Raw genomic sequence first — 144,179 nt, forward strand, 5'->3', positions numbered from 1 at the left:
GTTCGGTGACAAAACTTATTATTACAAGAAGCTCAAGTTAAGAACAATTAAGATCCAACAAAAACTGGCAAGCTCTGAATCTTACATGTTCTCTGAAACATGAACAAACAATTAAAGAACGCATAGAGATTTGAAGTAGCGAACCTTAGATTGCCATAAAAATTGATCATTGAACACATTAGCATTCTGTGAATCAATCACAGTAAGTACTCCACCTATTAGAGTAATTCACACAGTTAGGAAAAGATTCGGTTTTCCAAAACGCTGAACTAATGCCGTAGCTCCCATATATCTCTTCTATATATCTCTTAGACCACCAATGAAAGAGGCTGGTAAAATAATTCTACATCCAATTTTGGAACCTCGAGTTTCAACAAAAAGAATACTATCAATAATGCATTGATAGACCTCAGACCGAGTTTCGTCTTGTTCAGTACGAAAGTAGTCCAACCTAGCTGTTTCAATCTTACTATACATGTCAACGACATATTGTTGGAAGAGGCATCTTGAACGCAACAAGTTGATTTAATTGATGGTCTTGTTTGCAACTTATAACAGTAATATTCACGACAGAAAATTGCTGCTCGACTTTTTTTTTTTTTTTTTTAACGAAAGATGATCAAAAATCATGAGCATAAAGCTCTTATATTACAAAGTCTTTAGCTTTGTACAATCATAGTCACATGTTATGAAGTTATATAGTCATAGATACAAACAAAATTCTTATAATAAAGTGATATCTATGACTTTCATCTTCCGCTAACCCATGTATAAAAATAGTTAAAGAGCAAATCTGCTTTGAGCAGACTGGATCTAAGACAATGGTAGCCAAATATCCTAAAATTTATTTAAACCGGCTGTGAGAGATAACCCATCACACCTGACGAACCTTCATCCCATAAATCGCCTATGAAGGCAGATCTAAAGAGAAGAAAGCTCTTATTCAAAACAAAAACACAACCAGCAAACATTAGAAGCAATTAGGGAGGAGATAAACGGCACAACCCGAAGGTAGATGGATGGATGCATAGCGGAGAAGCCAAAATTGCTGATTTGGTCGGGGAACACCTACAAAAAAAAGAAAAAACCAGAATTAGAGGGGGAGAATAGGAGTGAGGAGTAGAAAGGAAGGAGAGGAGGAGGGAGTATATCTGCTCCCTCCTCCTTTCAGATTTGTTTTTTGAGTGGGCGTTTTTTTTTTTAATTTTTTAATTGCTGCTCGACTTCTTCTCTTCTCTAGTGCTGAAAATATAGGAATTAATAAATTTCCAATTAATATAATATAATTATCCACTATATATAGACAATGCATACCTTTTGTTTCCTTCTTAAGTAATTCAGTTACTGAATTTAATGCTCGAGGATTAATTAATTATTCAGTCTAGGAAGATGAATATTGTTTTCCTTTTTCAAGTCTTTGTATTTCTCGGTGCCAACCAATATCTCCATAAGGAAATAGCAGAGGATATTCCAAAGGATCGTAACACCCAAAATAGTATTGCACTCTATGACTACAACCCGAATGACTATAAACAATAATGTTTTGACTCATTTGCTGTTCAGAAGTATTTTCATCTACCCATATTTTTGCTACTTGCGAAGACGATGGAGCCTTATAAACTTGTTGGTCCAATGAAGCATTTGATCTTTTATATGAATCTGTTGATGTTCTAAATCAGGCACATCCTTAAGAGTCCGAAAGAAAGCACAATATGGATTGATCTTCAATATATCTATTATTTTTCTCAAAATGGATGGATTTAGTCTATCTGAATCATATATCTGATTCTCTATCGCATGTTCAGTATCATAAAAATACAATTTCAAATAGGAAGGATGACCATCTAATGGCAATAAGTCATTGATATAATGATAAACTTGACCCTGAACTCTGAATGTATATATCCCTTTGTTTTGTCTGTATAAGTTTTTGTCATATTTAACATCAAATGATGTTAATGCAAATTTGTTATTGAAATTCCATTGACTCCTCTGAGGTTGAAGTAAGCATCTCATAAAGATTGTCAAGGACATCATTAGAAGAAATAGAAAAAATTTATCGATTAACACAACAAAAACCTTTAGTCTCATGGTGAAACCTCTTTGCATGACAATATTTAGAAGCTGGTGTGGGGAGCAAAACTATCTGCCTCAGAGGATATATTTCGTAATGCATACCTAAGATTTGTGGAGCTCTGCTATTTGCTACCTACAATTTACAGAAGCACACACAACAAGAGCAAGAGAAAAAGCCTGGCTAGCTATTTCTTAGGATTTTACTATAGCTAAATAATATAACTATGGCATACTCAGTAATCGTAGGATTGATTTATTCCATGATGGCACCATACCTGTTAATTCGATCGGCAATGTGATTGGAATTAAGTTGCTTGTTGCATAAGATTCAGACCCTGTATAACATGGATTTCATTATTTAATGCACTATAAGATTCTCTTTTTCGCGTTTCACTTTTTCTATCACCCTTTTCTAATATTACCTATATCTCATTTAATTCTGCAAGGTACTATTCTTATATATATAAACTTACTTGGGTCAGTTGACGTAGAAACTAACATATTGCATGGGTGTGTAACTACAATTTTTTGGTTTATGGAGAAGGTTTGATACTGTGTAAATAAACTGAAAAGATAGAATATGCATTTTCTAAGTCAATATAATCCCCATACAAATAATATGCAGCAGGAGAAAATTTATGTATTAGTGATCAAAAGATGCCTAACATAATTAAAAGTACACTGAAAATAAAGAAAGAAATATCATGGCATGTGTTGTATGGATATTTTTGAAATTAATTAGATAGCACCACAATAAGGTAAGTGAAAAATAAATTAAGTAAATTTACCTTGATAGGTAACAAAGGCAATGGAGATGATATAGCCGATATTGGAGACTAAAAAATTTATGTGAACCTGGAAATAAAAGTAGAACAAAACATATATATAATACATTTATTTATGATAAGAAGAATAGCAAAGCCCCTCACAAAAGATGCGAAATGGTTTTTGGTTTCTCTTGCTTCTGTCAAAGGAGAAGAGAAGAACAACACTGAAAACCCCGTCACAAAAGCCTACACTGTGAAGCTCAATAAGGGCAAAATTGTAAACCACATGTTACAGAAGAAAGAATATTGTAGATAAAATGGAGAAAAGAGACACAAAGCCCCAAAAAAACCTCGACTCCTTACAAAATTAAAGGGCAAAACGATAATTTTGATGTAAAAGGCAAAAATATCCAATAACTTCCTAAGCCAGCTGAAGGGAAAAATAGGGGCAAAATAGTAATTTTACATCAAATAAAAATCACTCTTGAATAGGCTTTGCCATTTTTTATATATCTTTAGGTAAATAGAATGAGTAATGCTATATGCAAGACTCATATCCTCCTTTTATTCTCTCAATTAATGTGACGTGGCTTTCAAAATCATCATTGGATTTATGATGGATTTTGATCCAATGATGATTTTAAAAGCCATGTCACATTTAGAGATAAGAGGATGACAAAAGTCTTCCATATACCATTACTCAAAGATAATTATGGACAACGTGACATTTCAAGCCTTTCTCTTTTGGTGTCAATTGTACAAAAATTGGCTTTGAGTATCTTTTCAATCATATTGATTCTCATCTCCTTGTTAGATGGTCTAGATCCAAAAAAAAAAAAAAATGTCATTCTTACTGTAAACCATTTGTATGATGTATTCAATCAAATAGAAAGTAATCCTAATTAGTTTAAAGCAAGTTCATTCATGGCAATTGACAAACTGTCATCTCAGATCAAGCATATATTGTAGCTAATTAGCTTGGGAAGCCAGATAGTTTCAGCCTAGTCAAATATAAATCACCAGTATCAACAATCCATACATCCATATCTATCTATCTATCTATCTATCTATATTGTAGCTAATTAGCCTGTGAATCTAGATAGTTTCAGCCTAGTCAAATATATATATATAAACTGGTTAGCGGTTATTAACCACTTTTATCTACTTCTAAAACCGCTAACTGCTATCGGCCTAGGCGGCTATGCAGTTGCGATTATTAACGGTTGTGCGATTAGCGATTGTGTGGTAATTAGCGGTTAATAACAGCATTGCTTATACACACATACCTTCATCTTCCAAAAGCTGATGTGGCATGGTTCTCTAACCAAAAAACTCATTTTCATACACCAAATGCTTTGGGAGACTACACCACACCAGCTTTTGGAATTTTTTATAGTGTGTGCTTCACACATTTTTTTTAATATCATTAATAAGTTTGGTACATCTTTTTATGTACTAAAAAAACTTTTTAAGATCGTTAACGCAATTCCAAACATACTCTAAGATAGCATATGCTTTTCACGTGTTTAAAAGACATATGTCACTTTTTAAAAGATTGCGTTATAGGAACTTACATCCCAATTTGTAAGAAATTTGTGTCCTAACTAAACATTGCGTTCTTATAACTTACAACTTTAGCATTAATGGGCAAGCCTCAAACTAAATGTTGTGTTCTTATAACTTACAACATTTTTTCTTGATGTGTTGTAGGGATCTCAACCTGAACTCGAATTTGGGTCATCCTAGCTTGTGCATACACATGTGCTAAGGGACATAACCATATATAGGCCTACTCAATGAAAGGTTGTATGTTGTTGGAGGATGACTTTTGACTGGAGATGAATGTTGACTATTGACATTTTGGAAGACACTTTTGACATTATTTTTTGTCGAGTTGAGATGTACTATATTGTGGTATGTTGGCTAATTAATGATTGTAATGTGGTGACTTATTTTTTTTTTTGGTAGAGGAATGTTATTTTGTGACTGGTGAACAAGTGTAGTAAATTTGATTGGATGCAATATGACAGTTTATTCACTCTTAATGAATGGAATTTAATGTAATGTTTAGTCTGCTATTTGGTTTTGAGTTGTTTAAACAATTGTGTGTATGATAGGTTAGTTGGATGTAATGCAAAATCTTTATTTTTATTTTTTTTTACAGGTTTTGTTGACCAAATCATGTTACAGTTATGTGTAGGATGATGTCATATTGCCACTATCTTAATCAAGCGGTCATTGTGTGTCAATTTGCATCCTTTCTTTTGAACTTAATGCAACATCTTCAATGAAATTTACCAGATCCTGAAACTAGTAAACTACAACATGCCAAAAGTTTACAATGACATAAGTTCAAAAGTTATAATAATCCCATAACTTAGGTTAGATGCTACGAAAGTTACAATTTTACACAATTTTCATAATGACAACAATCATCTTGAAGCCCCACCATCTCCCAAAATCATAACAACACAATATGCCCCTACCATTTGCTAGTGCATCAAGGTCCCATCCACCATCATAAACTCACAGAGATAATAATCACCCATAAAAACACCGATATAGAAGTTTGAATCCTCATTCGTGCTCTAAGATTACTTCAGCCTCGAGAGACTTCACTTATTTATGCAACTTAGGCAGGATTTCTTTTCCACGAGAACATTTTTATTTATCATGCCAGTGAAAAAACGGCATTGTCCAGCTTTCTATCATAAAAGAAAATGGTGAAATAAAACCAACACTCATTTGGACATTTAATCAAACAAAATCACTTACCTTTTTTGGTCATACATAGCACACACAACGAACCGCCTCTCAGGATTGGCTGATGTCTAGGAAGTTCTCAACAGGGCTGGAAGGCCACATTTGCATTGCACCGCATTCAGATCGACTCTCATAAACGATATTGCAGATGACGACATGCAGTGGCGAAACCAGGATTTTTGTTTATGGGGTCAATTTTTTTTTAATGAAAAAAATAAAGAAAACAAAAATTGATTAAAAATATTAAAAAATATAACTAACGAAATAGATAAATAAAATGCATAAATATAACTTCCAATTTATTTTGTCATGCCTAGAGTTAATTTATTCAATTATCTTCATATTTGGTCTATATCACTATGATGGTAATGAGAATATATATATTTTTTTTAATCAATGATCTACTGGCATATTTGTTAAATCTATCTTGGACGAGCTTGATTAGAATTTGATTGAAGCTTAATGAAATCATTGTTACTCTCCATAATCATAGGTAATTTTTATTACAATTACATATTTCATAGAATAAAAAAATGTAAAAAAAAAAACTATATATATTCTTAAACAATTATTTTGATTGAGCAATTTAATTATGAAATATTAATAAATATAAAAGTTTAATTATGTACCTGGAGCTTTTTAAAAAAGGAAAGCTATCAAAAAGCAATCGATTTAAATTGTTGAAAGACTTGAAGAAGAAGAAGAAAAAAATGGCATACAAACAACTCTAAAGTTTTGTAGAAGTTTAAATAGCAATTTACAATTTGGCTTCGATGGCTTTTGAAACCTTATGTAGTTTAGACTTTGTTTTTAAAGTTGTCTTTTAAGTTTTTTTGTTTTTTGTTTGGTTTTGGCAAGTAAAGTTGCCTGAGTTGGTTTGGTGGATCCACAAATTAAAAATGGTGGTTTGTGAAGAGAACATGTAGCCTATGTACGTTTAAGTTAAAAAGGTGGGCCCCACAGATTAAAAAAACAAATCTGTAGTGTGTAGGCTTAAGATAGCGTGTGTGTGTGGTATTTAAAAAGTCAAGCAACAAACTTAATTAAATGTTGCATTTAATAAAGGGTATTATGTGTCATTTGTTATCGTCTTCTTTCTTCTCCTCTAACCTAAACCTAAATCAAACCTAAAAACGGAAACTGAAAGGTTTAAACTATGGCAGAGTCATAAATCATTGGCTTCAATGGCTTAAGTCATAAATTTCAGTACTTCTGAAAAATAATTTACCCTTTAATGAGTGGTTGAGGGTGGGCAACAAAGATATTCAAAAAATAATTATAGGGAGTAAAGAAAATTTTTGGGAGGTGAGGGGGGGCACTTGCCCCTTCTCGACCCCCTTGGCTTTGCCCCTGACGACATGGACGGTGATTGTTCATAATTCATTTAAACCCTAATTGAAGATAGTAAGATGGGAACACATGCACCAGAAAAAATAAATGAAAATTGCACAAACCTTTTTTGGCTTCCCGTTCCAGACTTCATTTTCATTGTCTCCTTCACCCAACAATTTTTTCTTTATGTTGTTCATCTTTGTCTGAAATTGAACAGAACAATATTCTCTTTCCCGTCATTCAAATAGCCTTGCTACCATCACGAAACAATGTGGTTTGATCTTACGTGTTATGAGTGACACGTAGGATTAGATTAAATGATGAGTGTTGACATTTGTTACGTCCCACATTGCTTGGGTATGAGAATGTGGATGTGCTTATATGTATATTTTCACAATTTTTGACATAACGCATTTTAAAGTCATGATGGTTATGAACCCATCAGAACTCCGCAAATAAGCGTGCTTATGCGATAGTAGTATCAGAATGAGTGACCTTTTGGAAAGTCTGTTTCAGAAAAGCCAAAAGCGAACATTATTATGTTGCTAGGGTGGATTGTTACACCATGTATTATGATTTGTCACTTCACAAAACGGTGCATATCGAGCTGGATGGACGGACATTACTAAGTCGGGAGAAAAGGTAACAAAAGGATCTATTACACATTTTCCATAAACTTAAGGAGTTAAAACTGAAAGAAAAAAAAAAAAACATTTGAGGTGTAATTTGTTTCATGCGTAGACTCAAATATGTATCTCAAAAATACCCTAAATCCATATTCGTATATGTATAATTATTTAATATATATTATAAACCGATTAACGGTTATTAACCACTTTTATCTACTCCTAAAATCGTCAATTGTTAATCGGTCTAGGCGGCTATGTGATTGAGGTTATTAACGATTATGTGGTTAGCAGTTATTAGCAGTAAATAATCGCACCGCTTATTCACCCTTTCTTTCATCGTCCGAAATTTGATGTGTCATGGTTTCCCAACAAAAAAAACTCATTTTCATGAACCAAACAAATGCTTTGGGAGACCATTCCACATCAACTCTTAGATGATGAAAAGGGATAAAAAGGTGGAGTATATAATTAATATTTTTTTAATAGCATGTGCTTCTTATATATTTTTTTAATATTATTAATAAGTTTGACACACCTTTTTATGTTAAAAAAAGTGTTTTTTATGATCGTGAACGTAATTTCAAACAGGTTCTAAAAAAGTATTTACTTTTCACGTGCTTAAAAGACATGTTTTTTAAGAGAAATGATATACATATATTCCCTACATATTTTCATACAACCAAGTTTGAATTCTACAATTGAATTTGTGGGACACAATGTGAGTCCTATAAATCTAAAGATGAATTTGAAATTGAGATACGTAAAAAAAATGTATTTATATCATTTCTTTTTCTTTTTTTTTTTTTAAAAAAAGAAAATGAAAAAAAGATTCAGTTGCATGAACTTAAAGCATAATTTGCATGATTTTTTTTTTTCCTAAAAAAAAAAAAAACACAAAAACACAAAAACAAACCGAAAAAAAAGAAGGAAATATGTTTGGGAGGGCTAACGCGTCTGAGGCATGCGTTGGCCCAACGCGAGGTCGTGACTAGGCTTGGAACCCTTTGGAGTTTGGAGTACAAGAGCTGCCTTTACTGGGTTCATGCCCACTGCAGAAACCAGAGCTCAACACCGCACGCACTTTCACTTACTACAAAACCCTAGAAATCTCGGTGTCTCTCTCTCTCTCTCTCTCTCTCTCTCTCTCAGAAACAATGCCTCCGAAAGCTGCGAAATCGAAGGAAGCACCAGCAGAGCGACCCATCCTTGGCAGATTCTCGTCTCATCTCAAGATTGGGATTGTAAGCTTCCTCTTCTTTTCGTTTTCCTTCCATTTCCGAATTCATTGTTTTCTGAGGCTCTGTTTGGTTTCCCAGAAACACAAAGTAAAATGGATGAAAGGAAATGAATCTCAGGATTTTAGACTCATCTGAACCCATTTTTAGGTCTGGACTTCATTTGCATTCCCATTCTGCTAGTCTTCGAGTCCTGATAATTCTTTGTTCTCTTGTTGGTTTTTTTATTGTATTCTTATGCGTGTGTTTCTTATACTTCTGGTTTCGTATTTGGTCATATTGTGCTGAAATGTTCGTGCAAGTTCATGTTTTTGTTGAATTCTATAATTTGATTGAACGTGCAGCATTGCAATATGATTGTGGCATTCTGAGCAATTCGCAGTGTATCATTCGTTATTCTTTTCTTTTAGGTGTCTTCTATATTTGGGAGCATATTTAGGGTCCTTGATTGATATATTTTTTTTTCTTCCTTCTTTTTAGGTTGGATTGCCTAATGTTGGAAAATCAACACTTTTCAACACGCTCACAAAGCTCTCGATACCTGCGGAAAACTTCCCTTTCTGTACTATCGAGCCAAATGAGGCGCGGGTTAATATCCCTGACGAGCGCTTTGACTGGCTCTGCCAATTGTTCAAGCCGAAAAGTGAGGTTTGTGTCTCCAATTCTTGAAGCCTCTTACTCGGACTTTATGTCTCTATACATATTTAACTGTGTGAGGTAAGTTGGTTATTGATTTTTATATCGTGATGAAAGCTGCAGATACTGCTGTGGTTTCCCAGCTCTTTATTGTTGTAGGAGGATCTAGAAATGCTTTACATTAGGAATATTGTGGGATTTTTTTACCAAAACCCATTTATCTACAATTCCACGAGAGAGTTGTACTATAATGCCCCATGATTGATATATCTCCCTTCACTATTATTGAGCTTAGCCCCTATATTCAGTGCCTTTTTTATACCGTAGTAAAGGTTATAAATTCTGCCAGTTCAGATTTACCAAAAACAAGGTGGTTTAGTTCATGCTATATGTTCTTTATGAAAATTTCCTTACCTGATTAGTTCTCTGGTTAGTAGCCACCTCTCTGGCCTAATATGAAGGGCCAGTAAATTCTAATAGCTAGTGGCTGAAAGGCAGAAGAGTTCCCGGCTTTGCCATATTTTTTTCTTTTTGGTATGTGGTATTGATAGAAGTTTTAGTTTTCTTCTCTTTCTTTGTTTCTTCTTCTTGTGAATGCCAGTGGCCTCATACATTGTAACTTATGATTTGCTGAAGGCAAGAATATCTGGTGCATAACTCCTATTTCTCTTTTGCTGATACCATATCATAAAGGTGGTGGCCAGAAGGGTCCACCATAAGGAAGCAGTTCTCTTTGCTTTCTCTGACCCATGATATAATGATTGTAAGAATGTCTTGATGTCCGGAATATCTTAATTAATTAGTGGAAAGGAAATGAAACTATTAGAGAAGGATCTATAAAATTTCAAGGCCCATGCCTTTAACTTTGAAATGAGCTTTGGCATTATGAGTAATCTGAAGAAGTTGACAAATAAAAAGCACCTGCATCGTTCTGAATCAATTTAGTCCCCTTTAAAATATAAGTTCTGAGAGGCCTAAAGGAGATGGAAGTCAGGTGGTGGTAGGTTATATATAAGAGAGTACTCCTAACAGAAGGTTCATCCATAGTTTAATTACGAAACCCAATCCTGGACTACATATACACTTCCATGTCAGTTTTGTTCGAAAAAATGCAGTTTGTATTTAAGGATAAATACTCTTTCTGGACTGCTTTGTTTGTTTGTTGTTCATGATTCTTAACTTAACTTATTTAAGTAATTTTCATATTCAGGTTTCAGCTTTCTTAGAAATCCATGATATAGCTGGATTGGTGAGAGGTGCTCATGAAGGACAAGGGTTGGGCAACAGTTTCTTATCTCACATACGCGCAGTTGATGGAATTTTCCATGTTTTACGTAAGAAGCTTATATTTGCAGTAATATGTGTTTGAATGTTGCTCTATATGGGCAAATATATATGCTGTTCATGATCAAGAAAATGAGTATCACCTCTCAAAAAAAAAAAAAAAAAAAAGCAGAAGAAAGAAGAAAGAAAGAAAGAAGTACAATAATGAATACTAATTTGCTGAACCATATTTATTTTCATGTGTTGTATGCCTAGGAAATGGTTCGGTTGTATTTATGTCCTGTTGTTACCTTCTATGTGCTTCAATGGGTATAATAATGAATACTAATTGGATGCTGTTACAATCACGTTGGTACTCATCTGGAATATATTTCTCATTTTAGTTTTGCTCTTTTGATTTTCATTTATCAAGCGTATCATTACAGTGATTTTCACTTCTACCTTTTTCTGCCCTAGGTGCCTTTGAAGATCCAGATATTATCCACGTTGATGATTCTGTGGATCCTGTGAGGGATTTAGAGGTTATTAGCGCAGAATTGCGGCTAAAGGTATATTTTCTATTAGTCTTGAATTTAGTATCTTGAGCTCCCTTTTTACAATACTTTCTCTAAGTATGTCTACTTCCCTAAACCCTAAAAAGCAACATTTTCTAAATGATTCCAAATGTTTTGCATTCTGGAGGGTTGATTAGGATCGTATAACTTATTATAGTGATACTTTATATCATATTCAGTCAGCTTTATTTTTGGTATTGAGCAGAATATGGCTAATTCCTCCATTGACTGGAATTTATGATTTATGTTACATGGAAATTTGAGAAGCTAGTGACCTGAACATGTATAGGCTGTGTGTTGAGTAAGAGAGAGAGAGATGCCACGACAAGGATGTGGGTGAGGGTTTTTTCTAAGATGCGTAAATAATGGTGTATGAGAGAATGACGAGAGAGAGGAGGGAGAGGAACAAATTCAAAATCCGCGAAATGATTTTCTTTTCCTTTTTTATTATTTTATTATTTTTTATTTGACAATTTGTTATTTAATGATATAGGTGCTTGTTTGCATGGCAGTACAAAAGAACATTTGAAAATTTGACAATTCTGTCTTGTTGTCTGGTAGTTTAGACAAAGTTCAATGAAAGTTGTATATATGTGTGTTTACTTTTATTAGTTGGCATCATACACATGCCCAAGCTTGGGATGGGGTTGACTAATTTCAAGCCCAAATGTAGATATATGCAAATATTGCCACAAGGGTTGGCCATGTTAGCTCCTAACTTTGCTGGATCAACTGGTGGTCTGGGACCTAGAACACAAATAATGTGGTTTGTGATATCTTCCAACTGCCCAGTTAGTTATGCTCTATTTTACCGAATAGTTATAATTTCTCTGATGTTAGGTAATTCGTAGGCTAGGCCTTATGAGGGAATTATAAATTTGCTAGTTGCTCGGATTTGGAGGCTTTTTGAGGTTAAAAAATCCCTAACTGATGGTTTTTGTTTTTGTTTGCAAAGTTATCCATCAAACAAATGATTCTTATGATGTATTTTTTTATCATTTGGAATAATTTATGATTTTAAGAATGATTTGCACTCTTTTATGGTGTGTAAGGTACTCAAAAAGGCGAAATTGTATATATGGTCGTATGAGTAAGAGTTATTAATATTTAGTGCATATTATACTTAATAATTTCAAGCCTATGCTTATGCAAACTCTGTCTCACCCCTATACCACTTCAGCTAGGTATTATTATTTGGTTGGTGCTTTTATTTAGATATTGTACCCCCGTTTATACTTCATAGGAAATTTTCTTATGTTGATGAATGTTGCTCCCAATGATGATTTTTTTTGGTCTACTAATTCTCTTTTCGGTATCCCCGTAGTATTGTCCCTTTATTTCTTTTCAAATTGTCTGCCCATAGGTCCATATTGGGAATACCAATGTATGCATTGAAAGAAATGTTCTAAAAGTTGCTTCTTTTCTGTTACCTAACTGTAGGATATTGAATTTATGGAAAGGAGGATAGAAGATCTTGAAAAGAGCATGAAGAGGAGCAATGACAAGCAGTTAAAAATAGAGCATGAAGTTTGTGAAAAGGTTTGGGCTTGATATCTTCAAACAATAATCTTTATTTGAATGTGTAACCTTTCCTTTCATGTTTTATCAAGTCATATATTTTGTGTGGACCATCTTATTCTCCATTGTGAGGTTCATTGTTCCATATGAAATGTTTTTTTTGGTCGGTTTGGCTGTCTTGGGTCATGCCAAGCAGAGTAGTTGACTTGCTTACTTGTTGGTGGACTGCTGATAGCACTTCGAGTGTTGATGTGTGGAAGATGGTGCACCATTGCCTCTTGTGGTGCCTTTGGAGGGAAAGAAATGACAGGAATTTTGAGGGTTGCGAGAGGATGGTGGAGGAGCTCTAGTCTTTTTTCTTTTGTACTTTTTATCTTTGGATTGTTGTCTTTGTTTCCCCTTTGGAGCTTCGTGATTATGATCTCCTTTTTCTTTTTTCCCCTTATAGCTATCTAGGTGTTTTCTCTTGTATACTTCCTGTGTATTTAGGGATGTCTTACGCTTTTTATGATAATTCGATTGCTTATAAAAAAATAATAAAAATATATCTTGTGAAGTAAAAATGTAGTAGCTGTTTATGGCTTCTTTGGAGATTATTCAGTTAAGGAATTTATATATATATATTTTAGCTATTAGTTTTAAGATTATAGTAGATTCGCTTTTAATCTTTGTGTATGAAGGCATTAATATTTGTCTCTTTGTTAGTATTTATATAAAGATGTAATTGCATCACTTTTAATAAAAGCATATAATTATAATATGTAGACATGAATATAATATATTTACATAAGGCAAGAAAAGTGGGTTCTGATCAAGGGAGACTTCTCTCAAGTTCCTTATTACTATATACCATGGAATAAGAACATTAAATGACTCGCTAGTGCTTGAGAGGGTGCTATAATGTAATATTTTTTTTTTGGGCTTCCCACAGTCTATAAGAAATAGTTGGTCAAGCTTTTTGTTAAAGCATGAAATTCGATCTTCGAGTGGTTCTTTGTTTAGTCTTTTACGCATAATACTCTTTAAGGTTTTCTAGATGCTTCAATTTATGTGTAAATCAAGCATGCATGTATTCTCCTAGTTCATTTACACATGGTTGACATTATATAAGCATATTTTTTCTATATGGAGATTTTCACAAATATGGTGGCTTTTCTACAGCTCAAAGCATGGCTTGAGGATGGAAAAGATGTCCGTCTTGGGGACTGGAAAGCTGCTGATATTGAGATACTAAATACTTTTCAATTGCTTAGTGCAAAGCCTGTTGTTTACTTGGTGAGTTGTCTTTTCATGATGATTAGATAATCTTTCTTAATCGCCTAATTTGTTCTTTGATGGTGGAGTGGGTGTAGTTTTTGGTGTGGTTGCTTGCTATGTGGTTCTTGAGTTGGTTTTTTGTTGAGGCCAAAACCTTTGAGCTCTTGGTATCAAGAAGCGGGGGGGGGGGGGGGTCTTTGCTTCGGTTGGTTGAAAGAAGTCGACGGTTTTCCCGTATAGTGTTGCTTGGTTGTCGTCCACGGTGGAGGAGTTGGTTTGAAATGCAGAGGCGGCCAAGTTCTTCAAATCGTCCAGGGATGGGAGTAAAGCTCTTATAGCCCAAAGATGCTCCAATAGGTCTGGTCGATATTTGGTGGTGGAGGTGTACAAGGGTGGTCATTGTAGAGGTTCCATTGTTATGCTAGAGGGATGAGAAGGGAGGGGGGTGGAGAAATTTTGACGTGGAACTGGGAACTCTCGCGTCATTGGGAGTAAGGGCGTGTTTTCACGTCAACCCAACGGTTCTCAGGCTATCAGCGTGGGTGGCTTTTCATTAGTCTCTAGGTAAGCCGCTAATGATAGGTGGTGGCAAAAGGACATATGTAAAAGTGTTAGGTAGGGCGGGGCAGTTGCTGAGTTGTTCTACGGCACCAATAGATAGACATGGCGCAACCCTTCTTACGATGCAAGGTATGAAGAGGGCTCAAAAGATTGTTGCTTGAGGTGGTGAAGGTGTTGCAGACTCGTCCTGTCCTTGTTTTCACACTAGCAAGTAATGAGGTTGTACGAAGGGGTGAAGTGGCGTGCGTTAGTGGGAATCTACGATTTCTGAGAAGTCAATTGGAGTTTTTAAAAGGGGAAGTGGATTGAGCGCTTGTCTTAGTGGATGAGGGATGGAGTTCTATTGGGCTGGGAGAGTTTACTGCTGTGAAACAGGCCAATGCGAAGGCCCAACCTACGTATTTAAGTCCTTTTGAAAGACTTACTTCTAAAGAAAGCCCACCTTTCAGATAAAAGAGAAAAGGTCCTTCTTGCCGTGAAACATGCGTTTCATGTAAAGCCCACTCTTAAAGTAGGTTATGAGAGCACGTGTTGGGGAGGCCTCTCTTTCGGGTTTAGACCTGGTTGTGGAAGAGGGCTGTATCAACTCAGATGTGGGTCTCGCTGGTTCGTGCTCTACCCAACTTAGTGGCTCGCTGGTGGACTCGTAGCGAGCTCTTGTCGACGGACCCGTGGCGAGCTATTGTTGGCATCAATGTTGTGGCGCGAGTAGAGCAGACCCCTTCGGTGGTTGCAAGCGATGTGTCTTTGCCAGCCGAAAGCTCGCCGCCTACGATGGAGCCTTTAGGTAGGTGCCCTGCCTAGCCTTTTGGCCCACTGGCAGTAGTCGCTGATGTTGAGCGTTTTTTGTAGACCTCCTAGGGGGGTGTTGTTGCTGTGTTTGAGCCTGTCGGTTTCTTTGGGCCACGATGGAACCTTCGGTGTGACGATCGACTAACATCGGCCTCCCTCCTCCCTGCTCCCTTAGACTTTGCCAGTGATGTGGTTGAGCTAGTCCCCCTACTTCCTGGGCTCTCCATTGCAAAGTCAGGTGGCATTGTCTATAGGTTTAGAAGTTTGCTTCCACAAAGGTCCCTGATTCTGTTTGCTTGAAGAAAGTGGGGGCCAACGCCAGTTCTTCTGTTGAGGTGCTTCCCTATAATGCTAAGCACTTTGCCGGCAAGCCCATAGTGGGTTTTTGTTGCTAAGGGGGGTGAGTGGGTCCCGATGCCCAAGTATTTTTTCTTCTCTTCTCCTTTTTCCAAAGAGGTGTTGCAGGGGGCAATGTGAGTGTAGTGAAGGATAAAGGCTTTGAATTTGTTGAGTTGGCGGGGGGTTGGGGAGAAGCGATGCTCGTCTCCCAGGCTTGTCTAGATGTGGATTTGTTCTCTTTGGAGGAGCCCACTCTATTGAGATTCTATCCAACAATTTATAATAAGAAAATAGAAGGGACTCTACCTTCAGCTTGGGTTCTGCTGACAATGAAGGAAATCCTTTATATTGTGGGGCTTTCATGCGACGGTTTTGAAGAGGAGCTGTTGGCCTTGTTTGCGGCCATTGAAGCAAGCCACTTTGAGCAGGCATCTGCCTCTTGCTCCAGTTTGAGAATGAAAGGTAATAGAGAATTAAGAAGGTTATTTTGCTCCATAACCTATGATGCGAACAGTGACAGTGCTAGATGCGGTAGAGTCAAGGGGAGGGCTGCTAGTGGTTTTTTTATGAAACCTAAGTTGTTATCTTGGAATGTGAGAGGGTTGAACGAGGGTGGCAAGCGATTGAGAGTTAGAAATCTTCTTAGATGGTGGAAGGATGATATTATTTGTTTGCACGAGTCTAAATTGGAGCTCATTTCTAGTAGTGTTGTGCGATTCTTGTGGGGGTGTCAACATATGGATTGGTGCTACTCATCTTCTAGAGGGGTTTCCGGTGGAATATTGGTTGTGTGGGATAGATAGGAGGGTGGTGAAGATCGAAGAGTGTGTTGGGGAGTATACTGTTTCCTGCTCCTTTAGAAATGTCGAAGATGGTTTTTCTTGGGCTTTTGCGGAGGTTTATGGGCCTAATACCAATTGTGATGGAAAGTACTTATGGGAGGAGTTGGCTGGTTTGCTTAGTTGGTGGAATCTATCGTGGAACATTAAGGGAGACTTCAATGTCACCCGCTTTCCTAGTGAAAGATCGAGTGAAGCTCGTTTTAGTCTCGCTATGATGGATTTTTATGATTTATATTTGAGATGGGCCTCATGGATCTTCCCCTTGTAGGGGGGACGTTTACATGGTCTAATAATCGATACTCTCCCTCTTGATCAAGAATTGATCGGTTTCTTGTTTCTTTAGATTGGAAAGCTAAGTACTTATCAAAAAAAAAGATTGGAAAGCTAAGTTTCCCGATTTCTTTCAAAAAATGATGCATATATTGTGCTCAAACTACTTCTCCATTCTTTTTAATTGTGGTAGTATTGAGGGAGGCAAAAACTCTTCTAAGTTTAAGAATATGTGGCTAAAGGCGAAAGGATTTGTGGATGGCAGTAGTGGTCTTCTTATCACTTTCAAGGCTCCCCTAGCTTCATTTTGGCTTGTAAACTTAAGGCCTTGAAAGTTGATTTAAAAATCTGGAATGAGCAGGTGTTTGGAAACGTGGAGTCCTATAAAAAAACTCTTATAAACTCTTATGGAGGAGTTGCATGATCTTGATGGGTTGGAGGAAGTGAGAGCTTTAGTTGCTGAAGAGAATTTGAGGAAAACCTTGGTTGTTAGTGAATTGGAAAAAGTTACTTTAATGGAGGAGATTAATAAAGGAAGTCAAGGGCTCTTTTGCTCAATGAGGGTGATAAATCAACGAAGTTTTTCCGCCTGGTGGCCAACTCGAATAGGAGAAACAACTCCATTGAAGCGCTGTCAGTAAATTGCTCAGTTTCTTCTGATCAATTTGCTATCAAGGAACACATTGTGCAATCCTATGATATTTTGTTTTCAAAATAGTTCCGCTGGCGGCCCAAGTTGGATGGCAAACATTATGGGGTTACTCCATGGTTTTCATGCTAGTAGTAAGTTTGAAAAAAGTCTTAATGCCACTTCCATTGCTCTCATTCTAAAGAATTCCGAGGCTATTGATCTTAGGGACTTCTAGCCTATTAATCTTGTGAGTGGAGTTATTAAGATTATTGTCAAAGTCCTTGCCAATAGGTCGAGAAGGGTTTGGAGAAGATTATTTCAAAGCCCCAAAATGCTTTTCTTCAAGGTGGGCAAATCCTTGATGTTGTTCTCATAGAAAATGAATGTTTGGATAGTAGAATTAGATTTTGTGAGTCAATGGTGCTTTGCAAATTGGATATTGAGAAGGTTTATGATCATGTAAATTGGGATTTATTACTTTATTTGTTGAGGAGGGGTGGTTTTTGGGGAGAAATGACGCTCTTGGATAGCGCATTTAATTTCTTTTGTGTGTTTTTCCATTCTGGTGAATGGCAATCCGTCTGGTTTATTCAATAGCTCCTGTGGTTTGAGACTAGGAGATCCTTTGTTGCATTTTCTATTTGTTATTGTTATGAAAGCCTTAAGTAGAATGCTTTCTGCAACTGTTAATGGGGGATTTCTCTCATGCTTTTCTGTGGGGTCTTAGAACTTTGGTGTGGTTGTCATTTCACATATGTTGTTTGCGAATGACTCTTTGGTTTTTTATGGGGCTAAGTCTGACCACACTTGCTATCACGTGCTTTATTTTGATGCTTTGAAGCTGTCTCTAGTTTGAAGATTAATTTGCCTAAGTCAAAATTGGTTCTTGTGGATAATGTTGATAATGTGGATGGGGGTTGGTTGGCATTCTAGTTCTTCTTTGCCTTTGAAGTATCTTGGTCTTGGGGGCCTCCTACAAGGCCAAGTCTATTTGGGACGATGTTATTTAAAAGATAGAGCATCAGTTGACTAGTTAAAAAATGATGTACTTGTCTAAGTGTGGTAGGATTACCCTTATAAAGAGCACATTTTTCAATTTGACCATGTATTTCATGCCCCTTTTCCCTCTCCCTACAAGTGTTACAAACTGCATAGAGAAGTTTCATCGAGACTTATTATGGGGTGGGTTGGGTGAAGAGTTCAAGTTTCACTTGGTAAGCTGATCCAAGAATAGTTTTCCGTTCTCTTAGGGAGGGTTGGGAGTTCGGAACTTGCTGATGTTCAATAAAGCTCTGTTGGTGGAGAGTAGTTGTGGACTCTAAATTTGGTAGTTCATGTGATGGATGGTGTTTTAATGAAGCCTCTTGGGTCGTATGAAGTGGGGTTATGGAAGAATATTAGAAGGGGTTTATAGATGTTTTCAAGTCATACCAGATTTGAGGTGAGAGGTGGCGCCAAAGTTAGATTCTGGCATGATCTGGAATGTGGGGACAAGGCCTTAAAGTAAGTTTTTTCGAATTTATATGGTATTACTTGTACGAAAGATGCTTTTGTAATAACTTACTTGGAGCTTTTTGGTGGCTCCAATAAGTGGAACGTAAGCTTTGTTAGAGCGGCTCATGATTAGGAAGTGGATATCTTTGCTTCATTTTTCAATTTTTTGTATTCAGTTAGAGTGAGACAGGAAGGTGAAGATAAGCTTTGGTGGCCCCCTCCAGAAAGGAGTTGTTCGTTGTTAGCTCCTTCTAAAATGTCTTTTTTTAGTATGTTGGCATTCCTTTCCCTTGGAAGAGTATTTAGTGAACTATAGTTCCTTTGAGCGCAACTTTTTTTTGCTTGGTCGGCGGCCCTAGGGAAGATCCTTACCATACACAACCTTAGAAATCAGCATGCTATTGTGGTCAATAGGTGATGTATGTGCAAGAGGGAAGGGGAGTCCATGGACAATCTCTTTCTCCATTGTGAGGTTGCTCGTACTTTATGGAATGTATTTTTTAGTCATTTTGGGCTGTCTTGGGTTATCTCTAGATGAGTAGTTGACTTGTTTGCTTATTGGTGGAATGGTGGTAGCACTCGCAGTGTTGTTGTGCGGAAGATGGTGGCTCCTTGGAGGGGAAGAAATGATAGAATTTAAGTCTTCGAGAGGATGTTGGTGGAGCTTAAGTCATTTTTCTTTAATATTCTTGATATCTAGACAATTTTGTCTCTAGCTCCTTTGGTGCATAGTTTTCATGCTTTTCTTGTTCTTTTTTCTCGTTTTAACTATGTGTTTCTTTTGTATACTTCATGTGTACTTGAGTATTGCTTTTTGCTTTTAATGATATTTTTCTATTACTTGAAAAAAAAGAAAAAAAAATTAATTGATCTATTTTTTGCTACGTGGACTCGACAGGTGGTAAACAAGTAGTGGGGTTGGGGTAGTCTTAGGTTCAAATCTTGGCTGAAAGGGAAAGCTTTACTCAATATTCCTCTGGCTCTTCTTATGTATTGCCAGTTTTGTTTTGCAAAATATGACTATATGTTCATGGACTGCTCATGCTGATGGTCTTTGTACCAAATAACCTCTGCTTGCCCCATAAACGAGGGTGGAGGGTGAGGCGGTGGGTTTGATTCCATACACGTGTGCAGGTTGTACTTACCCAAAAATTAATTGACTGCTCATTATTTGGATTTTTAAAGTTGTTTTTATGAAAAAAGGAAAGCCTAAATGAACATGTTATTCATTGGCACACTTCCTTCCCCAATGTTTAATGGATGAAACATTGACACTTTTTCCTACCTTAACTTGAGTCAGTAATTTTCTCTCTAAATAAGGTTTTTGAAGTGAAAATCATTAGAAAGTTGTCTCTGTAGCATCTCTCTTATCAGGTGATCATTTACAAAGGAAAAGCATGCTTTATTTGTTTAGTTTTTTAATGTGGTAGATAGATATTTTTATTTATGATATCTTAGGATTGAGATCAGTCATATCTATGTTTCATAGTCATATGAATTGAAATGATCATAAATAACGGGTGGAGAGTGGTTACTGGGTTGAATCGGTATGAGGTGTGATTGTGTTTACCTATCAAATAAAAGAATAAAGAATGTGATATCCTATTTTCTCTACAGGTTAATATGAATGAGAAAGATTACCAAAGAAAAAAGAACAAATTTTTGCCCAAGATTCATGCCTGGTATGTCCTCTATTTTTCTTAAATCATTATCTTAAGTTTCTTAAACTTATGTGCTCTCTCTATGGATTCCTGCCTGTTTGGGTCTATGTTCATGATTTCATCAATAACTAGGACATGTGTTCTCATCAAAAAACAGAAGTACAATGTATGGCTGCTATGGTACTGCTTTTTTTGGTAACATAATTAACAATCTTTGGAAACATGTTTGGATCAACCCATTGCAAAAATGGTTTACTAATGTACTGAATTTCATCTTTTGATTTAACAATATTGTTCTAAATGTTGGGCACGGACTGGGTGGTCAAAAAGTAATTCAAACTTAAGCCTTTTGCATATGAAACATTTTTACGCTACAGCTATCAGTCTATAATATACAGAGTTCTACTCATCTGTTCAATTGCACGCTAGATGTTAGAGAATACTGTGTTATAAAGTTAATTTCAGATCAAGAGAACTCTTCAAGTTGCTGGGCCAGTACTTTAGGCACTTTTGCAGGGTGATCAGCAGCTGATTTGTCATCATCTTTTACTTTCTGTTTTGCTTTTAATATTGGAGCCTCTCCATCAAGAATGTGAAGAGAGAGAGAGAGAGAGAGAGAGAGAGAGAGAGAGAGAGAGGGGCTAATTTTCTGCAAGATTAAGCCTTCAAGCAACAAGAATGCATGGTTGTGGAGTTAGTTGTCAAATTCCTCTGCTGTCCATTTTAACTTCACTGAGCTTAGTGCAACTTAGCAGACATAGGTGACGGAACGGAATAAAATCTAAAGGTCTGACTCTTAGAAATTTCTGGAGAAATTTTCCAGAAAAAGGACTTTTGTTTTCTTATCACAAAAGGGTGAACCTAAGTACACTAACACAAGGAGTATACAAGAGAAAAGGTATGACAAAATAAGGCCTCTCTGCCACCATCTTCAAAGTTTCGGTCATTTCTTTCTTTTCTAGATGCACAACATCAAACATACTCCAACAAGGGGATCTCTCGCCCGACGAGGCATGACCCACGCTAAGTCAAAAAGACCAAAAATAGAGTACCATAAGGCACTAGCTATCTAGCAATGGAGCAAGAGGCGGTCAACATTTTCCCCACTCAATTACACATGCAACAGCAATCTATTACAACGATTTTCCGCTTTTTCAAGTCGACCACTGTGAAGATCTTACCTAAAGTGGTAGACAAAGCAAAGAAAGCCACTCTTAACAGGCCCTGCTCTGCCAAATACATTTCCAAGGAAGGGGATGCTATCATGGGTGATTAAGAAGACATTATCAAACGATTTTACATCAAACAACCCTTTCTTTGAAGGGTTACAACAAAGCTTGTCATCACCATTCTATTCCAGTTTAATTTACAACTAATCCAAGAACACGGAAAAGAACTGAAGATGGCCTGCCACGGAAGCATCCCAAAGGCAGGAAATACTATACAACTCTGGAAACGCTGCCTTGAGGAACTATTCCCATACCACATTGTGCCAAAAACTAATCTTGAAGCTGTCCCCAACCTTGAAACTAGAACATCTAGATAACTCCTCCAACCTCCTAATGAATTTCTAGAGACCGACCCCATAAGACCCCAAAACTTCATTAGTGCACCACCCACGCTACTGACTGCCATATTTAACAGCCACGACCTCTCTCCAAAGAGCCTCTCTCATAGGCATAACGCCATAACCACTTCCTTAGAAGGGCTCGGTCGAACAAGTGCAAGTTCCGAACCCCCGATCCCCTTAGAGATTGGAGAATATACATTGGGCCAACTTAGTAGGTGGAATCTGATCTCATCACCCATCCCTCTCTACTTGAAATCCTGCTGTAGCTTCTCAATTCAGTTGGCAATGCTAGCCGGGAGGTGAAACAATGAGAAGAAGTAGGTCGGCATGTTAGACAAAGTGCTCTTGGTTAAGGTTATCCTATCCCCTATAGACAAGTACAACTGCTTCTAGCCAGCCAAACAACGCTCAACCTTCTTTCCTTTTCATGTCTTTTTGTTACTTTTTTTTTTTTTTTTTTTTCAAATGTCAATTACTGTCAGCCATTTGAGGGCAATATACCATTCTCAAAAGCAACTTATTGTATTCTTTCTATAATGAATACAATGCTGCTTATCTTCCTTTGCTCATAGAGCCGCAAGCGAATTCATCTCTTTCTTTTTCTTCCTGTTTTTCTAATGTATTTTTGTTTTTATTTTTTCGTAACTCCCTTAATTTGTCTTCAAGGTTTTCCTTTTGTTGAAAAGAATCAAAGTGATAATTCTTTTTATTCTCAGGGTGCAGGAACATGGCGGTGAACCGATTATTCCTTTCAGTTGTGCGTTAGAGAGAAATCTGGCTGACATGCCAGAAAATGAAGCAGCAAAGTATTGTGAGGAGAACAAGGTACAAAGGTTAGTCCAAAAAGTTTACATCTTTTTGATGAGGAATAGATGACTACTAAAACTTTATGTAAATGTTTAGCCATTTTAAGGATGGACAGCATTCTGTTGTCTGTGTTTGCAGCATTAACCTGAATTTGGATGAATTAAGACTAGAAATTATGGAGCTGATGCAATATGTTGCATGTAAACTTATGTGTTGATTAACCATTGTTAATATTTTAGCATTTGATTACTTCAGTTGTTATGTTCTCTTAAGTTTTAAAGAGACATGGTAATTTTCCTCTAACTTTCCCATAAATTATCTTATATCTGTGGCACCAAGGTTTTTGTCTTCTTTTTTCTTTTAACAAATTTCAGATAGGTACTAACACAACAACCTTGAGTGAGAGTGTAAGAGCGAAGATACAGCTACCTTTAGTAGTTTTTAATTTTGTTTTTGTTCCTTGCTATGAGAAATATAGGGGACTTGCCTTGGTGCATCGGAGGCGACTTCAATGTCACCCATTTCTCTTGCGAAAGATCGGGGGAAGCTCGTTTTCGTCCCGCGATGACGGATTTTTCAGAGTTTATTTCTAAGCAAGGCCTCATGGATCTTCCCCTTTCTGGGGGGCCATCTACGTGGCCCAACAATTCCTCTTGGTCTAGACTTGATCAGTTTTCTCGTCTCTCTGGATTGGGAAGCTAATTTCCTTAGGCTTCTTTAGAAAAGGGTTCCTAGACTGTGTTCAGATCATTTTCCTATTCTCCTTGACTGTGGTGGTATTCTAGAGGGCAAAAAACCTTTTAAAATTGAGAATATGTGGTTACTTATCAAAAAAAAAAAAATTGAGAATATGTGGTTGAAAGAAGCTGGTTTTGTGGATAGGGTGAGGCAATGGTGGTCGTCTTATAGTTTTCAAGGCTCTCCTAGTTTCATTCTAGCTCAAAAATTGAAGGCTTTAAAGTTTGATCTTTTAAGGTGGAACACTCAAGTGTTTCGTGGACCATCTTCTTCTCCATTGCGATGTGGCTTCTTCTTTGTGGTATTCTCTTGGGTTATGCCACGACGGGTTATCGATCTGCTCGCTTGTTGGTGGTCTTCAAGTTGGTCGAGGAGTGCTACGGTGTGGAAAATGGCGCCAACTTGCCTTTTTGGTGCTTATGAAAGGAAAGAAATAACCAGATCTTTGAGGACGTAGAAAAGACCTCTAATGAGATTATATCCTCCTTTTATCACACTTCGTATCTTTCGACTATGGCTTATGTGTTCTCCTTATCTTTTAGTTTTCTTGATTTTCTTACTCGTTTCTTTAGTTAGGCATTTCCTTTTGTATATTCCCAGTGTAAAAAGGAGCGCCTCATGCTTTTAATGAGATTGACTTATTACTTATCCAAAAAAATATAGGGGGCTCTGTGTGACAATGCAAAGGGGTTACAAGATCGATAGTAGTTGTTTATAATTGGAGAAGGGACTCGTTGTCACATAATTGGAATTGGCTATTTCAATCTTATTATAGCAAATCTTGAATTGCAGTGCTTCTGGTTTTCTGATCTCATCTGATAATCTTCACTGCCCTATATTGGTACTTCTACCCATATGGTTTCTTGGAATGGGTTCGAAAATTTATATGCCAAGTGTTTGGAATTTCAAATTTTTTTCATAAAATATAGTTCTTAAAATCTGATTCAGCAAGTCTTAGCTCTGTTTTAATGATTGTTTTAATGGACTCTGGCCTTAATCACTTTTACAAAGTATCAGTTCATTAAACCTACTGCCAAAACTATCTTATATACATTTTAAGTTTGAAGAATTGCTATTCTAGTAGGCCATGTTGAAGCAAATTTACCTTGATTTAAGTAAATGCTCAAATTTGGTGAACTCTTTTCTTTCTTTGATAATTAATCAAAAATATCATTTAAAAGCAAAAAGCACAACCCAGGAGCATAAGAAATATACAAGAGAAACACCTAACTAGAAGGAGAAAAAAGAACAAAATAATGAAAACTATGTAAATTGGGATAGACAAATGCAGCTGTCCATAGCTAAAGAGTATTGAAGAAAAAAGATTTAAACTCCATCACTGTCCTCTCGCAGTCCTCAAAACTTCTATAATTTATTTCCCTCTAAAGACACTACAAAAGGCATGAAGGCATCATCTTCCACAGCTGTATTCTAAGGGCTACCAAGTAATTCCTTCCAACAAGCAAACAAGTCTACTATTCATCTATGCATAACCCAAGACAGTCAGTCCAACACAATTGAAGGTAGCACTCCATAAGGCACAAGAAACCTCACAATGGAGAAGTGATCCATAGACTCCCCACTCCTCTTACACATACAACAATAATCGATCTCAATGACATTGCTGGTTAAGCTATTCATAGTAATAAGGATCTTCCTTATGGTGGCCAACCAAGTAAAGAAAGTCGCTTTCAAAAGAACCTTAATTCGCTAAATACTTTTCCAAGGGAAGGGAGTTCCATCATGATGGATAAGGACATTGTAGAAAGATTTGACATTGAACAACCCTCTTTTGGAGGGGGCCCAACAAAGCTTGTCTTCACCTCCCAATCATGAGCCGGTCTAAAAAGGCTTACGTTCCACTGATGGAGCCACTAGAAAGCTCTAAATGAATTGTTACGAAAGCATCCTTTACGCAAGCAATACTATATAAATCTGGAAAAGCTTCATTTGCATGATCCCCACACTACTAGCCATGCCGGAATCTAATTTTTTAGCCATCTCCTGCCTTAAAGATGGGTTCGACCCGGTGAGCTCTGGTCTTGTCATTTCAGTATTGCTTGCGCAAGATCCAACTTCTCTGGAGGTGCTGTCTTCGGTGTCTTTTGAAGCTTCCCTCAAGGCTGAAGCGTCTTCTCCGACTCCAGAATGCTCTGTTTTTGGGTCTGTTGATTTTGGTTCCACTCATTCAGGGGGGTTACTTGGGCGACAAGAAGGATCCTCGATGTCAACTTATTTCATCTAAGCAAGTTCAGCTCTTTTTCGATGGATCTTACTCAGGGGCAGCTGAGTTGGGAGAGGCTACGTCTCTATATTCTAGAGGTTTTGGTTTCAAAGCCGTTTCAAAATTATTAGAGACGTTGGTTTCTAAGCTTTTGCAGAGCTCGAAGATAGAGGTTATTGATGTGGCAGCATCTTTGAAGGTTGCTTCTAAGAAAACTTCTCTGGCAAGGGGTTTCTTATGAAGGTGGTTTCTCAATCCGAGTTTGTCAAGACAAGCTTCGCCTAAAGGGTTGGTTGTGTCGCCATCGACTTCGGTTGTAAAGGAAGACGAGGTGGTAGGGGCTCCTTTTTTGGGTAGTTGCGTCACTCCACTCGTTGATAAGGATGAGGACTTCAGGGTGAACGGTCTGATCTAGTCTCAAAAGTGGCCAGTAGGTTTTGGTTCATTTGGCCAGTAGAGAAAATTAATAGCTTTTATTAGGAATGGATGAAGGTGGAATAAAATTGTCTTTGTGTTAGAGTATATGATAATGATTCAACACTTGGAATAGCCATTCTCATTACCTATGAGGGAATGGCTATTCCTTAAATTGAGGAATAGTTATTCCACTCAAACCAATGAGAATTGTTACTCCAAGGCTATTTCATTCTATATTCTTCTATTTTCTTAATGGAATAACCATTTCACGGACTAAACGTAACCTTAGTCAAGTACGTCATTTTTTTAACTAGCCAACTGACATTTTATCTTCTCAAATAGACTTGGCCTTATAAGAGGTTCCCAATGGAAAATCAAGATACTTCAAAATAGTGGTGGCAATTCATATTTGTGTGATAGGTTTCGGTCGTGTCGAGATATAGGTATAAGACTATATACCTATATCTCGAACCCAACCCATATAATTAAATGGGTCAAACCTCTCAACCCTAATCCGCTAATTTCTGTGTTGGGTTCGTAGGTTATGTCAAAAATTGCAAGCCTTTATGTTGCTTGTTGAGTTTGGGTCGTGTCGAGATATCGGTATATGATTATATTAGTCAACCCTAACCTAGCCCATTTAATTAAACGGGTTAACTCTTCAACCCTAATCGGCTAATTTCGTGTTAGGTTCGTGTCGAATTCGCGGGTCGCGTAGAAGAACCCTCGCAACCTAAAATACCAACCAAGCCATCCGCATTATTGACATTGCCCACAAGAACCAATTTCAACTTGGCCATATTAATTTCCAAATTTGAAACAACTTTAAAGCATAAAATAAGGTACACAGTTAGTGTAGGTTGTCAACTTCACTTATCAAAAAGAAGATTGACCCCAGAAAAAGCCAAAGTGCCACCCGCAATCGAAAGGTGGGCTATGCCAACCACACCATAGTGTCTAGACCCCACAAGAAAGATTGAAAGAATGCCCTCATTAACAGTTGTAGAAAGCATTTTATTTGAGGTCTCCATAACGTTAACAAACAGAAAAGGTGACAAATGATCTCCCACTATCAAACAACAAGGACTACTAAAGAATCTGAACGGATTGCCATTCACCAAAACAAAAAAGCAGCCGAAGAAATACAATGCGCTATCCAAGAGCGCCATTTCTCCCTGAAACTGCACCTCCTCAACAAGTATAATAAGAACTCCCAATTGACATGACCTTCACAGTATCCAATTTGCAAAGCACCTTTGGCTTATCAGATCTGATCCTACTATCCAGACATTCATCTGCTATGAGCACGGAGTCTAGGATTTGCCTACCTCTAACAAAAGCATTTTGGGGCTACGAAATAATCTTCTCCACAACCTTTCTCAACCTATTGGTTAGGACTTTAGCAATAATCTTGTAGACTCTACTCAAGACTAATAGGTCGAAAGTCCTTAAGATCAATAGCCTCGAATTTCTTTGGAATGAAGCAATGAAAGTAACATTAAGACTTTTTTCAAACTTACTACTAGCATAAAAATCATAGAACAACCCCATAATAGCAGCTTTGAGAGCATCCCTAGTGAGCTCTCCAAATTTTAGCTAAAAAAATATACTTTTGTTATTTTAACTGCTACTTTTAACAAACTTCTTACATCAAACTCTCCAAATATTTCTCTATTTCAACTAGATATTAATTTTTATTGGTTTTAAGCAATCACTCTTAATAAATGAGGAGAGAGGAAAAGTGAAAGGAGAGAGAAATGATTAAATATTGAATAGCTCATGAAATTTGTGAGCCAAGTTTGGAGTAAAATTCTGACAAGAGCCCAAATAAATAAATTATAGAGAGTTTGTTGAATTAGACTTTTTTGAGTTTTTCACCAAATTTTGGTGAAAATTTTGAAATGGAGAACTCACTAGGGATGCTCTGATCACATATTTGTAAACTTGGAATAATGTCATAGTAAAACCTTTAGGTCCTAGCGTCTTTTCACTGTTCATACATTTCACCACCTTGTGGACCCCACTCCCCTCAAATGGTGTCTCTAACCAAGAGGCCTCCTCCTCATCAATGGAATCAAAATTAGGACCATCAAGTTTGGGCAGCCAACTAAGTTGTTCTGAAAATAGTCTTATCATAGAATTATTGTACAATGTCATCACTGATTGCAGGTTGATCAAAATAAACTGAGCCATTTACTAACAACAACTCAATGAAGTTGTTTCTGTTAAGAGTCCCACATTGCCAAGGTATACCTGGGTTGTGAGCTTTATAAGCTTTTTTTTTTTTTTTTTTTTTTTTTTTTTTTTTTTTTTTTTTTTTTTTAAGGTAATAAACAAATAGCATAAAAAAAGCGTAAACGTGCCCCTAAGCACACAGGAAGTATACAAAAAGGACACCAAAACAAAAGAAAAACAAAAAACAAAGGAAGAACACCTAAAAAACCCATAAGACAGAAGAAATGCTACATCAAACCCCCAATTTCTTGCCTCTAACCTGGCTGGAACCCACACCCCTAACATTGAAGTTAATCGAGCATTCTAGATTCTTGACCTCTCTTTTCCCCTTTTTCCTTTTAATCTTCTTTTCCTTCTTTTGAGCTTTATAAGCCTTAAGCAAACATCTTTCTTAAAGGTGCCTTTTGTGGAAGAATAAGGCTCAATGAACCTTATCATAGTATTAGAGCTTCAAAGCTTTAGACAATGTTGGGCCTTCCCTCCCGTTGTACACGTGTTTAGACAATAGTGTCACACGTGAGGGGGTGTGTTGAGAGTCCCACATTGCCAAGGTATACATGGGTTGTGGGCTTTATAAGCCTTGAGCAAACCTTTTTCCTAAAGGCGCCTTTTGTGGAAGAGTAAGGCTCAATGGACTTTATCAATTTCTCCTTTTTGAATTGGCCACCCGATGGAACCTGTCGTGGTGCATTGAAGTCTCCCCCAATGCACCACAATAGGTTCCACCAACTAAGCAAGCTAGCCAATCCCCCCCATAATTATCTTCTATAACAAATGGAATTAGGCCCAAAAACCCTTGCAAAAGCCCAAGAGAAACCATATTCGACATTTCTAAGGGAGCATGCAACAATAAACTCCCCCACATGCTCTTTGGTCTTCTCCAAAACCCTCATATCCCATATAAGCAAGTTTTCATCAGAGGCCCCTCTAGAAGCTGAAAAAAACCAATCCACATGTTGACTCCCCCACAAACTACACACAACACTGCTGGAAATGAGCTCCAATTTAGATTCCTGCAAACAAATAATATCCACCTTACATTGTTTAAGAAATTTTTTGACTCTCAAGTGTTTGTGTCCCTCATACAATCCTCTCACATTCCATGATAACAACTTGGGATTCATAAATAGCCACCTGTGGCCCTCCCTTTTACTCTGCCACGGCTAGCACGGTTGCTATTCGCATAATAGTTAATGGAACAAGATAACCTTTTTAATTCTCTCCGACCTTTTTTTTTTTCCCAATTTTGAGCTAGAGGCGCCTGATAATGGTGCTCACTTCAATCCCAATAAACAAGGCCAAAAGCGCCTCCTCAAAACCCTTGCATGAAAGCCCCACAAAATGACTGATTTCCTTCGCTGTCTACAAAACCCAGGCTGAAAGCATTGTCCTGAACATTTTTGTTTAGCAACTGCCAGATAGGATCTCAATGGAGTGGGCTCCTCTTCATCCCGCCCTACCTACCACCTCCACGAAGGTCCTTTTGGCACCACCTTTCATCATCTCTTTACCCGTTGAAACTGAGGAAGAGCCACCCACAATGGTTGACTGCAAACCACCAATGGGCTGGCATGAGGACAAAATTCGGCTCCCTTTGTCGATAAGGAGACCAAAGAAAGACTCCACCTTACGATAAGGCCTCTCTGTCTGCCACTGCTAGAAATCGCTGGGCCTATTAGAGTGTTCCTGAGCAATGTATGCCTTGTTTCCATCCCTTGATGATTTGAAAAACTCAGTCACATCTATCCTTCGAACCAACTCCTCCATTGAGTTTGACAGCCAAACAATACCCAACTTACCCAAAAATATTGTTTGGGAAACCCCACTACTACTTTCAACCAAACAAAGAACTGAACACCCCTCTGCTACTTAGAGCTCAAAGGCTTTAGCCTTTACATAAAACCAGCTCAAGAAACTCATCATAGACAACCAAAACCAAAGGCTCCAACTATGCCAAGATCAGAGAGCACACACAGATGATAGAAGATGTTGACATGCGCCAACGATAGAAGATGTCGATATGCGCCGACGAGAGGGAGAAAAGAGAGGAAGAGAGAACTCCTGGAGAAAAATTCATTTCATTGTTGGACTCTTAGATAGTTTCAGTTGGACATAGATCCAAAAGTTCTATATAAAGTATGGTCTATACATGTATGGAGTTGTCTTACGAAAGAAAAGTATTGGTAACCATTTCCCTCTCAGGCATACTCCTAGAATTGTGCCTGAAGTAGTCTGGAATTTCGTTGTCTCCATTTTTGTAAAGGATGTTCCTAATTTTGAACACCTGTGGACCACTTGGCTGACATGCTTAGGACTTGCAAGGACACTTGGTGGATAAGTTCACTTATGTTTCTTAATTTTTTTTTTCCCTCTCGTAGCGCTTGTTCTTCTTCGTTGGATCTTGGAGCTGCTTCTTTGACCACTGATACCATCGCCTCCGCCAACTCCTTTCTTGCCCTTTTGGGGTCCGAGTTTCGGTTTGCAGGCTTTGTGGGGATGTTTCTCGTAGGGAAGTCAGTTGGTGCTACTCTGGTTGGGTGTATCTCTGTCTCGGCGATGTGAACATTCAGGTTTGGATGTCTATTTTCCGGGGGTGTAGCGAGATGGAGAAGAAATTTTCTGTGGAGGCGAAGTCTTTTGCAATCGTGGTTTTGGATGGGGCGTCGGTACTGAGGGTGGTGGAGAAGAGATTTTTTTTTGGGTGAGGTCGTACTGAGTGCTCAGTGCTCTGATTGGATAGCGTCGATGTTGGAGGTGCTGATGGGTATTCTAGAAGATCAAGAATTTGTCAAGTCTTTCCGAGAAGGTTTGAAAATTCTGATTGCTCGGAGGGGTGGGAAGAGAACTGGGCGCTTCTTAGAGGCGACAGTATTTGGTTTGGGCGGTCGAAAAGGTTTCATTATCATCCTTGAGGGCCGTGGAGGGTGGGGATGGCAAAAATTCTTCGGCGAGTTGCGTAAGGCTGTCAATTTCCTCTCTGCTACGGTGGGTAGCGAGCAAGGCTCCTCGCCTTCGTCGACCAAGAAGGATGCGAAGGTGCTAGGGCCGAGCTTGGGCTTGGCCTCAAAGTGGACGGGGCCGTCCTTTGCGGAGGTGTTGTGCTCGGTTCCGACCTCTACTGTGAATAAGTTTCCCTTGGTGGGGGAACTTTGTTCAGGGTTGAGGGCTTCGTCGAAGGAGCCGAGTGCTCTTGATCCCCTCTCGGCGCCAACTCACGCTAAGCAAGTCTTGAGCTCGACGGTGGGTTGCCCACATGATCCGTTGGTTAAAGACCGGTCTCTTGATTCGCTGGGCAAGAAGCCTCCCCCACGTTCAAATTCGAATTTTGAACGTTCTATGATGCGCACGTGGAGCAAGCTGGTCAACGGTTTGAAAGTGGTCTTGGGCCGGGCTATTAGGAATTGTTTGGGCCAGATTGTCTGGTCTGGCCTGGGTCGAAAACATACTGGTTTTCGCTTGGCCCGATTGCCGAAACCTAAAGCACATACGGCAATCAAACCAGGGACGCCTCCTTTTCTGGCTCAGTCTCGGCCGGAACCCTCGTCGTCAGCAATTCCAGGGGCTTTTTCGGTTTCTTCATCTTCTTCTGGGTTCTCTCTGGTTCGTCCTCCTCCTAGGGGTTTGGAGGTTGTCTCGTTGGGGAAGGGTATAGCAGTTCCAAGGGTGTCTTTTGCCTTTCCGGCGCCGTCTCTCCATCCAGAGACCTCGTCGCCAGCAGTTCCAGGGGCTTTTCCAGTTCGGTCTTCCTCTTCAGGGGGAGGGTCTAGCAGCTTGAAGGTGGATCCTAGCCGGGTCACTGCCTCTAAGCCTTTCGATGCTTCTCTGGCAGTCTCCCATCTCATGGCCTCTCCTTCTGCTGGAGCGACTGAGTTGGGGGAGAAGTTGCGCTCTTCTCCCCCTGTGGTTTCTAAGCCTTTTTAGAATTATATCAGGAAGGCGAGGGTGCTCAAGGAAGAGGTTTCGTTGAAGTGGAATGATGTGCTACTTTCAGATTACTTGAAAGCCTCGAAGATGGTTGCCGACTTAGCTGTTAATAAGGCTTCGGTTGCAGAGCCTCCAGCGATAAAGGTTGCTGAGCCTCCAGTGAAGGACTTTCTTAGAAAGGGGTTTCTCAACCCTCGCCCGGTTTTGCCAACCACTTCCTCTTCGCCTCGGAAGGTCTTTGATGAAGGGATAGTCAGGCCTTCCTCCCCTCCTAGATGCTGCTCCAGTTCTTCACCTGTTGAGGGTAATGGTTTCTCCCAATCTCGGAATTGGCTGATCAGTTTTGATCATAACGGGGAGATTGTGGTTTGGGAGGAGGACGTTGATTTTTGGGATGTTTTGCCTTTGGATTGGGCATCAGATGGTACTTTTGGGGAGAAGGCGTTAGCAATTCGGGATGCCATGGAAGAAGAATTTCAGCATGACAAGATATCACGCCAAAAGTCCAAAGGCAAGAGAGAGCTTCTGAATCTGCATAGCTCTATCAACTATGGCGACGTTAAGCCTTTCGCTAGGAGCAGGAAAGGAAAGAACCTTATGTTGTAGAGTTTTATGCTTGGGTTGGTTTGTGGGTCGTTCCTCGGGCTTTTGGTTTTTGCTTGGGATCTTTTGAGGGTTGTTGTTCTTGGGTTTTTCCCTCTGTATTTTGGGTTTGCTTGTATTTCAGGTTTAAGGTTTTGGGGATGTTTTCATGTAATTTAGGTGGGTGCTTTTTTTGTAGTTTGGGCTTTATGGGTTTTCTTATGTGGGCTACCTGGGTTGTTCCTGTGTACTTAGGGGAGCTTTTTGCTTTTTTAATAAAGTTTTCTTACTTATCAAAAAAAAAAATGTTTCTTAAATTTGTTTAGGAACAAAATCTAGTGGCTCTTTTTAACAAGTCTTTTTGCACATATGTAGAAACTAACAATCAAAGTAACGATCTGATAAGAGGAGTTATTAGCTTTGCACACAAGGACACACGGACATAATGTCTTGTGCCTTTGTTCTTTTGTCTGTTAGACTGCTATTTCTAGTTAAAGAATTTGAGCAGTTTATAAACCATACCTTTAGTGTCGAGACCCTGTGCCTTACCTGTGTTCTTCGGTATTGCTAAATCTTCTTTGCTAGAAAAACGGAAATTTGTATCCTCTGGGGCTTTCAGGTCTGTATAGCCTATTACTTGTGCTTTCCTTTAACAGCTGTAACTTTCAGATTTGAATATGACATGCTGCCTATTAAAGGACTTGGCTTTCTGCATATCATGTAAACCTTACAGTTCTAATGGTTGTTTGTATTTGGGCAAGCCTATCCAGCGACCACTGTGCGAGTGTTTTTTCCACTGAGGCTATCTCGTCCTTTCATTTTCCTAGGTCATTCTATCCATGTTAGATTTTGTTCTTCCAGTTATTTGCTTCTCTTGTTTGTCTTCAATTCTTACTGGATAAGCGGTTTACGGTCATGCATCTGAGATAAATAGTAAACGTGTAGTTAATTATTACCAGTGCATTCTGCTTTGCTACAGTGTTATTTCCACTGATGCTATCTAATCCTTTTGAATTTTTTAAGTCATTCTATCCATTTTAGATTCGTGCTTCCAATTATTTGTTTCTCTTCTTTTGTCTTTAACTTCTACTGGATAAGTGGTTTACGGTCATGCAACAGAGATAAATAGTAAATGTAGCTATGACAAATACATTTTACTTTGCTACAGTGCCCTTCCGAAGATTATAAAGACTGGTTTTTCGGCAATTAATCTGATATACTTCTTCACTGCAGGACCTGATGAGGTAATATATCTTCCTTAGTAGTTTTTATGATCATTCTCTTTTGTTTGCTGCTCTCCCTCTTCTTTCTTGAATAGCGTGACTATTTGTCTGAGTGCTTTCTTCTCATCTGTCGCACTTTCAATAGATATAAACCATTGAGTCAGCCAGGACTGCACCATCATCATTCATATTTGATGACATGAACATTGTTTGTGGTACCATGTCCCTCATATCACCTTAATGAATTAATGACTGAATGTCCAAGTGAACTTTTATTTTGTAGGTGAAATGCTGGCAAATTAGACGGCAGTCAAAGGCTCCACAAGCTGCTGGGGCCATCCATACTGATTTTGAGAGAGGATTCATTTGTGCTGAGGTTTCCTAGCTCATTATTTTTGAATTGGTCTTGATTCCAATTATTATTGGTCATTTTCCTTTTCTTCTAACACAACTTTAAAATTTGCACCCTTGGTAATGCGGCCATAGACATTTTCTCCATAACTTCTCTATGCTACCATTTAAGCCACACTAGGTGTATGCATGTATTGTTTCAGGGGGGTGGGTTGGCGGGCTGCTCTATAAACTTAACTGATTCCTTCACTGCCACTGTCAGGCCTTCTCTTTCCTAGCTAGAATCAACATGGTTTTTACCACCATGAGATGTTACCATATTTTCAGTAAAATGTTGATGTTGGAGTTTCATCAAACATGTTATTTAATGTTACTATGCGGATAATTGCAAAAATCAAATACACTGGTTTCCTAGTTGTCAAAATACTTCAAAAGCATAAACAGGAGTAGAAACTTCTTATCATGGTCCAAAAGTTACCCAATAGTTCTGGTAGATATTTGATTCTAATTGTTTTCTATGTTATTGGGTTGGCGGGCTGCTCTATAAACTTAACTGATTCCTTCACTGCCACTGTCAGGCCTTCTCTTTCCTAGCTAGAATCAACATGGTTTTTACCACCATGAGATGTTACCATATTTTCAGTAAAATGTTGATGTTGGAGTTTCATCAAACATGTTATTTAATGTTACTATGCGGATAATTGCAAAAATCAAATACACTGGTTTCCTAGTTGTCAAAATACTTCAAAAGCATAAACAGGAGTAGAAACTTCTTATCATGGTCCAAAAGTTACCCAATAGTTCTGGTAGATATTTGATTCTAATTGTTTTCTATGTTATTGATGTATATGGTAAACCCTTCACATTTACTGACTTGGTTTTATGATGATGTTTAGGTAATGAAATTTGATGATCTAAAGGAACTTGGTACTGAGTCGGCTGTAAAGGTAGATACTTGTTCTCTAGATATCCTCTCACATGGTTATGAACGTTTACATCTACCTTGCATTGCTACCCAAGTGAATATGCAGCTCCCTTTTTTCTTTTCCTTGTTTTTTGTCTTTTCTTTTTCTTTTTCTTTTTTGTTTTTTTGTGGGGATGGGGTGTACATTGTAGTTCCATTCGTTCTATGCGCAACATTAATAGGAGTTTAGCTTTCTCCAATCCCTTAAAGCGCAGATAGATATTAAGAGCACCCCCTCTTTTTTCTTTTTAACAAAATTGGTTATTATAATTGAAAATTTGGACCTCAGACTACAGATATAGGGTTCTAGGGGTTTCAATGGGCTAAGCAGCCTTAGGCTCAGTGTGGTGTGAGGTTGATTGTGGCCTGGAGTCCCTGGAGCTAGAGATTTCACTGGAGTGTGGCAAACAGTAACATGTGGTATTCTTGCGATTATGTAGAATGGACAACAAAGAAGACCATTCATGAGATGGTAGAATTATAAATATCTTATTGGTTTTCTCCTAGTTTTATCTCGGGATGATCCTTGATCACATGGCTTTTACCTCCCAATTGCAACTGAAATGCTGTTTATATCAACCATGAGAAGTTAATTTTCTACAATTTTTGTTATTTGTCTTTTTGTTCAATTGATCCAACTCTTTGAGGATTGAGTCTGAATTCCTTGTTTGTTTCTAGTTTGGAATTAAACACCTAAAGCTTTTTGCTTTTTGCTTTTTGCTTTTTTCTTTTTTGACAGGCAGCTGGAAAGTATAGACAGGAGGGGAAAACTTATGTGGTTCAAGATGGAGACATTATATTTTTCAAGTTTAATGTTTCTGGGGGTGGCAAGAAGTGAAAGATACATTTTCAACTGGTAATTGAATTACTTTTAACGAATTTGACATGTTATTATATTACTTGTGAGCTTTTTATCACCAAGAGGGGAAAAACACTTGTATTCCATTTTGCAGATTGTAGAAACATATGTGTTTGTTAAGCGAAAGTCATATGAGTTTGATCCCTTGTTATAGGGAGGTTGAGTCATTTTACCCTTCTCATATTAGCACTAATTTGGTCATACTTTCAAAAAAAAAAAAAAAAAATCCTTAATAATTCTTTAATCCCTTATTAAGAAAATCAATTTATCAACTTATTAAATTGATCTTCTAATTTTTATTATATTTTTTATTTTGAATAAAAATAATAATAATTTTCTTTGTGAAAAAAAAAAAAACGTTAGAAAATATTTTCAAAGTGTCAGCCAAAACGTTTTACATCAACATAAACGTAGCCTAAGCTCGCAAGAAAAGTACGTGTGGAGACAAAGATGGCTATCACGCTGCCAGAGGCGCTACCATATATACAAGCCCCCACCCCGTACACGCCTGCTACTCTCTTATCATTTTTATCTTATCTAGCTCGACTAGCTTCTCTTTCCCTAGTTAGAGTTTTAATAACGTTTATAATGTTAATATATTACTTACTCTCATAATCCTCATAAGTTACATATTATTATGTAATTATTGTATTATAGCCTCATTCAATTATAAATAAGTCATAGATTGAACAATTATAAATAAGTCAATTATAAACAGTGTACTCATTGAATTTTACCCTGTGAACGTAGGCCATAGATTGAACAATGTAAAATCTTTGTTCTTATTTTTTTTATTCCGCTTTCCATTTCATATTTATATAGCGTTATCTTTTCTTTCATATAATACCTCTTAAAATCTATTAAAACCTGTCAAAGAAACTCCACAAACGTAGATTTAGTCACCAACAAACCACGTTAGTAAATAAAAGAAACACAATTAAGGGCTCTATGATATATAAATTAATAAATTGTATACATGAGCCAATTTATGTGCCTCACAAATAAAACGGTAAGTTAAAAGCAACCAATTGTTGTATAAGATAACTTCCATTTTAAAAAATTGAAAACACTTAAAAATTTCATGAGTTAAATACATTTTTCTCATAAATTGCCACGCGATTCCAAGTTTTTTCACGAACTGACACATGTCACACTGAATCTCATTGAACCACCATTTTGTTACAAAACAACCTCGCTATTATGGAATCTCGTTTAGTTAGATGGAGTCTCCATCAAGTACGCATCACATGCCTTTTTTAAAATAAAAGAAAATTACAAAAAAAAAAAAATAATAATAATCTTCCTATTTTGCCCTCGCTTTGTAGGGTAGATTGACTGTTATACTCTTCAGTAACACGCTTCAACTTTACAAAATATCTATATTTTTCAAAATTACATTTATAACCTTAAATGAGCATTGAAATACCATTATTGACCCTAATTATTCCCATTAAAAGACTATATTATCCCAATAAACTAATTAGAGCCGTGTATTTCACTTGCTTAACTGTGTTATATCTTCCCATGTGTACAACGAGCTTTTGTATATTTTAGGTCCCTACAATCAGCCAAGAAACTATGATTGCATGCCCTAAATTGAATGACACTCTTAAGAAAATCCGATCCTCTTTAGGGTGCGTTTCGAACTGCGATTCCGTAGATAAAAAGTGCATTTTTAAACTAAATCGCAAAAAATGAATCGTTTAGGAATTACATTTTTTTAAAAATGTGGTTTGAAAATGCAGAAAACTGTTTTTTCAAATAGCATGTAAGATGATGTTTTTTTTAAAACACATAATTTTAAAGGCTAACCTGCGATTTTGCCAAACGCTTAACTGCGTTTTTAAAAATCATTTTTTCAAATTGCTTATTTTTAAATCACTATTTTTAAATCGCATTTTTTCGAATCACAAACCTGAACCAATCCATTTATCCTTCTTTTTGTTTTTTCCCTGGCTTTTAGACAAAATCTATGCCTTTATTACTAATGTTTTTTTTTTAGGGTTAAGTACTCCTCTAGTCCCTGAATTTTGAAAACTTTAATTTTTAGTTCATAAATTTCAATTTGCATCACAGATGATACCTCAGTTTTGAGAAATGACTGAATAACTACTTCGGTTAACTTCTCTGTCCAAAAACTAACGGACCGCCACGTGTCAACCTCTGAGGTTGACACGTGGCACTATATAAAAAAAATTAAAAATTAAAAATCTTTAAAAATTAAAAATCTTTAAAAATGAATTAAAAAATAATAATATTAAAAAACAATTAAAAAAAATTGAAAAAAAAAAAAAAAACAAGGGGTGGCTGAGCCACCCCTTTGGCTGGTATGGGGTGGCTGAACCACCCCAAAACCGATCTTGGATTTTTTTTATTATTATTATTTATTTGTCAAGGTGTGGTCGAACCACCCCCCATGAGGTGGTTCGGCCACCCCAGACCGGCCAAGGGGGTGGCCGGCCACCCCTTTTTTTTTTTTTTTTCAAATTTTTTTTAATTCATTTTTAAAGATTTTTAATTTTTAATTTTTTTTATATAGTGCCACGTGTCAACCTCAGAGGTTGACCGTGGCGGTATGTCAGTTTTTGGACAGAGAAGTTAACCGAGGTACTTATTCGGTCATTTTTCAAAACTGAGGTATCATCTGTGATGCAAATTAAAATTTAAGAATTAAAAAATAAAGTTCCTAAAACTCAGAGACTAAAAAAATGTTTAACCCTTTTTTTTAATGGATGATACTTGTTTGCGCAATAAAAAAGGATCACAAAGAAAAAGTTTAAAGACTATGAAGAAGGAGATTGAACAGATTTGTAGCTGTAGATATTTATGGATATTATATTTAAATATTTACATTTACAGTTGCAAATAGATAATTACTTTTGTAGTATACAAAAACTAATTAGTAAAAATAACTAACTAATTAAGAAATTAAAAAGAAATCTATTCTAGCCTTGGGTCCAGGCGGGCCGGGCCCAGCCCATCAATACAGCCCCGCCTCGCTTCGGGCTTTTATATTAAAAAATTCCCCAACGTAAACCTAATTTGGCTACAGTGTATTTGTTTGGCTCTCTCTGTGTCTGAGTTTCTCTCTCTCTCTCTCTCTCTCCCGCTCAGGCGCTCCCGCTCTCGCTCTCGCTTGCGCACAAATCGGAGAAATCGATCAGGGGCACTGAGTTGGTCTGACTCCGCCTCTCTCTCCTAGGGTTTGATCTGCCCTCGGCCTCTCTCTCTCCGTCTCAGGTAATACTTTTCCATCGATTGAACTCCTAGATTTGTTTTTGATTTATATGCTTTGGCTTTTCTTGTTCTTCGAAATTTCTTTTTCGCGAAAATTTTGGGGAAGTTTCGACTTGATTTAGGGTTACGATCAAAACCCTAACCCTATGGATCAGATTACTTTCACTTTGGGCGCTGATGAGATTACTGGATCTCATGTTCTGACCCAACTTCATGGTTTAGACTCTGAATCAGAGTCTGGTCGCTACTGTTTCGGAGCTAACTGGGGCGTCCGGAAAAAGAGAACGGGCGCTCTGGCATGCAATGCAAATGAGGTTTACGTGGCTGGCATACTACTCGAACTCGATGCTTTGTTCTCTGAATCAGATTTTTGCCGCACTTGTTTCAGAGTTAATTGGGGCATTCGGAGAAAAAGATCAAAACCCGTTCCAAAACCTGTCAAAGCAACCCAGGTTTCTTCTTCACCGATTGAATCCCGAGACTTTGATCTGAATAAAGCCTTCGCTGCTCAAGCAAGAGGGCGAAGGTTTAAGATTTGCAGGGCCAAGACATCTATTACTGGCTATGGATCACCGTATGTGGTGCTGATATAAGATGATCAATGATCCATCATTCATTTTTAGCTTGTCTTTTCGTTTCTTTTTTCCTCTTTGATTTATCCTTCTTGTTTTTCTTTTTTGGGTTTTTTCTTTTGTTTTTATTTCTGTTACTTTTTTTTATTTTGGGTTTTTCTTTTTGTTTCTTTTTTCTTTATTGGGTTTTTGTTTTTGTTTTTATATCTGTTTCTTTTTTCTTTTGTGGGTTTTTCTTTTTCTTTTTATTTCTGTTTCTTTTTTTCTTTTTTTCTTTATTCTTTTTCTTTTTGTTTCTTTTGGCTAAACAATGGTTATTCCTTTTTAAAAGATTCATTCATTAATTTTTAAAATATTGTTCTCTTTTTGTATTTTTTTTTTGGCTAAACAATGGTTATTCCTTTTTTAAAAGATTCATTCATTCATTTTTAAAATATAGTTCTCTTTTTTGTTTTTTTTTTGGCTAAACAATGGTTATTCCTTTTTAAAAGATTCATTCATTCGTTTTTAAAAATACAGTTCTCTTTTTTCTTTTTCTTATTTGGCTAAACAGTGGTTATTCCTTTTCAAGATTCATTCATTCATTTTTAACAATATAGTTCTCCTTTTTTTTTGGCTAAAAAAAGAACTCTTTTGCTGCATGTAGAGCACGCTATGAATCATCCATGATACGTTCATTATTTTCTTTATATTCATTCTTTTCTTCTGTTTTTTTTTTCTTCTTCTTCTTTTGCATGTAGACGACACTATAAATGATTTACACCCAAAAAAAATGGAGATTTTCATTTTCTTTTATTTCATTTTGGCACAACAAAAACAAAAATCCAAAAAAAATATTTTATAAAAATTTTGGCAACATGGCTGAGCGGTAAGGCGGGGGATTGCAGATCCTCTTTCCCCAGTTCAAATCTGGGTGTTGCCTAATCAACAAAAAATAGATTAATTCTCTCATTTTTAAGTTGTGTTGTTTTTTTTGGAATTGCTCTCCCTGTTTATGCATATTTCCTTTTATAGAGATGTTGAGCAGTTTTTATACTGGCGAGTTTAGTTTTTTTAAAAAAAAAAAAAATTCTGATGTGTACTAAAATTTAGGAATTGCAATTTGATTTCTGAGAAGTACTTCTTTTCAGTTCGAGTCTAATGAATTTACCCTCAAGTCTGGATGGTGCATTATGGGTTCATTAGTTTGAGTTGTCTTCTGTTTGGTTGTTGAGAGAGACGAGTGAAAGAAAAAATTATGGATCTTTTAGGTTGTGTTGTATTTTTGGGGTTTTGTTGGTTGTTTTCTACTTTTTGGATCTAAAGGACCAGACTGTTATAGTGATTTTTGATTTCATGTTTCTCCAATGGATCATCATCTCCAGCTAATATTGGACTTGGTTTCTATTCCAACTTTGATCACATCCAATTATTCCTTTACGTACAATGGTTCAATATTTTGGAATTGTGAAGTTTTTTGAATTTCTTATTGAGAAACCATCCAGTCCATCGCCTAGTAAACCAGCAAAGGCAATGGATACTTCTGGCATTTTTCTGTAGCTGGAGTTGCTGCTGTTTTAGTTAGAAGCGTAGTCAACATTTAAGGAAGGATTAAGAGTTTGAGTATTGGTATGTCTGCACTTACCAACCTGATGTATTTTTAATGCATGCTTAGCTCAAAGAGTTGCAAGCCAGTTGCAGAAATATTCAGTAGAAAAATTACGGTATGCTCTTTTTAAACTTCTTTAGTCTACAATAGTTGCAGATTTTCTTGACTTCTGTATCTTCGCCTTCTCATAAGTCAATATCTCCAAGTCAAAAATGAAGAGAAGGCAAGAAGGATGTGAGGTCTAGATACTGACATGGTAAGATATTGACTCGTACCTGATGGAAATAGTTGCATAAACTTTTTATTCCTTACTGATTACAAATGTTGTGATATGATGCATCTGATGCATTCCTTAAGATAGTCATATAATTTACAAGGTGCATGTACAGTGGAAGTAGATTTCTAGCTTTTGTCTTTCTTTCCATCTTCTATATGATTTACAAGGTGTATCTATGGTGCATGTATTCTGATCCATCTAATGTATCCTTAAAAAGTTTCTGAATTCATGTCTAGTTCGAATGTACTTAAATGAAATATCTGATTGTGCTATTTTTATTTGGACAAAATCCATATTTTTACTTTTTTTTAGTACTTGTTAAAAAAAGAAAAAGTAAAAATTTGGATTTTGGAACTCCTAACTGTTTTTACCAGATTTCCTAATTTAATAGTAAGTCAGTACATCCTAAAAAAACATATGCTTCATAGGTGGATGTCTTTGCTTCATTTTTCAATTTGTTGTATTCAGTTGGAGTGAGACGAGAAGGTGAAGACAAGCTTTTGTAGGCTCCCTCCAGAAAAAGGGTTCGTATTTAGCTCGTCCTACAATGTCATTTTTTATAATGATGGCATTCCTTTCCCTTGGAAGAGTATTTAGTGAACTATAATTCCTTTGAAAGCAGCATTTTTTGCTTAGTCGGCAGTCCTAGGAAAGATCCTTACCATAGACAATCTTACAAATCGGCATGTCATTGTGATCAATAGGTGCTGTATGTGCAAGAGGGGAAGGGGAGTGTCCATGGATAATCTTCTTTACCATTGTGAGATTGCTCGTACTTTATGGAATGTATCTTTTAGTCATTTGGGGCTGTCTTGGGTTATTCCTAGACGAATAGTTGACTTGTTTGCTTGTTGGTGGACTGGTGATAGCCCTCACAGTGTTGTGCGAAAGATGGTGCCTCCTTGTCTTTTGTGGTGTCTTTGAAAAGAAAGAAATGATAGAAGTTTCCAGGACCTTGACAGGACATTGGTGGAGCTTAAGTAATTTTTCTTTAATAATTTTTATATTTGGACAATTGCGTTTATAGCTCATTTGGTGCATAGTTTTTATGCTTTTTTTGTTCTTTTTTCTCCTTTTTTTTTTTTTTTTTTTTTTTTTTACATGGGTATTGCTTTTTGCTTTTAATGATATTCTGATTACTTATAAAAAAAAAAATTAATAGATCTATTTTTTGCTACATGGACTCGACAGGTGGTGAACAAGTAGTGGGGTTGGGGGTAAGTAAGGTTCAAATCTTGGCCGAAAAGGAAAGCTTTAAACAATATTCCTCTGGCTCTTCTTATGTATACCCAGTTTTGTTTTGCAAAATATGACTAAGTGAACATGTTATTCATTGGCACGCTTCCTTCCCCAAGCTGATGAACTGATATGCTGTTTTTACTTTTTATGGTTGGGGTGGGTAGTGCCGTGCGAGCTTGAAGTTCTCTTGATTCCATTTATGATCTTCTATCTCAAAGACATAAACCTCTTGAAAGTTGATGTGACACACCTCAACCCAGATAAATTAATGTCTGTTCAACCTAATTGGTCCACCATTTGTCTCTGTCTATGTTTAAAGTCTTTACTGGTAGATGAATTCTCTTTGTACGTTAAAATCGATGTGTGCCCCAGAATCTGGCATCTCTCTTATCAGGTGACCATTTACAAAGGAAAAGCATGCTTTATTTGCTTAGTCTTGATGCGGTAGATAGATGTTTTTGTTTATGATATCTTAGGATTGAGGTCAGTCATATCTATGCATGTTTCATAGTCATATGAATTGAAATGAACATAAATAACGGGTGGAGAGTGTGGCAGCTGATTTGTCATCATCTTTTACTATCTGTTTTGCTTTTATTGGAGCCTCTCCATCAAGAATGTGAGGAGAGAGAGAGACTAATTTTCTGCAAGATTCGTTTGCTTCTCTTCATCATAATTCTCCTTCCTTGTTTCACCCAAGTGGCTCTAAAATGCGGTCCTCTTCCTTGACTCCCAATTTAATATTAAGCCTTCAAACTCTCATGTGCCATAGGCTTATAGCCATAGCCGCCCATAGGCAAACTGTCTACCTAACATAGTCTTTCTTTCATTGAGCTTGAAGCCGGGAAGTATGTTATTATGTGCTGTATAAACTATTAGGTTTAGTTAGATTCGCGGAATAAGTTCTTGAAATTGAATGACTTTCATTGGAATAGCTATTTCTTTATTTGGTAGGGACTTATTTATTGGAATAGCTATCACGGAGAAGAATATTTTGAGAGGAATAGCTATTCTTTAGGGAATGGGCAACCTTTTCAAAAAATAAAAAATAAATGAAGAATTTAGACCAAATCCATCATTAACATATCGAAGGTCCATATATATATATATATATATATATATATATATATTTTAAGATTTGATTTTTATTAAAAAAAAAAAAAATAAAAAATAAATTATGTGGATTTTTTTAGTAGTTTTGGGTCAATTTCAATTGTGGTATATGTGTTGTCGCCCAACAAGGCATGTCCCAAGCTAAGTCAAAAAGACCCCAAAGATAGAGTAACATAAGACATTAGCTATCTTGCAATGGAGCAAGACGCCGGCCATTGTGAGGATCTTACTTAAAGTGGTAGACAAAACAAAGAAATCCTCTTTCAACGGGGCTTGCTCTGCAAAATACACCTCCAAGGAAGGGGAGATACTATCATGGGGGATTAAGATATTATAGAACGATTTTACATCAAACAACTCTTTCTTGGAAGGGTTCCAACAAAGCTTGTTAACACCATCCTATTCCAACTTAATGGAATACAACTAATCGAAGAACGCGGAAAAGAATTCCATCTCCTAGTCATGTGCTGCTCTAGTCAAAATTGATGCTTCACAGAGGAAAGCCATTAGAGAACTAAAGATGGCTTGCCATGGAAGCATCCAAAAGGAAGGAAATGCTATACAACTCTAGAAACGCTACCTTAAGGAACCGTTACCCATACTAGACATTGTGTTAAAAACTAATCTTGGAGCTGTCCTCGACCTTGAAACTAGAACATCTAGAAAACTCATCCAACCTCCACCTAATGAATTTCTAGACTGACCCTATAAGACCCCAAAACTTCATTAGTGCACCACCCATCCTACTGACTATCATATTTAACAGTCACTACCTTTCTCCAAAGAGCCTATCTCTCATAGGCATAACGTCATAACCACTTCTTTAGAAGAATTCAGTTGAACAAGAGCAAGTTTTGAACCCCTAATCCCCCTTGGCGATTGGAGAAGATACCTTGGGCCAACTTAGTAGGTGGAATCTAACCTCTTCACTCATCCCTACATAAAATCCGATCCTGCTGTAGCTTCTCAATTAAATTAGCAATGCTAGCCGGGAGGTGAAACAATGAGAAGAAGTAGGTCGGCATATTAGACAAAGTGTTCTTGATTAAGGTAATCCTACCCCCTTTAGACAAGTACAACCGCTTTTAGCCAGCCAAACAACGCTCAACCTTCTTTCCTTTTGGTGTCCTTTTATTAGTTTTTTTTTTTTTTTTTTTTTTTTTCAAATGTGAATTACTATCAGCCATTTGAGGGGAATATACTATTCTCAAAAGGAACTTATTGTATTCCTTCTATAATGAATACAATGCTGCTTATCTTCCTTTGCTCATAGAGCCACAAGCGAATTAATCTCTTTCTTTTTCTTCCTGTTTTTGTAATGTATTTTTGTTTTTATTTTTGTTTTTTCGTAATTCCCTTAATTTGTCTTCAAGGTTTTCCTTTGGGAAAATATAAAATAGTCCCATTAATTAACGGGCAATTTTTTTTTTTAAAAAAAAACCCCTAAATGTTCAAGTATGCTAATGTGACCCATCAAACTACCAAAGAGTGTCAAAAAAACCACTTTTATCAAAATAGGTAAACTATATTTTTTTTTTTATTATTATTTTTTAAAAAAATGCAAAATCAATCTATGTGGTTAGCCTAAGTTACAAATTGCTTACTGCGGAATAAAAAATAATTCAAAGGTCTTCAAGGTAGGCAAAAAATAACAATTTAGTCATTGTAGTCAAATTTTGTCAAAATACTTAATGGATTATGTTAGTGTTAACATCAATACAATAAAATGATGACATGTCACTCTTACTAAAAAAAATATCAATATATTAAAAATATACATTTATAAAACTAAATTACTCCTTGCAGTCAAATTTTATCAAAACACTTTATAGATTCCGCTAGTGTGCTATATATATATATATATAAACTAAAAAATTTAAAGAAATTTAAAAATTTAAAAATTTAAATGGGTGGCTGCCGAGCCACCACTTTTCTTCATGTTTTTTTTTTTTTTTTTTTTTAATTTCTTTAAATTTTTAGTTTTTTATATTAATAGTTTTTTAAATTTTCTTTTTTTTAAAAAAAATAGTTTTTTAATTAATTTTATATTTTAGGTTTTAAGAAAATAAGAGTATTATAGGAATATTTCAATAAAAGTGGCATTTTTGGCACACTTTGATAGTTTGATGAGTCACATTAGTGCACTTGAAAATTCAAAGAGCTATTCTAAAATCGGTTGTTAGTTTAGGGGGCTTTTCTAGTTGCTTTACTCAACTTATTTTCATGTTTCACATACAAGGGGACATGTAAGGAGCTCGATGTTCAAGCTCTAATGTACACATCGAAGGGATCACAGGCAACAATGAAGATGTTAACACGTGGCGTTAATAAATAAACAGTCAGAGAAGGAAGACATCTGGTAGTGCACATGGAAGTAGAGTATGCATTTTATGTAGCTAAAGATTGCGTTTTCTTTGTAGATAAAGTGTAGTAAACAATGTTGTTTTCATTGGATGATGTATAAACAGTTTTCTGTTACTGTGTTGGCGAGAATCTTGGTAGATTGTTAAATAGGGAAAACAGGAGAGAATGAGGTATTCAATTTGTTGTAAACTCATATTGGATCTGGAGGTTTATGCTCCTCGAATTGCCAATTTTCAGTAAACGTTCATTGTTTCTTTCGTCTCTTTTCCTTTAATTTATCTTCATTCATAGATTTCTTAAACAGATCCACATGACTATTACAAGTGGTATCAAAGCCCTAAATCCACGGAATAAGCATGAAAACACTTCTCCCGCTAGTCTCCTTCGGCCTCTTCCTTTTCCTACACGAGTTTGGGCAAATATCAGCTTAGACTTTGTAGAAGGCCTACCCTCTTCTCAATGGCACTCGGTGATTCTGATGATAGTCGATAGGCTTTCAAAGTACAATCATTTCACTTCCCTTGCTCATCCATATACAGCAGCAAAGGTAGCTCAATTGTTCATTGCCAACATTTTCAAGCTGCACGACATGCCCACTTCGATTGTCTTGGATAGGGATCCTACTTTTACCAGTGCCTTTTGGAAAGAGCTCTTCAAGCTGCAGGGTACTACTTTGCAAATGAGTACCAGTTACTACCCTCACACGGATGGCCAAACTAAGATTGTGAACAAATGCTTGGAGAATTACTTGCATTGTTTCACTTAGGATCGACCAAAGCAATGGACTTCTTGGCTTCCATGGGCGGAATACTGGTATAACACCACTTGGCATGCTTCTATTCGCATGACTTCCTTTGAAGCAGTCTATGGCATACCCCATTCTCGGTTGTTGACATATATTCCTGGTACTACCAAGGTTAATGCGGTGGATGAGCTGCTTCGGAGCAGGGAGCAAATACTTACTCTCCTTCAGCGAAACCTGCAACAGGTGTCAATAATAGTTTTGTTCTGAATATATCTCCTTGTTGCTCACTTTATATAGAAACTGTTAGGTTAATTACAAGGCTGAAAATCAGCCATTACATCGAAATATGCAATGTAAGAATAAACGCCTATCAATTATCTACCTATATACAATATACTCTTCTATATATAGCTAGACTAAATAAGGTAGAATATATGCTGCCTTAATAGACTAGGTCAACACAAATCGAGCTGTTAATTCTGCTAACATCCCCCCTCAAATTGATGTTGGGCAATTGAGAAGCATCAATTTGTCAATCAAGAACTGATGGCGAGGACGAGAGCGAGCCTTGGTGAAGACATCAGCAGTTTGGTGTTCAGTGGAAATGTGTGGAAGAGTAATTTCTTAGCAAGCAAAGGCTCCACGAATGGAGTGACAATCCACTTCAATATGTTTGGTGTGCTCATGAAAAATGGGATTGGCAGCAATATGAATAGCATTGGTATTATCAGCATTAAGAGGAGTAGGAGTAAGTTGTGGAACACCAAGTTCGCCTAACAACTCGCAAAGCATACAATTTCAGAACAGGCAGATGAAATAGCCCGATATTCAGACTTCGTGGATGACTTCGAGACACGAGCCTGCTTCTTACTCTTCCAAGAAATGAGGGCATCGCCAAGAATTCCCTGAAGAAAAAAAAAAAAAAAAAAAAAAAAAAAAAAAAAAAAAAAAAAACCCTCAAACTGTAAAGAATTCCCTAAAGAAAAAAAAGTCGTGACCAGATGTCCCTTTGAGATATCGAAGAAGACCAAAAACTTGTTGACAACTTAAATGTGTAAACCCAAGTGCAGGTTGTCGCGAAGTAATAAATTTTAGATAAGTACGAGGTTTATCCACAGGGAATGGTAGATACTTAGTAAAATTCCTATTATTGTACAGAAAAGTAAATTGAGTCGTTTTTCCACTAAAAAGTGGAGCAAAGACGAGATTATAAACTAAAATTAAATCAACTAAACTAAATTAATAAAAAGTAAATAGGAGAAAATTAATGAAAACACTAAGATTCAGAGATCTACCTAGTATTATATTACGTATTCCTGAGACATATATTTTTAATTCAACTTGATAAAAAATCAACTCTCCTAATCGAAAAATAAAATAATTAAGCACAAAGTAAATATAAAATAAATTAAACATGGATTGATTGAGAATTTGATTTCAAAAACATGTTACAATGTATTAAGCATTCAATATATTTTCGAATCATAACAAATCAAACAAAGTAAGTATTTGATATAAACAAAAATCATAATGAATCAAAATAAACTTGTCTCATTAAATTACTTTCAAATAAAAATCATCCCCAACATTTAATCATTAATCTATGAAGAACAAATAAAATAGTCTCAAGAACACATAATAAAAATACTAAGTTTCACCCCTAACCTTAGCTAGAGATTTAAGTACTAAATATCATAAATAGAAAATAAATAGAAAGAAAAGCTGCCGAAAATTCTTCTCTTGTGTCGTGCGTCGTTTTTTTCTATAATTTTCGGCTTTCTTGTTTGTTGTCGTGTTGCTTCTCTTATAGAGATATGAGTCATTCTTCTTTTGGAATTTGCACAAGTATAAGAATCCAAGTCTTCTATTTGTTCCATGTCTCTCTCTTACACTTGAAATAAAACTCTGCTTCTTTCTATAAGAGCCGAAGACATCTTTTTCTTCTTGGTTTTGTCATGTAGTAGTATTAGAATGTTTATCCAATTCATGGGTCCAGTAGTTTGGTTTCACCTCTTCTTGTATTACACATTGGACTCTATCTTGGGCATAGGATAGACTTCTTCTTTTGACCTACCTCTTGGCTTTTACTCTTTGATTTCTTTTGTAATTCCTACATAACATAATTTCTTGCATTAATATATCATTTAATCTTAATATTAATATTTGATCAATATTCCACAATTAAATATAAAATGCAATAATTAAATTATAATAAAGTATGATAATACTTATTTTAATAGGAAAAATAAGCACTTTTAAGCTATTATCAACGACGGATAGCGGCCAAATATGTTTAGCACGGAGCCTATGTAAACTAACTGACCTACTGAACAGCAAACAAGATATCAAGTCGAGTAATGGTCAAATAATTCAAACAATGTAGCAGTTGCCAATACATCGAAGGGCCAGATAAGGAATCACCACCCGCTTGATGCAGCTTCAAATTGACCTCCATAGGTGTAAGAACAGAATTACCATCTTGAAGACTGGCTAAAGAAAGAAGTTCTTGGGTATACTTATGCTGATGTGATAGCGTGCCATTTAGAAAATGTTGAACCTCAAGTCCAAGAAAACACTGGAGTAGACCAAGATCTTTCATATGAAACAAAGATTTGAGGCACTGTTGGAGTTGCTCAATTAACTGGAGTTAACTGGAGATCAGATCCAGTGATCACAATATCATCGCCATACATAAGAAGTATAACGATCACAATGGTAGTCTTGCGAAAGAATAGAGAGGAGTCATACTGACTTTAAGTAAAAGTGAAATCCAGTAAAGTAGTACGAAACTTCTCAAACCATGCCCGCAGTGCTTGCTTCAAACCATACAGAGGCCGCTTCAAGTGACAAACCTCAACAGAAAAGGAAGGAAACAAGCCAGCAGGAGAAGACATAAATATTTCTTCCTTCAGATCACCATGTAAAAACTCATTCTTCACATCCATCTAATGAAGCGACCATCCTTTCGAAAAATAAATGGTCATAACAGTGCAGACAGTAGTCATTTTGGCCACGGAAGCGAATGTTTCCTCATAATCAACCCATACTCTTGTCGAATCCTGAGTGCCACTAGACGAGCTTTATGTCTTTCAATAGAGCCATCAGCACATAGCTTAATGGTGTAGATCTATTTGCTCCCAATAAGCTTAACGCCAGCAGGACAAGGGACGATGTCCCAAGTGTGATTGTCCTAAAGAGCCTAAACTCCGTCCTGCATAGTTGGTGCCAACACTCTTGAGTAGAAGCCTAAGAATAAGATTTAGGCACAGAAGTAGTATCAAGAGTAGCCTAAAGAGCGGAAGAAGAAAAACCATACCAATTCATGAGCCGAGAAACCCTAGTAAACCGACGTGGCTCAGGAAAAATAGGATTAGGTGGAGGTGCAGAGGAAGGAAGAGACAGTGGGCGACGTTACTGATACACAATACCTGGCTTGAAATGAGAAAGAGTACTAGACACATCATCAAAAGGAGGAAGCGAAATAAAGGAAGAAACATGATTAGTACGAGACGGAAAGAAATATTGATCAAAAAAAAATTCACATTGTGAGAAATGCGAAACTTGTTACCATTCGCATCATAACACACAAACCCTTTATGAGATTTACTATAGCCAAGAAAAGCGGGATTAAGCATCAAGCTTTTGACGGTCAATGGGAGGTAAGTGAACAAAACAAACGCAACCAAAAACATGCAGAGAATTATAATTAGGATAAACACCAAACAAACGAGAATATGGAGAATCAAGATGCAAGGTAGGAAAAGGCAGACGATTAATCAAATATACAGCCGTAGATAATGCTTCTACCCAAAATCTAGAAGGAATAGAAGATTCAAGCATTAATGTACGAACATCTAAAAGATGTCTATTCTTATGCTCATCGACACCATTCTGTTGAGGGGTGTAAGGACACGAACACTGAAAGAGCCCTTCTGTTGGAGAAAAGATTGAAAAGCATGAGACATGTATTCTCCCTCAGAATTTGAGCGTAGGTTCTTAATACATGTAGGAAATTGGGTTTCTACATAGGCAACAAAAGTTTGGGAGGTGGAAAACACATCGGCTTTAGAACGAAGAAAATAGACCCACGTGAAACGACTGTAATTGTCAATAAATGTCACAAAATACCTGTATTGAGCATGAGAAAGAACAGGACTCATACCCCAAACATCAGAATGAATAATTTGAAAACATGTAGAAGCACAACTACCCTGCAAAGAAAAAGGAAAAGATTTGTTTTTCCAAGTTTACAAGGGGCACAATCAAAAGACAAGGAAAAAACTCCATTTGTATTACTCAAATAACCATGTTTTATAAGATGTCTCAAAATTACAGAGTTAGGATGACCTAATTTCTTATGCCAACAATGTCTATGATTATTAGCAATAGCAAAACAACCAGCAAAAATTGAACGAAGAATGGAAAAGACATCCCACTTTAGGCCCCTTTGCTATCTCTTGTCCCAATGCTTAATCCTGCACACGACAACCAAAACGATCAAAATGAAGAGAACAATTTTCTTCTACTAATTGTCCAATAGAAATGAGATTGGCAGATAAATCAGAATACACGAAATCATTAGTAAAAGAAGACCTCAGATTTCCAACCGCAGTAATAGAAAGAGTACTGTCATCGATAATCTGAATATGCTGCTCACCATCATACTTACGAACATCATGTAAAGCTATTGGACTGCCAGTCATGTAATTGGAAGCCACAGAGTCAATTAACCAAGGAGAAGTAAGAAGATGTTTCTTACCTTGGAGACCAAGAGCAGAAAGGGCGGAAATAATCATATGTTGAACCTGCTCGGGGGTAATGTTGGAAGAAGAACCTGGAACAACAGGTTGAGTAGAAGATGGGTACAAAAGTGGACTGAACAACAGTGTGAAAAGCATAAGAGGATCAATTCTAAGAGCGTACATGAAAATCATTAATGATATGACCCTCCTTGCAATAATTACAGAATTTCTTGCTGCAATGTTTTTCAATGTGCCCAATTTCCTTCCAACTATAACACTGTGGATGAGATCTAGATCATCCTTTGCCTTGAGCAGCGTATGCAACATTGACCATCTCAGAACCACCAGTGTCTTAAGCAAGGCCAAGCTGTGAGTCGAGACCCTGTTCTTCACGCGAGAGTTCACTCAGCTCGTTAATTAACCCAGCTCGTGCACTTTCAAACTCGAGTCGGAGCTTCATTAAGAATTGATCCCGCTGGCTCTCAGAGTGAACCACTTGTAGTGTTCCTAAAGCTTCTTTAGGAACCTGAGAATGCACCAACCCAAAATAATCACTCCATAGATTAATAAAACCAGAATAAAATTGCTCAATAGAGAGGTTCCCTTGGCGATAGTTTCCGATGTCTAACTCCAATTGAAACTTTTGGGCAAAATTATCTTGATAATAAATTCATCGAAGGTAATCCCACATCATCTTAACAGTAGTGAACCCACGAAGATTATTGATCATATGAGGTTCAACAGAGCTGAGTAGCTAGAAAGCAATTTTGGCATCCCTGCCTTCCCATGAACTAGGCTCTTTGGGATCAGTTGGAGCCATAGAAGACCCATCCAAATGACCCCACAACTCCTTCCCTTTCACAAACATCCGGAACTGGAATTCCCAACTGGCGTAGTTCTTGCCAGTAAGACGAACAATAGAATTTTCTCCTGACATAATAACCACAAAAAAAAAAAAAAAAAAAAAATGAACAGAGCAAAGAAATCACAACAGTTACTGCAATAGGGTGATCGAGCAATGCTTCCCTACAACACCATAATAGCAACAACCCAAACCAAAATGCGACAAGTGCAAAAAAAAAAAAAAAAAAAAAATTAACAACATGAGATTTGCGACAGCCCAAACCACGAGAAGTGCAAGAAAAAAAATTCTGACAACCAAACCAAGATTGCGATAGTCACAGAAAGAAAATCCAACAACACCAAAATTACAATAGCTCAAACCACATCAGTTGCAGAAAAAATTTCGACAACCACACACCTAAACCAGAATTGCAATAGAAATTATAATCAAGAGTATAAGACCTAATTCACCGAAAATGCTCTAAGACTGCATAGTACCAAAACAGAACCGCCGAACCAGAAAACCACCGCACCAGAACTCCACAAAAATTGCCAAAGAACAGTTTAGAGCCCACCAAAAATCATCGACAGCACCACCGATCACCTACAGCCCCAAGTCATTGGAAATTGCCGAACCAGAATCCTTCACAACCAAAGACACTCCAGTCGACAGCTACTAAGCAACGTAAACTACCGCTACCCTCAAAAACTACCGAAAACTAAGAAACCAAGGATTCAGCTAAGCCGAGAGAAAACCACAAAAATAATTTGTGGCTCTAATACCATGTTAATAATGGTTTTGTTCTAAATATCTCTCCTTGTGAGAGTTGCTCACTTTATATGGAAATTGTCAGGCTAATTACAAGGCTGAAAATCAGCCATTACATCGAATTATGCAAGGTAAGAATAAGAATAAACGCCTATTAATTATCTACCTATATACAATATACTCTTCTATATATAACTAGACTAAATAAAGTAGAATATATGCTGCCTTAATAGACTAGGTAGGCACATATCGAGCTGTTAATTCTATTAACAACAGGCTCAACAGCAGATGAAAAAATATGCCGATTTAAAGAAAAGTGAAAGGAATTTAGAGCTGAGGCAACAGGTTTACCTCTACTTGCAACCTTACAAACATAATTTTGTGGTCACAAGGTACTCCCCGAAGCTTTCACCAAGGTTCTATGGGCCCTTTACTATTATTCGTAAGGTAGGATCAGTAGCTTATGAGTTGGATTTACCTCCTGCAGCTAAAACCCATATTGTCTTCCACGTTTCTCAACCGAAACCCAAGTTGGGTTCTCACACAGCGATTGTATCCATCTTACTACCGGTGGACTTAGACAGAGTCATTCAACCTGAGCCAATGGAAGTCCTCACTCGTCGCTCTTGTCCTAAGAATAACAGCCCTTTTACTGAGTTACTAGTTCCTTGGGCTGGCCAATCCCCTAATGATACTACATGGGAGGATTTCTACACCTTAAAGTAGGCTTACCCACACCTTGTGGGCAAGGTGCTTTAGAAAGGGAGGATGTTGTAAGGAGCTCGATGTACAAGCTTTAATGCACACAGTGAAGGGATCACAGGCAACAGTGGAGATGTTAACACGTGGCATTAATAAATAAACAGTCAGAGAAGGAAGACATCTGGCAGTGCACATGAAAGTAGAGTATGCATTTTATATAGCTAAAGATTGCGTTTTCTTTGTAGATAAAGTGTAGTAAATGATGTCGTTTTTACTTGATGATATATAAGCAGTTTTTTGTTACTGTATTGGTGGGAATCTTAGTAGATTGTTAAATAGGGAAAACAATGGAGAACGAGGTATTCAATTGTTTGTAAACTCAGATTGGATCTGGAGGTTTTGGTTCCTTCAATTGCCAATTTTCAGTAAACGTTTATTGTTTCTTTTATCTCTTTTCTTTCCATTTGTCTCCATTCATAGATTTCTTAGATCCATAGGACTGTTACAGGACACTAGCATTTAATTCAATTAGCGTAAAGAAACAAACCACTTCAACAAACAATAACAAAGTTAAACCATGAAGCCTGTGAAATGGCAAGGTAGGATCCTACAAAAAGAAGCTCAAAGTTGTCCAACATTTAAGATTCTTCTTGAAGCAAACTTTACTGGTTGAACTATAGCTCATCCATGCCAGAGTAATAATGACGGAAAACACAAGAGAAGTCCCTGGCTTCATGGCCATCATTGCAAAGCTCTGTATATCTGCGGCAAAGAAATGGTTCATAAGTTTGCGATGATTCAACATATCATGTTGCTTTAGTAATTTCAAGCTTCTTCATCTTGTTCTTGTTGCATTATAGCTTAATTTCCACCAAAAGCCATAGGTTAAAAAACTAACAAAACCTTCGCTTAAGTTCATTTTGATCTTTAGTTCGACGTTAATACAAACCTAACTCAAATTTCTAAGAGCTTAAACCTATAATAAAACTAGAAATTCTCTACATTGTAAAAGTCCTGTCGCAATAATCCGAATTGTAGCAAATAAAACATGGATGTGCAACGATATATATTAGCTCAGTTCTTGCATGACGGCATTGTAATTAGAATGCTGGGGATATATAAGAACTGTAATGATGACACAAGCCAAAAACAAGTCTGTGCACTTTCAAGTAACAAAAATACAATGCCACATTGATAAGAAAAATGAAAGTAGAGTATGAATAAATTACAGAATAAGCTTGGTTGAAAGTTACAAGTCCTAAATCACAGACTGATCTTTGAGGAAAAAACCTTGAACAGTTGGGTTTTGGGTTGGGGAGAGTTGAATATTAACACCTTGGGGAGTTTCTTTTTAAGGGCTTGAGACAACATGTTGGGACACCACTTAAAACCAAAAGTTTAAGTCTGTGAGTTCCGGTCTAATAATATTATATTAACCACTCAGCCTTATCATTAGCATCCAATGTGGGACTCAAGCATGAATAATCCAATAAATCTCTCATTCCACATTTGACTCTTCTACCGTATCTCATCAAGCTACTAAACAATCCAAGTGTCACATGCCACCCCCAAGTCCAAAGTTCATCATTAGGGAATCACAATCAGTCTATAGTGGGAGGAACCAACAAAACGTACAATTTCACCGTACACTTTCCATATCAAAACGTTGACCGTAATAACAATCATTGGGGTTTATATTTTAGAGAGTTGTATACCAAAATTTTGAATATCTTTTTGTGAGGGATTTACACTAACCTTCTGAGACACTACTTTAACCGAAAAGCTGAATTTAAGCCTAACAATATCAAATCAATAACTATTAACCTTTATAATTTGTACTACAAACAACATCAACTTTGAAGATGAGGAAAAGAAGCTTGAGATGAAAAGAATTTAAGGAGATGGACCTCATTAAGTAAAATCTAGATTCTCTAAAGTTTTTTAAGATAAACACACATTAGAACTTGTTCAATCACAATCTTTGAAAATAGTTTAAACATCTATGATTTCCATATTAGTCTCACATAAAAAGTCACCCCCTTAAATTGAAAACATAGCTCTTTTTGACTAGTGTGACATAGTATCAGGTCGATTGTAGGCCTTGGAAAATGACGGAAGACCAAGAAGGCGGAGGGTTGTAAGTTTTACTATCAATATGAGTAGCAGCTCGCTGTAGACTATTGGTGTATTATTCCAATTTCCAACAATATGGTTCAACAAAGGTTTGGTTCTAATTAGGTATAAACTTCAACATACAGCAGCATTGATGTAAGAGAACAAGATGTCTCCAACATATTTTTGGACATGAACTACAAGCTCCAAATGTATTTCATAATCTTCATATAACTCTTTTCAATCCTCATTTCTTCTTACATCCTAAACTCTTAATAGCTTTCTTCATTCTTGAATATTGAAGAATATATTTAAAATTGAATGTGTATGTGATAACTTTATTTTACACATATGCGTGACCTTGCATATGTGATTACTTTATTTTACATATATGTGTGACCTTCACCATACTTCTTATTTTTAGCCTCATTGTTTATACCTTTTCTGTTAGGCCATGAATCAATACAATTTACCCAAATTATGTACTAAATGTGTATGGATTGCCTCTTTATACTGAGAAAATAAAGTGATAATTTAGGATAAGCTCAAATCAGTTAAGATTTATTCCAACTAATTGGTCTAGGCTACAGCATTTTCGCCAGTAAATTGTTACTTGAAGTTTTAGATTGGCCATCAACATAACAAATTCCCCTTTATACCAAGCTTGAAACCAGTTGTGCTAAAAGTTAAACGATAAGTACCACACAACTGAGTACAAGATATATTATCAGAATTATTCGACATGAAATGATAGTTAAGTGAAGTGCCCAATGATAAAATTATTAGGATAAATTGTATTTTTTTCAATCTAAACTATGAGGTTAGTTGAAATGTCCTTCCTAAATTTAAAATTTGAGCAATCAACCTCCTAAACTATAATTAGCTGCAATAGCCCTATTGTTAAAATTTCTCCAATTTCCATTACAAGTCAATCCAAATTTTAGTGCTTAGCACATCATCAAATTATCAAGTGCTTATTTTTATTTTATCTTTTCTTTGATCACGAGTTGAGCATATAAAGATTAAATTTAAAATGACAAGAATTGAAGAAATTTTTAGTGGGGATCATTGCAACTACTCCTAGTTTAGGAACTTGATTGCTCAAATTTAAAGTTTACGGTGGTCATTGCAAATGACCCCATAGTGAAGGACTACAAGGTATAATTAACCCAAATTATTGTTTAAAAAAGAAAAAGAAGAAGAAAGGAAACTGAATGACACTACAACCGTAAGGCCTAAAAGTTGGTATAAAAATGCAAAAGGACTTACATCTCTAGGGCTTCGGATGTCAACGGGCACTTTTGACCAATGTCTTTGGCTGATGATGCAGCAAGATTTAGGTCTTTAGCCTGCATCATACAGAAAAATTTAAACTCAATGCTGAATGACTCATGGTTAGTACGCGGGTCCAACGATTATTGGAAGAGAAATTCAAGATCATTTGCTAGGCATGTTTCGATAATATTTTATGACATGAAAAACCAAGAATCATATCATCAATGGAATGCAAAATTAACAAATGCAGCACCTGCTGAGAACATGAATTAGATTGTATATTGATTACCATACCTCACACTTTGACCATTTAAAACAATATACTTACTGTAGAAATCAAATATGAAATTAAAGTTACCATAGAGAAATATAGCCTTTTTTTTTTTCCTGGACGAGAAAAGCCTTCTACACTTCTATAAAACATAATATGTACTAGAAAATGTAAGATTCATTGACATTTTCCAATGAGACCTAATAAACAGAAGAACTTCTACTGGCTATATGAACTTTTATGGATGTCCATTTCTATAGAATTTGATAATAAGGAAGTATTAGTGTCACTTTATGAATGAGGAAATAGATGATATACCTAAAATGCAGATGTAATCAAAGATGCATCAACAAAACTGTTTTACTCATCTTAGATTTTAGTAAGCCATAGCACCAGAATAGTTATGTTCACTGCAAACAAAGAGCTATATCTTTGCGCCAAACACAACAAAGGTCTTCACATCCCATCCAAGTGTGGCCCACTGAACGATTTGGGAACTTCCATTCCTCTCTATTTGTAATATGCATTTCTAGGAGCAGTACAATCTGCAACTCAAATAGTCTCTTATGAAGTCTCTATTGGTCTTATTCTTATTGCTCATGACCGTGTTTTGTACTTCAATATTAACAAAAACATAATTTCAAAAGCAACAGTCCTAGATCACTTACCATAAGCTTAGATGCGAACCCACCATCATAATTCCTCGAAGAGGGTGCTTCTTCCATCACTCCAGGAACTGGATTGTAGCTGTCACTGTCATTTGTATGTCCTTAGTATATATACATATTACTTAACCTAGATAAGATGCTAAATTTACTTAAATTTGAGCCAGAACCTGATAATATACCCCATCAGCAGAGAAATTCAATCTTACTTACCTTCTATATCTCTCAAAACAACTATGATCTGCCGGTATCTCATGCTTTAGCAAAGCCATGTTTCTGATTTGTTTCAGTTAATGCAATAATGTGTTATATGTGCTTGATATACGTTGGCTGCCCACTTCTTAATGAGAGTTTGTAACAGTTTCTACTACAGATGGGCAGATGTCTTTACCCAAATTACTTTTTCAATGAGAGTTCGTTTCTATGTCGTAAAAATGAATAAATAAATAAAAAAAGAAGATGTTAGAGAAAAGAAAAGAAGAAACGGAGGTGAATCCAATAAACATTTGGGTCTGCAAGGAACCTTTTCTTTTTCTTTTTCTTTTTTTCTCTCTTTTCATTTTTGGGGCTATTTTAAGCACTTTCCTGCGCAACCTAATTCAAGGAAGAGCTACCACCTTAGTTCTATTTCATTCTACTGCTACAAACATTTGGTCAGATTAAGGTAGTCTCTTAGCTCAAACTTCAGAACTGGTATAAGGAATTGGTGCTTCCATTGTAGTCTTGCTCAAAGAAGAGCATCAAATCTCACTAACAGGTCAATAGTAGAGAAGTATTAAATACCTACTCCAACAGCGAGCACTTGAAGAGTTGAATACTCTTGTCAGAGTGCTGGCAGCAATTCCCAGAGACTGGCCAAGAGCAAGGGCTTCAGAGACACCAAGCATGCTTACAGCCATTGCCAAATTATTGCAGATCTTTGCTGCCTAAACAACAAACCATGCTCAAAGTTTAATATACTAGCAACAAATTCTGATAGGCTATAAGCATTAAGCGCAAGTTCAAGAACGAACTGAGAACAATTATATTTTCCTTCAGTTGCGGTGACTATCACACAGGCAACAGGGAAGTGTGTCCTCATAATGATTAAGATGATTAAGGATGATGGAAGGAAACCTGAGAAGGGTGTCCTTAAACAGATAATTTTGATCTTTTCTTAACAGTTCCCATCTTTCTAGGCGTACAACATTTGCATCATGTCACTCATGACTGGTGAACAACCACAAAAGCAAGATAAAGACCTAAGCACGGTCAATGTGATTCTTTAAAAAAAAAAAAATCAAATCAAATCAAATTTCAGCTGAGACCAGGTTTAGACCCATCTGAGTTGATGAGTTATGCTCATTTCCAAGTATGCGTTGCAAGGGCATGACTTACACCACCTTATCCAAATAAACATGTTAGTATGGGCATGCTAGATTATAAATAAGCAGTAGCTTATAACATTTTCAAAACACAATACAACCAGTGTTGTATTAGTGATGAAAAACAAGATGCAAACTATGTTAAATTATGCCACAGAATCTATGCATGGAAAACAAGTAAATTCAAGTGATCGCAACTTCCATTGCCACATGGATCAGAAAATACTAATTCAACAAACCAACAGATCAATCTAATTGAATTTTTGGGGCTTTCTAAGTGATTTTGTTAGCTATCCAATATACAGAGATTATCCTGATAATTTATTCTCATGGCACAGCAGTAGGGCTTTCTTCATAAATAGTATAAATACTAAAAGATGCTATATAAGACCTAACCCATTGCCTGGTATGCACTACAAATTTCTATGATTCATGACTCACCCATATTTAAATTTCAAAATAGCTACATTTGAACTTTCAGTTCTGCCTAGAAAGATGAGAATACAAAGCATGGAAACAACCTACAATTATTTTGTGTTTTATCAAATAAACCGCATGGTTTATGAGAACTCATTGTTTAATATAATAATTTTTCACAACATCTAACCCCAACTACGTGGTCATATGCACACTTCTTTGTTAGTCCAAGTCAATAGGATGACAAGCAAAGTAAGATCCGCCTTGGAAGGGAAATAAAACAAATAGCTTTAAGAATGTATACTGAGAGTATGAAATTATTTTTTCAATCATTAAATAACATTTAAATACTCTATAAAAAAAAAAATACAAAAAATAACACCAGAATGTTGTAACAAGTATGTATGAGAACTTACCGAACCATTTCCTGTTTTCCCACAGTATATTGTGTTTTTGCCCATTGAAAGGAATAAGGGTTTTGCAGCCCGATAGGCTTCCTCAGATCCACCAACCTGGACAAAATGTTAGCCTTGGTTCATAAGTTGATTATTATCAGAGCACAATACTTTGGTGCCATCAACCTAACACGGCCTCCTCAACCTCTAGTACCAAGGACTTTTTCCCTAGCCGTACACAATCCCCTCTACATCAAAAAATGCCCCCTATGATAACTGAATATAATTCCAAAAGGAAAAAGAAATCTGTAAAATGTTAAAGCAATGGCATAACCAATTAATATCTTTGAGAGAAAGGCTATAATTAGATACAGTATAGTTGAAATCCATACTTGCAAATTTACTAACTTAAAAGTGATTGAATTGTGCAATTCTTAATGTTTGAGGCCTAAACAAGTTGGGTTCTGGTTAGAATGCTTCACCTGCCAACTTGGTTAGCATTTATGGATATGTTACTCTTGAATTTAAGCAAATAGCAGGTTGCCAGATTGGTCCAGGATTGGCATTTCTCAGATAGGTCAATTTTGAGATTTTTAGTCCAATTTTAAACAAGTAGAGTACAGTTTAGCTGGATGGATGGACTTAAACCAATGCCAATCATTTCCAGCCACAAATATATGTAATAAGAAGTCACCGAAGAAGATGAGAAAAAGGGGAAGCCATAACAGTTGTTGATTGTAATTAGTGCAGTATGAAATGTAACATGTTCCTTTTATGGCCGAAAAAGATAATATCCTATACCCAGGTTCTTACTTTTTCTATCTTACTAAACCCATCCAAGTTAAGACCCCACAAAACTAGTTTCACAGCACCAAAAAGAAACAATGGATGAGGTAAATAACTGTATCAGAGAAGTTCAGTTCGTTTACTTCCATTATTCCATATAGCCAAAATTGGAAACAAAGCCCAATATCAAACTTAAAATCAGTACCATATTCTGATCAGCATCCATTCATCATATGCTCCACAAAACCATTTAACAAATCAACCCTGCAATGGCTATTATGAAAAAATGTCATTCTCCACTCCCCAGCCATATACTGAGTTCAGATTATGCAGATTAAACAAAACTGATGTACATCACTAAGGGATAAGTCCAAAGTGTTTCCACTAAGCAATGCGTCATTCTTTCCATTCTAAGACCATAATCAAATCAGAATGAATTCAATTTCTTGACTTTGAAGGTCAGAAGTGAAATTATACCATGAAAGTAAGTGTCCCAGCTTCTGCAGCAAGAACACCTCCAGATACAGGAGCATCCAACATGACAGGGTTCACCCAGTGATCTACAAATAATACAACCTGTCAGTTAATTAATATAGGAAAAAAAAAATCGGTCAACATATCTAAAGAGAAAATTTGTGATATAATGTATTAAAATTCCACTCTCCCCCCTAAGCAAATCTCTGGTTCATGTTCAATATAAAGGCAAGTTTCACAGAAAGTATTTGTTTACGACTCAAAGAAAGTTCAAGAAATGCAGCTCGAAGATAATTCCTAATTTTTAAGATGAGTCTGATCCTATGACATACGATGGCATACTCACCATCCATACTTTCAAGGTAATGCTAGATTTATGGTACATTATGGAGAAGGCACTGATACATGTTCGGTACATCTTTAGCCATGGTGTATTGAACAATTGATTATTCAGATGCAGCGCTATTTAGTTACACTCTGTATTTCCTCAATATCCATAGTAAATTTTGATTCTTGGTTTATATTTCTTACCTTCTTAGTAGACAAAACTTAGTACCTTCAATATTCATTTTGAATATTTCATCAATTTCATAATCTAGCTTAAATCATATTAACTTACTACAAAAGCAAGTCAGTCTCTGCAATTTTTCTTTTCAACATAGCATTAAAGTGTCATGTTCTAAGACCTTGGTTCCATGGATAGTATTTAAGTTTATAATGTTGGTGTTTTCTAAAGGTGTTTCTTATCTGTTTACTTATGTAACTCTTCCGTTGTAATTCATTTGATGATTCCTTCTTCTCTGTTCTTGTGTATGGATCTTGATTCAAGGAGAGAGAGAGAGAGAGAGAGAGAGAGAGAGAGAGAGAGAGACGTAGTGAGAAGCAAAATCTACACACTAGACTTCATAACTCTTCTACAAATCCTAGAAAATTCTAAGAATTTTAGGGAATAGGGAAAACTCTCTCAAGAGTGTTTCTTATTGATAAAATTGAAGAATAATATCAACTGGGTGTCTAGACAGTCCTTATGGTGTTTAAATAGAAGTTAAGGACACAACCATTAAAAAAAATTACAAAACTAGCCTTTATTGAAATTATCGCAAACTCGCTCAAGCGAAGGTCAAGCAAGAGTCGAGCAAAGTTTCTATCCCACTATTAGTCACTTCGCTTGAGGGAGTTTGTGATTATTTCAATAAAGGCTAGTTTTGTAATTTTCTTTTCAAAGTTACATGTCTAACTTCTATTTAAGCACAATAAGGAGGGCTTGGCCCCCAAATTTATGTTTTTCTTCAATTTTATTAATAAGAAACACTCTTGAGAGAGTTTTCCCCTATTCCATATATTTCTTAGAATTTTCTAGGATTTATAGAAGAGTTGTGAAGTTTACTAAGTGCAAATTATGCTTCTCACTACGTCACGCTGCATCAGTTGGTATTAGAGCTCAGCTACACTGCATCAGTTGATCTTAGAGCCCAGCTGCGCTGTATCAATTGATATCAGAGCCCAACTACTTTCCTACCATAGCACGCAGAGAAGCATGTGGGAGAAGACATGCAACCATTGGCGATGTGTGTGAATGTGATGAGGCAGCACATGATGAGCAACTAGAGGCATGTTTGCAATGAATGCAGGAGCATTTTGATCAATTTGGTGACACAATTGAAGCATTGGCTGCTCGATTTGCCACTACTGCCATTGCTAATAGTTGTCCCTGTCAATCAAATCTATGTTCCGTAGAGGAGGAGGATGGGGATAGTGTTGAGGAAAAGCCCATTAATCCGTTTACGGGGTGTAGAGCGAGGAGGGAGTTGTTCTTTGGTTCCTAACAACGCTAGCAAATGGAAGGCAGGGTTCAAACTTGACATATCGAAGTTTCAAGGTTGTTTAAAGCTCGAAGAATTCCTGGATTGAGTTGCCGCTGTGGAGGATGTCTTGGATTTCAAGGAGGACCCTGACGATAGCGAAGTTCGTTTGGTGGATACCAAAGTACAGAGGGAGAGCCAATGTGTGGTGTTAGCTGGTGAAGTAAAGTCGAGTCTACTAGGGAAAGTCAAAGATCAACAGTTGGGAGAAATTGTTGAAACACATGAGAACGGTGTTCTTACCCCATAATTATGTGAGGAAGATGTATTAATAGCTTCAGAATCTCAGCCAGGGAACGGATTCTGTGGATGAATACATTGCAAAGTTCTTTAGGCTGGTGGCGCATGTTGATCTTGCAGAACTAGACAATCAGTTGGTTTCAGGGTACATTGGAGGTGTGAGGCAACAGTTTCAAGATTCTTTTATTTGATCCTGTTAATGTATCTGAAGCCCATCAAAAGGCCCTACATTTGAAAAAGACTATCTAGGAGGTCAATGGTGTAGTGGGGGGGGGGGGGGGGGGGGGACGGGAGTCGGCGCGCAAACTCCACACTCCTTAATTTCAATGTTGTTCCACCTACACAGAATAGAAAGAATAGATGGCAAGCGAATGTGCAACCTAATAGGGCAGCTCTGACTAGTGCCTCTACACAGCGTTTCAAGTGTGGTGAAGTGGGTCATACGATGACAGATTGTAGGATGGGAGACCGTTATGATAACGGGTTGTTTGTTGATAAGGAAGAATATGTGGACAATAATTTGGTTGATACTGAACAAGGGCTTACATATGATGAGAAGAAAGGGAGAGAAGCAGTTTGTCTAGGGAGATGAGGGTCCTTTGTTAGTTATGAAGAGGGCATTCTTCACACCTCACAAGTCTGAGGGCAATGATTGGCATCACAACAATATCTTTCAATCGACTTGTACTGTTGGGGTGAGATATGTAAGCTTGTGATTGATTTAGGGAGATGTGAGATCATAACTTTTGAGGAGGTTGTCAAGAAATTGGGGTTGGAAACAGAGAAACACCCTAGTCCCTACAATTTGGCTAGAAATAAGAAGGAAACAAAATAGTTTTCAATAAGCGTTGCTTGGTTTCCTTTTCCATTGGGTCCAAGTATAAGGATAGTGTGTGGTGAGACATCAACATGAACGCTTGTCACCTTCTGTTGGGTAGACCCTGGTATTTTGATAGGGTAGCAATACATGATGGGAAAAATAATACCTACAACATTGTATAAGATAAAGTAACTATACTCCTACCAACTAAAGAGGTTGAGCCCAAACCCTCTAAAGAAAAAAGGTACAAATCTCTAATCGAAAAAAGGGTTCATTGATGAGATGTCGGAGTCTATGGAGAATTTGGAGGTGGAGCTGAATGGGGCAAACGGTTTAAATGATTCTGCATGTCATCAAACTCCCATTGGAGAGAATTTTCTGGGACAGAAGACAATAAAGCTTCTAGAAACAGAACAACAGCTTAAGGTTATAGAGGACTTGGATGTGACATTATGCAAAACGGTTGATGAACTGAAGATGGGATGTGAGGAGTCAAAACTGATTAGAAACAATCTAAAGAATGAATCAGAAAGGCAGCAGGTCTAGTTATTCAGATTAAGAAGGTCCCCAAGGATACCGTCAAGTATATGGTTCCTTTCCATGGTAATTCATCAGGAGATGGCGCAGGCGCAAGTTCGAGGGCAAATTCTCTCCAACCCGGGGAGGATGATGCAGTCCGGTTTACACGTGGCTTCATGCAATCCAGCAAATTGATAATCATGAAACAAAGCAGGCCAGTCGGAGTAAAACAACCACATCTTTTGATTGCAATATCAGATGAAGGCCAGGTTGGTAGCTTTGGAAATCTGATTCAAAGGGATACAATTTTGTATTTCACAAAAATTTTCCAATTCCAACATTTCATAGGTCAAAATGGCCTGTCACTAGAAGTCCGAAAATATGGTGCAGGACTCTCGCGCGAATTTGCGATTTATTTCAATAAATGCTAGTTTTGTAATTTTCTTTTGAGGTCTGCGTCCCTATCTTCTAATTAAGCACAATAAGGATTGTCTAGCCACCAAGTTGATGCATACCTTCAAACTTCTACTGACAACCCATTTTGACCAAGTAGATGTTGGAATTGGAAACTTTTTGTGAAATAAAAAATTTGTGCCCTTTGAATTAGCTTTACAACACCAACAAACTGGCCTTCATCTGATATCAGAATCAAAAGATATGCTTGTTTTACTCCAACTGGTTTGCTTGGTTTCGTGATTATCAATTTGTTGGACTGCATAACATCTCTGCATCAGAGAGAGTGAGAGTAAAAAGAAGTCGTGAGGAGTGCTCCACATCCCTATTTTGTGGATACACTACTATATAGCCAGCATCTGCACATGCAGACAAGACAAGAACTTCAAAAGCGGCTAAATTATAATATACAAAACGGTAAACTAACATATATGATAGCAGAGTAAGTATGACAATGACTAGCTAGCAAATGGAGTTAAAACACAGTCCGCTTGGTATTTTAATAACTATTTTTACCTTTCTTTTCCTTTAAAATACATTTAGATACAGTCACAGAAAGCTTTCTCGACGTTTGTGGATCAATAGTAGATGAATCTATTAATAACTGCGGTCTTAGGAGATTTCCACCTTGAAGCAAACCATTTGGTCCAGTGAAAACATCAACTACCTACATAAATTTTATCAGCGTGTTGATTCTGGCATCAATACCAGGAAAAAAAAAAATCATTCTGATATCTACATAGAGTCAATGACAACAAAATGTCTGAAGTAAGAAGCATTGTATAAACATTTACAAAACAAATTCAAGTCTATACTCTACTATTCATCAACTTAAACTCAACCTATCAAAATTTGAGTTGGTGCTCGAGTGGAAAACAGAACAGCACTAATGAACATGTCTTATGACTGTTAATAATTGAAATAACCGCTCGTTTTAATTTCTTTCTTTTTTACTTATCAAAAAAATAATTAAAACAAGTGGTTATTTCAATTATTCGATATTTTCAATATGGACTCTCCAGAGAATATGCAAATTTTCATTTATATGTTTTAGTGATTGAGTTATGAACCTATAGACTTATCTAATTCATAAATGACTTGGAACAAGTTACATTTGTTTATAAGTAATTTTTGGCACCAAGGGGAAGGAGGGAGAGATTCGAACTAGTAACCTATGCTCCATGAGGCGTGGTTCCAAGCCGATGGAGCTACCATTGAGGTTGGTACAAGTTACATTAAAAACAGTTTAGCAAAGCTGATTGGTACTTCAAAGCCAAAAGTTATGGAATCAATACTTTCTTCTTTGGAGATGTATCATCTCCTAGGTATTTTCTATAATATAGATCAATGATATCTTCTAGATCTTCTTCCTTTTTTTTAATAAGAAAAACATTTTTTTTTTCAAAATAGCCAAACAGGTATCACTTACATACACGTGGACCGTACAAATAGCAATGACTGTAAGGCTAATTTTTACAAGATAAGTAGTGCAGAAAACCAAGAAAGAATGGTCATATCCTTAAAACTAAGCAAATAAAATGCAAAGGCAGATAGTGATTACTATGATAATCAAGATAGATCCTTAATTCAATGCATTTTTCTTATTCTGATTACATATTCAACAATCATTAATGCAAATAGATGGACTTAATACAGAAGCTGAGAAGCAGAAATGAAGCTTTATTTCGTCCACTGAATACAGGGATAAGTATTATGTTCATAGTTCAGTTGTATATTAAGCAATTACTAATTTCAAAAAGTGATGAATTATTCTAATATAAAATCTGAATTTTTGCATATCTTTACAATCTTTAGTGCAAATATGGTTTCATTTCTCTGGAACCGGAGCTTATGATATTATAGAAAGAAATTGGCATTAAATCACCAAATTTCAAAGATATGTTAACTCTTTTTTGTTTGTTAGTACTCAAAATACGGATGAAAAGATTTTCTAAGACAATTGGAAGAAGTCAAGAAGCAAAAAAAAAAAAAAAGCAGTGTAGGCAAAGTATGTGATTGGGTTCTCAAGCGTGAAGATATACTTTAGTAGGTTTTATGTGATGGGGCCTTCAACTAGATATATTGGCAGATTTAAAATTCCAATGGCTCTTACTAAAGATCATTAAGAGACCATACCATTTGTAATTTTTAAGGACATAAATACAAGGGCATATATTAAGAGTTCCCAAGTGCCTGTCATCGGTCAAGAATACAGGTTCAGTTGATGAACAAAGAGTAAAGATATAATTCTAAATTAAAACATTAGGCATACATTTAGAATCTCAAGAATTGAGGATGAGCCAAACTAAACTACAGTATTTGAAGTTCAAGTTAGATAAAAGTAAAATAAAATATTGGTAATGACTATGAGATGGCTAATTCACATTAAATAAAAATTTATGGATAATTAATCACCTTTAAATGGAAAGGAAACTTGATTAGACTGAATGGAAGTAATCCGCTAAATATATGTTCCTTAAATTAATTGATGAAAAGTCCACATTAACATCCAATGAAAAGTTCACATCACATTAACATATTGGAGAAGATGAAGCTTTAACTTTGATAAGTTACTACATCTTGGAAGAAACACGGTACTAAGCTGTGCAAACAACAGAATAGATTTTCTATTTAAGAAGAGAAAGAGCAGATGGAATTATAGAAGTATAGAACTCACATGGGATGAAGAAGGCAACATTGTAATTACAACATCACTTGCTTCTGCAACTTCAAAAGGTGTTTCTTTCGTCGGAACTCCCATGTCAGAGAACTTCTTCAAGACATTACAGTTTCTGAAACAAGAAAATTGTCTGCATTAGTTCACTATATATATATGCATGGTCAATTTTTCATGAACAGAACATCCCAATATAATTAATGGCACATTTGAAAGGGCTTAATTGCCATGAATTACATGTTCATTGCCCTCCACAGATGCATAGCATGATTCAAAGTCTGCATTGACTTGAACATTTCTTATTTCCAAACATAAAAAAAAAAAAAAAAAAAAAAAAAAAAAAAAAAAATTCAAAGAATTTTAAGAAATCATAATGCTAACTTCAGGAAAAGAAAAAGTTCAAATACATTACATGTCATGAACAGCTACTTTGTATCCAGCCTTTATTAGATTATTCACCATTCTGAAGCCCATATTTCCCAGCCCTATGAACCCAACACTCTGTAAGACATCAATGGTTTGAGAAAAGTTGAAGTAACTCTGCAAAATTGCATCAAAATCTAGAAATCCCATAAGGAAAAATGTCATTTTTAACTGGGTCTGAAAAGTGAAAACCAAAGAAGTGATATCTACAGTGGCTCAACAGTAACCTGATACAAGAAAAGCAAGACTAAGAAAACAGCCTTGAGGGGCATAACTAAGCTTGATTATAAATCTTTTAGAGCTTGAATTCCCCAGAAGGCCACAAGATAAAGCATAAAATCTTTTCAAATTTCAAATAAAAGAAAAACAATGAAATTTCATTGTTTAACAGAGAGTAGCTCATTTAAGCTGCCTCGAACATGGAATTCATTCCAGGCCTCAAACCGACATCAACTATATAGTAGCATCATATGAAATCATATCTCAGTACTTTTAAAGTCGAATTTAAAAACCCCCCAGGGACTCCATATCCCTCAAAAAAATTGCAAACCAAAAGCAAAATTTTTGAATTTCACAGATGTGGAAGATAAAATCCATCAACAGTTTCGCATAGTAATTAAATTAAAGAGCCTGATTGTGTAGCTTAAAAACGTATATTCTTAAAAAAAGTTAAAACTACAAAAGCAGGTGAAGCAACTAAAGTTGTTTCATTCACACGAAAGAAACTAGCTGATCATTTCCTCATGCATGTACCCAGAAGAAAAGCCATCAAAACAAAACTAGCCCATCAAGTTTCTCACATACTAAATCAAGACTCAGCATATAAAAGATTGATTCTTCGTATCTAGGAGCCCATAGGACTTGAAACCAATGGTTTCATGAAAAGGGTATACTAAAGCTGTTAAAGCAAAGAAGAAGAAGAAAAGCCCACCTCAAACTGGGATGAGGAAAAACTGCGTATTGGGGAGGAATGCCCAGGACGAGATATGAGGGTGGAGTAGCACTTGGATAAGGAAAACAGTGCTCTTGCTCTGCAAATCGCCATAGTTATCTCGTTCGCTACGTGCAGATGAAAAGCAAGTTATTATTGTTAGGCTAACCCGGCCAGTAGTACGTTCAGTGGAGATGATAAACGAGGAAGTTATATATTTGTTTTGTTTGTCTTTTTCTTGCCAAATCTTTTGTTTGGTTCTTATGAAGAATATCATGCGCATGGAGATGTGGATTATTGCTTTATTTCTCTTACATTAATAACAGAATTATGTGGGGATTACTTCAAAATAATCGCATTTATCCGCTTAGGCGTTCTGTTAGTGACCGCAATTTGTACGGTTATTGTGATTATTGAAGGTAAAATCGCATCGTTAACCGTTTATTAAGTAATGGGTCTTTTAAACTTATTTTATTGTTTTGAGTTTTTTTTTGAGTTTTTTTTTTTTTTTTTTTTTTTTTTAAGCTTTATTGTTTTAAATAAAACACTATACCAAATCAACGTCGTTTTGATATTAAGCACCAAAATGCCATTGTTTTGGTGGCATTTTGGTGAATTAAATATATAAAGATATACAAATGTGATTAGTAACCGCCTATATCTAACCTTAGAGCATTCTTAATAGTCTCATCAAATTTTATTCACCAAAATAGCTAAAAACTATTTTTTTCTATTCTGGTAAGCCACTTTTTTTAAATTCTCCCGGCAGCCTCACTATTTTAACTATTCACTATCACTATTCCATTTAAATAATATTTTTTCAGATTTCTTTATTCTTTTTCTATTTAATCTTTTTATACAACAAGCTACCATACACCTTCATCTTTTTTCTTCTTTTTTTTTCTTTTTTGAATTCTATACATTTTTATCTTGAGATTAGATCATTGATAAAAAATTCAAAGAAGTTTTCATTTGCTTCTCAACCAAATTCAAGAAAGAAAAGATAAATGAAATAACCACAAAGTTTATGTCAGGGACAAAGAAACCTTCATGTCCATGAAATAAGGACATCATCGTGTGTGTGAGAGATGAAAAAAAAAAAAGTGTGTTGATCATGTGAGAAAGGAAAAATAAAATTGGTAAGAAAGTTTGTGAATGAATATTACTCATTCAAATTGGTGAGTTTTTTCACTCACCAAAACTTTTTGGTTAAAGTGGTGAGGCTGCTGTGAGTGATTTTTTAGTATTTTCATCAAATTTGCTCACCAAAATAGCTATAAATATGCTAATCACATTCACATATGTAGTTAGTATTTTTGTTAACCATATCCACGTGCTGTTACTGCCGCTTGTACAGTCATGCCGGGTGGTTTAGTTTTGGTGTTTTAAAAGGAAAGGAAATGAGAAGATAAAAACAAAGAAAAAGAGAAAGGAATTATAGAATACCACCTATTTTAGGTGCACGTTTAGGGACTAAAAATTATGAATTCACGCCACATATTGCAATTCTAGGCCATTCTAAGGGGAGTTTCGGCTTTTACATACATACATATAGGAATAATGATATTATGATATATGATATGATAGGTCGAATTATGATTGACAATTTTAAACTTATGACTCAACATGATCCGAACCCGGCATGCAAACATAAATTGCTACTCCTAACTTTTATCTTGAGATTTTTGTGGGTACCATACCCTCAAAGACTATACTTACTGGAGACCTACTGTAAGATTTTTCAGCAGCCAGTAAACAATCACAATTGTTAGCAAACAAATCTTTCAAGCATTTGAGCTCTCAGTTAAATGGAGATGGTCACCAGAAGTTACACAATAGGTGTACAAAAATCACAAAGGCACATGGTGGGAATAGGCCACCAATCAATGATCACTTCTTTTGAAACTATTTCCTAGGCCAATTCCCAATTGCATTGTCATTGGGAAGCCATATAACAAAGCAAAGGTGAGCTCATCATGATTGCAACATTTAAATTTCCCCATTGAAATATGCTCCAATTTTACAACAATGGCAATATAATTAGCTGAGCACGCAAAAAATGCCACAACCAAGAATTCAGAAAGGGAGGCCAACGAGATATTAAATTCCCAGACAAATTGGATTCAACTCCAAACTATATAGATGAAAGATCTTCATATATGGTCTTGATTCCTGGCCTCTCAGAAACTGATCTTATACATCTTAAAGCTATTCCAAGGACCTCCTTCATTCCCTTCTCGGTAGCCGGATTCCCCATTTCTAGTATCACTGCAGGATCAAAACAGTCCGAGCCACGACCCTCAACCGCCATCAACCGCACCCAATCTGTCAAATCAACCCCTCTCTCTTCACCAGAAATAACATCACCAGCACACCTTCCTGTTAAAAGTTCCAACAGTATCACTCCAAAGGCATAAACGTCAGACTTGAAAGAGGGAATTGGTTTCTTGGAAGCAGCCAACTCTGGTGCCCGATAACCTAAGACCCCAGCATCAAGAATCTGTTCAATGGTGCCAGCCTGGGTCATGAGGCGGTGGAGGCAGTAATCAGCAACACGAGCATTCAGATCAGACCCATCTAACAGAATATTTGTTGCTTTAAGGTTACCATGTGGTACGGCACGATCAAAATGGAGATAGTTCAGGCCACGTGCAACGTCAACCGCTATTTTAAGCCTTTGGACCCAGGTTAATGGTGGGCCTTTTCTTCCTGGCCGATCTGAAAACAGAATGCATCAGAAGTTAAAAACCTAGTACTGAAGCATGAAAGAAATAAAAAGTAATGGAAAAAAGCTTGTTTTCATCTGGGTTATCGTAGAACTTTTGCATAAGCTTGTAAAGAGATTGGCGTGCATGAAACTGCCACGTAAGAGTCTTATTGTTTGAATCCAGAAGTTCTAACAAACAATCCAAGTTATCTTGGGTACCACCTATAAGGTGTAATCAGGTGAGTAACAATACTGGTTCATGCCAAACACTCAATCAATTGTTTTCTAACTGCTTGTCTGATCCTCGAGAAAGATGCCAGTAAAAAGAATCAATAAAATTAGTGTCAAAAGGATGATCCTCTCAGGCTATGACCAAAGTTGCTCATTGAATGGTGAACTGCTTTAAAAGTTTTGGTCTCTGATTATCCACAAATTTAATAAGCCGGTCTCCCATTTCACCAGAAAAGTTTTGTTGATAGTGTTTATCCTATTTGGGGCTACTAAGAATGTCTTAAGCAAGAGAAACAATGATTTTTTAGGCCCTTTAAAAGTTTAATGCCAATTAGTAAGCTAAGTCAGCAAAGTAATTTATATGAAACAACCATGGTATGAGAATCTAGTTGCTCTTATAAGTATTGATGCTACCAATTATTGTTTAACACTGCTGTTTGGCACATCATGAATTAGATTTAGCACAAAGGATGCTGAAATCATGCCATTCTACCAGTCAATTAATAACACATCTCTGTAAACAAGTAACATAAATAACCTCCTACAGCCTTAATCAAGTAAAGTGAACTTTCCCAGACAGGAAAACTAGGATAACATGCACAGGACTAACAATAATTCGCCCATTGAGATATTTTAGGTGTAAGTTCACTAACACTAACTTACCTTGAAATATAGTGAAAAACTGACAATTGCGCTCATTGCGAATATCATTAAATATTTCGAATTTCCAACAGAAAGTTTCAGATGAGAAAGGCTGCAAACAGAGCACTCTCTGAACATGATCTCTCCCCTCATTCTCTACTTCTAACCTAACCTTCACTTCACAAGCTTGATAAATTATGTAAGTATTTAACATTTATTTATCTCACCAGATAATGGAATCAAATATGAAAGAACTATTTAGTTGGACTCGTATAAGGTCCCGTACGAACTGATCTGGTGTGTATGCCAAAAGCTATGCTTAGATTTATAGATTAAAATGAAGCATGGCAATTTGTGAGCATCCTCATTGTAATTGTGGTTTAAACTTTAAATTGCTTCGCATTAATGTGCATAACACAATTATGCTCCATGACAACTGTATAATCAAAGCAAAGCGAAGGGAAAAGTGTTACCATATAGAAAGCTTGCAAGACTTCCTGGTGAAATATAATCTGAAAGAATGAGTTTCTCATGCTGTGTGGGCCCCCAATAGTACCCTCTCAAACCCACCACATTTGGATGCCTGATGTTTGCAAATTTTTTAGCCTCCTTGGCAAACTCTTTTCTCTGTTTTGCTACCCCTTCTCTCAGCCACTTCACAGTCAAGAACAGCCCATTATCCAGTGTTGCCCTATAAGAAGTCCCATGGCTGCTTCTTCCCAATACTTCAGCTGGGGCCCTGGACAGCTCCTCAGGTGTCAACACGATGGTATCATCGAGAAAATGCAGCTCACCAACCAATCGATCTGGTGACCTCACATCAAGTCTTGCAAAGTGCTCAGCAGGGAAGGAATCCCCAGACTCTGGTGACCACGAGAAATGGCTAGTTTTTGATGGGGACAAGCCAGTTACAGCTGCCAGTTTCTCATCGGGACTAATTATCTCGGATGATGATCCTTTCCGTGAAGCCACAAGATCCTCCGCTGAAACAATCAAAGCACCACCACTGTCCGTTCCACTAATGGCAGAGGGATTTGGTGGAGCTCGCCTGCGGATGTCTTTATTAATAGTACGTTCTGGTGGAGTTCTCCTTGACATACGGATGTAATGTACAAAGATAGCAAGCAGGATAAGAATGAACACAGCAACCACACATGCAGCTATAATTATCACTTTGACAATAGTGTTCATTGGTTTCCTCTTGTGGTGTTCGGATGGAGAATTGTTTGCTCCAGAAGGACCACCAGGAAAACTTAACCTAGTATTTCCAGGGTAGAAAGAAGAATTTGGGAATTTTCTCAGGTTTTCAGGAACAACCCCCGAAAGATCATTATACGAAGCATTAAAGCTTTCAAGGCTGTTAGGCAAGTTTCCTGGTAAAGAACCTGTAAAGTGGTTCTGCGATATATCCAATGAGCTTAATGAGCTCATGTCAGCCATGGAAGTTGGTAGAGAACCAGAAAAGTTATTTCCAGCAATATTGAGCACTTGAAGTCCAGTCAATGACCCGAATTGATCAGGAAAATAGCCACTAAAACGGTTATGAGAAAGATCAACAATCTGAAGATTGCCCTCACTAGGGGAAGGAGGAGAGAACTTAGCATCACCAGTCAGTAAATTATTTTCAAGATGAAGCTCTTGCAAAGTGGACATTGTTAACAGATCAGCAAGAAGCTGTCCATTTAACTGGTTGGAGCTGAGATCAAGAACTCTAATCTTTGGATACTGAGCGATAACAGTTGGCAGAGAGCTACTAAGAAAATTATGGGAAAGGTTGAGATAATTCAAACGCAAAAACTGTGGGGTTACCTCAGGGATACCCCCTGTCAAATGATTCAGACTCAGATCAAGGAATTCTATGTTCCCCCATTTTAACATCCTGCTTAAATTTCCTTCAAATTTGTTATTCGATAGATCAAGAACAGCACAGCTTCCAGTGAGCAAAGGAAGCTCTCCTGTGACCCCATTCGAGGAGAGATTAAGAATGTGCAGAGTTGTTGACGTAATCATACTTATGGGCCCTGAAAGATGAACATGAATGTGAGAGACAATTACTTATAGTATATAGTAGCAGTGCAGACATGGGCCAGTTGAAGTGAATGTAATATGTATATAAATTCCACTATTTCCAGGAAAACCAAAGTTAGCTGATCAAGTACCTGACAGATTGTTGGCACTCAAATCCAGTTCAGTTAATACCAAAGAATCTCCTTTCAATAGGCCATTAGGAATGAACCCTGAGAATCTGTTATTGCTGAGCTTGAGGACTTGAAGCTCATAAACAAAATTAAATCCAGGCAATTCTCCAGACAGCTGATTGTAGCTCAGATCCAACACCTTCAAGTTTTCAAAGACCTGTAGCTCACCTGCACTCACCAGTGATCCCGTGAGCCGGTTGTGGCTAAGATTCAAATACTTAATAGACTCAGATATTCGTGGTAAAAACTTCTGTGGCTGTGAACTCGAACTAACTAGCATGTTCCCACTGAAATCAACATGGGTGGCACTTGATAGAAACAAAAATTCCACGTCCAGCTGACCATCAAGCATGTTTTCATGCAAGTCAAGCACCTCAAGACCAGATATCAGCTCAAAACCTTTAGGGATTCTCTTGGTAAAGCCATTGAAAGATAGATTTAGAGATACCAGGTTAGTCAGCTTCGTCAATGATGTCGGCAGTGGACCAGAAAAGGAGTTGCGGCTCAAGTCCAAATTCAGGATTGATGCAAGACCAGATATGGAATCCGGAATTGAGCCAGAGAAGTTGTTCCCAGACAATGAGAGGTTCTGTAAGCTGGCTAAGTTACCAATCCCCAGTGGTAAAGACGAGGAAAACAGATTTTCAGATAAATCCAGAAACTCGAGGCTTCTCAAGTCAGCTATGTTGTCAGGAATCTTCCCCGTTATAGAATTGTTTGACATGGAGAGTTTCACAAGCTTAGTGAGGTTCGAAAACACACTCAAGTCTGCATCAGCAGAGAGAGCCAAGTGATCAAGAACAACCCCAGCAATGTTTCCACCGTTACAAACAATCCCATTCCAAGAAGAAGGGCAGCCATTAAAGTCAATAGACTCCTCATTCCATGAACTAAGGACATAACCGGTGGGATCATGCTTGATACCCTTCTTGAATTCGAGCAGCGCCAAAATGTCCTGTGAAGGAAGCTGCCCCAACGCACAGAGGAAAAATAGGGATGCCACTAAAAGCTTAATGAGCTTCATATAGTCGTGTCAATGGCTTCACCAAAGCAACGAAAAAGCACAATGTGAAGAAACCAAAAGAGCTTTTCAGCTTACAACCCACAGATTCGAACAGGCCCAACTGACTTCCAGACCACTTACAGTGAAAACAGAACAGAACCCAGCAACAACTTGGCAACCCTTCCCTCCATATTATGAGAAATCAGCCTAATGTAGTCAAGAAAATGGGGTTTCAACCTCCCAAAACCGCAACTTTAAACAAACCCTACCAAGCCACCGACTATTTTACAGTAAAACAAGAGGCTTGCAACAACCTTTCTTCAAAAAATTACGAGTAATCACCACTTCCGCAAGCAAAACAAGAACTTAGAACAAAACAAAGCAACCAAAATCCCCATATGTATTCACCAACCCAATACTTTTGACTCAAAAACAACCAAACGTTTGGAGACCAGAGCCTCAATATACTGCTCCTCCTCCTTTTAAAGTTAGAAATACATTAATGCTTCAGCAAAGAACAATTTTTAACAACACAAAGCCGACCCATAGCATTAAATGACTGAACGTGGTAGACAAACAGAGTCACTTTCAGAGATCTAACCAGCATTTCCTTACCAATATCCTCTGTCAATGAACAATGCAGCTTCAACACCCTCCCTCCCAAAGATTCAATCTTTGAAGCGACAAACAAAGTCACTTCCTTGCAGACCTCAGGGATTTGAACAATCTGATACTATAAACTTACACATGCATTACAGCAGCTAGAAAAACAAACCCATGAAGAAACAAGAACTGGGCCTCCACCAAATACACAAAAGGATTGCATTCAAGACAAGGGACCCAGAAAATTTTTTGGCCATAAGAGGCATAAAAGCTCTTGAAACAGTACAAAAGCCCTAATCTTTCTTAAATGAAAGTAACTACAAAGCCTTAGTGACAACAAAACCTTAAATGCAAAATGCCTTTGTCCTTTTTTCTCCGGTCTTTCTTTTCAGGAGCATGTGAACTTGTGAGCACCTCAAAACAAGCCCCTAAATTGTTTGCATTGGATGAATATTAAAAGTAAAAAAACACCTACTTTTGTTCAGCCCTTTAGGGGTTTAGTGTCAGCTAGTGACACAGTAAGCGGGAAAATCTTGGGGATTTTTTCATTTTTGGTGTAAGTGGGGGGATTCACCCGCCAAAAAAAAAAAAAAAGTCCATCACTTTCCTAGTGGACGTCAAAGGATGTATCAAATCCAGTTAAAGATTTGCACTGTGGGGTCCGGGAGAAGTTGTGGTGGTAAGTGCCACGTAGGATTGGGCCCCACGGCTGCCCCTTTGACTAGGATTCCTCCTTCTTGGATATATTATTATATTTGTGGCCAGTCCCAGTATGAATTTGAGACACGGGTGGTGGAGTAGGTGGGAGCGCAATGATAGAGGAATGGTGACAATGGTCTGCCACGGCCCACGGTTGGCAGTATGTAATTCCCTGTCATGTAGGTCAATTTTTTTTTTTTTTTTTCAAATAAAATTTGCTGACTTCATTAGATATTGAAGGCCCTAGAGCATAAAAGCTCTTAAAATTCATACTCTATCATAACAATACTACGAATACGTCCATAAATATAATTAAAAAATTGCTATTTACACTTCAAGTGCACAACAGAAATACAATACCCCTTTACATGGGGTGGGCCTCAAATACTGAGACTCACCCCATGTGAAGGGGTGTTGTGGCCCTATTGTGCACTTGAAGTGCAAATAACAAGCCTCAATACAATTTGCCCAAGCTCAATCCGCGCATTATTTTGACCGCTTCCTTTGCAAGATCATGAGCAGCAAAATTAGCCTCCCTTTTGGTGTGACATACTTGCCAACTACTACATGTGATAAGTACTCATTTTACATCCTTTACTATTTACCTATAAATGCTCCAATTGGGCTCAGTCGTATTTAAAGTATTTACCACCTGCAAATAATCTCCTTCTAGTATGATTCGTTGGATGCTCCACTCTTGACTAAATCCAACTGCCCGCAATGCTGTATTAGCTTCTGCCACCATTGGTTCCTGCACTGTAGAGAAATACTAGCTTGTAGCAGCATACACTCGTCTTGCAAAATCTTTGGCAATGATGCCAACACCCATACGTTTGTTGGTGTTATCAATGACAGCATCCCAGTTGATTTTGTAACTTCCCTCAAATGGAGGTTTCCATTGAATATTTCAAGTACCTCTGTGCTACTCACCTGTAGCTTCTCTTAATTCTTCGCATGTACACTTATCCATCATATATTCTAGCACATCGACAAGGTTACTCCCTATACACGTACTTTTTTGGACTTTCCTTCCACAAGCCCCCTATACATCTTTAGCTGACAAGAATACCATAAGATATGTTTCATCATTTCACAGTTCAAATTATGAAGAAGAAGAAAAAAAAACCCATAAAGAGTCCTGAACAATACCCCTCTTATGCAGATTATTTTTGGTAGGGAGGATATTATTACAGGCCTATTAGAGAAAGTTCTTGATTGTATTTGGCACTTTCAAACTCCATATTGTTTTCCAAAAAGACCACATTTCTGAAGTTGTTGAACCCTCGCCACCCATCCCCTCTTGTCTATCTTTTTCTATATGATAGGCACTATGAACAATGAACTCACTTGTTGTTAACCCCCTCTAGATCAGCACATCAAGTTGGCCATGCCTGCTTAGAGGGATTTGAGATATGACCTCAACTTCCTCCTCTTGAAAGATAGTTTTTATTGAAGGCAAATTCCACCCTTTAGTGTCTTTATCGATGAGTTCGCTAACTTTTTGTAACGCCCCGCCTTTTACAAAAAAGCGTAAGTGAAAATTTGAAAATTTTTGCGTGACATTATGATATCATCAGAGATTAAATCTGACAGCGGAATTTTACATAGGAAACCTACTAAATGTAAACCTTTATCTAAACATGCTATATACAAAAGCATGAGAACATCAGTAGTTACAACTAAGTATACAAATATTGACTTCAATTCCTTAAAGCTAACATTATCCATTTCTTTATCTTTAGAACATGAACCAATAAGTATGTGATTACGGATTTTTTCACAATTCCATATTGTAATCAAGTGAGTCAACTGTTTTCAATAATAATATGATCGTTGATTTATTTATTTTAATAAACACAATGCTATAATATGATGACAGTTTTATAGAAGTCTTATTTATTCTCTGCTTTCACTCCTCTAATTGTAGCCTTGGCTCAGTTAAGGTGTTAACTAGAAGCCTTGGCTTCGTCACATATAACGTTTAATAGTTTTGAAGGCCTCGACCTTGGTTGTGAGTCTTAACTCACTAGGTTTGTATTTATTATAATCTTTTTGGGTATTTCCTCTTTCACTGTGAACCTCGGAACACTAATGAAGCCTCATGTACCCACTATGAGTCTTGACTCGCCAGTTTGTTATTAATCAATTTAATCACAATAATAGCATATGCAGTTTCATTCACACGCATACAATTAAATAAATTTGAAACCACAATATTATGGAAACCATCATCATTCTCAGTAAGTATAAAATACTTATAGTACTTTAGTACAGTTCATTCACACGCATACAATATTATGGAAACCATCATCACTCTCAGTAAGTATAAAATACTTATAGTACTTTAGTACAGTTCTCAGTTCATCATAAATACATAAATACCAGAGATGATGTATTTACCAATTTCTTTTATAAACACAAGACACTTCATAAATATAAGTTTTAAGGAACTTCTATTCATTGCTTTAACTACATAAATTACAAGTCAACTGGTTATCAATCATAGAAACAAATTCCTAAAACATAGGACATAGCTAACACAGTGAAATGACATTGAAACTCAGTTTAAACCTATATCATAGATACAACTACATCTTATTGAGTTTATAATAAGGTTTTGCAACCCAAAATAGTTAAAACATTAAACAGGCAATATTAAGGCAGATACTGGCTAAAATAGGGAACTTATTGTTCACAGTTATTTTGAACTGGAATAGTGAGATGCCAAACTAGTTTTAATTCAACATATAGTTTATTTTACCAAGAATCAGTAAAGGATCACTCAACTTCAACCATTAATAAAAATAGTAGTTATAACACTTTTAAAAATATACGGACGGCATAACGGCGTATAAATAATTATTAGGGGTAATTACTTTTTCCCCCCATGAACTACCGGCCAATGTCATTTTGCCCCCACGAACTACCACTTCGACCAAAAGAGAGCATCAAACTACCATTTTTATACACGTTGCCCCCTTCCGTCAGGAATTCCGTTAATTTTGGATGGAATATGCCAATTTTTACCGTTAATTTTGACTTAAAGACCAAAATACCCTCTACAGTAATTAATAAAAAATATTAAAATTAATATATTTAAAAAAAAAAAAAAAAAAAAAAAAAAAAAAACCAAAAACCAAAAACCTGAAGGAAAAGGGGTGGCGGCAGCCACCCCTTTAGGTGGCCCGGTGGCCTGCGAGCCACCCCGGCCTAAGGGGTGGCCGCACGGCCTCCCCAGAACCTGGGGGGGCCGCGCGGCCACCCTAGGTCATTTCTAGGGTGGCCGCGCGGCCACCCAACTTTCGGGGTGGGCCGCGAGCCACCCCGACCTAAGGGGTGGCCGCACGGCCTCCCCAGAACCTGGGGGGGCCGCTCGGCCACCCTAGGTCATTTCTAGGGTGGCCGCGCGGCCACCCAGCTTTCAGGGTGGGCCGTGAGCCACCCCAGAGGTGGCCGAAGCCACCTTTGGGGTGGCTTGCGGCCCACCCCGACCTAAGGGGTGGCCGCACGGCCTCCCCAGAACCTGGGGGGGGCCGCGCGGCCACCCTAGGTCATTTCTAGGGTGGCCGCGAGGCCACTCAGCTTCCGGGGTGGCTCGCAGGCCACCCGGCCACCTCAGGGGTGGCGGCAGCCACCTCAGGGGTGGCGGCAGCCACCCCTTTCATTCAGTCTTTCTTTTTTTTTTTTTTTTTTTAAATGAGGGTATTTCAGTCATTTTCAAAATTGAGTTAGGGCATTTACATCTTTGCATGAATTAGACTGACAGAAGGGGGCAAAGTGTGTAAAAATGGTAGTTTGATGCTCTCTTTTGGTCGAAGTGGTAGTTCGTGGGGGCAAAATGACATTGGCCGGTAGTTCATGGGGGGAAAAGGTAATTACCCCTAATTATTAATAATTCTTTTTTCTGTTATTTTATAAAACTTGATAGAATCATAGCATTAATGTAACTAATGCTTAGAAATGTTTTCTAAAAACTTTGGGCAGTGTAACGGCGCTTTCATAAAATATTTGATTTTCATTCGGGAATTATAACGACGTGTTTTACAAATTAAATACGCCTCTTGAAATACCCTGTTTTAAAAAAACAACATAAAACACATTAAAACACTTTTTAACTAAAATAGTAAAAGCTTATAAAATAATGAAAGCTTATAAAAAATATAATATGAGACTTACCCAAATATCCAAGTGAGACATTTTAAAGCATCATGGTCGGTAGGGAGAGATGATCGGTTGAGAGAGAGAGAGAGAGAGAGAGAGAGAGAGAGAGAGTTGTTTTGTTTTGTTTTCCTTTTCTTATTTGTTGCTGATCCGAGAGAGAGGAAGAGGTTCTTCCTCTGTTTTGTTGAAACCAAATCAAGAGAGAGTAAGAGGTTTCTCTGTTGTTGCAACCCATAGTTTGAGCTGAGCAGAAGAGAGAATTTAGATAGGGATATAGAACTATTTTCTGATATGAGGAGAAGAGAAAAGAAGAAAGCTGTTGTATCGTTTTCTTTTTCTCTATTTCCAAACCACGGTAAACCCGGAGAAAGAGATGATAGTTTATTCTTCTTCCTTTCTATCAATTATCTACTCTAAGAGTAGCATTATTTTGTTGTCCAGAAAGAGAAATAGAGGGAGAAGAGAGTGTAAGAGAATTTACAACAATAATAAGATAGGTGCATGAAACCAAGTGGGAAGTCTTCTATATATTGACTACTTCAACGGATGAGATCGATTGGGCTAAAATTGATCTAACGGTTGAGAACTATTCGGGGGTAGCAAGTAGGGTACAAAATATTTGCTATCTCTAAGTAAATATTAGTTGATTTCTAACTTAAGGAAACTGACCCGCGTAATTCTGTTTCTGCAGAACTATGGCGCTCAATTACCATTTATGGGGGATCGATCACTCACTCGACAAACTAGTTTATTTTCTTTGATTTATGGTTTATTAAACCCATCTAGTGAAATAGATCTATAAATATATCTCAAATGAATATTTAAGCTTATAAATACTCATATAAAATCTTAATGAATATGTATTACATAAATATTCATATTATTTTATTACTATTATTAGATCTTAAATTTTATTTTAAGACGTTATATTTTATGTCTTAAAATCTTGGGCGCTACATTTTTGCATTCTCTTGCAAAAAGCTCATTAGGGATTGGATGGTATACGTCATAGGAGTTGGAAGCCATTTATCCCCTCATATGTTTACCTCTTTCCCACTTCCAATCCACCAAATTAGTCCTTCCTTCAGCGAGTCCTGGGCTGAAACTATACTCCTTTAAGCCAAAGACAGGCGCTTACATAGGTTAACTTCCAAGAAAGACTTTCTGGGAAAATATTTTGCTTTCAAAATTTTACCCGCCAAACTATGGGGATTCTTTAAAAGCCTCAAACCATGTTTAGCTAAGAATGTTTTATTAAAGCACCTCAGTTCTCGAAAGCCCATCCCCCCTATTATTTGAGGAACCAAACTTTTTTCAACTCATCAAATGAATCTTAGAGTTGCTATCCTTGTGACACCACCAGAATTGTTGCATCATGGAATTAATGTCCTTACACAGGGCCATAGGTAACAGGAAAACACTCACAATGTATGCGGAATTGCTTGGATAACTGCTTTCACAAGAATCTCATTCCCTAATTGAGATAGGAATTTGGTTTTCCTGTCATTCAACCGCTTCCATACTCGGTCTTTGATACTCTGGTATAGTTGCCTCCATTAACGTGTGGTTGCCTTACAAAATAGCAAGTTATCATCAGTAAAGAATACGTGATTCAATCTAGGGCCATTTGGGGATGTTGGGACTCCCACAATCCAACATGTACTCTTTGTTTGAGAAAGAATAGAACTCAAAGTTTAAGCACAAATGATAAAAAGATAAGGGGAGAGTGGACCCCCTTGACGTATGCCACAGGATGGGCAGAAGTAGGTAATTAGATGTACAAAAAGACCGCAAGTAATCAGAAAAACATACTTTAAAAAAGAAAAAAAAAAAAAAAATACATATATCTCAATCAAACTATCACCCAATTGCCTAATTGTCAATGTTCCTCCAAAGTAGTAATTGTGTCAATGTCCCCATTAAACTATCAAAAAATGTCGATGTACCCTAAGATCAAGAAAAACACAAAAATGACCCTAATTTTTTTTCAATAGGACAAAAATGTCCTTATAAATTGAAAAAAAAAATGAATATTTTTTAGAAAAATAATTGAAATTTATTAAAAAAACAAAAAATTTTAAAATTTAAAACCCGTTATTATTATTATTATTATTATTATTATTATTATTTGTTTATTTTTAACTTTTAAGTTTATTTTTTATAGTTTTAAGAATTTTTTATAATTTTATGAAGTGTACTTTTGTCATTGGTGGAACATTAATATTTTTTGGTAGTTTAGGAGGGACATTGCCACAACTGGTAGTTTGAGGGACATTGACAATTGGGTGGTAATTTGAGGAGGTATGTATACTTTTCTAAAAAAAAAAAAAAAAAAAAAAAAAAAAGAAGGAAAAAACATATGAAGAAAAAAAAATGGGGAAAGTGCATTACTACGCTTCGTACATATTTCACATCGACTAACATGACATATTTTCAAATATTTTTTTTTTTTTTTTAAGTAACTGACATAGAAGCCCTTAAAATAAGTCACGTCAACTAGTGTAAAATTTGTGTGATGAGTAGCATTATTATTATTATTATTATTATTATTATTATTATTATTATTATTATTATTATTATTATTATTATTTTTAACTATACTTACCCCCTTCAAACTTACACTCAAATTGTAATATTCCTCCAAATTTTAAAAAGTTACCATTAACCATCCAAACTACTTAGCACTTTAGCTCTCGTTATAATTTTTTGTTAAATTCGACGGAAAATAAATAAAATGTCCATTACACTCCTATCATTTCAGTAAAAAAAATACAATTATAATCTTCAATTTTTTTTTTAAATATATATATAATGCAAAAGTATTAATGTCATTTTTTAAAATTTTCGTTGAATTTAATAGAAAATTATAATCTAGTGGGTTAAGTGAAAATTTATGATAACATTTTAAAGTTGAGGGATTTTGAATGTAAATTTATGGGAAAAAATTGTAATTTATTATTATTATTATTTTATAAATGTGCTAACTAAGAAAGTTTCGATGTTTTGGAAATCTTTGTCCTTCCTTTCTTTCTCCATAGTCAATGACTTCCTTTTTCCTATTGTCAAACAATGATGATAAATTCACAACTTCTCAACCTCTACCACAACTTTTTTGGTTGGAAGGAAAAAAAAAAATCTAAATCTTTACTTGCATAATTGCATCATATTAGCAGATAAAACGAGTTCTACGAATCCAAAAAAATAATAACTTCAATTCATTTTTATAGTGATGAAACATTCATACAAATATTAGCAGTCCTAAAACTTGCATGATGAGATGTACTAATGGACAAGGGCGTAGCTAGGTGAAGACTTGGGAGGTCCATGGCCCCCCAAGCCCCAAACTTTTCAAAAAAAGAAAAAGAAAAAAAAGGTTAAGTATTATTATTATTTTTAATTAATTTTTAAAGATTTTTATGTTTTATTTTTAATTTTTTTTTTATATAGTGCCACGTGTCAACCGCTAGATCATTGATATTTGGACGGAAAATGTAACAGAAGTATCAAAATGGTTTTTACCCCTAAATTCAAGTACCATCTATGAAACAAATGAAAACTCAAGCACTAATTTTTTTTTTTTAAAAAAAAAAACTGAAAACTCAGATATCAATAAAGTATTTAACCATTTTTATTATCCTCGTACATTATAATGGTCAATCATAATACAAACATCCGATCAATCATTTTGCATTAGTTTGATCGATTATGATAAGACCATTCGAACGATCCTTGTGAATAAAATCGATCCTTGTGCATTAGTTCGAATGATCATGATAGGATCATAGGATCAATTTTAATAGGAGTTGATTTGAGGATTTGAGTATATGTATATATTAATAATAAAATTACCACTTGCACTAGCATAAATCTTTGTAGAATAAGTCTATGTAAGAGTGTCGAACCTTAAGTACTACAAGTTTTAGTTGTTAAATTATCAAGATTAATTATAATCTAATTCAGAAAAGATTTTGATTTTGATTTTCTTTTGCAATTGAAACTAAATAAAAACGTAAAGGTAAAAGTAGGACAAGATGAGGAAGATATATGGAATTGACTTCACTACTAACCTCGTAATAATAGTAAATCGTAGTTAACATGAGAATTCCACTTACATAAATGATATGACTCATGAATGTTTGTCAAGCACCCAACAATCTCGCCAAAAAAACACTATAGTAAAAAATAAGAATAACCTATCTTCGATAGGTAATGATCGTCCACCTAACTACCAAGATGCAATTCGATCTGTCTTCCTTAAGTATATATTATAAAATCGCTTAATTAGCATATACGCAATTAATGGATAAGTATAACTCGTTTCTCGTCTTTCGGCAATGCATTAATTGTTTACCTAAATTAAATTAAATATGATGTAGAACAATTCATCATCTAGGCATGACCTATCAAACTCTATTGATTTGTGTCTATTAAAACCGTTGTAAAACCATCATCCATATAATCATATAAATACAAATGCTAAGTTCAATAAAGATTAACAAATTTCTAAGACAAGATTAGAGTTTTATCAAAATTGAATATAAAAATTAAAACATAAATATCAATGTTAAATAACCATCATTCATATGCATAAAATTTCCAAAGAAAAACATGAGTACACCATCATTACTTAGAAAAAGGCACATCAACACCCTATGGATGAGTTAGCCGCGCACGGAGTTTGTGGAAATCATTTTTGTCATAGAGAAATCCATCCCAAAACACTAATTTGCTATTTAATTTTCTGGTTTCTATCTTACTGTCTTTTTAAGTGTATACAGGATGACAAGAGATAAAGATAGACAAAAATTACAGTGCTAAAGGGCTCAAGTTATGGTAAGTTATTTCAATCATATTATCATTCACTTATTGGTGGAAGTACTGTAAAATGTAGCAAGCAGGAGGCTTGCATAGAGTTATAAGGATGAGTACAAATTGTTTATTATTTAGAGTGTTTGACTATCGACTATATATGTTCAATGGTTGTTGGGTGTTATAACTGTTGGTTGGATATATGGTTCATTGTTTTTTGCCAAGTGTCTAGCATTTTATTGTTTATGAGTTGTGGCTAATTTGAAAAAGCATATGCCCTATAAATGCACTATGATTATTGATTTTCTGTATACAAATTGTTATGAATGTGATGTGTGTGCCTTTATTATTTATATTTGAATTTTGTTTAAGATTTGGTTTCAATCCCAATGAAGAATTTATGTGAAAAATAGTCCTGGACTGAATTTTTATTTGATGAGCAATGGATTTATGGATTTTGAGGGATTGTCTTTTCATATTATAAAGTTACAAACTCAAAGTAGTGGTTATAGATTTGTCTGTGAATCTTTTGGTTGGAATTATAGTTATCTTGGTCTCCAATTTTGTTTAAATTATTATTCTATCAAATTCTTGGTCTCTAATTTCGTTTAAATTATTCTAAAAGAAAAAAAAAATTTAAGGGGGTAAAAAAATTAATTTTAAATAGATTATTCCATAAAAAAAAAATATAATTTTTAAGGCATTTTAAAAAATAGATAATTGCACCATTGGTCTCCTGGTATTGACCTAAATTACAAATCACTCAATGTGGTTCAAAAAGTTAATGGAGGGTCATTGTGAGTAAACTATAATTACAAATCAGTTTCTGAACACGTATTTCATCCACCAAGTTAACAGATTCCGTTACTCAGCCACGTCACACCTAATAGGAAATGAAGACGTGTCAATTACAATAGAAAAAAATAATAAATAAATAAATAATTATATATATATATATTTAAAAAATTACTGAAAGGGTGGCTGCTGGTTGGGCGGCCCGCCCACCCCCAAAGGCATTTAGGGGTGGCTATCAGTGGGCAGCCACCCCTTCAGTATTTTCTTTTATTTTTAAATTTTTTTAAATAAATATTTTCGTTTTATTTATTTATATTTTGATTAGATTTTATATTTTTTATTGTAATAGACACGCGTTGGCTTCTTATTGGGTGTGACATGGTTAACTAACTAACTTGATGTATGGAAAACATGTTCAGGGACTGATTTATAATTTTAGTTTACTACAAGGACCCTCCATGAATTTTTACAAAGAATAATTTGTAATTTAAGCCAACTTTAAAGACTAATAATACAATTATCCCTTAATTTTTTTTAATTTTTTTAATATTTGAGACTACTGCCCCTAATGCTTACTGTGGTTTCGGCCCTTACGAGCTGGATGAAACTGAGCTATCCGCTGTTAATTGGTCAGAGTCGAACAACGAAACTTTAGTGTCGCCATTAATAGTCAAACTTCAGACTTGAGCTATATATCCGCTGTTTCTTTTTCTTCTTCCCAGTCCCAGATGGAAGAGATGACCGGACAGAAGACTGGAGTACAACTGTACAAGGGCGTGCCAATTAAGCCAATGGCTCCGTAACCAGTCGCACCAAAATTGGAAGATCTCCGCAAGGAGAGCAGATTTGGGGATCCATTGATCCGACCTTCTCTGAAATCAGTGGCGGAGACAAAGGCGGGCGAGCAGGGGCGCCCGCCCCCTAAATGTCTGGAAAAAAAAATTACAAATATCTGGAAAAAAAAAATTACATTAAAAAGAAGAAAAAAAATGCTGATGTTGATGCCCACCCCCTTGCTGATAATAGAAGAAAAAAAAATTTAAATGGAAAAACCAACTGTCAAAGAAAATTTTATCAAAAAAAAGAAATTACATTTATCTCTCAATCTTAGGAAACTTTAGAACTCCTACATAGAAAAAACCAACTATCAAAAGCCAAGAATACAAATCTTTTAAAAAAACACAAATCTTTTTCTTTGGCCTCCGGCATATCCGCATCTTCCTCGACAATCTCTCGCACCGTAAGCCTTTTACTTTTTTTTTTTTTTTTTTTTTTTTTTTTTTTTTTTTTTTTTTATTACTGAGCTGAGAGTGTGACTGTGTAAGACAATGGTTGTTGAGTTGTTGTCTTTCTTCATTTGCTTTTTAGTTTTCAGGATAAGGATGAAAATCTGTGACTGACAGGTTGTCTTTGTCTTGCTTTTCATAATTTTTTTTTAGATACTTTTCAGAATTTCAGTCATTGCAAGTTGCAACGTGACTTGTCAACGTGAGTCACAATCACATTTTTTTTTTCTTTTTTTTCTTTTTAAGTTAATTTTCTTTGTTTTGCTTTTCTTTATTACTTACCGTTATTGCAATTTGCAAAAATCTTTCATCTTTATTACTTAATAAATTATAACTTTTATTTTTGTTCAAACTTCCATAGTTGAATTCAGTTTATTTATTTATTCTTTTGACATCAATGTGATTATAAATAATTTTATTGACTCTTATTTTTTATTATAGTTTTTTTATTTATTATTCTGATAAGACCAACATTATCAATTTTTATTTTTTTATAAGGTTTTCTTTATATTTTGGGAGTGGGCCAACTGGCCAAGTGACAAGTTTCAGTAGAATTTTCGTCACTCTCATGTACGTTATTGGTTATTGTTTGTTCTTTTTATTAAGACATTGTTTGTTGATTTGTTAGATTAATAGCTATCGGAATATGGTAATAATTTTATTATAATATCATTAGAGTATGTGCCATTAGGCCAGTAGTTGTTTAGTGTGAAAAGTATACATTAAAAAGGAAATTTCTGAAAGCTTCAATTCAGATTTGATACTTGATGATTTTGTTTCTCTAAGGACGTGTAGGATGCAATCTTAGACACATTATATTTTTTGTTTTTTGTTTTTTTGTATTAGTGCCTACATGTTAACTGATATATCAATTTGGCATATATTTATGAAGTTTGATCGATACATTTTTTGTGATACATATATTATATTATAATTTATATTTTGAATTGTAATTACCATACTTTTATATATTATAATAAAAATATAATATATAAAAAGAACAAAAAAATTATTTATCATTATATTTTATTATTTTAATTCCGCTCCTACTAAGACAAATTCTTGGCTCCGCCATTGTCTGAAATGTACTTCTCCAGCAGAGAATCCACAATGTGCCAAGTACCAGGCCTAGCTATATATGTCCATGTCCATTTCCATTTCCATCTGGCTGTGCTACTTCATGGGAACTCAAGTTCCATGCATTCAAAAACACAGCAAAATTCAACCAATCGATCGAGTCCGGTGCAGAAACTTCAGGTCTGAGGAAATCTTAGGATCTCAACACTAGAGTCTGAAGTTTGACTATTAATGGCGACACTAAAGTTTACTAAAGTTAGGATGTAAACTTTTTGCATAAATAGAGAGTTGGAGATTATCAATATGACAATATATATTCATTGTTTAACGTTTTTTTTTTTTAAAAAAAAAAAAATTACACAATTGGTCCCTGTGATTAGCTTAAATTACAAATCCCTCCATCTAGTATCAAAATTAATTTAGAGATTTATGTGGTTGGCTTAATTTACAAATAGCTTTTTTGAATCAAATTCTTTTAAAAATTTTAACAATTTCCGTTAGGCATCATGTCAGTGCTAATAAAATAACGCGTTGATCATAATACAAAAATACAAATTTATTAAAAATATAAATAAAATAAAATTTAAAAAATTATATATATATTTTTTTTTTAAAAAAAAGTGATTGTCGGTTCGGCAGCAACCTTTGGGGTGGCCACCCCTGGATGCAAAAGAAAAGGAGTTTTCTTTTTGTTTTGCTTTTTTGCTTTTTGCCTTTTTTTTTTTTTTTTAATTTTTTTTTTAATTTTTTGTTTTGTTATTTATCACAAAGACAAGTGTTTGGTAGTGACACCGACACCCACATTGGCAAATTCCTTCAAACTTTCAAACGAAAGGCACATCTAAAAGCGTATTTATATTTTGAGATGAATGATTGAGCTTCTTCTCATGTTTTTTTTTTTTTTATGGCATTTTATGTGGACATGATATTTTATATTTTTTAATAAAAAAAAAAAAAATTAAGTTGTAATTTTTTTTTTATTAAAATTAGGATATTATGTCAGCATAGAAAAACTCCAGAAAAATCTCTAGCATTTTTATTTCAAAAAGTTTTGATGAATGTTAGAGTTTCTTTTAGTGTGCTTTTATACTAACATGACACATTATATTTTTTAATAAAAATAAGAAAAAAATCAAATTAATTTTTTTTATTAAAAATAGGATGCCGTGTCAACTTTAAAAAATACTAAAAAGGACACTTCCATTTCTCAAAAGCTGATGTTTGTTTCGAATATTATTCTATTTTTTTTAAAAAAAATTATATTTTATTTAATATTTTAAAATTTTTTCTCGTAAAATCAAATTTCATAATACGAATATTAAATTTAAAAAATATTCGGATTTAACAACCAAATAGATAATTGTTTTTGTCACTTTTTGTACCTCCACTTACAGGCTCACAGGTGTATTTAACGTGTACTAATTTTATATTTTTCTCATAATTTTAAGCCTAATGATATATTTCAACCAACTACAAGGGAGGTCAGTGATATTTCTGAAAAACAGAGGAGATTCCTTCCTAAATACAAGCAAAATTAAGAGAGAGAGAGAGAGAGGGGAGTCAAACTGAACAATGTTTGAACCAAGTAACCACCAGGTTAGTCCCTTCTACACAATTTTAATGTTTCTCACTCTGTTTGGTTGCTGAGAAAATATGAGAAAATGATAGAAGGAAAGAACTTGAAATCCCGTAACCAGTGTCTGTATTTGCTGCTAACAATACCAAAGTTTTCTTTTTTCGTTTCCCACACTTCTCAGCAACCAAACAGACCATTAGGGTTTCTAATGCATGCCTCTGTTTTCTTCTTTATAGTTGTTTAAAGCTTTAATTTCCAGTAAAAGCGAAGAAGGAGCTTCAATTATAGTTTCTGGCCTCTCAAGTCTTCTGTTTTTCTTGATTTTTTTTTTTTTGGACTATTTTGTTCTGGGTAGTTTTGAAATGCTCATAAAGTGAACTCATTTGAAATCGAAGCTTAGGTTTGTAATGGTACTGATATTAGCAGTTCTGGAGAGAGCTTTGTAAGAGTGGGTAAGACTCTTAAACTATGTAGGCTTTAAGCAGTCTGTGAGTATGTGGTGATACTGTATTGGCTATATTGAAGAGAAAGAATTGACAAGTACTGTTTTTGTAAAAATATATACAATGAAACTATTTATTTCCTTGTAGCAGCAGTTTGTGCCTGAATTGGGTTAGATGAATTTATTACAGAAATATCAATTTGGACGTGGGTATTTCCTTCTGGCTGTTTGTTTTTGAAGCTCTTGTAATGGCCTAATGGGTTGAAATGGTTTCTCAGTATTTTGTGCCAGCAGGCAAGCACATTGTGTAATTTGCTAGAGAGAGGTTGGGGAATAGTTCGAAGCTATTCTGTGGTGTAGGACAGTAGGAAGGCATTAAAAGTTGGAAGCTATTGCTGGTTAATTTTAAACTAGGAAACTTCCCCCTCTTTTTTTTTTCTTTTTTTTTTTCTCTTGTTAAATAATTCAATGTTATAAAAAGCGCAGATGGACGCAACCCAAGTATACAAGAGAAAAAAACACCACACCTAATTTGGGAGAAGAAGAAGAAGACAAATCTAGAAATTCTAGAAAATTAGAAAAGTGAGAACTGTTGTAAGCATCTATCTAAACATAAAGAGATTTGAACATATTGACTTTTAACTCAATCACCGTCCTCTCAAAATATTAAAAAGTTTCTAGTATTGCGTTTCTCCCAAATACACCAGACTAAACAAAAAGGAACCATCCTCCAAACTTCTAAATTGCAGTGACTTCCAATTGACCTCTCTAATGAGCCAACGGCTCTACCACCGTTGGGGCATGACCCATTCTATCCTAAAAAGACGAAAAATTGATACCCACAAGACTCTAGTCATTTCGCAATGGAACAAAAGATGATCAGTGGTTTTCCCGCTCTTCTTACACATACAACACCGTTCCATCACTACAATGTGCCTCTTTCTCAAATTATTTAAAGTTAAAAAGTTGTTGTCCATACAAAGAATTCCACACTCGAAGGAGGCTTATTTCTCCTAATGCTCTTCCAAAGAAAGGAAGAGCCAGCAGAGGGGGACTAAGTGCACGATAAAAAAATCTTAGCTCAAACGTCCGCCTTTTTGGAAAAGATCTAACATATTTTATCCTCACCATCTTCCTCCAAGAGTGAAGAACGAAGAAATCAACTCCACCTCCCAATCATGCACTAATTTGATAAAGTGACATTCCAATGTAAAATGTCACCAGAAAACCTTTTTTTTTTATTTTTTTTATTTTAATGATTAAATAAATTGTCATTGGAAAATTGCAAATGATTTACCCCCAAGATCATGATAGGAAACCACATTTAATTGGTAAACAAGGAATACCTGAGTTTATGATGGAAAGTTAATATCCTATTGATGTAATGTCAAGTTTGTTCCCTTATTTGTAGGAACTTATTTAGTGAGATGATTTGGGTAGTAAATTTTCATTCAAGGAATAGGATGAAGGGCTCTAAAGTCAAGTACGTGTCTACATTTGTATATCTCCTACCCCCTTTCTGCTTGAAATGTTCCTATAATGAAAAGGTTCCGTGCATTTTTATGTTGTGCAAGTTGCAATTCCGGTGAAGTTCAATATTTTCACCACTTTTGTGAAAGTCTAAATTTTGACCTTCCAGTGACAGAGACTATTAAACTAGTTATATAGAGCCAAAAGCTTATTACTGAGCAAGTTGTGTCAGATTTTATATACTTTTGCTGATACCAATTTCTGATCAGTGATTCATGGAGGCCAGTGAAATGGATATCTTAAAGTCTGGTCTTTCCTTCAGATGCCTTAAAATTCCATAGAATTATGGGTAGAAGCTCTGCATGTACTAGGCCAATGAATTGGATGTTCCTTGAAGGCAACATGAGTTTCCTTGATTGAGAGAATAATTTTTTAACGCATATATGCATGATTAGCGTCGAGGTAAATAAATAAAACTCTAATAACCTAGAACTATTCACTCTTTTGCATAATACATTTTTTTTTTTTGGTAAATTATATTTATTTATTTATCTTTTCTACATGTGTCAAACACCACATAGTGGAAGAGTAAAAAATGAGAGGACAAAGCTGTGCTCATGCAGGCTGTTCCCATCTTTAGTGTTTACGCTTTCAAAGAGTTTCTTCAAATACTTGATGGTTTCCCCCTCTCTTTTCAGCTTGCAATTCAAAAGCCAATATCTTTCAAAGATTCATCAACACTGATGCAAGTTGATCAGAATGAGACCAGTATAGTTGTGAGAGATGAAATGCAAAATGGAGGATCTGCGCATGCAGAAACCATCATATACCATTCCAAGGTGGTGACTATTATTGTAGAGTTGCTTTAACATGGTGGTTTTCAGTGTTTGTCAATAATAATAATGGATCTTTCATTCTTATCAAGGTAATGAGTCATGACAAAGATGCAAAATTTTCAATCTGTTTCTTAGTTCATGGTGTATATTTTGCTAATGATCCTTGGACTAGATGGAGGGTGAGGCCACAAGTTCAATCCGTGCGGATGCATGGCAGCATGAGTGTTTATTCACCTATTAAAAAAAGAATAAAAATTTCATTTGTTTATGTCACTTTTAATAGTTTACTTTCAGTGGTAATCTATCAAGGAAATAATCCATTTTCTGTTAAGTTTACCAAACTAACTTCACAATACCTAATCTGTGCAGAAACTTCAAGGTGATCTACATATGCTAGGGGTGAAAATAAAAGAGCATGAGGAAAACATAAAATTTTTGAAGACTCAAAATAACAAGTTAGATGATTCCATTCTTGATTTTCAAGGTATAGTCGTTTTCTTATTTGCAATAGATTCACAGTCGATGAGCAAATCGATCTTAAACAATTGATTGAATCCAGGTGAAATTGGCAAATGATGAGTTTTTGTGGACTACAGATGAGATTCTGCTTATCAAGGATATGATTATAATTATCACGTTGTAAGATATCTAGCTTTTGGTTAGATATTGCACCCCAATTATTAGATTGAGCAGTCTCACAGGTTTAATATTTGGTTGTCAAAGAATATACTTGGGCAATCATCTCTCATTCTTGACATCATTGTATATAGATTTACCTAGATGGGAAATTTTCTCAATAAGTTTATGGAAGTTATAAACTCAAAATGAAGCACTTAAAAGTGTTTGAATTAAGGTCAATGTAGTTCACCTTGGATACCAATTAATTTAAGTTTAACGTTTTCAAATGTTTTAAGTCTTTTACTCTGTTTCATAGTTTATTCTCTTACAAGTTTCCTTATTTAATTTAGTCAAGTATCATACCTCAAGCACTCCTAAGATTGAACATGAGAACAACTCCCAACTTCAGCCTGAGGAGCAAACAACTGAACAGATTCTACATCATGAAAAATCTGCTGCGGGCATTTTGTTTCAATTGAAAACGCCACATGGTACTCAGGCTTCCCATCTTCCATTGACCAAGGATGTGCTGGGTATTGTTGCTACACTTGGAAAAGTAGATGATGATAATCTTAGCAGGTCTGTTTGACTTTGCATTTCATTTTCTGTGAGTCTTTCTCAGTTTCTGGTATTCTGCATAGTCATGATCTCATCATGAGCCACATTTGATTATTTATGGTTCTATTTTCATTCAAAATAGATGACAATCGTTTATTAGCTTCATCATTGAAGCTTTGTTGCTGGGGATTTGTGGGTGCTTTAGAATGGGATAGTGTGAATTTAGGTGCTATAAAATATTGCAAGAAATGACTTATTGATTATGAGGTTCAAATGAATGAGATGGCTTGTTTGCTTACCTGGTCGGGGATGGGGTGTCTTAATTGAGGGACACTGTGACAATTGACTATTAACGGTCCTATGCTATGCTTGAAATAATGGCCATTTTACTTATTTGGATTGCAGGCTTTTTGCAGAGTACTTAGGAGTGGAGACCATGCTGGCGATTGTCTGTAAGACATATGAAGGTGTTAAAGCTCTAGAAACATATGACAATGAAGGCTGCATAAATAAGAGTTCTGGTCTTCACAGGCTTGGGGCTTCCATTGGGAGGGCTTTGGATGGCCGATTTCTCGTTATTTGTCTTGAAAACTTAATGCACGAGTCTCATATGTTTTTATTTTTTATGACAATCTGGACTTGTAGTTTGTTAAACTTTTTAAAATCTTTTTCCCCCTTTCACAGGCCATATGTGGGTGGGTTTGTTGCTGGTGACCCACAAAGAAGGCTTGATCTTATAAAGCCAAGATTACCTAATGGGGAGTGTCCATCTGGGTTTCTTGGGTTTGCTGTGAATATGATCAACATGGACAACACAAACTTATTTTGCCTCACAGCTAGCGGGCACGGCCTCAGGGAGACTCTATTTTATAATCTCTTCTCTCGTCTGCAAGTATATAGAACAAGGGCAGAAATGTTACTTGCTCTTCCTTGTATAAGTGATGGAGCCCTTTCTTTAGATGGAGGGATGATTAAGAGTACTGGTGTTTTTTCCCTTGGGAATCGGTGAGAAGCTCTGCTATCACAAATGAAATGCACATTTATTACCATTTATTCCATTGTTTCACTCTCCCTTCAATACTTAATGGTGTACTTACTATGATGTTTGCTGTATTTTTGTAATGCAATTGGCTTTATAAATAAGGTTCTTCGCTTTAACTGGGTGGAATTTCAGTGAAATTAGTTAAATTGCCGGGTCAGCTGCTTGACTTATAGACTTTCTTTCATTTCTATCTGGTGTTCCAAAAGTCGAATCATGATTGCTAAAAACATTGTGGTTTTCATGCTTCTTGTTCAGCCACTGGTCTATGAATTGTGAAGTCCTAAAATCTGGATCAATGATGTTATTTGTTTATTAATATGTTAGTATGGTGGCTTTTTAGGATAAAAATATTAATACTTTGTAAAAAACTCCTCCTATGTAAGTTGATTTGACACATTTAGAAGAAGAATTCTTGTTATACTTTATAATATTAGGGCTTTAGCAATATTTAACATGTTTGAACTTCATAGCTTACTAGGGTTTGTGATATTTTATAAATTACGGATAAAAAATTTGTAATTTAATTCTTTTTACTGGTAAGTTGTCATAAACGTTTGTAAATTAAAAGATAAAAATTTTGAACCTTATGGATGTGAATGTCATTGGTTAATCAGTTGGGATTTCGTTTGCTGCTACATCTTAGTTTTGGAATCTGTCTGATGTTAGGGAAGATGTAGATGTGAAATTCCCAAAGCCCTCGGTGACATCAACTCTACGTGACAACTGCATTGAAGCTGAGAGGCGGGTCAAGGAGATGAAATGGAAAAAAGAAAAGATGCTGGAAGATATGAATAGAGAACAAGCATTATTGCAGGCTGCAAAGTTCGATTTTGATAAAAAGAAGCAAGAGTTTCTCAAGTTCATTGCTGAAAGCTCATCGTATGCAACTCAGGTAGTTGCCTTGAACTAGTCTAAACTAACAATAATTTGAATCTTGCTGATGGAAGTAATGGCATCTCCAAAAGAGTATTTAGAAGACAATTTAACTATTAAGACTCAAAAACCTCTTTTGAGAAGGCCCTCTTCCAACTCTTCATACCAACACAATGCTACAGTAGTTCTTTAGAAAGAACTACTGTAGCATCTTCATTTTTTTTTTAAAAAAAAAAATTAAATGATCTCTCTCTCTCTCTCTCATGAAGAATTGCTCCTCTCCAAAGCCTCCTCTTTGCAGCTCTTTCTCCCTCACGAAGGAGCACTCTACGAGCAAAACGAGCGCACAATCTTCAAGGTGAGTTCATCCGAGTCTCTCAGGACCCATATCTCTCATTCTTTTTCTTGAAATTTCTATGGATTTGTCCAGGAGTATAGGGGATTTGGTGGTCGATTTGGTGTCATTTTAGAAGGGTTTTTTGGTGGTCAAATGGGGTTTTTGAGGGGTTTGGTGGGTTTTTGATGGTTGCTCCAAATGGGTATCGATGCTTTGTAAAGATCATTATTTCTGTTCCCTTATTTGGGAATATAATTAACTTTGAATTTGTGGAGTGTTACTTTATTAAGGAAGTCACTAGGCAAAGGCTATTTTTTTTCCTCATCTGCATAATTGTACTTTAGGGTTTATTTATACATATGAGGCTTTAAAATTATTAGTAGGAAGATGTAATATAATTGGATTGTACCGATTACTTATCAAAAAAATAAATAATTGGATTATACCGATTGTTTTGATTGCCTCTTTTTCATCATTTTAGCATACCACATTAATCTCATGCCTCTCTTATATATTCATTGCATGGCATAATTAACGTTTCTTTCAAGTCATTTACTCAAACACTAGAAGGTTTTCACTGTAATGAGGGAGTAGTTTGGGAAAAATTATTGATGCTCTGTAATGGTATTGATGGGTTTTTTGTGTTTGTTTCTCTGAAATGTCGGTCAAGAAGAAAAGGTGAGCTCAGATACCTGTGTCATTTAACTTGTAATGTTTTGTTTGTTCATTTTTCATGATTGGTACCTTTTGAGATACGATTAGTTGGAGAAAAGAAGATTGTGTCTCTTCTTTCCTTCTCTTGCAGATAATTATCTCTTTTTAGCTTTCCTCTTTTGCTTTTAGTGGGCACCTCTTACTCATTGTGATTCTTCTTTGGCATAGTAACATCCTTGGGCACTGTAGAATGTGCCTAGAATCCAAAGGTGGATCACCGATCTCACAACAGGGTCAATAGGTGTTGGATCTTTTTCTGTTTCAAAGTTGGGCATATAAGTCTTTGTGATTCTTGGAATTCAACCTGATATGGTGGGGGATATTTCTCCTCAAAGAACTGATGGATAGACAAATCAAATAATTCTTTGCCATGTATAATATTATAAATCAAATCAAAGACAGCTTGCTCCTACTTACCGATAAAAGGAGAAGATCATGAGGAATAAATATTCAACTTTTACCTTCTAAAGCCTCTTTCGTCATTCTTTGATGATGCTAATATCCCACCATATTACAGCATTTCTCCACTCTGTTTGTGGAAAAGGATTGGAGTGATGCTATTAATTTTACCATTTATTGCAAAAGACAATGGAGTGCATTACTTGCTTCAATTTGTTCAAGTTATTTAGACCTGTCTATGTTTCTATTCACGCTGTTTTAGACCTGCAATATATTGGATTTATTGTATATGATGGATTAACGTTTCCATCCATGTCGTTTTAGAATGAAAAACATGATCCTTAATTTAGACCTGATTTTCCAAATTGAACTTGTTTTGTAGGCTATTAACGGACTCGCAAATTGAAGGAGACGCATACTTCACCAATAGATTACATGAGGGGTCTCACTTTGATAATGAATTGATGGGATCTCCAAATCTAATGGGTCAAATGTCTCCATCCCAAGTTGAAATAGAATCTAGTTCTAAGAGACAACGGGGTAGTAACTTCACCATAGAAGAAGATAATCTCCTTGTATTGGCGTGGCTAAATACTAATATGGATTCAATGCAAGGAAATGAGCAAAAACACAAGATATATTGGAGAACAATTTGGGAGTACTTCCACAAGAATAAGACTTTCATTTCTAAACGTACGCAGCTATCTCTATTGAATCGATGGTCACTAATTAAAAAGAGCACAAAACTTTTTTGTGGATATATGGCTCAGATTGAAGCAATGCATCAAAGTGGTGTGAATGAGGAAGACAAGGTATAAATTCTATTGAATGTTGTGTCAATGCATCAATCTACCAGTAGTGATAGGGGTCTAATTATTTTCTATTTCTTATTTTTGCAGATTGCTAAGGCGAAACTTATGTTTCACGAATTTCAGAAAACTTCATTTCAGTTTCAGCATTGTTGGAATGTGTTGAGGTCCCAACCAAAATGGATTAATGGCAAGGTAAAATCGAGAAAAAGACTCTTTGCAATGACATCTTCTCCTTTTACTCCATGTTGGATAAATATAGGGGAAAATGATTTCTTCACCAATGACTTTGTAGATTCGGAAAGAACACTTGGCAGGAAGGTTGAAAATGAACGATTGAATAAACAAAAGAGCAAAGATAGTGCGGGTGTGGATGTTTCAGGGATACTAAGTGAGATAAATGAAGAGAGGAAAATAGAACTTATTGGGAAAACATCTGTTCAAGAGCAAGAGCAAGAGAGACTTCGATTTAAGCAAGAAAAGCTTAGAGCGGAACAAGCAAGAGAGGACACAATTATGCTGATGAATACAAGCGGCTTGTCTGAAGTCCAAAAAGAATATATTCATCGCTGCCAAATGAAAATCTTTGAAAATCGAAGGAGAAAATAGTGTTTAATTAATTGATCATGTTACTATTAGTGGTTTCATCTCTGTTTGTAAGACAATTGTCAAATGAAATTCTATATCTTGCTTTTTTATTGGTGTTGAACAAATTTTAGCCATGGTATGATGTTTAGTGATTAGATGGCAGCAACCCTCTGATTGCTTTGTAGTTGTTATATAATAGGTCATGTAGTTGGTGATGGAATAGATAGTCATTGTCTATCATATATGTTGGGTAGATAATTGCTTCTCAAAAAATTACTCAAAAAAATAGGTGACCTCCTGGTAAGTCCTCGTGTTGCCTCCCTCGTTTTACTTATAAAAAGAAAAGAAAATGGAAATTAGAATGTAATCACAATAATTTTAGAAATAGAATGACATTGATATTAAGCTTGAAAAATACAGTAAGACTAATGATTGACTATGCAATTGCCACGAGTGCTTGACGAGGTTCAATTGTGTTGTGTATGATTATGCTGTGGGTGCTTTTATTGTGTCTTTGAGCATTTCACGTTTCCAAGAACGTGCAGGTCCACAATTAAAAATCATGCTTAAACTTCATGAACGCATGGCCTGGAACAGAAGCACGTCGTGATCTTCATCATCCTTTGCGTACGTTCATGTGCTATAATAATTTCTATAATTATTTCCAACTCCATTGCACTGTTGAGAATTTTAATTTAAAAGGAAAAAAAAAAAATCATATTTAGTCCTTATTATCTGATTTGGATTTAATCCTTTGGTTTTCAATTTATCTGATACTTTAGGGTTCATATCAGCACCCAATAGAATGCCGTTGTCCATGTCAGCATCAAATGTAACGGGTTTCCATCAAATATTACAAATTTAGAAGATTAAAATGACGAAGAAGATGGTTTTTATTTCTAGAGTTGGGTCTTCATTTTTCATTTTTCTTTTTCTATGGATGACTTAGCGCTTAATGATGTGACATTGATATTAGATACTGATATAGACGCTGATGTGTCAATTGAGACGCACATGAAATATGACAAACTATTAGTAATCTTGAGAAAAAAAGTGACAGAGGGACCTATTTAAAATTTATGCAAAACTTAAGGACCATATTCTTAAAATTAGAAATTAGAAACTCAATGACTAAATTCAAATAAGATAAAAACCTAAGAACTAAATATAATTTTTCCCTCATTTAAATTAGATATGCCGTAAAAATATCTTAAGGCTCATAAAGGATACATAGTTAAAGACCATTTCCTTATTGTGGAGTTAAGAGGAATTGTGGCGTAACACTCTCACCACCCCCCCCTTGCTCCTGCTTCCCATGTTGCAATCTCTTTATAACAATGGTCTCCTTACCCCCTCCGGACAAGAGTACTCCCCATTTCGAACTAGCTAGTATCATGATTTTTCATAGTTAGGATTTAAAGTTGATGCATTTGATTATATATATAATTTTAATTTTTTTTAAAATGTGTTAATATTGATTTTATATATACCGTTAGATACACAAACTTTAATTCATAGCCATGAAAGTAACATGTGTCCTTTAAGAAAAAGAAAAAAGAAAAAAAGCTTCCCTTCCACCCCCTCCCTGTCAGTAGGTTTTTTTGTAATGCATTTTTCTTTTTTCTTTTTCTTTTATATTTTTAAAAAAATAAAATTATTGGTGACATTATTTTACATTGTTAAGCAAAATTGAATGGTTTCCAATCATACTGAATATATATATATATATATTACCGACCAAAAAATATTTTAATGTTATTTTTAAAGTCACAACAAAATAAGAAAAAATTACTGTGTTGGAGAAGTTATTATTACCCATAGCCCGAGTGAGCCCTGAATTGAACTCCGGGTCCATTTGGTTCGACCGACCCAAGAAAGCCCGGTCGGGTGCCAAACTACAGCTGAAATTTGCAGCAATCTTGGATTCTAGAAGGCCCGGAATCTATAGAGCGTTATCTCCCTAATTAGGTAATGCTTCCAGAAGATCCGAACCTTCGGATAATTAGAGATCACGGATCCCGAAGATTCCGGAGAGAAGACCGTTGATCCCGAGAGTCTCGAGGAGTAAATTACGGCGATCCTGGGAAATCCAGGATCCCCTAAATAACAAAAACGCACCTATGGCCTTATAAATATGCGGCTATTCCCAGGTATTAAACAGATTGAACCTTTCATATTTTATACGTACTCTGAATACTTCATGGAATTGCCTACTGACTTAGGCATCGGAGTGGGATTGTTGGCATCCCCCAGACCCAGTTATTTATCATTTTGCAGAGCAAGAAGAACAAGGCGAATCAAAGGTTCACACGACACCAAACCGGAAAACTGTACCAACATATTGCTTTTTCTTATATAATAATTTTTTAAAAAAAAACTGAGCAAAGAAAGTTATAAAAGAAGATGAAAGAATTATGCATTTCAATATTTTACTCCGAAACCAATACATTGTCATGATAAGTGCACTTTCTAATGTGACAGTGAAAATTATCATTACATTCAAAATTTAATATCAATTTCTACTGTCACATAAAAAGGTATACAATTGGGAGTGTGTATAACATTTCTCTTTATCAAACCCGGTGAAAGTACACAAATGGGCCGAGGCCCATCTTCTCGGGTTGGCTTAGCCTTGTGTTGGGCCTTAGTCTGGTTTACATTGTTCAGCCTACCTTTCAAATTCTAGGCCTGCTATTGGTAGACGGATTTGAATCCTTTATTACGTCTCACCTAAAAGATTTACCAGAAAAAAAATATAAATAAATAAATTAAAAAAAAAAGGACAAAGAAAGATATGCTTAATTATGAAGCCGTACTATCTACTTTAGTCAAAAAAGAAAAAAGAAAAATCTTATGTTTCTAGAAAAGACATCCTCGTTGGTCTGAAAATTACTCGAGAGTGCTCAGGGTGAGAGATAAATAAGAACAAAATGGGGGTGGGTGGGTGGGGGGTCTATATATAATAATATTAAGTACATCTAAGTCATATTGGTACACAATTAAATTAATGTATAAATATTAGTAAGGATATGAAAATTACATACAATAATTTATTTATTTTTGTCTCATAATTGAATAAAGAAAAAGGATAAGCCAAAGGCAATGATTGTTCAAAAAGGAGTTATGTCTCTTTTGACTAACCCCAACACATTTCTTATTTAAAAAATAGAAGCATTCTAATAAATGTATGTATATATTTGATAATAATTTTGAAAAGTAATTTTTTTTATTTATTTTGGTTTTAAAGAGTATTTTTAATATAATATAAAAAGGTAAGAAAGAATTATTTGTGACTTCATGTCAAAAATTATTTTGTGTTTTAAATTGTTTATTTATAAATTTGAAAAAAGTGCAAAAAAAAAAAATATTTCAAAATCGTTATGAAATCAATTTTCTTATGTTAAATTATCATTTATCCAAAAAGTTTAAGTAGGAATAGAATAATTTCATCATTTAATTTAAGAAAAACTTCGCTTAGTCTCCCTAAATTTTCTTCGCTTTTGTAATTACTTTCCTAACGTTCAAAAACTCTCAATTCAGTATATCCAACTTTAAAAAATTTATAATGTCACTCTTACCGTTAAATTTTGGGTTAAATCAGACGATGTATAGGTACAATTTCCCTTGTACCCATTTATTTAAAAATTATTTGATTTTAAAAATTTTAAAAATTATATATATAAAAAAAAAAATGAAGCCCATGGCTTGGCCATATTTAATATTTAATTTATATTACAACGTCTTAAAAAAAAAAAAAAAAAAAAAAAAAAAAAAAAAAAAAAAAAAAAATATAAGAAAGAGACAATGCTAGATTTGACAAAAGATATCTTTCACATGTGAACCACCATTGAAGGCCTATTGCTAAAATTGTGAATTGATTAGGGTTTGTGAGTTTTAGTTTTAGCTGTAAAAAAGACAAAGAACCAAACGGTGCGGATTAGTGCTTTTTTTAGGCATAATCTCCGACATGAAGTGTCGCTGTTTCCGTATTCGGACAAAACCTCTTTAATCCCATTCCAGCTACCCCACTAATTCCGCGTACTCGCAGCACTAGAACGACGTCGTTTGTTCTTCGCTTTATATAATGCAAAGGCTTTTTAGGATAGCCACAGAGGCAGAGTCCAGACAGAGGGAGTGAAAATGGCGTCTCCTCCGAGTCTCAGAGGAATAGCAACGGTGATCTTGGTCTTGATCTCGATCATCACGATGAACGGAGAATCGGAGTCCCACGAACTCCGGCCGTCGGAACACGGTCTGGAGTACCAGAATTCGGCGCAGGCGGGAGATACCAAGCCGCCGCCGGAGATGAAGTCGTTTTTCGGGGAACCGTCGGCCTCTTCCTACGTGGCAATGCCGAAGGCCATGAATTCGAACTCCACCGACGACACGTCTTGGTGGGGCAACGTCGGATTCGGCCGCGGCCGCGACGGTCACAAAGATCGCGAGCGGAACGTGCTGCTGGTGGCGAGCGTGGCGTGTGGCGTCACAGGTGTCGCTCTGTTAATGGTCTCCGCTCTGCTCTATATCTTCAAGTTCCAAAGACGAAGATCACCCACCCCAGCACCACCGCCTCCGCCACCACTATCACTGCCGCCGCCGCCGCAATCCTCGCACGATGATAACGACAACAAGTTGCAAATCGTGGTTCGTGATTAATTCTTGCTTTTTCTTGCGTTTTATATGTCTTTGTCCCACTTTCTGTAAAGTGAAAGACGTATAATAACGCAGAGGAAAATCTGCCCACCTTTACTTTCTCTTATATATATATAATTTATATTTTTGTGGTTTTTTTTTTTTTTTTTTTGAATGTTTATTCTTGTTTGGTAAAAGCTAAGGGAAATATGAGAAAATAATTTTTTTTCTTTCTAATATTGTTAAAATGTTATGACTTCATCCATGCATTTGATAGATGGATATTTAGTTTTATTTCTTTAAATTTTATATATTTACGTTATTTTTTAGAATTTTTATAACATTAATGTAATATATTAATGTACCCTTTTGATTCATGTAACTTGTTCATATTCCTTAACCTCTCGTTATGATTTCATGTTTATAAAATAGAGTATTAAGTAATATAGAAAACAAACAATAATATAGAAAAATTATACATAATTTTGCAGAACTAATTTTACATTTTGTAATATATTTATCTTGTCTTGTTATTTTTTTTTAATTTTACAGCATAAAAATATTAATTAAATAATTAAATTTAGTGTTAATATTAGTAGGAGTGTTAAATATTTAAAGATAAAGATGTGTTTTGTTGTTGGAGCAAAAGCATCTAATCTTAGTGGACGCGTGGAGGATGCAAATGCTGTTGGTAGGGGGGCAGAGAATCTTGGGTAAACAGTCAAAAGTAAAAGTAAAAAAGTAAAAATAAAAATGCTTTATTTTATTAATCACCTGATATCACCCTTGACTTTTGGTGAGTTTGGTGAGACCGTGAAACCCTTAACTACCGCCTGCAACTGGTCCATTAATCAAACAGTAGATATTGTCGGTTGCTATGGTTTGATCCAGCTCAACTGCTTCATTTGGATAACAGATCCGTTACCCATTTATTTATTTATTTTTTTCTCACAAGCTTAATAATGAATTTGTACATTTTTTATACGGAGATAGACAAAAGATGAACAAAAAATAAAAATCAAATATTTTTCTTTAGATAATGCGACCAATACAAGAGAAATGATACAAATCTATCTTCAACCCATTTCATATAACTAATTTTCAAATTTGTCGTTGAATTTATGGGATCTATATTGGGTCATATAATGGTTGAGTTGAAATTTAGTTGTATGGAGATAATTAGGGAAAAAAAAAAAATGTCTAATAGGGTTTTTTTCAAATTGTAGATCAATTTGTAGGTTTGTTTCAAATAGATGGCATTGAGGCTAATAGGGTTTTTATTTTCATTTTTGTTTTTCCATGAGAAAGGTTTGAGTATGAATTAAGTTTTGTCCAGATTTCTATAGATAATTATGAGAAATTGGGTTTGCAGCAAATAAACAGTTCTGGGGTAATAAAGATGAAAGTTTGCAATCAAATAAACAGCTTTGAGGTAATAAAGATGAAAGTTTGCACTATCTTTATCATCGATCGAGCTTTTGTAACAAACAATGGCATTGTTGAGGTTCATTTAATTAAACGAGTCAAATCTTTCAACTTTAACCCGTTAATATTTTGTTCATATCAAGTTTGTAAGTCGTATAAAAAATTGTTAGCATTTATATTGCGTATCAAGTTCAGGTCGTATCGAGACACGAGTAGAAGACTACATATGCCAACTCTAACATGATTCATTTAATTAAATAGGTCCACCCCTCATTCCTAACTTGTTAATTTTGTGTTAGATGTACAGGTAAAAAGAAGCTAATGGCATTCAAATTTTGTACCTATTTTTACTATGCTTATCTGAGTTACCCAACTGCTCTTTGTTGATATCCTCTGAAGAACTTAATACTCATTACTCTTTGTGCATATCCAACATGCTGTGTCACATCTGATAATACCAAAAGTTATGGAATATTTGTATTAACTCGATGGTCAGAATGCACGTTGTAGGAGCCAAAGCTCTCAAACAGCTGGCAACTATATGCTTGCTAGAGCATTTATAGCAGAAGCAGACACCACGTGGTTCATTAAGATGTTATTCTCATTTCTCAACCGTATGCTGATTCATCCTCTCCACATGTTCATATTTTGGGATTATGATGCTGCACCAGATCATGGTATAATGAGGCAATATAATCAGTTCAAACAACCAAACACACATATACACCGGCTATCATATGATTGGGATGACGTGACAGTAAAAATCAACAAGTTCTTGCTGATCTAAAGGCTGATTTTTTCTGTCATGTCATTCCAGTTGTAAAGTAGTCGTATAACAGTCTACTAAATAACATTACTCTTTTTGTAGAATGAACATTAGGTTTAAAAAGCGGTTGATATATATTCACAATGCTTTTGTATGTCAATACTCACGAGTCACCACCACACCTCAGGCTTATACAAGTTGAAATAAACCAATATACAAAGTTGCATGTTCTGATCTTTGTCACTCCCACAATTTGGACATTGACAAGAAAAGAAAGAAAAAAATAAATAAATTCAAATTAATAAATAGAAGTGAGAGAAGACGAGTGCACTGAATCATTCCATATGAGTAACTCGATCAATTGTACAGCATTTTTATTAGAAGCAATGGCAAGAAAAAATAAAATAAAATATGTACCTATTGGTCAAGAGGCATCCACTCTAGTTCTAGATATAATTCCCCAGATTCCACGTTCTGGAGCTTGAGGGGCACCTCCTGTTTCACCTTGCCATCAACAATGTTAACGGTGCTATCCTCTATGAGGGCATTGTCATGTGATTTCAGCCATTTTCCAATCTGCATGTCCCCAAACATCCCTGCATCTCCAAATGCCATTGCTGATGTTATCAAGGGCTGAAGATCAACCTCTGCTTCTCCCATAATATCATCAGATGAAAACGTGTCGTGATCAAACACGCGCTGCAACATGTCAAATACTGAGAAGTCAGATATGAAGCCATAGTCTCATTCGCTTTACGTTATTAAATTATTTGCTTGTACAAAAAGTAGCCCTCAACAAGTTCCTAGTATGCATGGTAGATGGCTTTTCCTTTCTAGCTGTAATTTATAAATAAGATGGACAGGATATATTTGAGTCCTTAAGGAAGAAAAGACGGGAGAAAAATGGAGAGAAAAAAGAGCGGAGAAAAGTTTGAAGAGAGAAGAAAGAGACCAACTGTTTAGGTGAGAAGCCAATTGTTTGAGACAAACAGATAGTATAGATAACAAAACTAGCCCTCATACTTCTAACGAAACCCCAAATTAAATGCTTAACAGCACATATTATCTGCACTGCACCACCATAGAATTTGAGTTTTTACAGGTAATAGTAGTAATATAAGCAAGCTTAAAGTTGTCATAATAACTAATAAGGGTATATCACCAGCATCTAGAATGTAAAATTTGCATAGAAGAATAAAACTTTAAAGCTGAAAAAGTAATGGATCATAAAAGGCAGGTTAGTTGCATTGAATTGCCTACCAACAAATTATACTAGCACTTTGGGATAGTGAACACCAAAGTGGCACTTTACACGCCATGCCATTTTTTGGTCATTGCAATGCATCAAGTTTGATAACACAGGAGAAGGTAACGACATAATCTTTACCCTTAAAATATTAATGAAGGAAGTTTGGGATTAATAGAACATATTTAGACGATTATAATTCCACTAGCTAACAGCTTATGTTTTTCAACATAGTGATAATTTAGAATGAATCACAGCAGGTGGTCCAGTTCAAACCCTATCTCATTTCTATTCTGTTGGACCCCACTCATGAGGGGGAGCTTTGGTCCCACACATGGGGGAAGTGTCATTAAGTGATTAAAATTCCCACTACCTAGTCCATGGTAATTTAACAAGAATAACGAACACCATACATACATACTCATAATAATTAGTATCATCATTGTATAGTACTTAAATAATAATAATAATAAAAAAAAAAAAAAAAAAAAAAAAAAAAAAAAAGAAGAAGAATCATTGGCTATAGTATGAGAAGGAATAACACTTCTAGAGGCTAATTGAAGTTTTCATGTGTAAAAGCACCTAATTTAGAAGTTGTACAGGGATCAATGACTTAATTTTCTCGCTGAGTTAAAATTTGGTTGGACATACTCGGAATACTCTTTTTATATTTTAACACAGAACAGAAGTTATCAAAATAGAAAATCAATAAGCCAGACTTACTAAAGTTTCAAATACCCCAAACTTGAATAACAATTACGTGAGTAGTCCATTGCCTGAATTCTTTCCCTTCTCAGTCTATTACAAACTTGACAAAATTCTGTTCAAACTCAATTTGTGACAGTAGCAATGTCATATGATTTAGACAATTGGTCCCCTGAGCCTAGCTCAGGTAGTAAAGGGATGGGTGGTGTTCTGATAGATCACAGAATCTAAAAAAAAAAAAAAGACGAGCCTGGTGGGGAGGCCATCAGAATTTGCAGTGCGAATGGGATTACTTGGGGTAGGAAACCCACTGCAAGCAGGGGTACTAGGAATAAATAGTTCCACAACTGGCTCATCTACTGCCCAGGTGAAACTATTCACATCCTTCTGGCGGCAAAACAAAGAGCAACACTGGCAACTGCTCCCTAAATGTGTACTCAGTGATATAGAACAATTCCAGGTTTACAATTACAAAAAAAGCAGCATCCAGCATGCTAATTGTAATCATCAATAAAGTATGGGAATAGCTCATTTATTTTGGAAACTGAATCTGCAATAGAATATTAAGAAAAGTTACTTGAAATCATCAAGAAGAAAAAGCAATAGGCAGCTTACCAACTTCAAGGGTCCATAACGCTGAGGAACAGAGAGCATGAGTTCCTGATTCCAGACCGGGTTCAAGTTGCTCCTTACTACAGTCGTCTGAACAGTCTAATAGCATCAAGATCAAAAGTTACCATCAGAAAAGAATACCATCCTATGAACTATATAAGATTTCCTTAAGTTATTTAATGAATAATGGATACATCAAAATGAAGATATGTGTTCTGCCATTCTAGCAGGAATCTTACCTGCCATCCACCCAATTGAATGACTTTTAATATTAGAAAAATAGTTCACAATGACAACCAACACATATGTGCAGACACACACAAGCACATACACAACTTAACTCAACTCAACTCAATTAAGCCTTAATCCCAACTAAATGGGATCGACTACATGTATCCATTTAAGCCTCTGCTCTATCTAGGATCATGTCCCCTATTACCTCTCTAGCAATCATGCACATACATATACACATAGATAGATACATATGTACATATTTGTCCACACACACACACATATATAGTATGTGTGCTCAAAAACTTAAAGCAAAACCAGAGTAGAATATGCAGTTTCCCCAAAGATAAAAGTGAAAAGGAAACAGTGACTAACCTGCTGCCCAAGAGTCAAGATAACATAAGGATCACTTGACATCATATCTCTGATAGCTAAATTTGTGCCTTTTATCACTTTGACCTTCAAGAGTCCAATAAATTCTACCATGCCTTCCTGTCATATCTTTTAGCATCAGCTAAATTGCAGTTACCCGGTAACATAATGTAAAAATTATCACATCAAATATATGCCCGGGAAAAATTTTGTACCTGTGATAAACAATGTATCTACCAAAGAAGTCTAATCTATATACCGAGTGTGCACGGTATTATGCTCACCAAACAAGTTTATATGACTATATATCCCTCTCTTTCTAATGCTATCAACTATTGCCTTTGTCATTGAACCAAAGAATCTGCAGGAAGGAGAAAAGGTAAACAAAATTTACCGATTTTTGTGAAGAATTTGATCGAAAACCACCCAGAATCTTTCTGGAAACAGTTGACTGGAGAGAACTTTTTCCTGTAGGAAGTGACACAATCCGCAGGCTGGGCTTCAAAAATTCTTGAAGCTCATACTTAGCCCTACAAGAAAGGATAGCAAGTAAGCAACACCCTAAGAGCCTGAGATATACCCAACAATTGAATCTGCCCTTAGTACCACTCTCCAGCCTGCCATGGTGGTCAGTCAACTGTCAAATGAGCATAAAAGTCTGACAGTAAAAGAGCATAAGTACAAATAGGACAAAGTAGTTCAATGGTAGGTTGGACAGCAAGTAGGATGCTTATAGTAGTTGGAGCACTTTCATATCAAAATCAATTTACGTGGTTCACCCACCAAGTACATAGTCTGAATCAAGTGCAGGGTGACTAAACATACAGAGATGTCAGAAAAGAGTCACACAGATTAATGGTTTAAGGGATTATAAGTTATTTCTAACCGAATAAATTGCGCACGCTGCTCGTGTGTGGCATCTGGTCCAGGCTTTGCATATCCTTCTGGGATAAAAGCCTCATAAATTGCATTAGCAGAAGTATTTCCTCCAACTTCAACCATTGCATCAATTTCATCATCAGACCACTCATCCAACGTCACGGACAAAACCTAAAAAAACTAGATTAATATTGTTCAGAGAAATATATAAGTTTAGCATGTGAATGTGTACGTGTTGGAAGAGAATATGAAAAAGCTCGAGCGCCTAAATAAATCATGACATTTATCATTGAACAAAAGACTAAACTTGGCAATAAGAATTGACAAAGTGCATAGATATAGGATCAAATGAAGATTAAGCAATTAGAAGCAAGCAGATTCCACCATGTAGGATAGTCATAACTATCAATAATTAAGGCTCCAAGATTAACTGACAAATGCTTTTTGAACTACTAGAAGTTCTACGCTTGAGAGAAAAGTCAAATCATCCCTCCAAGCCAACAATATATGATAAACTTAAAGCGCACACGAAAAAAAAGATGTCTGGTAGGAGAAACCATAATAACCTTCTTACAGAACTTGCATTTCTTAATCTCTAAGTTTTTGCATGGGCTAACAGCTTAAGCTTTTTTTTTTTTTTTTTTAGACTGTTCAATGACCCAAAAAAGTCTTTGGTTGGTGGGTCAATCAGACCGCAGGTTGACCTAGGTCGACCAGTGGAATTAGAATGACGTTAAATATCTTTATTAGTTAAATAAATTACAAAAATATTTATTAGAGGATAAAAAACTCAGAGCTGGTCAAGCAATAAGCTGTGTCACTAGACAGTAGAAGTCAACTGGTCATAGCAGGCATTTCCTAAAACAATTCAGGGAGTAAACCTGGGCTGGAAAGTGGACTGGTAGACAGTCCAAGCAGTCCGAATGCCCAGTACAGTCCAGTTTTAAAATATGACAGTAAGACTTGTAAGAAATGCAAGCAAACACAGACTAAAAGCTACTCTGGGCAACTCAATGATCTTTTAGGCTGCAGCAAAGAAGGTGAGTTTGTTTATTCAATAAGCTATACTTTCCATTTTCACAAATGGAACAAATTAAGCATATGTCAATCAGAAAGTAGTCAAATATACAAACAACTCAAGCCATATTATAGATATGGTACATAGTGACTAAATTGACATCAGAAGGATTTAGAAAATCTATCTACATATGCATTGTGCTGGTTTATGATAATAAGGGTTGTGATTTTAGGGTTTTTATGGCGAGATAAAGGCTTGAGAGTTTCTAGAATAAGTAAGTGTCTAGAAATATAGGAAATATAAGTAAGAGGGAACTGTTTCTTAAAAGAAATAGGTTGCATGAAAATTCTTTAAAGCGGCTGTGTTTGAGACTTTAAGACTGGTTTGATATGCTATATGGTAGCTAAAGATTATGGCAAACTTAGGGATTTTGGAATTTCAAAAATTCATCGAGGAAAAGGGTGTGCCTTGGGGATGAAAAGAGTTATTCGGAGGGTGTTCAGAGCTGAGTAAATAGTAACATGAACCAAAAGAATCAAATTAGGGCAAACATGGATTTTAATAAAACAAATTCTCCTTGTCAAATCTGAAATTGTCTGAGTACAATGGTTTACTTACTTATCAAAAAAATTGTCTTGAGTACAATGGTAAACATGGGAAATGATAGGCAGGGGACACTCATCCGTCCCCTGTCCTACTTTTAATAATAAAATAATATATTATATAAACAAAAAGTGAAAAAATCAGAAAAAATAAATGAAAAAAATATGTAATATATTATTTTATTATTAAAAGTATGACAGGGGACGGATGAGTGTCCCCTGCCTATCATTTTCCCGGTAAACATATATATACTCTTGACTCTTGACATTTCTTAGTAGGGCTAGGACTGAAAAACCAACTTCTAATTTTACTAGTAAAATAATCCAAGGGAAACACCAAAAGAAAAAAATTAATCGTAAATGATGACTTAAATAACAATGAAAAAAAAGACCCATGGTCTGCACTACGGCCCATGTCTAACAATAACAGAAATTACTAAAATAATGTTAACTCACAAACTTAAATAAAAACTGAATTTCAACAAATACAATACTAACACCTAACAATCTACAACAAAAACTTCTTTTCAAACCACAAAAGCCTTCTTAGATGTCGTGGAACCTATAGCTTCTCTCTAGCCAGGCAACGGCTGCAACATCATGAATTCTTTAGGCTCCGATTAGATCCTAGTGTCTTAATGCAACAAAAATAAGTACGTTGACTAGAAAAAATACGTACTAAAAAAGTGAGAAATCAATTTCCATTCTTGTCCAATGCGCAACGAATTCATATGTCCAGAATATATCATCGCACATGTGGCCATCAACAACTAGTTGCCTTTTACGTTTTATAATTTTTGTGGCAACAATATAGGTAAGAGGCAATCTGGGAGAAGTTACCTTAGATATATGGGTACCGAGGCTCCTATGTACACCACAGCATTTCAAGCATATAAAAACTCCAATATTTGCAGACCTGAAACGCATTTATCAACAAAAATATGTACTTATCAAAAAAATTATCAACAAATTCCTCAACATCTTAAAGGAACATGGTGATGCAAATAACATGATTTTAATTTGTTCTTTGACCATGAAGCAATTTTTCCCCAACTTCATCCACAGGATGTTAATTAACTGCTCGCACACAAATTCTTCACCTTCTGATTCTAATTCTGAAAATATCAATTGTCACAATACACACACACACAACATAATATAATTCACAAACTAAAGGTGTCAAGGTGGTGAAACTTACGCCCATTTAGGATCTGGGGCACCACAATCCGCACAAAAACGATTGTCATTTTGAAGCAATAGATTTTTTAGTCTTCTTTTACCTGTACAAAAAAGTGCACATCATTCAATAACAAGGTTAACAAAACGGTGGGCTAGGTGGAGAAAAGAAAAAAATTGAAAATATCAGCCACTCCTTTCTCCACAAGACTACAAAACACACATTTCTCCTTCACCTTCACATCAGATGCTACAACACTGTAAGCATAATTCAACAGCATGCAAGAATTCTCAACTACAATCATAAAAACCCACCATATGCATACAATAGGTCTCTAATTGGCCAAGGACGAAGAATGCACCTAAATGCTACAATCAGAGGCACTGTACATTTAAGGGCTCTTAACTCTTTCTCAGGTGCTTCTCACTCTTGCAATTTTATTTTATTTTTCTTGTTATGGGTTGGTTAACTAAAACTTGGTTCCTCAGGACCTTCTGCAATTCATATCAGACTGCAATTGCGCAAGCTTCCACTCTGTAATTTTATGACGGACATAAATATACATAAGGAAAAAAAATGCAATTTACACACCCCAACACCATGTAGTAAAGGAATATGAAAGTGCCCCTACTCCAGCATATCTATGTTCAACAAGTCCGAATAAATAATAATTTTAACTCCAGTGAGTGGTACACCCTGTTGAGGAAAAAGAAAAGGAAAACAGAAATTCACATGATTACGAAATAGATGTTATATTTGAGGCTGCATAAATTCTTGGTATTTATAAGACTATCCAATTACTTAGAGCCCACTGATCATAATAACACACTTGAAAAAATTACAGGGATACCTGAAGCAGGCCTCCCAAGTTCCAGCGGATGGTTACTCATTGCTGTGCTTATAACCCACAATCATCCAACAAAACCTAGCTCTACCAAATTGTCTAGACAAAGTGACCTTCCAAATTGTCTAGACAAAGCGACCTGAAAAAGGGGAAAAAAAACCATCTCAGCAAACGTTATGCTAAAAAACCAACAGCTCACACCCGCCGGATAAATTCTCAAAATTAAAACTTTTTCAACATTCAACCAATAAATATCTATAGACAAAACAGGGATTACCAGGTTAGGATTAACAAACTGTCAAATAAACTTGCTTTCTAGATCACAGATATGGAATTGACACATGAGAACAAAAAGTCAGAACATGGTCACAAACGTAGCAAAAAAAGGGACCCAAACTAAGCACTTTTATACAGATTGATAATCTCATCAAAAAAAAAAAGAAAAAAGCACGGTATTTGAGATCATTTGCAGGCATTCCAATTATTGAAACGTACACATATACATCTTACTGAAACAATCATTAAAAAAATTATATTTATGCTTCTTTTGTCTTGCTGCTGAGCAAACGGAAGAAGAAACTCAGTTCCGATAGTTTTAGCACCCCCCCCCCCCCCCCCCCCCCCCCCAAAAAAAAAAAAAAAAAAAAAAAAAAGCTGGTTCAAAGACTTAATAATACACCATTTGAAAATTTTGGTTTTCCAACGTCCCAAATGATGGGAAATTTAGAAAGACCCCATATTCAAAGATAATTCCCAATCCTACATTTTCTCAGCAGCAATAGGCAACAAAAAGAACAAATCATATTAACTGCTATAACAACAGATTAAACCCAAATCAATATAGGAACAATGATTGTACATACAATGATCAATAATGGTGAGTTCATTCATTAACGGTCAAAAAAGGAAAAAATTGGATTTGGATTGAGACCGTTTGGATAGCGTAATAAAAATCAAAAACGCATTCACATCAGAGGTTTCAAAACCGTCCAATGATTGTAATCCTTAACAACCACCAAAACGAAAAAAAAAACAGAAAAGGTCAGAGACGATGAGATTCATTGCAGCCTCAACGAAAGATCTGAAGAAGAGAGAGAAATTCACCAGCAAATTTCAGGTAAAGAAATGCCCGACTCCAAACCCGAAGAGCTCCTTCGAGAGAGAGAGAGAGATTTTGAGGCGCTATTATTGTATTTGATTTGTTTCACGCCCTTTTGATTTGGGTGGTGAAAACATGGCGTTTTTTTGTAGTTTTATAATAATTAATTAATTATTTATTATATTTTTTAATGTTTTCAAAGAATTGGATGAAAAGTGAGAAAGATTATGACATGAAATAATAATATCATAAATGGCAAAGGAGTAAATCAAATCGAAAGTCATATGTTGTTGAGAGTTTTCAAAAATAGCCATGCGGTGACCTTTGCATGGCCTTGTCCTTTTACGTAATTTCCTATTCGCGCTAGCTTGGCCGCCTATGTTGCCGTTGTTTTGTATCTAATAAGCTATGATTTTATCTTTCTTTTTTAATCAACCGGAAAAATTATTGAAATATATATATATATATATAAATATTTTTGGTTAGATCACCAATTATCTTAAAAATTTAAGCTTAATCTTACTCTAAGTCGAATTGGGATAGTAGTCTCAATCCATATCCAATAAGGACTCATTGAAAAATCTGGTCAATAGTCTAACTCTCAATTAAATGAGGATAAGACTCCCATACCAAATCAAACATCATGCACTCCTAGTTTAAGTGGAAATAGTAAACTCAATCTGTTGTGTGTGGCTAAGGGTTGGGGAGATATGATCGTTTGTTACCCCAAGATATAACTCTTGACTACTTTGCCCATGTAGCAAGGTAGTTCCCTAGCTAGCATTAGGGTTTTTTTTTTTTTTTTTTTTTTTTAGGAAAAAAAAAGTTGCCACGTGAACAAAGGTGGTCAGAAATTGTATTTTTGGGTGGCAATGTACCATATTTCAAGGGTTGGGAGAGTGAGTTGCGGATTGCAATGCAGTAGTAGTATAACATTTGGTCTATTAGTAGTTGTTATTCTAGTATGATTTAATTGATGTTGGGGTCTATTACGTGCCTTCCATAATTATCACTTGTAGGTTGTTATTGGGTAGTAGGATTTAAGTTGTTGGGTAGAAGGCTAGAAGCTGGTTTTGTGACAACATCTTTATTGCTTTAGTCTCGTAAGTATGGGACTCTTATCTTTCGTTTGCTTTCTAAATACTGCATTGTCGTGGAATAAAAGATTAGTTAAGAATTTATTCAAACCTTGTGCTTGTAAGAGTCCATAGCTTCTCTAATTGCTCGAACTAGGGATGTAAAAAACCAGTCCGTTCGAGAACTCGCTTGGTTAAACTCGACCCGAACTCGAGCTCGACACTGTACAAACCCACTTATTACTGTAGAAACCCGCTCGATTAGTAAGTGATACATACCCGATTCGCTCGACAAAACTCGATAGGGGCTCGCAAGCCTAACTTGTTTAAAGCCCGACCCAACCCGCTCACCCGACTCGTATAAGGGCTCGCGAGCCTAGCTAGCTCGTTTAATGTAAGCCTATATATATATATATAAAAGATACTTAATCATATTATTCATGTAATATATTAGGATTATAAGACTATATGATCATATAATAATATAACACTGCGCCATATGACATGTAATCACTTTATTATATGTTATAAGTATTTTCATTAGATATTTAACAATTATTACATCATTTATTTATTTATTTATTATTGTAAGTTATATAGTTTATTTAACATACAATATAAATATATATTGTTTATATATTATATAATGTAATATTAATTTTTAAATGAGCTCACCTCTTTTTTTGTATATTAAATAAACTATATAACTTACAACAAACTCGGCCGAACTGAACTTAATTTTTAAAACTCGTCATGAGCTAGAGCTCTACTCGAGCTCGTTTAGCTGACTTGAACTTAATTTTTAAAACTCGTCATGAGCTCGAACTCGGCTCGAGCTCGTAATGAATGAGCTCGAGATCGGCTCGGGCTCGTGATGAATGAGCTCGAGCTCGGCTCTAGCTTGCTCGACTCGACTCGTTTACATCCCTAGCTCGAACAAATGAGGTCTAGGATTCCTCGAAAATCCTACTGCTATAATTGTTTTATCTTTCTTTTCTCTAAAACAGGGAAGTTAAGGAAGAACGATCCTGATAATTTTCCCATTCATAAACCAGTTACACATTCAGTCTCTCAAGATCGTAACACAATTCAGGTTTGACTCCACCTCTTTACATATAAATAGTCCTTTACTCCAGGTATAAACGACAGACTGATTATTTTATACATTGAGCATACTTTTATCTCAAAAACTAATTTAGATATCGAAGTGAAACCCTCAAAAGAGTCTCTTAGTTTTAGTAGTTTTGCAATGATTGTGGGAGCATGAAAAACATAAAAATAAAAAATAATAATAATAATAAAAATAAAAAATAAAAATAAAAATGTGTTGTTCACACCGTACCGAAAATTGTCCCAACAGTTTAGCGGCGTCTGTGTGATTGATTATTCATTTCTCATACAAAAAAATCTGTCATAATGATGAACACATGTTCAAAATATGCTAAAAAAACTAGGACTACTCAAGATGATGCAGGGACTTGGAATGATCCCCATGCGCAAATAAGTCGGTGCTGGTCTTCGCGGGGTGTGTGAGATAAGTTTACATTCTTCATTTCATCGTTGTTAGTAGCAATTAGCAATTTTAGCAGTTTATTGTCTTATTATGTGGCTTTCCATTCAAATACATGCCTTCTGTAATTCTGAGAATTGTAGAACTTCATGATGATTAGTTTTACGAGAAAAGACAAACGTTTGAATGAGATAAGTATTATCTCTTAAATGCTTTATTATTGGAAGCCAAAACTTAGTCTTTTATAGACTAGTGCTGGAAGATTTTGTCGAAATAAATAATAAATAAAAGTGCTTACTTTTATTAACATGTTAGTATATAGCATTTCATAACTGTGTAAGTGCATAGAACAAGAAATGGAGAAAACTCTAAAGGAAATCCAGCGAGACAACCCTATAGAGAAAACAAGCTAAAGAGACAGCCCTATTAAAAACAAGGAGCCAGAGCCCAGCCCAGAGATAGGAAGAAAACCCTAAGGCCAATCCAGGGAGACAACCGTGTAGAGAAAACAAGGATGTGAGAAAACTCAAAGCAAATCTAGGTAGACAACCCTACAGAGAAAACAAGGATGAGAGAAAGCCCTAAGACAAATCCAGAGAGACAACCATGCAGAGAAAACAAGGTAGGGAGCAACCATATAAAAAACAAGGCAGGGAGACAACCCTATTAAAAACAATGAGATAAGGAGGAAACCCTAAGGCAAATCTAGGGACAACTTTGCAGAGAAAACAATGATGGGAGTAAATTCAAGGGAAATCCAGGTAGAACAACCCTGCAAAGAAAACAATGATGGTTGAAAACCCTAAGGCAAATCTAGGAAGACAACCTTGAACAGAAAACAAGTATGGGAGAAAACCCTAAGGCAAATCCAGGGAGACAACCCTGCAAAAGAAACAAGGTAGGGAGACAACCATATCAAAAACAAGGTTGAAAGACAGCCTATCAAAAACAAGGCAGGAAGACAACCCTATTAAAAACAATAAGACAAGGAGAAAACCCTAAGGTAAGTTGAGGGAGACAACTCTACAGATAAAATAAGGCAGTGAAACAACCCTATTAAAAACAAGGAAGAGAGACAACCCTCGGTTTTTAGGTTACAGATTTACAGGTACAAGGGTGCTACCCTGGAGACAGGGAGACAATCGTGCAGATAAAACAAAACAGTGAGAAAACCCTCAGTTTTCAGGTTTAACCTAGGCAATGGGGGGTACATATATTATGTTGCACATTAACAAGTTTGATGGAAGAAATCACAAAGGCATCACACAATTCCGGAAGACATTATAGGAAAAAACTCTTTCATTCATTACCGGGAGAAAATTACAAAGCTCACTAAGGAGCACCACCCTTGGCAACTTTAGACCCGAGACATTCGAATGGTGGAAGCTAAAGATTGTTTAAGCCTCGGAACAAGCTAAGGCTCAGATTTTTTGAGACATAAAATTCTCATTGTCCGAGCATGTCTCAGATAAGGGAATTAGGGGGTAATTGTTGGGAATAATCCTACTCCAAGTCGAATTGGGGTAATAGTCACAATCCATGTCCAATAAGGACTTTTTGAAGAATATGGTCAAGTTGTCAGTAGTCCAACTCTCAATTGAATGGGGATAGGACTCTCATACCAAATCAAACACCAGGCAATCCTAGTTTAAGTGGGAGTAGAAAATGCCCAATTTGAACGCCCTTCACATAAATTCCTTAGAAATCATCAAAAACATATGCAATTCTAACTTGGAAAAATCCCGTTCGAACCGCGCATCACAACATAGTCCCGTTCAATCTGAATTGGAAAGTGCTTAGGACAAACCTCACTGAAATTGCCTGTTCGAACCCAAATGGGACGCACTTGGAACAGACCTCTTGACTTGACCAAAAACTCATCCAGTTCGAACTGACATAGAACATAATTGGAACAGACCTCTCTGGAATCCTCTAGTTCGAACCAAGTTGGAACGCAGCTAGGACAAAGCATTTTGGAATGCCCCAGTTCGAACTGACTTAGGACATACCTCTTGGGAAGACTTTTTAGTGGACATTTGAAAGGCTCGTTCAAACTGGAAACTTCCCAGTTCAAACCATAGACTTAAAAATTGACTTTTGCTCTAAATAAAATAAAAAAATAAAAAAATTGAGTGTTCTTATAGGCTTGACAATTTTAACACGACCCTTGAACCCGGTACGAACACAACACGAAAATATAGGGTTCGGCATTATCGGGTTCGGGTCATAATCGAGTCAACTCGATTATAATCGTGTTTGGCGGGTCAACCTGCGGGTTGACCCGCTAACACGAGTATAACACTATATATATATATATACAAAAAATAGAAACTTCAAGAAAGTAGAAACAGAACCCTAGCCGCATGCCATGCACTGCCTAGTTTCATTTTTCACTTTCACTCGTTCACCACTTCACTGTTCACGCAGCCACGACGCCTCACACACACAGCCACGACGCCTGACCTAGCTTCAGCCTTCATAATTCGGTGACTTCGGTCCTTCTCATTCATTGATCACTCGAACTCAAGGCTTCAGTGTTTCACAGTTCACGCGGCGCCCTTCATAGTTCACACTACGTCCCGTCTGAGACTCTGAGTCTCTAACCGACCGACAGATTATAGGTGCATTAATCTTTTTTCCTCTGTTGGGTTCCCGTGAAACCTAAGGAAAATCAAATAAAAAGTAAAAAAATTTGACTTTTTAAGCTCTGTGTTGATTTTTTGTTGTTAATAATAAGATAATTTTTACCAATCTGTGAAACCGTGTGATTTGAAGATGTTATTATGTTGGGAATTATTAATCTTTTACCTCAAGGAAGACGGGTAGTAGAAATTATTTGATTTCTTGAGACGGTATTTGTTGATGAATTTATGTCTAAGCTTTGAGAAGTGGTTTAATGTTGGTTTGTTTTGTTAATGTTGAGATTGTAGTAGGATTTGTTTGAAGCTGAAATTGGTTGGGTGATTTTGATTTACTGTTGAAGGCTGTATTTGGGTTTTGTTGAGGGATTTAGTTTGAATGTGAGACTGATTTTGCATTTTTTTATTTTTTATTTTATGTCGGTTTCATTTGTATTGTTTAAGAACACTTGACAATGTTCATATGAATACTTAGTAATGACTTTTGCTAGCTTGTTAATAACTTAATTATAGTTGAGTAAGTGGAGAATAATAAGAAAGAAATACTATAGCTTTGATTTTTTAAGGCAAAAATAGGACATGGATCCAACTTCTATAGGCTTTTCATATGCATATTCTCAAAACGTTAATAGAAACATAGAGAAAGTATAAATGGCATACATGCATGATGAGTGTGGACGGTGTGGTTAAATTGTAAAAGAGTTTTCATCACGTTAGAAAATTTACATCTTACTTATAGCCTAACATTATGGTTGCTTACATGATGTAGTTAGTCTCTCATTAATTCCAGTACATCTTTTATTGTCTATATCACTTGGATTCTAACAAAGCTTACCATATATTTTGAGCAGCTCATCTATTGTGTGACTTGTGTCCAATCATGAATCAAGATTAAAATCAAGATCAGGTAAGATTATTAGCCTTTTAAGTTCCAAGTTGTTTTTGTGAGTTAGATTTTATGTACTATCTAATTTGGACTGACGAACTAATTTACTAATAATGATGTGTGTAGATGAGTAACGAAATACTTGCTGATGATATTGTTAGAGACTTTAACAATGATGTGATTGAATTGATTACAGTAAAAGATGAATCTGTTTGTGCGGGGAAAGATAAAAAAATGCCACAAGCGTAGGAGGACTTTAGCTGTTTGGCAACATTTTGATGCCATTCGTGGTACGGAGGGTGAGAAGTTAAAGGCAAAATGCAAGTTGTGTGGTACTATATACTTGGCTCCAAGTACGTATGAAACTGAAAATTTGAAGCGTCACCTAGACACTTGTTTAAGGAGAAACACTCGTGATGTTGGGCAGATGCTCATATTTAAAAGTCAAGGATCTATGTTTGTAAGTAGTTCTAAATTTTGTCCCAAAAAATTTATAAAATTGTTGGTTACTTTAGTCATTAAGCATGACTTGCCTTTTCTATATGTTGAGTATGAGAGCATAAGAGAGATGATAAAATACTTGCATCCTGATGCACCGCTTATCTCTAGGAATACTCTTAAGACTGATTTGAAAATTTTGCATCTAAGGGATAAACAAAAGGTTAAATTTATGTTGAATGGTTGTCCTGGGAGGATTTGTTTAACATTTGATTTGTGGACTTCTTTGACTACTGATGGGTATATGTGTCTCACAACACATTTTATTGACAAAATCTTAAGTAAAATGGTATTAAATTTTTCATTCATGCCCCCACTACATAATGGTATATCTTTTTGTGAAAAAATGTATAATATGCTAAAAGAGTAGGGGATTGAGACCAAGGTTTTACTCTAACATTGGATAATGCTTCTTCCAATTATGTTTTTGTTGGTTTATTAAAAAATCAATTAAACATGCAGAAAACCCTTCTTTGTGAAGGCGAGTTCTTTCACATTCGTTGTTGTGCACACATTCTTAATTTGATAGTTCAAAATGGTTTGAAAGCGATTGATAGTGCTCTCCAAAATATTCGTGATAGTGTGAAATATGTTAGAGGATCACAATTGAGAAAACAAAATTTTCTTCAGGCTGTGAATCAAATGTCATTGGATAGTAAAAAATGGATAAAACAAGATGTGCCAACCAGATGGAATTCTACATATCTTATGCTTGAGACTGCTATTCATTATCGGCATGCTTTTAGTTATTTAGAGATAATTGATTCAAACTATAAGCATTGCCCTACTGCATTTGAGTGGGAAAAAACGATTAATATATGTTGGTTTTTGGCTTCCTTTTACCATGCTACATGTGAGTTTTCTGGTACCAAGTATCTCACAGCCGACCTATACTTTCCTGTAATTTTTGTCATTTATGTAACCTTGAATGAAGAAGTTGAGAGCAAAGATAAGTATAAGAGATTAATGGAAACACAAATGCTCTCTAAATTTAAGAAATATTGGCCAAAATTTAGTGTAGTGTTGGCTCTTACAGCTGTGCTGGATCCTCGTTACAAGCTTCAACTTGTAAATTTCTGTTATTCGAAGCTTTATGGAGTTAATAATTATAGAGAGTATAGACATGCTCGTGATAAATTAGTCTCTCTTTTTATAGAGTATGGTGGTTCCTCAACTATATCTTCAAGCACCACACGTCTTGATACAAGACATATTGATCCCCAAGTACCCCAACCACAAGTTAAGGGGACTTCCGCAACGATGAAGGTAAAATTATATGTTTATTTTATGATTTATGTGCTATTGTTAATAACTTAATGCATATACTCCTAACTACTTGGTAAATTATATTTATACTATCTATTTTTAATTGTATAAATATTTTAGTTATGGCGGTGAGGATGTTCAATCAAATAAGAATCAATCAAAACTTTTTTTGGATGAACCTAGGATGATGAATGATAAGGAGGGAAATTTTGACATTCTTTCATACTAGAAAGGAAATGAATTTTGTTATCTTGCAGTAGCTGCTATGGCTCGTGATATTTTGAGTATTCATATTTCTATTGTTGCTTTAGAATCCACTTTTAGTGTTGGTGAACATGTGATTAATCAATATAGGAGTTTGCTCAAACCTGATATTGTTGAAGCACTAGTCTGTACTCGGGATTGGTTATATGAATCGAAATGTAATATTTGTCATTTGTATATTTATTTTTTCATTAACTTATATTATTTTTTTGTTACACTAATTCCTCTTATCTTTTGATGTAGAATTGACACAAATGAAGTTGGATGAGCCTGAAGAAGATTTTTTGACTTTGAATTTCAATTCCAATGATATTCCAAGTTCATCATGAGCAAATTCTATTTATATTCCTTGACATTGGCTTATATATGGATGAGTTCTTTTTATATAGAACTTTTTACTAGACTCTTGGTTGTTGATTATGGGGTTTGTTTTGCCCTTACTAGTTGACTAAAACTGAATTCTGTTTGCCAACTTTTGTTAAATTTTGAAAAAATTTAGTTATGTTTAGTTAACTTAAGTTTAATTTGAGAGGAATAGCTTGGCATTTGCCTTTTTGTATTCCTCTCAAATTTTCAATATATGTTTGTATATTCAAATTTTATTTTAATTCAATTTTTTTTTGGATTGTGTGGAGGCAGACTAGGCAGTAGGCATTGGAGATGTGATTTGGTTTGTGATTTTAGGAAATGCCAAATTGCCAATTGATGAAATCATGAGAGTTTGCAAGTAGATGTATTGGTTTTCAATTTGATTAATTTGTGCCTTTGTGGTCTAATTAATGATTATATGATTATCATATTTATAATTTATGTTTTAGGGAAATGCCAATTGATGAGAGTTGCTAACTTGCTTTTGGTTTTCAATTTGATTAGTGGTCTAATTAAATCAAATCTAGCTTTATATGGTTCAATGATGTTTTTTAATTTTTAGATGGTTATTGGCTCATATATTGAATATTCATAATCAGAATTAAAACAACTTCAAAAAATCATAAAACAACATTCAAAAAATCTTTTCAAAAAAATTGAGTCGTGACAACCAAGTAATCGTGTTCATCAGGTTGTGTTCGGGTTACCCGGTTCACAATCGGGGTCATGTTCGGGTTACAAGTTCCAACCCGATTAATAATCGGGTCGGGTTTAATTTGGCAGAAACGTGTTGGCGGGTCAGTCGGGTTGACACGAACTTGACCCACCAACCCGAATTACCAAGCCTAAGTTCTTATATCTTATCACTTTTAATTGTTTTACTTACTTAATTTAGTCATAATAAATCTTTTTAATTACTTTATTGGTGTTACATTCAAGACCAAACATAAACATAAATCATTTTCTTTTAAAATGAGAACTATTATTATAGCAAATCGTTGCTCAAAGGCAAAGACCATGTTCAGCTAAAACAGTACACTGGATATTGGGAGGACAAGCCTCCCAAAATAAATGAACATGAACCTGCACTAGAGCCGCCTTGGCCGTTAAATGGGTTGCTTGATTAGCTGTTCGATTGATGTGACGAACCTTGTACCTTGGAAGGCTTGAGAGTCGAACTCTGGTGTCTTCGAAAAATTAGCTGAAAGCACTCTAGCACGGTGTAACTTTATTCAAGGCTGAGGCCACAGGTAAAGAGTCACCCTAAAAGAGAACCTGCATCCACCATCTGTCACATAATAGGTTCACCGCTTCCCATGCCCCCATAGCTTCGGCCGGGGCAAGGTCGGGCAAACATGGAATCCACTTTGTTACTGCAGCTATCACCCCACCAGAAGCATCACGAACCACCACCCCATGCCCATACGTTTGGATATCTTGTATAAAGCTGCATCCCCATTTAACTTCAACCAATCGGGCTGAGGCTTTGTCCAAGACGAAAGGCTAAAGTCCCTCACCTGAGCAACTGAGTTGGGCAGGCTAATAGCTTGAGTAAAGTTCTCCAGAGCTTCCTTGGCTGATGCAACCGGTCAGGATGGGGAGGTAAAAACTCTGTCAAAAACGTAAGATTTAAGCCTAAGCCAAATCAACCTCATCACTGTCAGCACTTCTAGAACTTTCGATTCCTCCAACTTTTCCATAAGGTGTTGAACTAGTTTGTAACCATCATTTTCCATTATAGACAACTTCTGAACCCAACGGCTACATTCTTGCCATACACCCATCGCTGATGGACAGCTCCACGAAATGTGCCATGTAGATTCCTCTTCCATCTAACATAAGGGGAAAAATGGATCCGAGACAATGTTCTTGATGAAGAGGTTTTCCTTAGTGGGTAGCAAGTCGTTGCAAACTTTCCAAACAAAGTGCTTCACAGCAAGCTGCACTTGCAAAGACCAGATAGACTTCCAGAAGTCCTGGTTTGCCTCAGCCTGAGAGCATTCTCCAGTAGCCCGGGTTCTATAAGATTTCTCTAGGAAATAGGCACTTCTGACCGTGAAGCTTCCAAAAGTAGACCCACTCCAAACCAGCTTGTCTTCCTGCTTGAGTGGGCTAAAAGCCATGTTTCCAATTCGAGCTACCTCCTATTCGAAGAAAACAGCACGAAGTAGAGGATAATTCCACCACCCCGTAGCTGGATCTATCAAGGAAGAAACCCGAGAATCGGAATTCCAATTTAGGTTGGGAGAACAAACTTGGTAGGTTGGAGAAGTAGGAATCCACTGATCCCCCATATTCGGATTTTTTCCCCGTTTCCCACTCCCCAAATCAAACCCTTCTCAAGAACACCCCCAGCATTCAACAAACTTCTCCAAGCAAAGAAGGGATTATGACCCATTTGAGTCTCTAGGAAAGAGGACCACTTATAATATATTTCTTTTTGAATCTTAGCCACCAAGGAGTCCTGGTGCTGGAGTAATCTCCATCCCTGCTTCGCGAGGAGAGCTAAATTGAACACTTCAAGTCTCTAAAGCCCATCCTTCCGAAAAGTTTAGAAGTTTCCAATCAGGCCCAACTCATCTAAGAAATCCCTGAGTCTTTGTCATTGTGCCCCCACCAAAACCGATTCATCAAGACATTTTGGTGGACAATTGAGGGTCAATGCTTGGGATATTTTTTTTGATCCTCAATGCTTGAGATATTTAACTGAGGTAAATTGTGGAATTAAGATTCAAAGTCAAGACCTTTACTCTAATATCACCTTAAATTATCAATTATCTCAAAAACTTATATTTATAGAAAATAATGAATTTAATCATTTAATTAATACTTTAACAGCATGCTTTCAAATAATAGTAATAACGCCAATCCCCACATTTTAAAGGAGGAAATCACATATTCATTCATATAGATATTAGATGCAATATAAGAATATTTATTAGTGTAACATTTCTAATATTGTATTAATACTGACTTTGATTAAGGATGAATTATTAGATGTGTGGCACCCATCAACAAGTTTAAGAAGCCTTTTAAGCATGGACCTAACTATAATTTTTTATTGGGTGTCAAAGCATGAGCATAGGGCTAAACTTAATTTTGATAGGAATAAAGGCTGCCAATATGTAGTTCGTCCTTGCCTTTAGTTGACTCTTAGAAATATAGAAATGTAATAAATTTTGAGAATTTTTGTTCAAAATTTTGTAAATAAAATAATTCAATTTATATATAAAATGTATGGAAATTAATATATATATATATATGATTGAAATTGTAAATGATCTTATCTTTTGCCTTGAATGTGTTTTTTCAAAAACAATTTAATAATGACTTAAAGAATATGTTATGTTTTTCCTAGAATATATATTTTCAAGCTTAAAAGTTAAATCATTGATGCACAATCAAATCGAGTAATATGTGTTGTAAAAATAAAAAAATAAACCAAGTAATATATATTTTTAGCAACCTTGTCAATGTGTCTATTAATTTATACCGTAAAAATCATTTTCCAAATTATCTATACAACAATCCAATTCAAGTAATTTTTCTGGAAGAAAATTCAAAAAGTAATGATAGAAACTATATTTAAATTCTATAATTATTTTATAATGTTAATGAAGTAGTTTCAATTAATTATTGGATCAATTATTATTAAAAAAAATTAAAAATTAATTAAGACTACCGCATCAATATTTTAAGATAATTATGTAATAAAAATATGTGTATAACATTACTCAAATTCAAATAGCCAGTCCTCCAATTTCATAATTTATTTATTTATTTGATTTAAAATACGTCAAACTCAACATTGCATTTATTATTTATTTATTTTATTTTTTTTAAGGCGGTTGTGGCCGTTTCCAAAATTCGTTGGCGACAGTTGGTAGCTGAAAACGTCAAATTCACATAGATTATATCATATGCTACTTTTGTACAAATTGACTCTTTCCCACTAAGAAATAAGAATCTATTTATTTTGATTTCTTCGTGCAAAACTTTTTTGCATCCCTAACAAATTCATGCAAATCAATTTTTAAAAATGATATGTAGTTTTTAAATTATTTAAAAAATATGAATAGTCAGAGACAGAGCTAGAGGCCAATAGTTTATTTTTTACATTATAATTTTTATTTTTTAACTTTTTTGAATTTTAGGGAGCGTCATGGTCTATACAGGCCCCGTTTAAATCTGTCCATGTGAGTAGCACATAAAATTAAAAAAAAATAAAAATATATGTGCTCTTATTTGCAAATAACATATATCATTATTAGAAGTTGATTTGTAGAAAACTTATGTCTTTTTAGTGTTTTTTCTTTTTCATTTTTCATTGAGCAAAGATTGAATACCACCTAAAAATACAACTTTTCACCACCTTGCCTATGTGGCAAGGTGGTCCCCTACCTTAATTTATTTTTTTTTTTTTTAAAAAAAAAAAAAAAGTAATGGGGGACTACCTTGCCACATAGGCAAGGTGGTGAAAAGTTGTATCTTTGGGTGGTATTCAATCGTTACTCTTTTTCATTTACTTTCTTATTGAAAAGCATGAGTTAACGTCATGATATGATAGCACATGTAACGCCCCAAATTTGAACCAGCAAATTCGTAAGCAGAAACCTCCGGTTTCCACGTGACGTTACTACATCAGAGATAAACTCTCGCAGCGGAATATTTATTTTTGTTCTTCTAAAGACTTAGGAATTGATAACATAACACGTTAGAGCTGACTGAAATACCTCGAAACATTAATTAAAAGTTGCTTAGGTTATCATTACACGCTATTTGCACACTAGGTGCATTAAAAATAGGTGCCACAAACGGCACATATAATTTACAAGCCAAAATAACTAGAGTATAGTTAATACACACCAACAAAATATAAATATCATTCTCAAGATAATATAATAAAGGACTGGAACACAGCAGTCCACAAAATGGAGGCATCCCAACCTCAAACACTGCTATCAAGATCACCTAAAGGTCTGGACAATCCTGATACTCATCTTTTTCATAACCTGTATTAATATATAACACAGAGAGAAAATACAAAAATACCTAGTGAGTTCATTGTTTTCAATAATATGATGATTACTGATTTAATTAACAATATACGATGCAATGATATGATGTAATGACAGTTTTATATGCACAGTCTTATTTATTTTCTTCTAGCACTCCTCTCATACCAGGGCCATTAAATCCCTGTTCGTTTAAGCGGCTAATTATTTGAGCACGGACTCCCTTACTATGTTTTTCTTTAGCTTTTCCGCACTAGTAGTCAAAGTAGCATACTTAGTACATTAGTCATTCCGACAGCCAAGTACATTGACCATCCCGACAGTCAATTAAGTAGCCATAACTTGCCTAGCACATTGACCATCCCAACAGCCAACTTGTACTTATTATTGTTTTTCGCATAGGCGGTATGCCTGTCCATTGGTCATCCCAACAACCAACTTGTTATTAACCCTGCATCAGAATTATTAACAGCATGCAATATGCTATTCCTATGCATATAATTAAATAAAACAATAAACACAATATTATGGAAAAATCCACCAGCTTCGTCCTCAGTAAGTATAGAGATACTTACTCTCTTCTTTGTGTAGTTCCTTTAAACTTCTTTTCTGCATATAAATCCATCCATGCAATAATATATTTATCAATCATCTATCAAACAAATCATTGTTTATAGACCCTCATCTTTTTATATTTATTATTCATCACTTCATTACGTTTGAGACGATCACTCATAATAAATCTTAAAACATTGGTTCATGATTTGGTGACGAGGCTATATAACCAATGCTACCAAATATGAACTTGAAGGATTAAAATATATCATAAGGACAATAAGGAATAAATACGATCAACTCATGAGAATCATGAGGACAATGAAATGAAAAGGGAATATAGATACGATCAACTCATGGAAGTCATGAGGACAATGAAATATAAAAGGAAATATAAATACGATCAACTCATGAAAGTCATGAGGACAATGAAATATAAAAGTAAATATAAATACGATCAACTCATGAAGTCATGAGGACAATGAAATGTAAAAAGGAAATATAAATACGATCAACTCATGAAGTCATGAGGACAATGAAATGTAAAAAGGAAATATAAATACAATCAACTCATGAAAGTCATGAGGACATGAAATATAAAGTAGTTTATATTACTTTCTTTTTATCTCTTAAGCTTATTGGGTATTTAAACAATTCAAATAACAAGTAATGAAATCATAACCTATATCATCAAATTAATGAAACTAATGATTAGAAGCTTACCCAAAATACTTCCTAGCACACACTTCAAGCCTTGAACAACACAAGACTACACAAATCCCACAATTTTCTCTCTTGGCCTTAGGTGTGTGTGTGTGAGTGAAGCTTAATGGGCATTGCATCTTCCACCTTGGTTCTATTTATAAGAGAATGAATGGTTAGGATCAAGTAGACACATTTTGATCCAATGGATGGGAATTGGTGCATCTTAGCCTTATCTCCAAGGCACATGGGTTTCATCATTACTAAGGTGGTGCATTCTAGATATGGGATGTGGGCAACACTTGTGGTGATGAGTGCACACATTAGAGGAAGTGGGTGATGAGTTGTCCAAATCAAAGGAAGTATTAAATAATGCTATATATGAATTTTCGTCCAAATAGAGGCCAGCTTACTCCAAGCAACGTTTTGATGGTCAAATCTACTCTGATCGCTGTGAAATTTTGAGGGTAGATAGATGACGTCAAGACGAACACTTTCTCTTTTTAGTTCAACTCAATCCGAGTTCGTTATGACTTAGTTTTGGTCAATCAAAGTTTCTAGTTTACTTTGACAAGTTAAACCAAGATATTGTTTAGACTACTTTCATTTGATGATTACTCTAGATTCTATTCTAGACATCCTTTATTCTTTCATCATAAGAGGGGGAGGGAATAAATATAGGGGAATGTTGCACTAGGGGTTGAATCATTATATCCTCTACTAACATATTTAATCATCTAACACACATTAATTAATGGCATTTCTTTAAGGTATAAAAATAGGTCTTTCACATGTTGAGTTGGGTGATGACTCATGTAATCATCATGATCATAGGAAGATAACATGTGATAGATGGGTTGGGTTTGTGGATAGCAATTGGAATGGGTTGGGTTAAGTCCAAAGATGGCCCATTAATGAATAATGTGAATTTCCATCCAGAACAGGGGTCGTATTTTTGACGGATGTTTTCATGGCCTTAACGATGTCCAAACATCATGAAATTTGGAGGGGACCTAGAGGACTTCAAAACGAGTGTCTCAGTTTTTGAATCGACCAAAATGGAGTTCGTTTGACCCTGTTTCCGTTATTCCAAAGTTTAAGGTCTGTTTTGAGTTTTTATCAAATTGCAACTATAAACGTTTCTAAAAACAGAAATACATTATTTATTTTCATAAATAATCATAGTTATTCTTTTGCCTTATTAAAAGTGTTTTAAAATTAATTTAAACCATTATAATTTATGTCTTAAAATCTGGGGCGCTACAGCACATACAACTAAGGAATGTTATGTGCCAATCTTTATTATGGAGCACTACTCCATGTAATCTGCTCCTATTCACCAACAACTCATTGTCGTTTTGAATAACGTCACTCCATAACAACTCCTTGTCATCGCTGTTATTAAAGGAAAAAACACACCGTGACCGCCTATTAGGTAACGAGCATTTTAAGCATATTTGAGTATTTTTAAACCTTTTTTTGGCCTCTTTGTAGAGCCTATTTTAAACAATTTTGAAACTATATTTGACCTGTTTTAGTTTTTTTTTTTTTAAGCTTTAGTGTTTTATCTTAATACCAAAACAACATCGTTTTGATGAATTTGTTATATATATATCGCATCCGCCTATTCTAAAACAACTAACTGCATTCGTATATATAATTAGTAATTTTTACAGCTATATATTAAAACGGTAAAACGGTTACGTGAATAACAGTTAATAACCGTCTACTTGTACGGTGCTAATTATTATCATCATTGACTTACAAGCAAACTGATGGACTATATTTGTTTGCACACGTCAGGTTTAATGGTGTACACTATATACATAGCCGTTAGACACTCACGAAAAGCTTGAAACGTGTTTTGGATATTCGGTAGTGCAAAAGAACAAGTAAAAACGGCATCGTTTTGATGACGGTTTTTTAAAAAAAAAAAATTATTAATAAATAATTCAAAATGCAAGACACTTTTTAAAACAAAACTTCACTTACCTCACGGCTCACACACGAAGTATAGTGGTTTTGCAATTAGAATTTCGAACTTTTAATTTTTGTAATTACGGTATTAATTTCAAGATTTAGTTATTTTAGGATTAAATCAAAATGTAAACATGTGAAATGTCTTAAATACCCTTCTAAAACTTATACAAATACAAATTTACCCTAATTAAATAATTAAAAATAAAAAACTTGGAATCCATAGCCTGGCCGTAGGTTAGCACCATTAAGATTTAATAGAAAATTATAGCGGTCGAGAGAAATTAAAAGGGGCTCATTCTTAGAATCTCGACATTACAAAACTTAAAGGTTCAAGATTATAATTATAAAATCGTTGATAATTTGGTGGGTAAACGAAGTTTTTCAAACATTTTCAAAATGTAAATCACACAAAAAATAAAAAAATAAAAAAATCTCACATTTATATTGCATCAAAATACCTTTTCAAATCGAAACCAAAAAGCACATTTCAAAAAATAAATTAAAAATAACAAAATAATTTTCAATAGTGATGGCACTTGAGAGATCCACAATTCCATTGATTATCACTGCTATTACTGGATGATTGCATGGATCGCATGAGCCCTTGACATGATGTATGGATCATGGATGTCACACCACTAGAATTTTGGTTATCATGTTATGATAAATTGATTTTTGATAAATAAAAAATAATAAATCAGGATTTATAAGATTTATAATGTTCGGCTTAAATGCCTACGTATGTAGGTCGGTGGAGACGTTCATGAAAATAAATAAATAATCTAATAAAAAAAAATGGAAAATGCTCAAAATATTTATGGTGCACAACAAGTGCACTACCACAATGCACAATGAAGTGGGCCCCAGTGTGCACCATGAGTGCACTATCATTCCCTCCACCTAAACACAAAAGAAACTTTTTGGATTAGGATCCTTTATAATTATTTGTCTGAATTTTGTGAGAAACCACTTAAAGAACCTACCTAAGCAAATAAAAATTGGGTTGTCCAACCATTTATCTAGTCCGGTGGATTCCATAAATAGTTTCTCACAATCAGCTGCACAAATTCTTTTAAATTCGAACAAATAATTATAGATGATCATGATCATAACTTTTCAGCATACTAGTCCCCGTAGCAAGAAAATTGAGGAAAAGAAAAAAGAATTCACTTTTTAGTATAAGATAAGAAAAAATAACATTTTTTTTTCATTTTTTTTCTCTAAAAACCAAAAAAAAAAGAAAAAATCTTTTCTTTACATTACCAAACATCTTTCCTCACTTTTCTCTTACAACAAATTTAAAACTCATTTTACATTTATATCACATCAATCAATTCTTATTTTTCTCTAAAAAAATGTTAACACTTTCCTCTCTCAAAAAATTTAGAGAAAACTTTAATTACCATTTCTGATATTTTATCACTTTTACAGTCATACCCTTAAACTTTAAAAAATGTCAATTTAGTATATCATTTTATTCAATTTTTTTTTTTAATTTCACTCAGTCGTTAGAATTTTTCGTTAAATCCTATCAAAACTCCTAAAATACTTTTGTTTTTATATATAATTTTTTTCAAAGATTGAGTCATAAGTATTTTTATAAATTCCGTTAAATACTGACCGATGCTTAAATCCTTGCAATTTTTTTCCCTAAAAAATGATGAGTATTTTATAAATTTTGACACTCATCCTTTAGAATTTAATGAAAAATTCTAACGAAGTGATGAAATTGATTTTTTTTTTTTTTTTTTTTTTTTTAAAGATTCAAACATTAAATTGACATTTTTTTTTTAAAAGTTTATAAGTATGTTGCAAAAGTAATGAAAGATTAGGGGTAGTAAGTAAAGTTTTTCTAATAATTTAATTTATTTATTATTATAATTTTTTATCTTTATATCACATCAATAAATTCTTACTACTATTAAAAAAATAAAAATAAAAAATGAGAGTAAATGAAACATATTATATGTAGTCTTAAATTGGCTTAGGTCATTAAGGTTTTCTAATAAAAAAACCCAGGCGACTAGGATGGCTGCCAAAAAGTCTGTTGTTACTAATAAAATAAAACCCCACCTAAACCCAAAACCAAAAGGAACTTTTCGAATTAGGATGCTTTATAAATATTTACTCAAATTTGAGAGAATTCAAGCAGGTGATTATGAGAGACTACTTAAGGGATCTACCTGACCAAATAAAAATTGGATTGTCCAACCACTTATCCAGTTAGGTGGATCCCATAAGTATTCTCTCAAATTCGAAAAATAATTGTAGAGGATCCTTATCCTAACTTTTCGGCATACTAGTCCCCGTAGCAAGAAAAATGAGGAAAAGAAAAAAGAATTCACTTTAGTACGAGAAAAGAAAAAATCAACCCTTTTTTTCATTTCTTTTTTTATCTCAAAAAAAAAAAAAGTCTTTTCTTTACATTATCAAACATCTTTTTTCACTTTCTCCCACAATAAATTTTAAACTCACTTTACATTTATATCACATCAATCAATTCTTATTTTTCTCTAAAAAAATGTCAAACTTATTTTTTCATTTTACCAAACAACTTTATTCATTTTTCTCTCACAAAAAATTTAGAGAAAACTTTACTTACCATTTCTAATTTATCATCACTTCTACAATCATATCCTTAAACTTTAAAAAGTATTAATTTAGTGTATCATTCTTTCAATTTTTTTCAATTTCACTTATCCGTTAGGGTTTTCCGTTAAATCTTGTCAAAATTTTCAAAATACCATTTTTTTTTAATATATATATATTTTAAAGATTTAAGCATGAATATTTTTACAAATTCTGTGATCATTGACCAATACCTAAATTCTTGCAATTTTCTCTTCTTCTTTTTTTCCCCCCTAAAAAAATAGGTGTATTTTAAGAATTGTGACACCCCTATGTTAGGATTTAACGGAATGTTGAAATTGAAAAAAAATGAAAAATGAATACATTAAATTGACATTTTTTTAAAGTTTAAGGGTATGATTGCAAAAGTGATGAAAGATTAAAGGTGATAAGTGAAGTTTTTTTTTTAAATTTAATTTAATTTTTTTAATTTTTATATCACATCAATAAATTTTTATTACTATTAAAAAAAAATAAAAAAAAATGAGAGTAAAAGAAACATATTTATATATAGTCTTAAATTGACATAGGTCATCAAGGTTTTCTAATAAAAAACCCCAGGCGACTTGGACGGCTGCCAAAAAGTCGGTTGGGGAAAAGGATGCAAGTCAGCAACCTTAGCCCCCTTAAGACAACTTTGAATATTTTATTAAAAAAAGAAAAAAGAAAAAAAAAAAAAAAGGACTACTTTGAATATGGTTTGATACTAGGAAAAAAAAAATACAACTTTGAAAAAAAATATTTTTTTTTTAACAAAAAAAAGGGAAAAGAAAAAAAAGTGACCCATCACTAGAGGGTTGGCTTAGTGGTAAGGGTTTATTTCCATTTAGCTTGGGTGAGGGAAGGGATATGGTTTCATGTCTCCAATAAGAGAGTGATGCCAAGGGGACCAAATTCATGTCTATTAATCTTTGCCACAATGTCATTTTTAGGGTTGGAATTAGGCTATAGCCAAATTATTTTAAGCGAATGCATACAGATTTTTTTGCATTGCGGATTCGTCTAGGTGCCTCATGACTAGTATCTCAACAAATAAGGTATTATTATGATCGGTACTAGCTCAATCCTTAGGTCACTTTGGGCGGTCACCTAAAGCCCCAATTAATAATTGTATAATAGATTTTTTTAAAAAAAAATCAGATATGTTAAAAGGTTAATAAATAATCTCTAATTAAGTTCATCAATTATGTTAAAAAAAATAATATTAATAATTTTAGAATATTGGGGCCTTAAAAATTCTCTAGACATAAAAATAAAAATTTATTCACTCTAGGCATGTAATCATTCCATTTATTCTTATATGCACAATTCACGTTCATAAAGAATGGGTTTTCTATACAAGTTAATAATTAAAGCCCCAAATGTTTTAAATTTTTCAATGTATATAAATTCTTAGAATATCCACTTGTTTATTTTCTCATTTCCACATTCATAAAAGTCCAATGTGCATAACTTTCTCCATTAAGTAAATCCCTATCAATATGTTGCTTGTATTGTTATCAATCTGGACAGTAAATATGACAAGCTAATATGGGATCCACCTGCCTAAACAGGTAGGTGAACTCCAAATTAGCTCTCTCGCATTTTATGCTTGCTAGCAATTTTGATGGGAATCTCTATCCCTTTCTCCAAGGTGGCAATGTCAATTTCAATGTGCTCCACTGTCAGTAAAACATAGAAAAATAATGCTATGAATCATCTTTTTATCATCTAAAATTGATGTGGCTCTTATAATGATCATTGGATATGAGATGAATCATTCTTGGATTTTGATCCAATAATAATTTTAAAAGGCACGTCAAATTTGAAGGATAAAAAGAAAATAAAAAAATAGTCACTAACATTACTCGAACATAGAAAGCATGTCTCCATTCTCCAATGTGCTCCAACATCAATTTGAATTGAATCCTAAGAAGAATATGAAGTCTTCAAAATGCATAAATCCCAATTGTTTGCATTGTGCAAAACAAGTAGAATCAAATGTAGATGACTCTTCAACATCCAACATTTTTTTGGCATCATATTCCATTACAAATTACTCTTTATATTCCATCACAAATTACTCTTTCTAACTTTAAATTTTCTTTTTATGTTTTCCTTTAAGCCTTATTCTTTTAGTTTCTTAAATCAAGTTGTTGGGGATAAATCCCACTCAACCCGATCCAAAAAAGAGATTCAAAAGTCAAATAGGTCCAAACAGATAAGAATAATGATAAGATAAGAATAATGATCATATCAGAGGTCTAAGAAGATATCAGATCAGAAGTCTAAGAAGATATCAGATCAGAAGTCTAAGAAGATATCCAATTAGAAGTCTAGTAAAGGATTGAAGTCCAATTAGAACTCGGACAGCAGTTCTAGATCAACAAGGAGCAGGAGTCCTAATCCAGGTTTGACTTCACCTCTATGCCTATAAATAGGCCCATACCCCAGGTATAAACTAAGACTCAATTTTATGCATAGAGCATTATTTTCTCACAGAAGCTAACTTAGGCATCGGAGCGGGACCCCCGGAAGGGTCCCTAGGTTTTGTTGTTTTGCAGAGTTATTGAGAAGCGTGAAGAACATCAAAGGAACGTGCAGATTCACACCATACCGGAAACTGTACCAACAGTTTGGCGCCGTCTGTGGGAAACGATTATTCGTTCCTCATAAAAGAAAAAGAAGATCCAGCATGGTGATGAACACACGTTCCGGAAGCCAGACCAATCGACAGCCCGTGGCCCCACAGGAACCGGCTATTCAGAATAATTTGCAGCCTCCACCAAACCATCCCCCGGGGGGTGGAGATCAAGATCGCATAGCAGCGTTGGAAGCCCAGATTGAAGACTTAAATGCAGAATTGTTACGCATGAGGACGAGACAGCCCAATCCCGAGATGAACAGGGATGAGCGTGAGGAAGAAGATCACAATAGCAACATTAATCCTCGGAGGGAGGATGACCGCCAAGGAGATCTGAGCAGAATTATTGCCGAGCTGGAGAGAAGGTGCACGTACATGGAGATGGAAAGAAAGGACAAAAGCAGATCCGTAATGGTGGACAAGCTCCTAATGGGTACAGACTCACCTGTGGCAAACTATCAGCTTCCTGATAAGTTTAAGGTACCCCAAATTCTAAGTTATGCAGGAGACAGAGATCCCTTGGATCACCTAGAGAATTTCAAAGCTCATCTAGACCTTCACGGGACACCCGATGAAGTAGCATGTCGGGCCTTCCCCCTTACTCTTTCGGGGAATGCCCGAGACTGGTTCAGGAAGCTGCCCCCGAATTCCGTTGATCAGTTCAAGGAATTGTCCAAGATATTCCTAACGGAGTTCTTGGCTTTCCGGACAAGGAAGAAGCCTTCGGGATATTTGCTATCATTGCACCAGCAGGGCAACGAGAGTCTTAAGGAGTTTATGGCTCGGTTCAACCGAGAGAAGGCTACAGTCGAAGATCCGACCGAGGATATGATCTTTGCTGCTATTTATCAGGGAATTTCACCCGAGGAGCCTTTGATGAAGAAGTTGATCCGGAAGCAATCGAGTACCTTGCAGGGCCTCATGGATAAGGTAGAAGAATTCATTAATCAGGAAGAGACGCTGAAGTCTATGGCCAGTTCTAGACTACCCCGAGAGACAGCCCCAGAAAAGAAAAGGAAAGAATTCAGGAAAGCAGATGGGGAAGAGCAGAGGCAGGTAAAGAAGTTCAAAGATTACAACTTTACACCTCTCAATGCCGAGATATCAGAAGTCCTCATGGAGATCAAGAGAGATCCGGCGTTTCGGGAACCACAAAAGATACCAGGTAATCCTCTTTATAGGAATGCAGGGAAGTATTGTGATTTCCATAAACAAGCAGGTCATTACACCGAGGGGTGCGTAACCCTAAGGTTGTTAATAGAAGAATTCATAAAGAATGGCAAGCTGGTTCGGTTCTTGGGAGAAAAACGGAACCAGCAAGGAAATAACAGGCCTCGGAATCATCAGGACTATCAGCCCCGAGATCAGCAGCCACAGGATTACTATCCCCGAGACCGTCCTCAACTAGGCGAGAGGCATCAAGAGAATGATCCCCGAGATGACATAGAAAGAAGAGAAGACCGAGGAAGCAGAAGCCCTAGGCATAGAGAGCCGAGGCAACAACAGTATTTGCCCGTGATCCCATAAAAAGGACTCTCGGGAATTTCAGGCTTGCTTTTATTTTTTAGCATTTATATTTGCAAAGAACTAGACTTTTATTTTCAATTCAGACTAGACAGAAGTTTCCCCAGATTTTGGGAATAAGTATTTTCAGAATAAATAAATAAAGCTGACTTAAGCATCGGAGTGTTCTCGGTCTAGGGACCGGGAACCCGTTGATGTCGCTTCTTTTGCAGGCAAAAACTCTCGGATCAGTCCTAGCCGAGAGTCTCGGATCAGTCCTAGCCGAGAGTCTCGGATCAGTCCTAGCTGAGTATAAGAAGAAACTTCTCGGAGCAGTCCTAGCCGAGAAGGAGGCTCTCGGATCAGTCCTAGCCGAGTGCAAGAAGAAATCTCTCGGATCAGTCCTAGCCGAGAGTCTCGGATCAGTCCTAGCCGAGTATAAGAAGAAACTTCTCGGAGCAGTCCTAGCCGAGAAGGAGGCTCTCGGATCAGTCCTAGCCGAGAGCAAGAAAAAACTTCTCGGATCAGTCCTAGCCGAGAAGGAGCCTCTCGGATCAGTCCTAGCCGAGAGCAAGAAGAAACTTCTCGGACCAGTCCTAGCCGAGAAGGAGCCTCTCGGATCAGTCCTAGCCGAGAGCAAGAAGAAACTTCTCGGACCAGTCCTAGCCGAGAAGGAGCCTCTCGGATCAGTCCTAGCCGAGAGCAAGAAGAAACTTCTCGGAGCAGTCCTAGCCGAGAAGGAGCCTCTCGGATCAGTCCTAGCCGAGACCAAGAAGAAAAGTCCCGGATCAGTCCTAGACGAGACCAAGAAGAAAACTTTCGGATCAGTCCTAGCCGAGAGTCCCGGATCAGTCCTAGCCGAGAGCAAGAAGAAAGGGGGGTCGGATTTAACCCTCGGTTTTTGCAGGTTTTTCAGGAGTTAGCCATTCCAAGAGACAGGGAGAAAACCCTAAGGAAAAACAAGAAAGTAATGGGGGGTAAGATTTAACCCTCAGGTTTTGCAAGTTAGCAGGTTTTCAGAAGGAAACAAAGATCGGGTTTCCTTAGACATGGAATTCCCATTATTCAAGCAAGCTTCGGATAAGGGAATTGGGGGGTAACTGTTGGGGATAAATCCCACTCAACCCGATCCAAAAAAGAGATTCAAAAGTCAAATAGGTCCAAACAGATAAGAATAATGATAAGATAAGAATAATGATCATATCAGAGGTCTAAGAAAATATCAGATCAGAAGTCTAAGAAGATATCCAATTAGAAGTCTAGTAAAGGATTGAAGTCCAATTAGAACTCGGACAGCAGTTCTAGATCAACAAGGAGCAGGAGTCCTAATCCAGGTTTGACTTCACCTCTATGCCTATAAATAGGCCCATACCCCAGGTATAAACTAAGACTCAATTTTATGCATAGAGCATTATTTTCTCACAGAAGCTAACTTAGGCATCGGAGCGGAACCCCCGGAAGGGTCCCTAGGTTTTGTTGTTTTGCAGAGTTATTGAGAAGCGTGAAGAACATCAAAGGAACGTGCAGATTCACACCATACCGGAAACTGTACCAACACAAGTGATAAGTCATTTTATACGTAATAATAAGTGATTAAAAAGAAAATGAAGTTAGTCAATACTTCCTAATTACCAAAAACTCCCCAAGTCACTTGCATTAATTTTTTTTATTTGATTTTCATGAATTATTGGATTTCCATATATTATGAATGATAACTAATTATTATAAAAAATTATCTTTTCTTGTGCAGATTGAGAGTGTTAAACAATCCATTCATAAAGTAAAGCTGAAATAATTCTTTTGAATTAGGTTCTTTAAAATTTATTTTATTGTAGTCATAATATAACTTTATATTATAAATAGTGTTCCATGCAGTTTTTGAAATGGAATAGGTGAAGTCTTCCATGCAGTTTTCGACTCATGTAAAGCCCACATATATGTGTTCTAATGACAGCCCAAAATGAATATTCGGCCTAAAACTTGGTCCCAGCCCAGTTAGCCACAATAATTACTACGAGTGTACAACCAATTGTAGTAGCTGTTATTTCTTCATAATTACAACCCGAATACCCGATTATTTCCATTTAAATAATCGCAATTACAGTCACAACCGATTGCGGTTATTACCAACTGCTGGTTATAATCGGATAACTGGTTTTCATACATTGTTTTTTTTTTTTCAGTTTTTTTTTTTTGAATCTAATATCCAACTATTCAATATTCAATGCTAAATAGTAAATACTACTGGATGTGCAAAATTTCATTTACCATTCATTCGTCTCAATAAGCTCACAATCAAGTTCATAAATAAAATAAAATGATTGCAAAGAAAATCAAACAAACAAATATTATAAAATATAGTGACAATTGTATTGTAATTAAAATATTATGACAATTCAAAAAAAAAATACCAAACCTTCGTATTAAAAAACTTAAGATGATTCCTTGAATTTAAATGTTGAGTTTGAGGCCTATTTACAATAAATATAATTATTTTATATATATATAAACGATTACAGGTTATCCGGTTATTAACCGGATTTTGAAAACCTTATAACCGATAACCGCAACTAGGAAGCCCAATTATTCAGTTTTCTAGTTATCCGGTTAATAACCGTTCCGCTTGTACACCCCTAATAACCACAGAAAAATATGGATTTAGCTAAGGTGTTCTAAAAAACATTATAGGAGAACGATCCAGATTTAATTTCAAATTTTTTTGTGAGAGGAGTGTAAAATTAAATCTAGACCGTTGAAAATACTAACTACATAAGATCTTCTGTATTTGTTCAACAAAAAATAAAAATAAAAAATTATTTACAACACGTAAGCTAAATCCGTATTTTTCTAAACAAGTGGCCAACATTAGGTTAGACTTTGGTATAATAAGCAGCTTATACTGTCTACTTGACATCGGAATTTCTTACCCCTATGAACATATCATTTCAAATATACAGCATAACTCACTAAGGTAAAATTCTGATGTACATATTTAGCAACTTCTTAATTAGTAAAGAATGCAGTAAGAATAACTTAAACAACAGAGCCCTTTCTAAAACAACTGGGCTCAGAGGATCAGAGGCTCTCAAGTTTCAAGATTAAATGCAAACAAATTGGCAACTTTGTTGGTTATTTGGCAGTGAGGACATTTAAAATCCTGCATAGACTGCATTGCAGACACCATTTTCATGTCCACAGTGAAAGAATCACAACAGCATTCCTTATGTGTAGGGTGACAATTCATGTATTTACATGTCAGTTGGTGTCGTATCAAAATATAAATATAAGACTAAATGGGTCGATTCGAACCTAACTCGTAATTTAATAAAATGATAGCGTTAAAGACTATACATATAGAACAAATTGTTTCCTCTTTTTGTTTTTGTTTTTGTTTTTTCTCTCTTATCTTCTTTTGTTTGTTCACATAGAATATGTTTAAATTTGTATTTCTATTTAACACCACAAACCTATATTAGAATGGGCATGGGTTGGATTCGGCTGCCTGGGAAGGTTTAGTAGGGACTTTCTCAACCATATTTTCTAAGATGTACAACCCATCATGCATAGTTGACAAAATACAGCATCTTTTTGCACTTACCAAAACTTCAAAATAACTCAGACAATAAGAATCTTAAAGATCACCAATCGAAAGGGGTTCTTTATTAACCAAGAAAATCTAATTTGTCTTATTGGCTTTTAACAATAGATAAATGATAACTGCTACTCAAGTTCTCACCTAAAAAGCTGAACAAGTTGAAAAGGCCAATCACCTAACAGCAAGTGGCTGATGCAATTTTCATGAAACACGCATCAACAGCATCAGTCACTATGTAATCAGTAGACTTCAACATGCCATTGTTTGTTCTTTTTGAGTTTTGAGAGCTTCTCTTCCCAACTCTCCCCTCTTTGATCTGCAACCCTCTTAAGCGTTTCTTGGATCCCAGGCATCATTCCCTTAAGGCCACAGAAATAAATGTGGGCACCATCATCCAAAAGTTGGAAGATTTCATCACTGTATTCCTCAATCTTGTCCTGAACATACATCTTGCCTCCACTCTTACTCTTTTGCTCTCTACTAAGGGCCCGATCATAGCGGAAGTTATTGGGGTAGTCCTTAAGATACTTCGTAAATTCATCGTCATAGAGGAGACTGTCAGTATTGGCCACCCCAAGG

General features: G+C 35.6%; 7 protein-coding genes, 2 long non-coding RNA genes and 1 other non-coding gene across 16 annotated transcripts in view; 4 read left to right on the plus strand and 6 right to left on the minus strand.

Annotated features, from left to right (window-relative positions):
* Positions 1–686: 686 nt before the first annotated feature.
* Positions 687–5,719, minus strand: LOC133868004 (uncharacterized). The gene is made up of 4 exons (XR_009900267.1): positions 5,619–5,719; positions 2,865–2,931; positions 2,352–2,411; positions 687–1,068 (listed from the first exon to the last, which is right to left on the minus strand). It is a non-coding gene; the product is annotated as an uncharacterized LOC133868004 (long non-coding RNA).
* Positions 5,720–8,554: 2,835 nt separating this feature from the next.
* On the plus strand, positions 8,555–36,702 carry LOC133869098 (obg-like ATPase 1). The gene is made up of 12 exons (XM_062306068.1): positions 8,555–8,808; positions 9,283–9,450; positions 10,649–10,772; positions 11,179–11,270; positions 12,717–12,815; positions 13,956–14,069; positions 20,598–20,662; positions 22,928–23,044; positions 34,307–34,382; positions 34,645–34,737; positions 35,609–35,659; positions 36,416–36,702. The coding sequence occupies exons 1-12, from the start codon at positions 8,722–8,724 to the stop codon at positions 36,512–36,514; spliced, it is 1,185 nt and encodes a 394-aa protein (XP_062162052.1). The 5' UTR covers positions 8,555–8,721; the 3' UTR covers positions 36,515–36,702.
* A 4,493-nt stretch (positions 36,703–41,195) lies between these two features.
* On the plus strand, positions 41,196–41,266 carry TRNAC-GCA (transfer RNA cysteine (anticodon GCA)). The gene has a single exon. It is a non-coding gene; the product is annotated as a tRNA-Cys (tRNA).
* A 13,973-nt stretch (positions 41,267–55,239) lies between these two features.
* LOC133869806 (probable 3-hydroxyisobutyrate dehydrogenase, mitochondrial) lies at positions 55,240–70,600 on the minus strand. 4 transcript variants are annotated; one of them, XM_062306876.1, is made up of 10 exons: positions 70,411–70,599; positions 69,469–69,557; positions 69,057–69,171; positions 66,896–67,046; positions 62,489–62,571; positions 61,247–61,342; positions 59,833–59,975; positions 59,053–59,137; positions 58,108–58,187; positions 55,240–55,488 (listed from the first exon to the last, which is right to left on the minus strand). In XM_062306876.1, the coding sequence occupies exons 1-10, from the start codon at positions 70,522–70,524 to the stop codon at positions 55,401–55,403; spliced, it is 1,044 nt and encodes a 347-aa protein (XP_062162860.1). In that variant the 5' UTR covers positions 70,525–70,599; the 3' UTR covers positions 55,240–55,400. The 4 variants fall into 4 exon arrangements, with proteins under 4 accessions (XP_062162860.1, XP_062162862.1, XP_062162861.1 ...); XM_062306878.1 differs by having other exon boundaries at positions 69,469–69,541; positions 70,411–70,543; XM_062306877.1 differs by lacking the exon at positions 66,896–67,046 and having other exon boundaries at positions 62,489–62,587; positions 70,411–70,600.
* Positions 70,601–72,192: 1,592 nt separating this feature from the next.
* Positions 72,193–78,186, minus strand: LOC133868412 (LRR receptor-like serine/threonine-protein kinase GHR1). Its single transcript, XM_062305299.1, has 3 exons — positions 76,150–78,186; positions 74,464–76,011; positions 72,193–73,128 (listed from the first exon to the last, which is right to left on the minus strand). Exons 1-3 carry the CDS (start codon positions 77,210–77,212, stop codon positions 72,545–72,547), a joined length of 3,195 nt encoding a protein of 1,064 aa, XP_062161283.1. The 5' UTR covers positions 77,213–78,186; the 3' UTR covers positions 72,193–72,544.
* A 13,890-nt stretch (positions 78,187–92,076) lies between these two features.
* On the plus strand, positions 92,077–100,993 carry LOC133869628 (protein DEFECTIVE IN MERISTEM SILENCING 3-like). Of its 4 annotated transcripts, none has more exons than XM_062306674.1 (11): positions 92,077–92,217; positions 94,808–94,948; positions 95,315–95,429; positions 95,914–96,142; positions 96,527–96,718; positions 96,806–97,126; positions 97,830–98,055; positions 98,306–98,394; positions 99,869–100,298; positions 100,386–100,490; positions 100,591–100,993. In XM_062306674.1, the coding sequence occupies exons 1-11, from the start codon at positions 92,194–92,196 to the stop codon at positions 100,633–100,635; spliced, it is 1,917 nt and encodes a 638-aa protein (XP_062162658.1). In that variant the 5' UTR covers positions 92,077–92,193; the 3' UTR covers positions 100,636–100,993. The 4 variants fall into 4 exon arrangements, with proteins under 4 accessions (XP_062162658.1, XP_062162655.1, XP_062162657.1 ...); XM_062306672.1 differs by adding an exon at positions 94,379–94,571 and having other exon boundaries at positions 92,081–92,217; positions 96,527–97,126; XM_062306671.1 differs by having other exon boundaries at positions 96,527–97,126.
* A 3,987-nt stretch (positions 100,994–104,980) lies between these two features.
* LOC133868704 (uncharacterized) lies at positions 104,981–105,754 on the plus strand. The gene has a single exon (XM_062305683.1). The coding sequence runs from the start codon at positions 105,024–105,026 to the stop codon at positions 105,537–105,539; it is 516 nt and encodes a 171-aa protein (XP_062161667.1). The 5' UTR covers positions 104,981–105,023; the 3' UTR covers positions 105,540–105,754.
* A 2,062-nt stretch (positions 105,755–107,816) lies between these two features.
* On the minus strand, positions 107,817–116,626 carry LOC133869879 (ADP-ribosylation factor GTPase-activating protein AGD12-like). The gene is made up of 9 exons (XM_062306974.1): positions 116,497–116,626; positions 115,399–115,531; positions 114,570–114,651; positions 114,212–114,287; positions 111,759–111,922; positions 111,267–111,402; positions 110,876–110,992; positions 110,273–110,368; positions 107,817–108,405 (listed from the first exon to the last, which is right to left on the minus strand). Exons 2-9 carry the CDS (start codon positions 115,436–115,438, stop codon positions 108,124–108,126), a joined length of 993 nt encoding a protein of 330 aa, XP_062162958.1. The 5' UTR covers positions 115,439–115,531; positions 116,497–116,626; the 3' UTR covers positions 107,817–108,123.
* Positions 116,627–129,761: 13,135 nt separating this feature from the next.
* LOC133867767 (uncharacterized) lies at positions 129,762–131,387 on the minus strand. The gene is made up of 3 exons (XR_009900172.1): positions 131,293–131,387; positions 130,590–130,623; positions 129,762–130,011 (listed from the first exon to the last, which is right to left on the minus strand). It is a non-coding gene; the product is annotated as an uncharacterized LOC133867767 (long non-coding RNA).
* A 12,249-nt stretch (positions 131,388–143,636) lies between these two features.
* Positions 143,637–144,179, minus strand: part of LOC133868525 (ferredoxin--NADP reductase, root isozyme, chloroplastic) — a 4,566-nt gene continuing 4,023 nt past the window's right edge. The window contains exon 5 of the mRNA XM_062305439.1: positions 143,637–144,179. This exon is cut by the window's right edge and continues 160 nt beyond it. Coding sequence (XP_062161423.1) covers positions 143,840–144,179 — 340 coding nt within the window. The 3' untranslated portion in view covers positions 143,637–143,839.

This window comes from Alnus glutinosa, chromosome 5, assembly GCF_958979055.1.
Source record: "Alnus glutinosa chromosome 5, dhAlnGlut1.1, whole genome shotgun sequence".
In the NCBI taxonomy this organism is placed as follows: Eukaryota; Viridiplantae; Streptophyta; class Magnoliopsida; order Fagales; family Betulaceae; genus Alnus; species Alnus glutinosa.

What these genes read in the sequence shown, in the direction of transcription:
- LOC133869806 (XM_062306876.1), bottom strand. Translation starts at nt 70,524, where the DNA reads ATGGCGATTTGCAGAGCAAGAGCACTGTTTTCCTTATCCAAGTGCTAC. An exon ending in AGTGCTCGCTGTTGGAGTAG is followed by an intron (nt 59,138 to 59,832) that starts GTATTTAATACT and finishes TACAAATGACAG; the next exon opens with TGACAGCTACAATCCAGTTC. An exon ending in ACATCCGAAGCCCTAGAGAT is followed by an intron (nt 55,489 to 58,107) that starts GTAAGTCCTTTT and finishes TCTTTGCCGCAG; the next exon opens with ATATACAGAGCTTTGCAATG.
- LOC133868704 (XM_062305683.1), top strand. Translation starts at nt 105,024, where the DNA reads ATGGCGTCTCCTCCGAGTCTCAGAGGAATAGCAACGGTGATCTTGGTC.
- LOC133869098 (XM_062306068.1), top strand. Translation starts at nt 8,722, where the DNA reads ATGCCTCCGAAAGCTGCGAAATCGAAGGAAGCACCAGCAGAGCGACCC. An exon ending in AGCATGAAGTTTGTGAAAAG is followed by an intron (nt 12,816 to 13,955) that starts GTTTGGGCTTGA and finishes GCTTTTCTACAG; the next exon opens with CTCAAAGCATGGCTTGAGGA. An exon ending in GTACTGAGTCGGCTGTAAAG is followed by an intron (nt 35,660 to 36,415) that starts GTAGATACTTGT and finishes CTTTTTTGACAG; the next exon opens with GCAGCTGGAAAGTATAGACA.
- LOC133869879 (XM_062306974.1), bottom strand. Translation starts at nt 115,438, where the DNA reads ATGAGTAACCATCCGCTGGAACTTGGGAGGCCTGCTTCAG. An exon ending in ACTTGGGAGGCCTGCTTCAG is followed by an intron (nt 114,652 to 115,398) that starts GTATCCCTGTAA and finishes TTTTTTGTACAG; the next exon opens with GTAAAAGAAGACTAAAAAAT. An exon ending in GCCCCAGATCCTAAATGGGC is followed by an intron (nt 114,288 to 114,569) that starts GTAAGTTTCACC and finishes AATGCGTTTCAG; the next exon opens with GTCTGCAAATATTGGAGTTT.
- LOC133869628 (XM_062306671.1), top strand. Translation starts at nt 92,194, where the DNA reads ATGTTTGAACCAAGTAACCACCAG. An exon ending in TTGAACCAAGTAACCACCAG is followed by an intron (nt 92,218 to 94,807) that starts GTTAGTCCCTTC and finishes CTCTCTTTTCAG; the next exon opens with CTTGCAATTCAAAAGCCAAT. An exon ending in CAAAATGGATTAATGGCAAG is followed by an intron (nt 100,491 to 100,590) that starts GTAAAATCGAGA and finishes ATGACTTTGTAG; the next exon opens with ATTCGGAAAGAACACTTGGC.
- LOC133868412 (XM_062305299.1), bottom strand. Translation starts at nt 77,212, where the DNA reads ATGAAGCTCATTAAGCTTTTAGTGGCATCCCTATTTTTCCTCTGTGCG. An exon ending in GAGTGCCAACAATCTGTCAG is followed by an intron (nt 76,012 to 76,149) that starts GTACTTGATCAG and finishes TTCATCTTTCAG; the next exon opens with GGCCCATAAGTATGATTACG. An exon ending in TCTTGCAAGCTTTCTATATG is followed by an intron (nt 73,129 to 74,463) that starts GTAACACTTTTC and finishes TTCTGTTTTCAG; the next exon opens with ATCGGCCAGGAAGAAAAGGC.